General features: G+C 41.0%; 1 protein-coding gene across 4 annotated transcripts; it reads left to right on the top strand.

The window, feature by feature from the left end:
- The first annotated feature begins 49,614 nt into the window (after positions 1-49,614).
- On the top strand, positions 49,615-120,549 carry znf385d (zinc finger protein 385D). 4 transcript variants are annotated; one of them, XM_067509164.1, is made up of 8 exons: positions 49,616-49,897; positions 57,093-57,235; positions 84,661-84,768; positions 94,483-94,651; positions 110,269-110,604; positions 114,185-114,366; positions 115,804-115,905; positions 119,425-120,549. In XM_067509164.1, the coding sequence occupies exons 1-8, from the start codon at positions 49,876-49,878 to the stop codon at positions 119,665-119,667; spliced, it is 1,305 nt and encodes a 434-aa protein (XP_067365265.1). In that variant the 5' UTR covers positions 49,616-49,875; the 3' UTR covers positions 119,668-120,549. The 4 variants fall into 4 exon arrangements, with proteins under 4 accessions (XP_067365267.1, XP_067365265.1, XP_067365268.1 ...); XM_067509165.1 differs by lacking the exon at positions 49,616-49,897 and adding an exon at positions 55,204-55,221; XM_067509166.1 differs by lacking the exon at positions 94,483-94,651 and having other exon boundaries at positions 49,615-49,897.
- The last annotated feature ends 7,573 nt before the right edge of the window (positions 120,550-128,122 follow it).

Here is a 128,122-nt window from a genome sequence, read left to right on the forward strand (position 1 = left end):
CATTTTCTGCCACCTTATACTTCATCTTTCCTACGCGTCACAGAATTAAAAAGAAAAAAAAAAAATCACACTTTTATTCCACTATAGTTACTTTTTGGAATCAGGTTATTAACACAAAGTATAGTACAATCATAAGACTTTCTTGAGACGCAACATGAAATGAGTTGTTTTGTTGCTGTTCTGTTGTACTTTTATCGAAAGGGTGGGAATTGTAACCAAGTATCTGTACACTAAGGTACTGCTACTGTTACTTGAGTAAATGCTGAGGGCTTGATCGATAACCGTGTATAGGAGCGGTCATGGACGGATTTTGAGAAAATGGGCCACAGACCCCCCCCCCACCCATCCTATAAATGACCCTCAGACAGTAAATAGACTGTGACCACAAACGAGGTTGTTGCATAGTTATGTGATGTTTCCACCTTCTGTGGTAAATTTTACTCATTTGTTATGTGTCTCATGTTGGTCGACTTGTATCTTATTTTGATAACTTCCCAGCTGTATGTACTCAAGTGCATTTTTCAGCATGTTTTCCACAGATTCGGGTGGTTATTTGTCCATTTCTTGTTTTGACATGTCTCTTATTGGTCATTTTTGAAATATTTGTTTTTGCCTTTGTAATTTCTGCTTTTCAATGAGCTCTATGACTGTGTAAACAATATCTCAGTGCCAGGGGCCACTTAACTGCTCGGGCCCCTGGGCCTGTGCCTGGGAACAGTATTTACTGACCATCGGTCTATTTGCTTAAATATTTGGTTACCTGTGGCGAGCGAGCCAATGAAAATGGTCCTACATGTTAGATCAACAACGTTAAAGTCTCACACCTGTACTATTTGTACAAACCGCTCCTTGTGGACAGAAAAAGGAGCAAATTGAAATCAACTCTAAGACATCAAACACACTGAAAGTTGAAAACAGTGTTGTACAGTGGTGACAGGTTTAGTGACTGTATTGTTACTTAATTACAAATTGTAAACTTTAACGCTACAAACTCTGTACAGAAACTCTCAGCACAATTTCACTTGGAATTTGAAATTCTGACATAAAAAAAGACGAACCCCACCGAGGCACCTTGATCTCTGATGAGGGGAAAAAAAGAAAAAAGAAAATTCTGTTTAATTTTTGAACCAATTTTCTCTGCAAAGCCATCACTGAATTTAGCTTAGATTATCTCGTAATCCTTCTGTTAACAAAGACTTTCAAGGTCGTCTCCTGACATTCTGCCACTTAATTCACTGAATTGCATTTGTTTTCGTGGGTTTGTCCAATTGAGGAGATAAAGTGCATGATAATGGACAACTGCGCTCCTTCTTTTTTCCCTCCCTCCTTCTCAAATTGCAGGGAAAAGCGAGACTGGAATTGTAAAACACATTTATCTGCCTCAGACAACCTTCTCCTCTCTGAATAATTAATGCTCCGGGCTTTATGTGTCCTGCTGGTCTGTCCTTGGGGCCTGTTGATTCTGGGCATTTAGAGTGCAGGTCTCTGGCTTGGTGGCCTGGTGACGCATGCAGGCGCTCGGGCTCCAGAGCAGCTTTGTGTTGTCGACTGAATGGATAAGACATTTCTTCAGTTAGACGAATAAATAATATTAAACGCTCCTGCAGTGACTGAAAGTAACTGTTAATGGAGTTGAAGTCAAGCAAAGAGGAAAGTAATGAGTGTGTGAATGTGACAGTAAATAAGTTATCACATCACTGAGCTAACATATGGTACCTGTAGATACTAAAGTGCTTCGAGAGATAAAGACTTTGAGAAAGAACAGTGAAGCAAGCAATGAACTAGCTACTCTTGCATATCGTATATTACAGTATATGATGAAATATTAAATACAGCTTTACTTTTAAACTTTTATGAAGTTTGTCCTCTAAGCCTGATATCTAAGTGACGTCATTGCAGATAATAACTTAATCTGGAGTGTTTTCATAGTTGTATTCCATGTGTTGTGTCGTTGCGATTCTGTGTCTCGGACACGTAATCGTTGCTTGTTGTTGGTCTCTCGCTGCTGTGGCTGTGCAGGAGCAGCACAAACAGGGCAACACCATAAACTTCTGTTGGCTGGTGATCAACATGCGGTCTGTAACCACCTAATCTGACATTGTGACCACGAGGAAAGACACAGATGTTGGAATCTTGGCACAAGAATCATTTGGAACTTCTTCCTAAAATATGTTAAGTTTTAAATATCTTTTACAGTGTGGGTCACCTGCTGAGATCTGGGCTCGTTCAACTGGACAAGAAACATAAGCAGCAAGACATTGAGATTTTCTGTAAACAACTGCCAAGTTTAGCCACAATATCTAAACCAGGGGCTCATGTGGGTTGGAAACACTTATTCCAAAGTGAAAGCTGAAGAAAGCCTTGATGATATTAAAAAAAAAAATTCTTTCTGTACAGAACCCAGTCTCCTAAAATTAGTGCTTTGGATAAGCTAATGTGTCTTTGAAAGAAGTGTAATGCCAGCTGAATTTAAAAGCATGAAACAGTCTTTTGCTTAAATAAAAACTCAACTATATGGTGGGTTTATTTTTTTATTTTTTTACATTTTAAGCAAAGCCACAATGTTTCACTCTGATTTTGTTACATTCATTACGCATCTAAACTGAAATTGCAAATATGTTTTATAGGAAATGTAACTACCACATGGATTCTTTTCAGAAGAAACATTCTTTTCAAATGAATTAGGTGCTACATTTATTACAGGAAACTACCCGAGGGAAAGTCAGACCCAAGTTCAACTCGAGTCCTGTGTGTGGTTTGATTTAGGCAACAAAAGCAGTTAAGGTAAGAGAAAGGCTACTTAACACATTGGGTCTTAGGTGACATGTTTGCTCCATTAAGATGAACCGCCATATTTCCCCAAGCCCAACCCAGGATGGCAGGATGACAAAGTGAATGTTCTGTTGCAATACATTGTCTAGGAGAATTTTACTGATGTGCAAGTATTTATAACTTGCCATTTACTGTACTGTGCAAATATCACCTGTATGTTAATAAGACATAATCCAGTTGCAGTCTAGTTGTATCAAACATAATGGTTAAGAAACAGGATTGAGAACTGTTTGAGATTTGATTGGGGGCATTCTAATTTATTTTCCCCCTCAGGCCTAACACTGTAACAGTCATTAAATTATACAAAGTCATATGTATGTTTACTTGCCCTTTGAACTGTGGATTTATGAAAATAATCCAAGTGTTTACATCCTACCATGCCAGTCATCCACCCTGTGCTTATTGGACAATAATGGGTCATAAATCACCATGAATAATCTTTTTATCTGCAATGTTTGTTCACTTCTCTGGTTTGCACTCTATCTGCCATGTGCCTTGCGCTGCTTTATTTAACTTTATTTTTTATTACTTTTTTTACATGCCCTTATTGTATAGTTGTATTTTATATTGTATATTGATCTAGATTTTTAGTCTCTACTGTTAGTGTTATCTGTATGCACCATGGGTCTCCGAGTAATGCACTTTCAATTCTCTGTATGTATGTAGTTTACGTGTGGGAGAACTGACAATAAAGCAAACTTGACTTGACTTAACATCTCTTTGACACAGACTCACTGAACAACACTAGCAGCCATGTGGAGACGTTCAATTCTAGAAGATTTTGAGGTAGGCTTGTCGTTCTCATCACAACTAAAAGTTTACGGGGTCCTCTTGGAACTGCAGAACCAAGACGTCCTGAGAACTAAGTTTGGTCGGGTCCAAATTCTTCTCAGTTAACCGCCATAAGGTTGGGGTCAGGTTGGGTCTGTATGTATGCGCGAGTATTCATGGTATCAGTATCATCATGATGCATTAGGAGAGAATAAAAACTCAGAACTTCAGAATGTACTCGAGTTTTGTTGTGACAAGGCTTTAAAAGTCCAGCCGATTTTTAGAAGAGTAGTCACCTTTAAAATATAAGCTACGCTACTGGATGTAGTTTTTTTTTAAATCACCCATAGGCTACAGAATGTTATATTGTACACGAGGTGGTAATTTAACAGGCATTATAAGCATTTGTCATGTTTTGGTTAGGACATTACTAGGATTTATGTACTGATTTTCCATCACAGCTGCTTGTAAATTGAACTAATTAAATATTAGGGTTTTTTTTAAGCTGCTGCTGCTGCATCTGTCAATCTCATTGTGGCTTGGCTCTAATTGTCCTTGTTTGGGTCAGGTCCCTCTTCTTTGAAAAATCATTTATGCACAGCGGGTTTAGTAGTAGAGGTCTGGAGACTGCGACTTCTGGACCAAGCCAGAACATTTCAACAATTTTCTGCTTCATTAGTGAGCGTTCCTATTTTTTTTGTATTTGATAATGACTAATAACTGAAGGGCTGTGCAGAGTCTGCTAGAGTGAAAACGAGGCCGAGCTGTTTCATAGCAGGAAGAGGAAGGGCTACGATGAAAAGGGTGGATTGATCCCAAACCTGATGATTCTACCAGCTTAAATTACATCTTGTAGCTTTAACCATGGCAATATTTTACATGACCTACTTTAATTTAGACATAGTTTAAGTTACATTTATTAAATCTGGGATACCTTTTTCTTAAGTAAAGTGTGTTGCATGTTCTTCGTGTACCTGTGTGGGTTTCCTTTCAGGTATTCCTGTTTCTGTTCACAGTGTAACGTGGGGTGGTTGTCTGTCTTTCAGTGTCAGCCCTGTGACACACAACGGGATAAGCAGTTCAGATAATGGATAGATAGGAAAAAAAATATCCATTTTGAATATTGCAATAACTGCTGAGGAGTAGAAAAACCTTATATTTGAACTGTGCTCACTGCTCAATATCTTTGTCTCTGCATATTGTGGTATATGTAGAACTGGTTTAATTCTCTTCAGATCAGCGGTACAGCTGGAAATGACATGGATTTTGATGTGTCAAGTGTGTCATTTCCACGCAAGTTCAAGAGTCTGCAGGAACACGAGGAACACAACACGAGCAGCTGAGATAATCCTACAGACGGAGATTGCTGCCTTTCTGATTCTCATTTCTCACATTTTCCTCAGTGTGGTGAGAGGAATACAATAGGCCCTAATCCTCCCCTCATTCGCCTCCAGCTACAGTTTTCAATTTCCCTTCTTCACATTTTGCCATTTTGATAGTTGCACAAAAAAAAAAGACTCAGTAGCATTGATTAGTGGTTTGTGTGAATGTGGAGGATTTTAGCCAAATTAAAACACGCAGTTGCCCCCTCCCTTCCCAGTCAGTATCGACACCGCCACTTTTAAATCCTTGTAAGGGTTTATTTTGTTTATCCAGTTTTCACAGCTTTGCTGATCGTCTTCAGTCTTCAGCTCATCTGGACTGAACTCACATTAAGAGCTTAAGCATCATGAATTTAATCAGAAAACACCTGTTTTCTGTCTGTTAATATTGTCTAGTACTGAAACAAGTGTTAGAAGTTCAAATCAAAAGGAGAATTTCATTTTAGTCAAATAAGAGCGTTTGATGCTAAACAAAAAAAGCAGCTCAAACTAAGTGACAAATGATGCTCTGATTATTTATTTATCTCAAATCCCAACATTTGAGAAGATGAAACCAACAAATATTCAGCATTTTTGCCAAAAAAAAAAAAAAAAGTGAAATAGCTAATGATTTTGTTGTTTGGCTAATGACTGAATCGCTGCAGCTCCAGTGGTGACAAAGATGTTACATGAGAAGAGCAGGAACAGAAACTTTGATGCCATTTAAAATGTGGTAAAATGTCAAACAGGTTTAACAAGACTGTGAAATCTACACTGAAATCATAGGAGACTAATTAAAACCAATTTATTTACCTAATTCTAAGAAATAAGACCATTAAATATGAACACAAATGGCCCACTGTCAAGGAGAAGGGGGGATCTCAAAGGAGAGGTGGCTCGCAGAGTGAAGTAAAAGTAAAAACACTTGCCTATAAAAGTACTCCACTACATACTGCTTCAAATTCTTGAAGTACTACGTACATGCTCTTTCAGTGCAAAGGTTAATCATTAAGAAAAGTGTTTACACGACTTGATGCTAAACTTGTTTCACGTGTGCCACCTAAAATTTTCTGCAAAAATCTAACCTCTTCAGGCCTCACCAAGTCTAATTGATGTACAGATTCAAGGTAATATCAACTTCAGAAAATGTCCTCAAAAAATACGTGGCACAAAAACATCACAGCTGGTAAATGCGGAGCTGAATTTAACCACTGCATATGCATTGCCATAGTAACACAAAAACCACAACAATGAACCATAATTTACTGCTTCATTACATTATGTATCATGAATCTGTTTCATTGTAATTTAATTAGCCCATCTATACATTCCAGAATGGTCAAAGGAACAATTTAAAACAGGACAACCCGGGCTCCTAGAACTTTGGATGGGTTTGTTTTCTTATGTTTAGACAATGACCTAACAATCTGCGGATGTTAAAAACAGGGAAAATAATCAAAAGCAACCCAAATATTCAAAAACATATTAAACATACTAACATTTTAAAGACCTGAGACTTCGACAATGTTGCGGAGCAGTGGTTTGTAGATGTAGAGTTGTACCTCTTCTGCTAGCCCCCCGTTAGCCAACCAATACCCTCACTAGCATATGTATAAAAATGTCTTCAAGTCTTCTTTCTTTGCCCCACTCGCTCACCTTTCTTCATACCTGGCTGGCTGCACTGTCGGCCATGTTCTTTCTTCTTCTAGTGTTTTTTTATTCAGCTTTTAATTTGTCGGTTGACAAACAACGTATGCGCATTACTGCCACCTACTGAATGGATCAGACTGTCTAACTCCTCGAACGCAGTGAATTTTATTTTACGTAAAGATCCAGGGTATAGGATAATCCTGTCTTGTCTGCTTCAAACATCTTTGTAGTTTTATGTACAGTAAATCTAAAAATAGATATTTTTACCAGTTGAAATGAACGACTTAACAAATGTTTCAACTGTCTGCCAGATGTCATCACTGTAAGGTTTATGCTGAAAGGGGCTGTTTTACAAGCATCGGAGGCTCTTATAAATACACTGTTGCCCATAAAATGGAAATAAAATATTTTTTTACCTCATGTCAGGAAATTATTGTGACAATGTGATTTATTCTTGATAGATAAAGTGTACTTTATTGATCAATCTCTTCTGAAAATTAGCAGTGTATTTATATCCTAAATTGCTTTTATGTTGATTTTCTTTAGTTTTCGCTTCTTTTCTGCTGCTGTGACCCCGCTTCCCCCTTAAAACTCATGCTTCCCTGGAAGATTTAAAGATGAGTGAATGCAGGAAGGAGAATACCCCGATGTGGAAGCGTTTGAATAACGCAAGAAAAAAAACCAAAAAAACAAAAAAACGGCCATTTCTTTTTTTCCTGAGAACCTCCCTGGTCTTTTTAATAATTTAAGCCAGCTCCTGCTGCCAGCTGGGAGCATTGATTATTACTCCCAATAGTCGCCTGTGAAATAATCTGTTCTTAAGGGCTTACAGAAGATAATTGACCTGCAAGTGCCAGAGGAATATATGCTCTTTAGAAAACAGCAGGAAGGTGAGACACCAGGGACGAGATAAATGCCTCTTGCTCATGTTTTCTGCTGGACAAAATGTATCGTCTGTTTCAAAACATGCTCGCATATCATCAGGGCTCTTTGACAGTAATGTTGATGAAATGCATTTTGTCTTTTTCAACGTTTCTCCATTTCTATTCAACTTCCTTAATCCGCCTATAAATCAGCTGTTGGATTTCCAATACAGACGCCCAGGGGAGTGGGCTTCCACTTTGATTCCAAGTGTAAGTCTTCAGAAGAAGAAAAATGAAGAAGAAGATTTAAGCTGTGCTTTTTGCTCAAAACAAAACTTTCGCCTGTGCTGCATGCTGGTTTACTGAGGTTGCTGCTGGGGGGGGACAATGGCTGTCGCGGTCTAATATGATCACTGAAGGCCGGTGAAAAATTGCGACTGTATCAAAAGAAGCTCACTGGTTAGTGACTCTAAAAAAAACCCACTATGGTTGTTCTGGCTGACACCTGCTCAGTATTTCACTTCATTGCTGCGGCTGGAAATGCAACCATTACCATAAATGCCAGTTTCAAATTATGGTCATACTGTAGATGATGAGTAAGCTCTATGACCTGCGGACACTAAAACGTGCCTGTTAAAATGTCCACAACTATGAAGCAAGTATTTTTTTTCAAATACCAATATTAGATAAAGGTTTAATTTATTCCTCCACAACCAGCCATTGCTCCTATTCTAATCAACCAGTGCAGAAATACCCCACAAAAAAAAACTAGAGATAACAACAATATAACTCTAACCTATAATAAAACTGTTAAAAAACGGTTTAAACTACATTATAAAAGCAGACTAGCTTTAAAATTAAATTCCAGTTAATTGCTTCTTACAAAGTTCTAATTTCCCCTGTGGGGTAAGAAGATCAGAGAGAGAAGATCACTGTCCAAAAACCCTTGTTACACTGTGGCCCATGGAGGAAACACAACATAAAAATGAGACTCCTCTTGTCTCAGCTCCCAAGAACCACAGGCAACAATGATTCTAGCTGTATAACAGTAATATACCTAACAAATATCAAAAGATTATTTTTGGGTGGGCTTGAAATCCATTGATTTCCCAAAACATTTCCTTGGGATCAAACTTTATTCAATCTTGTTTTCTGTTTCTCTTCAAGCACTTGTCTTTGCTGCTCACATAGTGCATACATCTGCATAATTATGCTAATCACGTCTTATTTTATGTAGAGATCTGCCGTATAGAATATTCCGGTTTCGTCTACTGCAGTTTTATGTACAGTAAATCTAAAAATAGATACCCTATTTAAAAGCATTTACTATTTTAAAAATAATTTTCTAAACAACATCCTGTGCTGCATAATTGCACGTCAACATTGTGAGCTTGATGTTAAAAGGGGATGTCTCTTCTCCAAACTACCACTGGCAAACGTGATTACAGAATGCAGTGTTTATTTCTAACAATTATTGAAAGAACATTATTGGCTGGGCCAACGGTGCGAAAATAATAATAAAAAATCAATCAATCAATCAATGTGTCTATTGAAAATCAAGGTAAAAAAAAAAAAAACCCAAACTAAAGCCTACAAAAACGAAAATAGATTAAAAAAACAAAACATTTAACAGGATGCTGGTCCTCAGGAACCACTGCCCCACTTGTTTAATGAGGCTTCTTTCACAAGCCAGTACTTTAATATGCACACACTGTATTAAAACCCAACTCGGAAAAAAAAGGAGAATCTCTTGTGCATATGATAAGTCGTTTCTCGTTTTGCACATTCGCATCATCTGAATCAAAGTACATTGTCCCAGAACGAAATCCGGCTTCGTTCTTCACCCACCTCCACTACGCAACTCCAGGCTTGTCCGTCGGCAGTCTTTTCCCTTGTTTAACTGCTCCACAGCTGAGGCTTTACTGAAGCAATAGCATTTAAGTGCTTTGCTCAAGGACAGCTGCATTGTCCTCCTGAGGGAAACACATTAATGCAACAATCATCTAACTGCCAAAATAACCAGCCTGCTCATTGCTACATACCTTAGCTAATGCACTGTTTCTGCCCGCTGCACGCTGATTAAAACCTTAATGGTGTTTTTGTGGCAGGTCCAAACTTTTATCTGGCGGCACCTTCTGTCTCTGCTCCTTTACTGATGTAATATGCAAAGATTTTTATTTCTGTGACATTATATGGTCTATAAATATTTATTTATAATACCAATAGGTACCTCAAGTTCATCACTCTATTTTTGTTTAGACTTCATAGCGCTTATTGAGAGCGAATGTTTCATTTTCCAAATCATGGAAAATTCTTAACGTAATCACTGGAGGTGTTTTTTTTTTGTTGTTGTTGTTGTTAAAGTGACAGACACCTCAAGAGTAAAACACTTTGGAACACAATGGAATTGATGCAGCACGATGGTGAAGTGGTTAGCGCTGCCGTCTCACAGCTACAAAGGTCCCCGGCCCCCGCAGGCTGCGGCCTTTCTGTGTCAACTTTGCATGTTCTCCCTTTCCTCCGGGGACTCTGGTTTCCTCCCACAGTCCAAAGGTGAATGAGTGTGAATGGTTGTCTGTCTGTGTATGTCTCTGTGTGTTGGCCCTGAGGTAGACTGGAGACCTGTTCAGGATGGACCCTGCCTCTCACCCAATGACAGCTGGGATAGGCCCATGCCCCCAATGACCCTGAACAGGCACAGTGGTTGAGATAATGGATGAATGGATAAACAAATGTCAGATCAATTGTTGTCAACTCCTAATAATAAAATTAACATTAATCTATAAGTGCATGGTTATTTGGGTTAATTGTGTCGAAAAACAAAATTAGCATGACTGCAGTGCATGGAGCTTTAAATGCTTTAAAAAATCAAAGGATCTATACATATTTAATAAAAAATCCCATAGAAATACTATTTGCAATCCAACAACTAGATGTTTTTTGTTTGTTTAATGTGTCAGGACCATATCTAAGACTAAAAACATTGAAAAGTTATCCTCAGTAATACAAAGTACATTTAGAAATTTGTTGGGTTTAAAATGAAATCTGGAGAATTTACAACTACACATACTGTGTTGACAAAGCCTAAACAAATAAAATAAAACTAGAAAGGAAACTGGCGTTTTAAACAAGAACCTTTTTACATGTGAACATGTTCAGCAGCATTTTGTTTTTTCTTTGTCCAATTTCTCCCTTATTTTTTATTTCTTATTGCAAATGGTGGACAGCATCTTCTTATAAGTGGACAGCGTTATGAGGAAACGATATCCACATGAAAAATCGGGTTAACTTATAACATCACTTAAAAACATGTTAAATTAGAAAAAAAAAAATCGAAATTATAAAACACTATGAACAGTTTCTCAAAGCTGGACACGTTGAATAAATATCATTAGAATTAATTAACTTAATACAGACTGAAGACTGATTGAGGTGTGAGATACTTTATTTATAGGCAGCGGTTCTCACTCCCACAGTACTGCTGTTTTATCTGTCCTGCCAGGTGTGTAACGCAAATTAATTGCAGTCCTGTTCCATCCTGAGAGTAAAATAGCCTCTGATTAAACAGCGAAACTGAAATCCGGCAGAGCTCTGGGCAATGATGACCTGCTGGAAAACGGCTGCTTTAAAAGGCACAGCATCGCAGCTTGGTGTCTGTATTGCCAATATAAAGACTTCCAGTATGAGGTTCATCTTCCTTCCACTCAGCCAGACAGCCGGTATAATTAGATATTGATAGAAAGGCTGTAATTAATGACGAGTTCACCAGCAACATTATCTGCTCTGCAATTTCATCCACATGTCCTGTGGTGATTGGACCAGTGGGTCGTTGAGACACAGCCAATCATATGTCAAGTTCCCTGACCTGAATCTGTTGTAATGGGATGGAGTCAATTTGTGATGGAAACCAACAAAATTCCCGGCTCATTCCATAATACTCAACATTTTTAAGATAGTGGTAAGATCCAGGCTGGTACAGGATGGATTATTCCAAACATCGTCATAATCACGTTTCATTGATATTTGAAGAAATATGTGTTGCCCCTGAGAGTTACGGTTACAGTAAACAAAGCCCAAACCTCATAGTTGTACATGTTTAGTATTTGATGTCCATTGAAGTTTGCAATTGTATAATGTTGAATATCAACAGTTTCAATAATTTACTGAACATATTTCACTTTTATTTAGTAAGAAAAAAAAAAGGGTTTGCAGTTGCTGCCATATCCAATAATTAGAGCAGTATTGAACACATCATTTTCCAATATCATGTATTGGAAATGGGTCAGACAGGTGTGACTCTTTTGTATTAGCCAGTTGGTGAAGATTCAGGTAACCCACCAAAAGGACGGTTACACACATATGCTGCAATACGTCACGTTGCTGCCATATTGGACAAAGCAACTCTGGCCTGTTGACAAAGGTCCAGTACTAGGAAACTTTCGACACGATTCTGGGCATCAATGCTACCTGACAGAGGATTTGTAAAACTGTTGCTAACAGTATTCTGAAGCCCACGGAATTGTGAGTATTGACAGACCACACTACTTTGGATACAAAGTAACTCAGAATGTTATTTTGTTACTACATGTAAATCCAACCTGCCTGCACTCGCCTCTTGACCTCTTTTCCAAACTCTCCGTTGCTCTGAACCGTTGACCCTTAGTACTTAAAGTCCTGCATCTTCTTCACCTCTGCTCCCTGAAACTTCACCGTTCCACTTGGGTCTCTCTCATTCACATACATGTATTCTGTCTTACTGCGGCTAAGCTTCATTCCTCTGCTTTCTCCAGTCCTCAGCATCCTCTCACTCTCCAAGATCTTGTTAAACAAACTAGTCAGAAACTCTACTGCCACCTCTTCTAGACACTTCCATACCTCCACAGGTTTGTCATCAGGACCAACTGCCTTTCCACTCTTCATCCTCTTCAACGTCCTCTTACTAATCTTTGCTACTTCCTGTTCCACACCAGTCACCTCTTCTAGTCTTCGTTCCCTTTCATTTTCCTCATTCATCAACTCTTCAAAGTTCTCCTTCCATCTTCCCATCACACTCCTGGCACCTTTCAATACATTTCCATCCTTATTTTTAATCACACTAACCTGCTGCACATCCTTCCCATCTCTATCTCTTTAGTGTCCAACCTAACATACAAGTCCTCATATGCTGTTTGTTTGGCCTTTGCCACCTCTACCTTCACCTTACGCTGCATCTCCCTGTACTCCTGTCTACTCTCTTCAGTCCTCTCAGTGTCCCACTTCTTCTTAGCTAACCTCTTTCTCTGTGTACACTCCTGAACTTCCTCGTTCCACCACCAAGTCTCATTCACCTGCATGTCCATTGAAATCTGCCAATAACAACATTGAACATAACCCCTTCAACTTCCAACTTCATTGACCTGTCTGATACTCTTTTCACTTCTAGAACATTCATCACAAACCCCTATTTCAGGATAAATCCTACTCCATTTCTCTCTTCCTATCTGACCCGTGGTGAAACAACCTGAACCCTGCTCCTAAACTTCAATCATTGCTAACTTTCCACCTGGTCTCCTGGACACACAGTATATCCACCTTCCTTCTCTTCGTCATGTCAACCAACTCTCTAGCCTTCCCTGTCATAGTCCCAACATACAAAGTCGCTACTGTCAGTCCTAAACTCTTCACTTTCCTCTTCTCTCTCTGCCTACGAACACACCTTCCTTCTGTTCTTCTTCGACCAACAGTAGCCAAATTTCCACCGGCACCCTGTGAGTCTTCAGCACCAGTGGCGGTCGTTGTTAACCCGGGCCCTGGTATGGAAGTCATGATTTGCATGTTTAACTTGCCGTGTGTTTTACGTCTGATCTCCTTCCTGACACTTCCAGACTTGGGGCTGGCACAAGAAGACACTGGCTTGTGCCCCCGTCTGGTTGAATTTTTTAGACACATCCCAAATTTAATAATTTAGCAGACACCTCACCAATTCACCTACTATGCAAATTGTATTTTAGGAGGTTAGGAGCAAAATTGCATACAAAAAAAAATTGAGTGTTTTAAAATTCAAGCTACTTAGATTTTTGCCTAATTATTTTACTGTGTTTGAATATAACAGGTTGAAAAATAGTTTGTATAATAACCTAAATATGGCAATTTTGTATTATTTCAATTGGTGCTTTAAATTGGATTTGAATTGGCAATCGACACATTTTAGGGTGTTTTATGAGTGTAGAACAAAACCACCGGACCTGTCTCTTTGTACAACCTAGCAACTGTTATAGATATGTCTGTGGTGTTTAAAGGCCTGTGGTCTTTTCACAAGTTTTTACAAGCTACGAAAAGCAACTGAGAGGGTAATTGCACTGCAGAAGTGGTTTTTCTTTGGTGTGAACATGAGTAATTATTGTGTTGGTTGGATTGTGTTGATCAGTAGTGATGGTACTGTTGCAGAGGGAATGAGTGGAGGAGGGAGACACGGAAAGATTAAAGGGGGAGATGAGTGCAGGTGCACGAGTGTGGTTCTGTGAAAGAAAGAAAAATAGAAAAACAGAAAGCTGCATTGATGGTTGCCTGTGTGAGGTGTGTGGTAGACAGGAAGGTGGTTTGTCCTCTCTGCCTGCAAGAAAGTGTGTGTGTGTGTGTGTGTGGCGGGTTTATGTGTGAGCATGAGTGATCGCTGTGTGTCTGAGCTGGGGTTATGTGTGTGCACCGGTGCGTGTAATGAACGCTACCGTCAGCTCGGCTTCCCCCTCCTCTCCTCCCCCCACTCCTCCAAACTGTAACACTGCATCCTGTCCTCTCAGTGTTGGGACGGCTATACATTTCAGATCTAATAGGGAACAGATTACTAGTTGAAGTTACGTGATCAAAATAATGTAACATATTGCATTTGGTTTCTTAAACCTACTATTTGCTCGTTTATTCATTCTTTTTTTTTTTTTTGAAGTTTAGACCTGCGAGTCACATGCTGATGTGAAAGAGCACCTTTCGCATATCTATGAGATACAAAGCTAAGAATCTTTGGCTGGATTAAATTTCTGGCTTGAGAGCCAGAAGTTGCATTTTGCAGCTTTAAAATGCCTAAAGCTTTAAACCAGGCAGTGAAAACCTCACCAACAGTACTCAACACTGATTAATACCAAACTACCGGTAGGTGTTTCCTCAGGTTTGGGGGTTTTTGACGATGGCTGGTAGAGAACACTACTCAGTTATGTTAATTCTAAAGCCAATAAAGGTCATGGATGCCAGTAACTTTTTTGTGTGACTTTATCTTGTGATGAGAGAATAATTACAGTATTTCGTTATCTTGCAGGCAGGCGCAATCGTGTAATAACATGAATTTCTTGGGAAAACAAAACTATTATATCGGTTGTCTTGGCTTCCAGAGATCAGAGCCAACGCCTTGTCATTCAACGTTTGTGTGAAGAAAATGGGATTTTGCTATAACGGGGAATTAGTTGGGATTTGAATTTTGATAATTCATCTCGTTATCGCGAGAAAACAAACTTTTTCTTTATTTACTTTTCATTATCAAATTACATTTCTTTTGTATTTTATTTGACATGTATTTTGTTACTCCCGAACATTTACCATTCACATCAGCAGCTCTGGAAATGCAACTTCACAAATTCCCTTAGTTACCTGAGGATTCACACTCAAAAATTCCAAACCGTCTTCAGACAGCCCGAGACATTTGGACAGAGCTATCTTTCTCAGAGCGTTTGAGTCTGCGCTTTTGGTGTTGGGCTCGTTGGCCTCGTAAAAAATGAACCGCAGAGCTTCCAGCAAGCCCACTAACTTTTAAAGCTGTCAGTTAAGGACTGTTTATACTCTTTTTCATTTGGATGATTCAAGATTCAAATGACTTTATTAATCCCAGCCTAGATATGGAAAGGAAATTGCTGTCCAAAGGAAAGTTCGGTACCACCTTTGGCAGATCGTGTTGGCCCTGTGGCTTCAACCTCAACCTCCAGAGGACAAAGCAGAGGGTTATGTCATGGAAAAGCATTGGTAAGAGTTCAGTGAAGTCATATTTTACTGTGCCTGTGCACCTGCTGCATTATTGTGTCCCTGTACGAATTGTATTGCTCGTTGTCTCCCTGGTCCACAGTTGGAATCAAAATCATGGGAGGACAATCGTTGACATAATGTATAAGTCTATTAAACTAAAGGCCTAATCTCAGCCCCAAACCCAACCAAGTCTTGACTCCTAAAAAGCATTTCCCCACAGTGAATGTTTTTTCATATATTGCAATAAAAAAAACTGTACACGCACCGACACACAAATGGATGTTTTATCCTAATCATGACCATGTTTGGACACAGTCACATCCATGCGCATCAGTTCCAGTTCCTGCACTGACTTTACCATTTACTAAACGACAGGAAGAGTCTGTCCCCATTTGAATAATGGCTGGAGGCTTGAGATGTAACAATGATAAATTGGATTTTAAGGACCTACCAGATTATCCAAGGACAGTGTGCTGTCAAACAGACAAAAGGGACAGTGACAGATGTGACTTTAAGTCGTGGGATATACATTTGGCTTTGGGATCAGAGATGTTTTTAGGTGCTGAAAGGACTGAGAGGCAGCACTGGTCACTGGAATTGTTCTTCTTTTCCATGCTGGCTGAATCCTGTTCTAAAGCAATCTCCATTCACATTGGCTGTACTTCAGAAACAGCACCGTGGATATACTTCCCTATATGCGCCCAACAAACTTTGAATTTATCAAGCCCGGCAGACTCTTTCCTTTCTGCGCAAAGGTAGCCACACGCCCATGTGTTAAATGTGGAATGACCAATCACCAAAACCAGACTTTGTCCTCCAGGTGTGAGTTTCATGGTGTTTTATGCAAAGCAGCACACTGGATAGTTTCTAAACGGACCATTAGTATTTGAAGCATCAGGCCAGTGTAGACTTTTCCTATTCATGTTTAGATTATTTGAATAATTGATTGGATACATCTTATGCTACAGTCTAATGTCTGGTGGGGCGTGTTGGTGAAATGTCAACACATTTCCACCCAATTAGCCGATGCTGCTGTGCGTGAGCTCTTTTGAAGAGTTACAGCGCCGCAAGGCTTCGAGGTGGAAAGAAAACTGGGTTCTCGGCAAACAAATGGCCACAGAGGAGCATGACATCATTTCATATCTTAATTTCTATGCACGACTGCCGAACAGGCCACAGTATAAAACCTCCTAGCTGGACATTTGGGAGTTGTCTTTGTTGTTTAGTCCCTTGTTATTTAACGTGGAAATTTGGCGCTAAAGCCAAGAGCAAAACACAAACACCTCCTGGAGGCTTTGGCGTTAAACCGAGTGGAGCTCCATCACCAAAGCCTACGCGCCTCTGAAGTAGTGACCAACAATAACCCATTTAGGCTAAAGATTCCATATGAGGTGACAGAAATCCTGCAGCACCGCAAAACTCCCACTCCATGTCTCTTTGGGCCAAACCCAGGCTGAAACATGGGGCCAAAACTGCAGTAATGCACAGACCTCAGGTCAGCTCTAATTGTTTGGGTTGAGTAAATCTGGCACGGTGTTGTCAGCTTGGAATGATACAAAGTCAAATCGGTCCAAGATTGATTTTTACAGCCTCTGGGCAAAAATCTGGGAAAGTGAGTTCAGTAACTGCAGGGTCTTTTGCTCTTGTTCTTTTAAGGTAGAGAGGGTTTAGAAAATGTTAAGAGCTGATTTTGTACAGCTGTTGATGAATATCACATTTATTATATTTGTGTAGGCCTTCAGTCATTGTTTGGCGTCTTTAGGACGTCAGTAGTGAATTACTGCGGGACAGGGTGTTAGCCTGGAGCCTCACCCAACTTTCATTCTTTCAGCTACATGGGCTAAAGGTCTTCCCCATTCATCAGCAGGTGCATGCCATCCGACAAAGTGCTGCATGCGGAGCAAAATCTGCAAGCAAGGCAAATCAAGAGTGAAGGAGGAGGAGGCACTCGAGCTGCAAACATGCCCCGTTATCTACAATCAGTGGTGCTGTCAGGAATATGATGATCAAAACAGATAGGATGCTGAGTGCTTTCCAGCCAGCAGCCTTGAAAACATTCATCTGCGGTGAGGGTGAGGGATGGCGGGGCCTGGGGGCGGGTGTGGAGGCATTTTCCTCGAGGGAAGGTACATCTGCCGCGATTAGTTTTTACCCCCATCTTTCAGATTTATTCTGCACTCACTTGCTGCATGCTCACTCCTCAGATCTGAGATTTTCACCGAGATAATGTTGATGTGCCTTTTCCTGAACTTTTTGTTTTGATGTTTAACACCGATCACCAGGTTCCCCAGTGGATTTTTTTTCCCCGTGAAAGTTATTTTTTTTTAAAGATTTCTAAAAGCTTGAAAAGGCTTAAAAGTTATACACTACAGTTACCTGTTTATTTAAAAACTATATTTTTATTACATTTGCAAATAATTATCTTCAATAAACTTATCATGTGGAATCTACCTCCTCAGTTAAGATATCGCTTTGAGTTGATCATGCCTGACTTCTAACCAAAGCAAAACAGACGGAGACCTACAATATCAGCCTCTTTACTCTGGCTTCTGTTGCAGGTCAGGACTGATTTCAAAAGGCTTTTCCAAACTTTTCAAATCAATGCATACTTCAACATCAACGCAACACACTTCACACTAAGTTGCACAGTGCATATTATCAACACAGTCTGAGCACAATCAAAGCTCTGATGATTATTTAAAAATGTGCTAAATAATACTGAGTCACCCCTGATTCTGTAAAGCCCCATTTCCCCCCACAGGCAGTTTTGTTCGACTCACACGTGGAGTATTTAATGACATTACAGTAGTAATGCTCAAAACAGCAATATGTCTATTTTGCTGAAATATTCCAATACCTTGCAGCACAACATAAACCAGTCATTGAAAATGTTTTCTCTAGAACATAGTTGTGGCAATTGGCAATTTTGTTGCACAGGAATGTAATTTTTGTGAGGCAGCACTACTATTCACCATTACAGGATAATTAAAGAATAAATCATAAACCACATCAAGTTTCTAGTGGGACTGTTTCTTAGTTGAGAATATTTTGCAAATTGACCCTCTAAACATTTTTTTCTTCTTTGGGGGTTGTACATGCCAACATGTTTTGCCACAGTGTCTGAAAATGACATATGGCATCAAGTTGCCTGCTTTTTTTTTTTCGTCATTCGGTCGCCCCAGGGACCCGTTTGGCGTTAATATTGGACGCTCCAGAAGCGCCACCTTTCGACGCCATGGGAACAAATTAATATACGCACAAAACCCGTCTTAAGGTTAGAGAAAACAACTTCAGGGTAAGGTTATGTTACAAGATAAATTACATAAAAACAAAATGCTACAGATGGTGATAACGGCACACACGCACTTCCTTACTATAGTAACCACGTGCACCACATTGTGTAACGATCATCATTAAAGCGCATAGTCTCATACTTAGAGTTGAACCCTAGTCTCCTGTGGAAAAGTCTTGGGTCTTGTTGTATCATCCATTACGTTTCACCAAATATTGGTGTTTCCATTGTACTACACTGGTTCGATCCCTTGCTCCTCCGATCACATGTCGAAGTCTCCTTGAGCAAGACACTGACACGCAACTTGAGAAGCAGTATAAAGCGCCCTGATTACCAATAGGTAGAAAAGCACTTTATAAGTGCAGCCCATATTCCATTTAACAAAATGTTGTGGTTCTGTGTCAAACCTTTTTGATTTGACTGTTACTAATAAGGTAGAAATGTGCTGGTTGTTGCAGTGTGTTGGCAGGAGGTGATGATGAAGAGCGATGAGCCAATGAGCCAATCACCAAACAGGAAGCATTTGGTGCTGCAGGGGGCCCTCACTTTGGCTGTGTCATTGTCATTGTGATGCAAAGGTCACGAGCTTGGTTCTTACCCTGCATTATTCTGTTGTGGGCAGAGATGCTTCAACTGACTTCGAGAGACTTTAAAAGAGAGTTTTTTTAAGAGGGAGAAGATAGTATGAATGCAGGCAAAACAAAACCATCTGGTCCGGTCGGTGTGAGGCTTTCCACAGCTTTTCCACTTCATCCTGATCGTTACCATTATTGTCAGTTAGCTCAACATATGGCTCATGGAACATGACTAATGATGGCACATTATGTAATCCTTATAAAGAACAGATTGTTGTCAGAGATTAGTCATGAGACTTGAGATGGAATCAATGGGTCTATGCCTCCCCCTCTGTGTCTCGGGGCATTGCCAGTATCAAAGAGCAGAATCTAGTGAATCTAATGGATACTGGTTCCCGCTTCTGGGAAGAATTTGAGGCTTTCATTGTTTTTTGTCCTGATAAACGCCCATTCAAAATTAAATTATTGTGCTATGAGTCATGTTGCCCGTTTGAGCAAGTTACTGTTGCCCGATTGCTGTTTCTCTTTTATGCAAGACAGTTGAGATCTAGTTATTGTATCAGCAGTTCAATTAAATATGTAAACATTTTCATTTCATCTGTGATTTAATCCTCCCAGACTGAGAAATGAAAACAAGTTCCATGCGAGACTCCTGGGAAAGTGTGAATGCAGGCAAAAGTTTTGTAAGGGTAATATATTCAATTTTGGTACTTGATTGTGTGTGCTCATGCATACATCCCTGCAGCATAATGATTTGTTTGTGTGTGTGTCAGTGCTAGCGTTGCGCTGACAGCTTGGGAAGGTTGCACTGCGTTATGAGACACTGGCAATGCTCTTTCTTGTCAACATTCTTTTTGAACAGGGCGAAAAGGGAGAGCGAGCACTTTCTTGTCTTGTCAAACTGAAGAATGACTCTCATTTTCGGTTGATAATGCACCTTCAAAATCTTTATAAATCACTGAGTTTTCACCTTTCAGTGGTGTCAAGTAGGTCTGCTTTATGTGAAACCGAGTTCCAGGCTGTTGACCTTAGCTGATACACTCATAAAAATGACTTCCGGCCCTTCTTCAAGTAGGTTTACGTGCACCCTGGAAATAATATCCTGACTGAGCCAGTGCCTTTTTCTTGTTATCTTAAATTTGATTTAAACAGTACAGACATACATGTGATTACAGGACAGAGCATCCTCCAATTTGGAAGGAAAAAGATTCATATGTAGTTTTAGTAGACCCCATCTGACTATTTCTAACAAAGATGTTTTCTCCTAGTTACAAATTGCACATGCCTAATAATTCTACCAACATTTCAGAACTATTGCACCTTCAATACTGCATAGTCTATTTAACATATCAATATTTGTATCTTGCAACAAAACAAGCTGTTATTATGAAAAAAGGATGTTTTAATTATCATAATTTAATAATCAAACTACCCCTGAGGAGAACACAAATAACATTTATTTGGATCTTGGTTTGTTGGGAGCAGAATGTCGGTGGAGTTCTACATCTAGAAGCTTGTGGGTTTTTAACACATATTAGGTTAATTAGCGACTCTAAATTGTCCATAGGTGTGAATGATTGTCTCTCTGGCGACCTCTTCAGGGTGTACCCTTCCCTATAAAAGCTGGGATAGGCTCCAGCCCCCTGTGACCCTACACAGGTAAAGCTGTTACAGATAATGGATGGATTGATTTGTCAGACACAGTTTGGTTTCATTTCTGCACCAGCAAATAATCTTGGGCCCTTTTTAGGACAAGGGTTAAACCTGTTTAAGTAGCTTAGGGTCATGGTGGGGTCTGCTGTGGGGGTCAATGCTCATTATCATTCGGTAATGAAAAGATGTTGATTCTGTCTTCAAGTTCCTTGAACTGTTTTCCTTAGCACCCAAAAAGGGGCAGAACTGAGTTACTGCAGTTGAGGGTAGTGCACCACGGGTTTATGGGAGTTTTCTATTCCCAAACAGCTGCCTGTTGTTTCCAAGGGAACCTGCTTGCAGACAAACACAGCCAACTACCAACCTGAGCAGGAAGTAGTTGATAGTAGAAACTGTTAATCTTGGCAAAAGGTGGGTCTGAAGACACAGATGCTTAGAGTTAGGTAATAAGGTTGAGAGGTCAGGGATAGGGAAAGCTGTTGGTGAGGCAGAGAGGTCCCAGAAAAACAACGTCCACCCAAGGTTAGAAGTCAACTATTGTCCCTGCAGTCTGTAAACTTTGTCTGCAGGCAGCTGCCTTTCGTAGCTGCTGGTGTGTCACAAAATCCAGAGGTTAAAAAGCTAAATCACTGGGAAAAACGGCTTCAACATGACACATACTGGAGTCAGCCCAGCACATTGTTGTTATCTCATCTGCCCATTTACAGCTCATTACATGACAACTCTGTATGTTATCTGCATCTTATCTTCGCTCTTGAGCCTAATTGCAGCATTTTTTTTTTTTAGCTTTAACACTGAACCACGAAGACTGTAAGGCCATTTCACATTGACTGCGCCATTGCTCAACCTTGAGATAAGGACCACTGGTTGGGATCAGCTCAGATAAAAACAGAGAACAACATTGCCCAGCGGTGTGAATAATTGAAAGGTCCACAGTTAATTTCCGGAACAGAAGAAGAAGACTGTAGCTGTAACTGTTCGTAAGAGCAGGAGTGTTGGACTCCACCCTCGACACAGACAATTGCAGCGATGTCGCTAATGGTTGGTGAAAGAGGACAAATAGAGTGGTCGTCATTCAAGCAGAAAGGACAGAGGATCCTTTAAGTCAGCAGGATCCATTGTCAGAGTCGATGCCATGTACTTTATCATTCCCTCATAACAAGCCCTTCGCTTCGGTCGCAGGGTTTCAATAAGGCAGCGTCAAGTTTACTAAAGCCCAGACTATGGCTTCACTCGCAGCAGGAGGTGCGTAAGATGTACCAGGATCATTAGAGTTAACTGTAAATGAAATGAGGCTGGAGATTTGATATTGACAAGATATGAGTCGTAACAGTATCCACAGAAACTTCAGTCATATTTAAATCATTCCCTGAAGTATTTGTTGTAAAATGCGACTTGTGACTTTCAAACTTTAGAGTCGACACAATTCAGCTAATATTATGTCATAGTGATGCACCCAGAGCAGTAGTGATGTAATAGTTACGCCTTAACTCCAAATTTCATTGGCATCAAAGGTCTGAATGTGGAGATAAGCTTTGCTCCAGATATGATGTTATAATGTCACGATTAGAGAAAAATCTAACCGGGATTTCGTTATTCATTATTCATCCATTGTAACCATTTAAACCCACACAAACACGCTGAGAACATGCAAACTCCAATCGGGCCAGGATGCGAACCCATGACCTTCTTGCTGTGAACGATCTTTGGATTCCGGCGTATTTTAAGCAGTTTTCACCCAATTCGTTAATTGTGTGAACTTGTATCAAATATCCCCTCAGCCATGCTCTAGTGTGTTTGCAGTGTTTCCAGTGCTTTAAGATCATTTTGACACCTACAGATCAGCTGTAAATTAGCTTCTAAGCCGTTTGCTGAGACCTTATCTCCATCCGCTGATCCCCTTAAATGATTAACTTTGCTAAAAAAAGTTTGTTATAATTTTTCTGCATTTCTTTTTTCCCTTCTCTTGAATCAAAAGCAATAAAGATGCTTGGACACAGCATGTTCTAGTTTACACATGCGAGCACACTTCTCTGCAAAACACACGGCCTGAATCTAAATGCTCCCCTGTTTTTTTGAGCTCTTTTTCTTTTCTAATAAAAAAAAAGCCTTCTTTGTTAAAACCTTGTTTCTGATTATTACACAGAGGAGATAAGTGAACAACAACGGAGAATGTATCCCTGCAGAAATCTGTCATTTTGCATTTTCCGACAAGCAACTCCCAAATAATAATTACTTTAATATTTTTTGGATGAAGAAAATATCAAAGCCCCGCTGTGTCCTGTCATGCCCAATTATTTAAATAGGAAATGACATCATCTGAGGTCCAAGGTGGGCCAGTAAAATAACACAACAATCCTCTGCTGCGCACTGGCACGAACGTACAACACCCCCACTCTGTATTTCCTTGCTAGTGTGCACAAATTATTATTGCGCGACTTGTGCAGATGCAGCTGGATGGTTATGGGGGAAAAAAGTTAAAACAAATGGAGTAGAAATCTCCAGAAAGAAGCAGAAAGAAGCCCTGATATTAATTACAAAAGGGTGATGGGTATGGATTGAATCGTCTGAGCCTTAGAAAGCAGTGGGATCAACGAGGGAAATGAGGGATGACAAATAACCTGCGGCCCGAGCCTGCTGGAATTCAAGCAGCGAGATGATATGAACCCAGCGAGAGCAGAGAGGAAAATATATATAACATACCCCAGATAGATAAATGGACAGAAGGATTTATAGAAAGGATTTTAGACACATTTGTATTGGTTTTAATTCTTCTGGTTAGTATTTCTGTGCATATTACTGCACGCGGACGTATCTTTTAATTTAAAAAATGACAACACATGAATGGAACAGACTTAGTTACAGCATCCACAGAGGTAATTGCTCACAAGTCTCTCACCCAGCTATTTTCCTCTGAATCTTAATGGCATTGCTGACAAAGGACAACTGGGGCAGCCTATTTTTCACTTTGAGTCTCTGTTATTATTCGCGCCGGTTCAATGTGCCACTAGTGTGCTGTCAATGGAGTTGTCACTTTGACGAGCTCGGGGCTTTGGTGAACGGAGTGCTGCTTAGAAACACATGAAATAGGCTCTTGCATGAATGAGCCTCCCACCCCAACACCATCACCACCGCCGTTTACAGTCTCTTTAACACAAGCACAGTTGGTGGCATGTGCTTTGTTATTTTTTATTTTTTTTAAAAAGAGCATTTACTGCAAACGGCTGCAGTAAAACAATGTTCCAAACCCGCTCTTATTGTGTTGAGATCCTGTTACTGCCTCATCTGAAGTCAGACTCACAGAAACAGCTGCAGAGGTGCAGAGATGTTTGTTTTTGAGTGAAGCTCGCTGTTCTTCAACATATTTTAGTCTGCAGCGTTCCTATTTATTCTGATTTGATATTGACTAACACCCGAAGGGCTCTGGACAGGATTGATTTCCAGTCGCATGTTAGTGCTTTCGCCTGCACATCATTCAAAACTTTAATTGGCCTTTAATTTAAAGCACCTGGAGATGCAGTAACATTGCGGTGCACAATGCTTTGCAGCTTGCACTGTGTGCGACTGCGCAGCTGCAGACTGAGTGCCCATACTGACCCCTGTCCCCAATGACATCAAAACCACCTGGTGCTTCCAATGTTCTGGCTCATCAGTGCATGTACAGTTTGTTACATTAATATCGAAGCAATCTCGTATTTGGGATAAAGCTCTTTATGTGGCCATTTTTCGAAAATGAATATAAGAAATGAAGATCTGGGCTAAACCAAAGTGCCAGCATTGTGACCGAATGATTAGTCTTTTTATCCTGTTTCCCTGACTAGTCACAGTGTCTTCTAAAACCGAAATAAGCAAGACGTAAATCCTGTTTTATCTTTGAACTCTCATCTTAATTCTGCACACTTGGGCAGAAAGAACAGGATGATTTAATTACTGGCATTAGAATGTGTATCTGTCTTGTTGAGTGGCTTCACGTGTCTAAGCTCCAATTTTAGAGCAACGCTAAACCGGAGTCATGAAATCGCATTCATCTATGTCTTGTTTTTTTTTTTTTTTGGATGTCATGAGGTCTGTGGGCCGGCCGCTGAAGCGACTGACGCCACTAGTATGAAAACAACTACATCAGGCTCAAGCAGTGGGTCACTTGCACACAAATGTACCCATTTTAAACAATTAGTATGGAATTAATAAGAAGTCTCAACACATTGGAATAATCCAAACTCTACTCCTGCACTTTGAACCTGACTCGAGGTGATAATTTTATGAACTGGACCAGCAGTTTGCTTTGGTTTATTAGGTGTTTATTGCCTACCAGCTAATCTTAGGAAGTGAAAACAACAGTACGGAAGCCATGCAGGCTACACTGGTCAGAGAAAAGACATTTTATAAAACTTTGGACTATAACACTGAATAAAACGTGTCCATTTGATATAAAGGCAGCCGATTGCATCATTTAACTTTCGGCTCATCGTTCTCCAACTTTAAAACCAATGTTTTCTGTACAACCACAGATGTATTCCCAGCATGATATCAGAGAGGGAACCACAACCCGGAGCTTTTTCTCTTCGTCAGTACATGTAAAATTATGGACTCACTTTTAACAGGTGGCAAGAAACAAGAGTCCGGTGAGACGCTCGTGTTACTCTGTGCTTTGTGGTTTTGGAAGGAATAAATGGGTTGACAACATGTTAACCATAAAAAAAAAAAGATTTGTTTTGGACGATCTTCTAGTGGTCAGATTGGTCAGCGCAGCTTCAAATATGGAACAAGCCGAACACTAAAAAGAGAAAAGATCTGTCTCCTGCCACATAATCCTCCCCTGGTACATGGGGTATTTTTAGGCACTATGCAAATTTTTTTTACGCCCCAAGTCTGTAAATAGTTAATGCAGCTTCTTATTTGAGTATTAAACAGTCCAAGACAATTGGGATCACCTGTGGTTATGTTACTAGAACTATTAGGGAAACCAGAAACAGCAGTGACCAAATAAAAGTCACGAAACAGCACCAGTTTAACAACAGCTGGGATGAAGGATGACAGAGGTTTGCTGAGGGAATTAATGGGAGGGTTAAGAGGCTGTTCTTGGTCATTAATGAGCAGAAATCCCGTTGCATGCCACTAAAAATTATTTAATTTGGAAGTAATAGAGGAGGCAGAAAGTAAATAAAAGCCAATGGAGAGGAGAGAAATTGAGCTGCTGTTTGTATAAAACAGCACATTGTAGACAGATACAAACTCTGCTGACACAAGTCTTTTGCAGGAAGTGTTAAGTTTGTCTGTTCGTGACAAACCTTGTTTTCCAGACTGAAATATCTCAACTATTGGATGGATGGCAATGACATTTGTACAGACTTTGGGGATCCCGTGACTTTTCAACACAGCCAGCAGGTCAAAAGTTGTGATGAACGCAATAAAACATCACAACATCTACTTCAGAGATTGGTCAAAAAGTCAAAATTTAAAGACGTGAAAACGTCTCACATATTAATAATAATATTCTAATAATTCTGATGTTTGTCTTGCAAATAGTGTTTCAGAGTGAAGCATAAAAAGCATAAAAAATTCTGAATCTCCATACCTATGCACAGTTTCAGCCCATTCTTATTCCCGAGACATCCAAAAGTGTTGCTTTGTCCAGCCTCTTAAGCATTACATGCTGACGCTTGGGGGGCCCGTTTGCGTGTGAGATCGACACAATGAGGTGCACGTGGTCACTATAGTAAGGAAGTATTGTCACGATTGTCATGGTTTGTAGCATTTCGTTTTTATGTAATGTATCTTGTAAGACCTTATCCTGAAGTTTTTAACCCGTGTTGTCTCTTAACGTAACAGTACCCTGAAGATGCAGTTTGTGTTTGTACATCGAGTCGTTCCCGTGGGGTCAGATAGTGGTGCTCCTGGAGTATCGCCAAAATATACCTGTGGCATCAATGTGATATGCTGAGGCACATAGGAAGTGTCATTATCTGACACTGTGGAATGAGAACGCGTTGACAGTCCGGACAGAAATCCGGATTTTTAAATGTGTCAAAGAAGCATTTTGGAACGAGGAAACGTGTCCCCTGGTGGAGTGGTGGTTAATGGTTTTCGACAACATCAGACACTTCACCGTTTAGTGTTTAGGACTGTTGAAAGTTGAAATTAGAAAATGACCAGCGTTATCATTTAATAATTTATTTTGTGATCGAATGCCTCCAAATTAATGACATTCCCCTCAACCTCGACTGCTTCCTGTTAGTAATTAGCATATGATAAATAAGATTCAGCAACACATCAATATGCACAGTGCTTTGTCAAAGAGCCACGAGTGGCCGTAGAGTCTTATTGCTTCTTTTTTATGATGTGCTCACGTGTTCATACTGTCTAATCTTGCAACAGGAAATGAATGAGGTAACGGGCTGCACATGCACAGAACAATATACAGTCTTCCGGACTGATCCATTCTGTACAGATGGCTGCTTATCCTGAACGTGATCACGGTAATTAAACCAAAGCAGCTACTGTGGCGACCCCAAAAGTGGCCTCTTTAAAAGGGTCTTCACTTCTGAAACACTGAGGTGGAAATTCGCCCACAGGTCTCACAGCATCATCAATTTTAAATCCATATGCACATGGAACAACACAGATCTTCATTTCACGACACGGTTCTTTTTTTCTTTCACTTCTGTCCCTTGGTAATAGTTGCTAGGGCACAATTCATTTAGAAAAAATAAATAAAAAAATAAAAAAACCCAATGCAATTTATTTTCTTTTAATTTGAATCACACCCTTCAGCCATTCCCAAGGGGAGCCATCTGTTCCCAGATTCCCTTTTTTCTCTCCCCTCAGTTTTCTTTGTGTAACTGAAATGCTGAACAAAAGCCTAAAACAGCTCGTTCCTTATAGTTGCTCAGTCCGCTGACACACGTATTGCTGGACTGTGTCGGTGCGTTAAAAACACTCAAAAAGCTTGAGGTTTAAGCTGCTCATCAGCCATGCTGGAGGTTACACGCCCAGATGTTTCCGTGTCAGCGCTGTCCAATAAATTCAAGTGCAAAAATCTCTCAGTGAACGTCGACGCCCCTCCCTCTGCTTGAAAAAATGAAATATTACACCATCTTTGCTGTCAGTGAGCACACAGTCTGTGAGAATTAGCCAACCTGCGCCAAATTGTTTCCATCTCCAGGAGCACAGTGTATTGGTTCTCACATGGCTCCACTGTATCTGAAGAAAATGTAATTCTAGAGGCCTTGTAATAGATTGGCCTGTCTACTTTTTTGTACTGTCTTTTCAATATCCACCTCAACAGGCTGCACACTGTGTCTGAACTGTGTCTGCTGAAGCAGCGTGGAAAACTGAGCCTGCTTTTTTTGTCCAGAAAGGCCAAACGGTCATCTCAGAGGTGCCGTCGGTGTAAAAACAACATCCTCCATCAGCTCACCAGGTCTCATTCATAATTAAGCCACATTTAGTCACATTTAACATCAAACAGCTAACTGCGATTCTGTGCACGTATGCACAGGTCAGGGGTCGGTTTGGTGATCGGAGACTTCCCGGATCGTGTGGGGAAAACGCGGTTACGGGGAAAATAAATTAATAATGCTCCGTCCCTCGTAAGAGCTCCATCAGAGCTGCTCAGTGAGCAGACAGTTGGCTGAGCTGGGAAACAGAGCAAGCAGGTAGATGAGATGCTCAGCTGCTACTCCCCTGGTAAATAGATGCTCCAAACAAACTCGGGGAGATGTTCTCTGAGATTACGTTACACTTATCAGAATAATGTGATACAGCTCCCAGAACGGATTGACTCTGATGAGGATGACATTTCACTAAAAATACTGCTGATCTTTTTTTTGTGTTTGTGAGATTGTCTCGAATGGGAAGAGGCGAAGAATTTAAAATCTGTTAAGAGCTGAAACTTCTGCCAGTGATGTCAAAATAAACGTAGCGTGAAACCTGTGGACTGCCTTGCTAAGTTTCAATTTAGATTACCACAGATGTGCCTGTTTGGTGACTGACTTTCCCATAAGGTTTTGCAATCTGTATGCAAAGTTTTTTATTTTTTTCTCCACTTTCCCTCAGTTGATAAATGAACAAGCCCCTCTGCTGTCAGCTGCTATTTGCCAGGTGAAGGGTTACCAAGCCTCCTGTATGCAGAGAGGGAGCACATTTGTGCCGCTGCGTGACTCATATGAGGGTTTAACTCATCTATCAGTTCTCTGATGGCATATTCACCCGATGGAGCAGGAGGGATTCAACACCAACGTTGCGACGGTGTTTAAACACATTACCTTCGGCGCGTGTGATAGCGGCTGGGACGCAGTTGGGTCCCTGGTGACATGGTTTGCACGTATTGAAGTGGAGCGACACGCTGCGTCTTACCGTGTCGCTGCTGATAAGGCTTCGGGGAAATGCTGCGTTCATCACTTTACAGGAGGGGGAAATAAGATGGCGCCTTGCTGTTGCCCTGCCGGCAACTCGTACATCCCATCAAAGCAAGAAGGAGGCCGTCTTTAGTGGGCTTTAGCAGGGTGCTGCGCCATCGCTTTCTGCTCTTTTTGTTTCACCTCGATGTCGGCTGCAGCTTTGTTCAGGCTTCACGTCTCTGTAAAGTCATCTTGGTATTTTAGCCCTCTGGTATTTTTTTTTTTCTGTTCTGCTTGTTCTTTGTGTCTTTCCTCACTTGTTCTGATGATGTGATAGCATGAAGCAGCAGGGCTCCTCTTTTCAGCCCAGCATTTTGTACTAATGATACTCCACACACTTGAGGGACCAGACTCGGCAGCAGGATTACAGAGAAAGGAGGGCACTGGATTTTGAACGTCTGCTGTTCTTGTTCTTAGGCTTCATTTGATGGCATTAGGCCTCCGCCTCTCTATCTATGTTTCCCTGCTCGGCTGAACTCTTTGCCTGCAGCCGAAATCGCATGAAAACTGTTTTGATGTTTTGTGGGGGAGATGGAATTTAAGCCTCAAGGCTGAAACCAGGAAAATATTTGGTTGAAATGGCTTCGTAGATGTTTTGAGAGAAAGATTCAGAGACGTCACTCCACCTGCACATCACTGTAACAGTGTTCGGAGGCTGTTTAATGCCTCACCACATGAATGCATATGTGACAGAAGGATCCTGTAGATTCTCGGATACTGTGTGGAACAGCTGCTGGACTAAATTTGATCGCAAATAAAAATACAAAACAAAGCTGTAGCACATAACTGGTTTTTGAATCTTCCAGTTAATGATTGTGTCACTAAGTCCTCACACTATAGAAAGGCTCACTTGTACCTACACCATAACACCACCGATTGACGCACAGAGTGACTGGTACACGTTGAAGTGTCCTTGGACAAAACACTGGCACACACTTAACTGCATGGCCGATTATGAACATGATTTGGTCACGATGACTTGTCGGCCCTAGTCAGTCCTGGTCTGTGCCTGTCTGGCTCAGTCGGGGGACACATGTTAGGTGTGAAGATAATAGTCATTTTTTAAACATATAATTAATACTAATAAATAAAAACATATCATAAATATTAGATTATTAGATGAAATGGGAAAGTGGGAACTCTGCTTGGGGCGTGTCTTTACAGGGGGGACAGCCCTGGATCTCTCTCCTGGAAACAAGCTTGAAAGTGCTCTTTAACTGGTGTGGGCAAAAGGTCCTCTATCGAAATCTAACTGCTGAGTCACCTACTTTACGATGTTTACTCTTGGAACCGCAGACCACCAACGTAGTGGCTAAGGGTCGTGGTTTTACAAGGGAAAAAAGACTCGAGATGACTAAATGGTTCGTTTTACAAAAACGTCTCCATTTAAGAGCAACACGCAGCCCTATTTCAGGCAGCTGCAACTGGGGTTGTCTCCCGTGAAGTGAGCGAACAGTCCCGACACGAGCTAGGTTAGTGAAAACATCAGTGAACCAGAGCACAGAGTGATGGAGGCCTGCTCGCCATTTTGCATGAAAAACTGTGCGTCTGGTGACCTTAATTTGCCAGCAGCAGCAAATGTCCACAGGAAGTGTCGTCCGTCTGTGCACCGCTGCGTGCGGACATGCGCTGGAACCCTCCCATTAAGCTATGAAGCTTGTTCGGCGATTTCACACGTCCCTGATATTTCTATCATGTGTCATATTTGGGTCATGTCATGGCTCCTGCACAGTCTGGCTCTGTTGCAGGCTACATGACTGAAAGAAACACTGGTTTCAGTTTAAATGCACAAGTACATAATGTAAAAGCTGACATCACACTCAAAAATGTGCATTTCTACTGTTGTTGTCTACAGACAAATTGTGAATACTAAGGTGTGAATACCATAAAATACACGGAAATATACTTAACTTTAAATCAGTGCCAATACTTTGTTACATTTTATGATAATAACTCACTAGAAGTGATTGAAACACAGGACTTTTACTTGTTATGGGCCACTTAAGGACTCAAATACTTCTTCTGCCACTGCTCAGCATGATGAACATGTTATTGAGCTATTTTATTGGCTGGACCTGCATTAACTTCAAAGTTTAGACTCTTTTCAACAACAGGAAATTTTAATGAACTTGCTGCTAATTTGTTTTTGCCCTCATTACGTTGGAGGGCTATTGTTAATTTGCCCATTGGTTGAGTCCAGTGTGGTTTGTGATTTGTGCTGACTGGGCCTTGGCAGGTTGTGCTATTGATGGAGCCAGCGGCGAAAAACGTTCTTTCACTGAAACATGCGATGGGAGCTTTGTGGTGTTTCAACAGCCAGTTTTAATTATGCTGGGAAAAGTACAACACAATTACAGATCATCAAATATATGATTATTATTATTATATCATTTTGGAATGAGTTGTTATTCGAGGCTTCCAGCCATTGCTCACCCTCCTCTCCCTCACTCACCATGTTATTGAGTGCTTTAAATACACAAAGTCACTTTTGTTTGCTTAACAAAATCCATATGGCACTAGATTTTTATAATATCTCACCTTATAATTGTTTTTATGCGTGTATGTGAGGCCCTGCATTACTGTACACTTTATACATCATAGAGTTATACATCAGGAGTCTCCTTTAGCTGTTGTGTGTTTGTTGTTTCTTATATTTTATATATATTTATTATTTAAACTGAAATTCTTAGAATAAAATATCGAAGCAAGACAGCTGTGAACATACTCCACTATGAATGGGACAGTCAAGCTCACAATTAGTAACTGATACAAAAAAGTGTTTTTGCAGTCTTGCAGCAGAATCTCTCTCTCTCTCACACACACACACACACACACACACACACACACACACACACACACACACACACACACACACACACACACACACACACACACACACACACACACACACACACACACACACACACACACACAACCCCAGCAGTGTGGGTCTTGTGCTGCAGGCTACAAGAAGGTAAAACTGTTTCATGCTTATCAAATGGAAAGTCAGTGCACAGCAAACACATCTCTCTGTTTCCATTTTGAACAAATCTCTGAAAAGTTCAACATGGTGGAAATATTTTGTAGATGCTACACAGGTGAACAGCAAATTAGCACAAGCTGCGAGGCACAGTTTTCAGGTTATTGCCTGGTGTGTGTTTGCAAACTGTGTGTCAAACTATTTTAACATTCTCTTTAGCTTCCCATTTTCTCTTTCCCTTACTCACAAACACACACCGATGATGGCAGCTGTTGTACAAGATGCTCACATAATCCACCAGGAGCAACTCGAGCTTCAGTGTCTTGTCTAAGGACACTTCAGTATGGAACCAGGAAGAGTCATTTGTGGATGACTGTTTTCCCTTCTGAGCTACAGCTGCTGCTCTAAAATTATTTATATATTATTCTAAGATGAATTCATATTCACCGCCATGTGGCACAAAGCAGCATCTCACATGAAATCACACAGCCCCACAGTGGACTGTGCCATTTTAGGTCTGCTTCCTGAGCCACGATGGCTCTTTGTTATGACAGCAGTCATGTACAGTGCAGCGTTATCACTGATCTGCTGTCAGTAGTGTGACTGGATCGATGAGGATGTGCAGGGTTTATGTTATTTATCGTGAGCGATTTTAGTGCTAATTGTGGCAAATTGTGTGCACAGATCAGAGACTATCAATAGAAAGATCATCTTGTGATTGTGGGAACATTTCAAAAACAACTGTACTGTGACAAAGAAACAGATGAGGAATGGAGACAGTGCTGTTGCGCCTACAAACTTCGCTAATTGTCTGGTTTCTAATTAAAATCCGAACTCGTTTATTAGCAGTTACTTTCTTCTCAGTCAGTGCCTTACAAAGAACTGTGAATGACAAAACCCTGACAAAAATATGTTTAATTTTCTTTTTATCATGTGGTAAATTAATAACACTGAGGCTGTGGCTATGCAGAATGGTTAACGTTGACTAATCTTCTGTAAAGATCTGTAAATGTTATAATGTGCCATCAGACATGTCTTGTTCCTGTGATGTTTCATCCGCTTTGGTCCTCAAGTAAAAGTCCCATTCATTTTTTTCAGATGGACAATTATCAGATTTTCACACATAACAAACTTGGCAATAAAAGTTAACTCCATAACAGAAATGGGAACGCAGGATGGTGGAAGAAGCGCCCCGTCCTGAAGCCTGTGGGTTTTTGGTTAAAAGCCTGAAATACGGTCTGAAGTGACGAGATTTAATGTCGTGAGTAAAAACTTCACTTCACTAACAATACAGTTACATCATGATGCAAAGTATAGGATATGCATCAGCATGTGACATCATCAAATGCGTTTTGGATGCTTTCCATTGAAAATAGTGGGCAACGCTGATTAAAACCGTGCAAACTGGTTTAGTTGAGTTTAGGCACAAAAGCAAATGGGATATTTTTTAGCACTAAATAAATACACTTAGTTTTCTAAAAAAATGTCACCATTGGCTTAAAATCACAGTTCTCTTAATTTTAAGGAAAGTACGTCATATAGGTCCTTTTACTTAATGTGCATTATATACATTGACATTTAGTCACTCGGCTTAGGAAGTTGTGTTTTGTTTGACTTCAGCAGTATTTTGAATAGTGGGAGTGATGCGTAATGTTTCTCAGCCGTCTCCTGTGTGAACACGTGCATCCACATAAACGTTCTGAGTGACTGACACCTATTGCAATATAATCTGAATAGTGTGTGCATCCAGTCTTAAAACAACCACGGATATTTTTATGGTTGACAAATTTCTCATACCATCACATCTCACCAAACCTGTGTGTTTACTATTTAGATTTTTATTTAAAATGTAATCTGTGTTCCTTTTCCCATCAGCTGAAATTTTAGGTGTCTTGGGTTTCGGAAAAAAATGGTTTGTTGATTTTGCCTGTTGAGGTTTAACGAACCAATATGATTATTTCTCCTCCCAATGCAGCTGTGTTTGTATAACGAAAACTCCAATCTGTGTCTGAGATATTGTGCATGAAGAAGGGAATGAAAAACAAATGGATGGAGGGAAGAGGACTGATTTATTTTCATCCCCCTGATTTTAAATATTTAGTTCACAATAAAAAGAAACAACGGAAAGAGCAGAACTCAAATGACCAGGAAAGTTTCATGGTGTGAGCCTGGATCTGACTGCAGAGAAAGGTGGAAGCCATGAAAAATAAATTCATCCTTTTCCTAAAATGGCCTGCTTTTAACCTCTGGCGTGATATTAATTAAACCAGAACCCGAATAAATGAATGTCTTTCCTTGTTCTGCGATACGTGCGGCCAGCCGCATAGATTCGCTCGGCTGTCTCCCTGACGTCATCCGCCGAACCTCCCCTCCCTCAGACTGGACATCTTCAACTACAGCTGCACGGGGCTCAGGGCTACGATGATGGAAAATAAAGAGTGCTGATCCCTCACAAAGTGCATCGCAGTTTGTAACCTTGGCAGTGGCTGCTGGTGGGTGGGGGTGGGTGGGCCGCAGGTAGTCCGAATGGATGAGGTTTCTATTTATCTTTTGGTGCAGTGGCGGCAGCGAGATTTATTGGGCTTTGGGTGTCATCCTGTGACAAGGTGCACATTCTTTTTCTGCATTATGTACCAGATGATAGTAGTTAGAGGCCTCCTGTAAATAACCTCGAGGTTATGTCTTTTATTGAGCTATACATTGTGTTGAATTTACGACTGAAGTCCTCTGGAAGGAAGTATAAAGGACAGTGTAAGTAGAACACACGGTGAAGTATGAAGAGGGGTGAAGGAAATACATTAGACCTGCTTTACTTGTGATAATGCAGAAACAGTGATGCCAAGGCAACTTGTATAAAAAAAAATAAATCAAATAAAAAAATCTAAACTACAGGCATTGGCAGGTATTGGATGTACAGTGCTAAAGTAACAGTTCCTACACATGAAAATCGACCAATTAATGGATAAAATAGTGCAGGTCAGCAGAACAGGCCATTGGATGTAAAGTGCTTTTTATAAATACTAAGTGTAATTTAAACATATCTGTGACTATTATTATTATCACCAAACGTTGTTAAACCCTCTTCTATGCACGCGGTCCGGATTGCCCTCTGTATTTTATCCGACCGTTTGGAGGTTGTTTAAAATAAAATGTACATTATCCATGAGCCCCCCCCCCACTCTGATTGGCTGGGGATGTGGTCTTCAAAATCACTCCAAGCCCGTGGACATACAACCTAATGAATAATACATATATGGGAGCAGCGTCAACACCACTCAGTCACCAGGTGGAAGATTAAAACACTTTTCTAAGTTAAAACCACAGCAGAGATGGACTTAAGTCGTTTGACAGCACATCAGGGCTCCCATCATCACCTTGATCCACCCCGGAGCTCCTTTCTTATTCTTTCCTCAACAATGTGCTGCACAGAAGCCGTGTTTCAGTTCAGTGGCCACATCTTTCAAAGGAAGCAGTGCACACAACAAAATGAGAGGGTCCGGTGTTCAGGTGATCCTTAACAAGCCTTTAAGGCTCCATGGTATTTTAACAGTGGTATTGTTGACCTGTATTCTTTGAGCTCTGCGGTTGCCATATTCTTTTTTTAAGACTGGTGTGCAAAGAAAAAAAAAATTGATGCTTTAGTGATCCCCATGGATGAATTGGAATCGGTCGGGCGATATTCGCTTTCTATTCGGTATTCCCAGGTGTTTGCCAGGGGAAAGAAGGCTGCATTTGTCAACCCCATTTGAAGCGGATTTTAAAATGGGACAGCATTGTTGCAACGCCGTGATGCAACTGGTCGTCAAATGCAGCCTTTGAACGAAGCCCAGCTTCGAATTCAGACACAACTCGAGAGCAGCAGAAGAAACAGAGAACAAAAGAGAGACTGGAAGAATTTTCAGGCAACTCGCTAAAACTGCCCCAAACAATTCAATTAATCCTAATATGCGCTGCTCATATTATTAAGAATAAAATGTGGAAAATGAGACACTGAGCCAAATGAGTACATTGAAAAAAAAAAGTCCATTAATACTGTTTATTGTTTGCACAGTGTGGGATGTTTTTTATATGTTTATATTCAGCGACTTTACAACAATAGGTAGATTGTGTAGAAATCACAATGTGGCCCAGATTATGTTACAAGCATAAAAACATTTTCAGTGAATTCGGCCAGCTTTAAAATGTTAATGCTGCGTGTATCTTGGGAAAACAATGTCTTGCTTTTGTTTTCTTATAATATTTGCTCCTGCTGTGACTTGATGTTCGACACTTGATTGACATTGGAACAAAAGCACAGTCTTTTGTTACCTGAACTTAACAATGAACAGGATCCAGGATGTAAACCCCCAAAGTCCTGCACTCACATCGAGCCCAACCATCGTCCCATAAACATGTCTCTTAAAGAAATGCGATTTAAAAGAATGTGGCCAGGCAGTGATTATATTTTGTGACAAAATGTATTTGGCAACACGAATGAGGATAACATAAAAGAATTACAGGGGCCACGGCTGGTTTTAGGTAATAATCATCAATTATACCGTTTTATGTGGCACTGTGGACTAATTTCAGTCCACTCTATCAGGTATTATGACTCACTAGACATTTGCACAACAACAAAATGGCAAACATCCTACTAAATAGTAAGAAAATGTGGATAGAGCAGCTCTCCAGCAATTAACTACACGCTAAGAGCCTAACCTACAATACAACTACAGGAACGTGACAATGTGTGTGAAAAACGGAATTATTATTTGGCTTATTAGCACAAAACGATTATCGTCCCGGACTTGAGCAGAAACTCAAACTCAAACTTGCATGATATTTGCACAACGGACGCCAGCTAGCACACACTCACGGCGGTTGTAAATTAAATAACACACTTGACAATGAGATCTGGGGCCATTTGGTACAAAAGCACTCAGAATAAAGAGGGATCCGTTACATGTGTCCTTTTGTTGGGATATAAACTCATTAAGCAGAGGTCTCATTGATGTATTAGTGAAGCACAGTGTAGTGCTGACCTGCTGCATTAATTTTCTGCAGTTCCTCTTCTCTCTTCTCAGCTCACTAATCCGGTGATGCTGGAAAATACAGCAAACATTTTCTCAGATGGTTTACAAAGGCAGCCTTTGTTGAGCGGCCAAGAAAATTCTGGATCGGATCACAAATGCATTTTAAGCTGCGCGAGTGGATGTATGACATGCTTGTATAGGCAGTGCAATGCTTACTCGGGCCTGTGCATTCCTCGTGTCAGGGAAATTCTCTGTGCTCGAGAAACTAATGAAGACAGATTTGATAGGGAAAGTGATGTTGTAAAGCCCTGGATCTGCACCACTTGTGAGGAAAATATCCACCAGGGTTTGTTCTGCGATGAGATTTCCACAGTTTGAAAAATGGTACACTTACTCTGAGTAAACACATCTGTGTCCAACATTAATTTATATGCAACCTAAGCCCTTTGCTCACTTATTATTAATATGGGGTAATAGAGGCTGTTAATGCAGATTCTACTTAGGGCCTAATTCCTTTTCGGCTAATAACAACAGCTGTGTGTCTCCGTGCACAATATGTAAAATTAGAGTTGAAAATGATTATTTTTGTACTTAATCAACGGCAGGAGAACGCTGAAATAGATTAATGAAAGACAAACAGAAGTGAGAAGCACACTGGGAGGGAATATTTGCACAACAGCAAAGTTTAAAGGTGTGTAAAAGATAATGCCAAGTTCATTGTGTGCGTTGTTCTGCACATCTTGTTCCAAAGAAACATAAAAAGGGATAAACTGTCCATTGGCGAGAGGCCTACTGGCAACACAAACAACCAAGCAACCAAACAAACAAGCTGAATTTCAAGATTTCTGGCTGTCTCTCTCCATTTTTCTCCAACTTTTCGGGTGGAAACACGATCAAACAGCTGTCATTTCCTCTAGTCTCCATTAATGACCTCAGTATGCATGCAACGGCCACACCAAGGAGGAGACGTCCGACTGAGCTTTCTGAGACGCTGATGCAAATCAGATCCGCATTGACCCGACGCCCCGGAGGCTCGGGTGAGCCGTGCAGGCTGCAATCGATTTTGGCCGCACCGGACCGGCTTTAGTGCCACGGCCCTGTGTTGTTACTCAGCAAGCTCTCTGATTTATGCCCACAGAAACACCCTATTCCTGGCAGGTTTAATTAAGCCCTGCGATTGGCCAACAACAACAAAGGCAAAGAGTCGCAGCCGGAGATCAGGCCTGATAGAGTGCAGCCTTTTGGACCAATACTTTGAAGTTTTACTCGCCGGCCTTGACTTGATAATGTCACGTGCGTGTCACAGCGGCCTCATTCCTCTGCTAATACGTCCTCAGGACACGCAGCCAGCCACTTACTTAGCTGCAGCAGAGATCCCGTCCAATCCGATAACTCAGTAACTCCTTAAATCCTTAAAACTTTGTCTTAATGGATGTAACAATGCGGGTCAGCGCCCTTGTTTGTACTCATTATGTGTTTGCATCTCCGGTGGTAACGAACGGCAGGCCGCGCCGCAAAGGCCACAATTTACTCTTTCTGTGCCTTGTAAAAACACATGTTTACATAGTTGCCATCCCTTGCACTCAGGATTTAGGAGCAGCGAGAGCGCACGGAGGAGGTCGTCAGGAACACATCAGTATCCAATTAGTTGCTGTTAAAACTGGGAACCTCGAATGTGGTGTTTGGCAGTGGTGGAGGTTCAGCCATTGTTTTTTTTTGTTTTTTTTCTTCTTTTGCTCTCATGTCTTTCAGGGGGTGGTGAATAATCCCCACTTTAATTCTGGGTTGTGACAGGCACTGGCGGTCGAAGTGCAGAGAAATAAAATGCACTTTGGATGGCTGTTGTCTGAGATCACATCATTCCACCAGACTTCCTATGTTTTTGCAAAAACTGCACAGTCCTTGCTTTGACTTTCCTTTCCTGACACTGGGTGACTTCACGGCTCTAGGCCTCCGCTGAGCTGGTCCTACATCGTGTCCATATTATGTCTAAACACGTTGGGAATGAGTGAATGCGAGATTAGATACAAAACCCTCAGAAAGCTCTTCCTTTTAAATAATCTTTAAACTTTGACGCCTCTTTTGTCTAAGCACTTGGGTTAATTCTGTCTTTGATCGGTGGTAAACATTTATCTGAGGCGAACTCGCCTTTGAGTTGAGTGATGAGCTTTTGACACCAATTTGTGTTCGTTAGACTGCAGCGATTCTGCCTAGCACCCCCCCCCCCACCCGCCACCCCCCGAGATCGATATTTCAGCTGGTCTCTTTCTAGCTGTTCAGCTTTACAAGCTGTAACGGCAGATAAAGTAGAAAAGAAGCGGGAGAGGGAGATTGAAAAGAGAGAGGGAAGTCACAACAGCCAAGCCTCAGAGTAAATCTGGAATTGGTTTTATTACTGGAGCATGACTTCCTTGATGTTTGCTGCTTGGCCAGTGTGATTTTTTTTTCAGATCAAGGTCACCACACTCTGAGTGCTATTTTAATTCCACAAATGAGATGTTTCTCAAGGCTAATAGCCGCTTTATCTTTGAATTTAACCACGTTTATTGTACTGGCTGAGTCACGTGCGTCCACAACTCTTCTTTGATGGAATTAGATAACTAGCTTGTTAATGCAGGGAGACCAGGATGCTGCACAATATAGAATCTCAATCTCAATCTCACATTAGACCTTTAACATTCGCTATAATTGAAGTTCCCCCAGAACAGAGTAGTACATAATCAAGTCAGAGCATCTTCAACTATTTTATTCCATTTAAGCTGCTGACACGGCATCATTCTTCCTGATATAATTGAACATTTAAATGAGCAAATGAATATGATTTCATCATTGTATCAGAGGTCAGTGACAGTGCAGGCTGATAAAAGGCTGACATTATCACACTGTTAGTAACATAAGGTGGGCTGACAGAGACCAGAGAAACAATATGACTCAGAGCGATTTGTTCCGTCATGGAGGACAGCAGCTGGAGTCATCCGTGATTCACAGTGGTTACAGTGGATTCCAGCGAAAGCTCAAAAAACCTTTCAATACGTCCAAAGAAACTTCTCGAACCTGCAACACACAGTAAAACACTTTACTACTGCTGCTGCATGCACGTTTAAATGCTCAGTGAAATGTCTGTAGATGCTACAATTGGGAGAAAATAGACCCTTGGGCAAAGACATTTTTTTATTTTGGGTTTTTTTCTTTGGTCTTATGCTCACTGTCCATAACGTCATTATGTGCTTGTTCATTGCTATTTTGCATTTTTTTAACAAAGTCTTTTTTTTTTTGTATCTTTTTTTGCTTTTGGTCAGTTGATGTGTAGTTTCAAATGTTCTGTTTTGTGGCCGTTTTGTGTCTGTTTATTGTTAGTGTGCATTTGATTTTGGATGTTTTATGTCTCTTTTTGATTTTGGTCATGTGATGTCTGATTTTAGTAAATTGTTGTCCATTTTTGAATGTTCTGTGTGTGTTTGCGGGTATTTAGTGGCTGTTCTAGGTCATTTTTTGTTCTCTTTGTGATCATTTTGTGTGTTTTCACTGAGCATTGCCGACAGTATCTTCAGAGGCTTTGGCCGAGGGTGATGAACACACCAGGCAGGTGGAAAAGTTGCCAGATGTTGCCAGATTATGTTAGCAATCATTTGGATATCATGAGTACATTCAGGTGGAATTTGAAAACAGATAAATCCAAATTTAACTAACTTGAACTAGAAGTGATTGTTTGGCTGAACCTGCGGCTCAACAGTCAGTACGAATACTGATGGGTATTACTACAGTTCATCCACGTGCAGGGGGTGAGCTTCAAAACCTGGTTTCCTTCAGTAAGGCGGGGGGGGAGGGGGGGGGGGGGGGGGGGGGGGGTGATGGAAAAGTAGAGGCTTCATTGCCTAAAAGTCATCATGTCACAGTGTCACTGAAAAAGCTGATATTTTGGTGATAGAAAATCTGACAACAGTGACATTTATCCTATGTTGAAGTTAAAATCTTTAAAGAAACTAACCAGTATCTACAGCTGTCAGATAAGATGTTGTGAAGAAAAAAACAACTTTTTCTTCTAAAAAGCAGCAGAGGGAGAAAAAAAAAAATTCCCCCGCATGTTAATACTTAAGCAAAGAACCACTTGTTCTGTACTTCTTACTCTTCTCTCCTGACTGTGAAGCTCAGGATGTTTAAATCACTGACAAACTATTCATCAGTCAACTTCATTCAAACTGCTTTGCAATCATTGTCCTTTAGATTTCTTGTTCCTGCTCTGAAACCTCCCAGCTAACAATCACCGTACCCATCCAACGTAACGCCAATATCTGTTTCCAATTACTTCACTTGGTGTGTGTGTGTGTGTGTGTGTGTGTGTGTGTGAGGGGGGGTCATGGATGTTGAAAAGGACTGTGAGGACACTTTGATCTCTGCTGAGAAACTTGAAGGCAGAAAAAAAAAAAAACAGGATGGGAGACTGATCAACAGTTTGGCGAGTTGTTGAGCGTTGCAGAGGATGCAGCTGCAGCATTTTCGGGCTGATTACCTGAAACCCCATTTCTATTCCATTTTCAATCTAACAGCAAGTGGAAGTGTTACCGCGGTGTCGTTTTATTTCTTAACTGCTGCAGGCTGCTTTCTATCCCAGTCGGAAAGTCGCAGGGAAGAAAAAGGCTCACACCCCGAGTCAGTGTCTCGGATAACATTGATAATATCCTCAAAAAATAAAAGAATTCTCAACACATGGGTCTTTAGATGACTCATCACTCATGTAATCGAATTTCACAAAAAAAAGCTCTTCCAATTACCATGTTCAGCTCTTCCCTGCAGGTATGAGAGGTTATATGCTGCCTGTTCGCTATTCAGCCAGTGATCTAAAACACATGGAGGGGAAATGGTGGGAAACCAGATTCAATCCCTGAAGGTTTAGTGGGAGGGACGCAGGCCGCAATGCCTTCGGCACACGTGTAGGCGGGTTAGACACAAGCCGCATTTGGCACGGCCTTGTTTTATGTAGCAGCGCAAGTCCTAAACCCTCCATCACAGTCATTGGTCAGCAGTGTAATGCTCAGTGTACTTAGAAAAAGCTTGCGGTTGAGTTGACGCGGGCAGAGCTCTCGCATGTGGCGCGGAGTTTCCACATGTGCATTTATGATATTTTCTCTCTCTCGCTGTGCATGATTCATAATTCCTCCTTGATCCCATGCAAATAAAATCTGAAATGCTTGGGCTTATTAATTCTCCTCAGCTCTCTGTTGTCATGACATTTTGGCTCAGTGCTCCTGAGAGGTGTGGCGCCAGTAGATGTTGCAGAGTATTACAACATCTTGCATTACATCGACTTGTCAGTGTGGACAAGCTGACACAGATAATTATCTTACAACGGCTGCATGAAAATAAGAAGCGAACGTGTGCACTGCAAAGTCATCTTTACACATCTCATATCCAGCTACTTCTCCATTTCTCACTCTACCTTTTTCTTTTTTTGTTGTTGTTGAAAGAAATAAATCCAAAGTAAATAGAGCAGGTAATTGCACAAGGTTCAAGTGACCCTTAAAGTTGTAATTTGTAACATTTAAGTCCTTGATGTGGTGACACATTGGCCAAGTGCAGTTTAGAGCACAAACAACCAAACTCCTGTTGATTGTCTGATTGTATATTTCACCTTATTTCACTTTATACTCATGTATATTTTTACTTTTGTGTTACTTTTTTTGGTCTTTTTTCTCACTTTCTATATTATTGCAAGTATATGTGCCAATTCACAAACACAAATATCTGCTACTTCATGTGAACATTGTACACTACAAATAAAACCTTTGCAATAAGTCTACAGTACTGTGCCAAAGTCTGTGCCCTATTCTTTATTACCTCATCTATTACTTTCCTTTACTCACCTTTGTCATTTTCCCATGATTTTATCCAGTATTATTTGTATGTGTTTCATGCACACACACACACACACACACACACACACACATACACAGACACACACACTCACAGAGCAGTAGAGCAGTTGCCCCACATGTTGAAGTGTCCTTGAGCAAGACACTGAACCCCAACTTAGTTGCTCGTGGCGAGCGTAGGCCAGCGGCACAGCAGCTCCCCCATGGGTGTGTGAACGGGTGAACGAGAAGCAGTGCAGACTGTTCGCTCTGATTTAATGCAGCACACGACACTGGAGGTGCGCAGCTCTGCATCTAACCGCTCACTGTGGCTGCTCCTTCTGTCTTGTGTTTTGTTGGCAACAATAACTGTCCCTGTCAATGTAATAACTGCGTTATATTGTTTCCTGTGGCCACCAATGCATTTGTCACCAACTTAGTGCTTTTATGTGAAGCAGCCATAGGAAATGTTGGGTTTACATTAGCCGTAACTTAACGCAGGTCTCCTAACAGTAAACAGTGGACGGCATGGACGCGTTGCTTCCTGTGATTTTGTTGTGTGTGTAAAAGCCAGCTGAATCCAGCTCGAGTCATATAAGGTTTTAGACCGAATGTCTAAACAAACACATTATAATAAAAACCAGAGAGATGGATTATTTATGCTACTTGAGAGGATTCATCAGCCACATTTATGTATTAGAGTGTTTATGTTAAACAGTCAGCTGGTTTTTCAGTGGCGTTGCAGGGTTCAACCTCCAAGACAAGACAGTCCAAAGTCTTCTTTTTATACTTTTGGTCTCATTTCTCCCTTTTCTCTGTCTCATCTCGAAAGCTCCAGCGTCTCTTTTTTCCCTCTCTCTCCCCTCCCGGCTGTCGGGAATGGCTTTGAAAAGTCGAGAGCCTGCCTGTTGATCAGATAGCCCTATAACTAATGAAAAGCGTCATGGAAGTGACAGCCAGATTAATGAAGTATCCTGGACTGCACTCGTATGCGGCACACTGGGGCTTTTCCTGCAGGGCTGCTTAACCGCTATTTATGGTGACAAATAATGCCCCATTCTGCCACCAACACCTGCGAGTCAAGGTTAAAAAACACATTCGCCACAGACGGCCGACAGGTTGAGAGGAAGGTGGAAGGCAGGCGGTAAGACGAAGGAGCAGAGAAAGCGAGAGCTGCCATTTGAGATATAAAATAAACGTACTGGAACTGTGCTCAGTGGAACAGGTTGGACAGGGACAATGGGAATTCAGGAACAATTGGAGACATCTGTGCTAGGCTAAATTGTTCTGTATTTATTTATTTTCTCTCTAGACAGCTGGTGATGTCACTGTGTGTGTGTGTGTGTGTGCAAGGACACATCACTTTGATCAAGAAAAGTGTCCCGTTTGCAGTCAATACTGACGGCCAGGGCTCAGGAACGGTCAATCCTGTCTGACCTTCAGCAGCAGCATCGCAGTGGGCCAATCTGGCAGTGTGTGCGTGTCTCTGTGTGTGATCGAGTCCAAACCTAAAACATGACCGACTGAACACACAGCATCTGTACAGAGCAACCGCTGCAAACGTGTGCACGACTATGTGTCTCGTATACTAATTTTTCTGTCCTATGTCGGATCCACGAGAAACACACAAAGAGTGCGAGGCATCAATTAGGAGAAAGAAAAAGTAGAAGCTGGTTTTGTTCAAATAAATAACGATCCTGTTTTTCAGCATCTCATTCACACTGGTGAACACTGGAGACATGATGAGATGCTGGTCACATAAACTGAACTTTGGAATAACAACCTGGCGTCTTCCACCATCAACATCTGAAAAGTGAGAACAATTGAACTACACATGGAATATACTTTATTGACCTGCCAAAGCAGGAAAACATGTCTGAGGTGATGTGGGGCTTATTTCACAAGCATGACTTGCAAACATTGTTTACATGCATGCAGATAAATTAATGAGTTCTACAGGGCTACAGAGTTTGTTTTGATTAGAGAAATCTGTCCTAATTAACAGACGAGGACATGATCTTGAGTTATGTTCAAACAACATCTCGTGCGTCGCAAGCTTTGCTGAAACTGAGAGAACGTTAGTTAGCATTGTGTGTGATGTGTGATCTCAGCTTCGCAGTGCAAGAACAACTCATGCAGATGAACTGGGAAGCAACACACTTGCGTGAGCAGGATTGGAGTGATGTGAGTGCTTATTAATACCAGGTGTAAGTGCAAAGACCCTGGGATCAAATGTCCTTTTACATCATACATCATACATGTTATTTTTTTTATGTTTTTTGTCCTTATCCCGTGAGTTCAGGGTCGCCACAGCGGATCATTGTCCACATGTTGATTTGGCACAGTTTGTACGCTGGATGCCCTTCCTGACGCAGCCCTACCAGATGCAAATGGGACCTCGGAGTCCAAACATGCTGCGCGTTGTGATTCTAGACCAAAATATAAAGAAAGTATAGAATAGTATAAGACATTGTATGTATCCATCCATGACAATATCCATGGATGTTTGAAGTTACTGTACATATTTCCTGGGTGAAAGAGTTCAGTTAGAAGCCACAACATGACCACAGCAAGACGCAAAATGTCCAAATAAAGTTGAACCAGAGCAAAAAAGTAAAAAAAGCCTGCACAAAATGACCAACACAAAGCATCAGCAAATATTCATCAAATGACCACACACACACACACACACACAATAGACAGTAATCTTCCTAAAACAAAGAGTGGAGGGACCTTCTATTGTCTGTGCCCAGAGACCCATTTTCCCATGATGGCTCCATGACAGTCACATAAACAAATCAGGTAAAAGTCAGTCATAACATGCCACGATTTACCCAGCTTTCCTAATCACTGATCATTACATGGGAGCCACAATATTAAAACACGGCCAAATTAGAAAAAACATGTTGTTTGACGTCCCTCACTGCTGTTTGGAAGACATTTCTCATCACCTACAAGCTCCTATTGTGCTGCTGTGCAGACAAACTGTAAATTGTTTAGCCTGTTCACAAAGTGTGACGCGTTTCCTTCAAGCAGACAAAAATGGCACTGACAAATACATTTTTTTGCCAATCTTTAAATAAAATGCCAGAAAGCTTTCTCTGTCCAATTTACATTTCATTTTTTTTTAATTAGACAGTGTTTTTAATTGTTCATAGGTTTATGGAAGAGGACTGCAGGTGTCTATATGTCAAATATTTCTATGTGTGTGAGATAGCTCGCACTCACACACAGCATATTCCGGCCGTGTGTCTTCTAGCGTGCATGTGTGCTTTGTGCATGTTTTAGTGTTGAGAGTGTCGCTCTGTTTCTGCAGGTTTGCATGTGCAGCCTTCTCTTCATGTGTGTGTCTGTGAGAGTGTGTAGTAAATGTGCAGTTTGTTCATGTTTGCCGCCTGTGTTTAGTTTATAAAAATCCTGTGTGTCTCTGTGTGTGTGTGTGTGTGTGTGTGTGTGTGCGAGCACAGATTGAAAGGAACGGCGTCCCATGGCTCCAGAAGCAGAGAAGCAGCAGCAGCAGCCTGATATCAGCTCCTGTTGGGTCTGATTACAACCAGCCAGAGAGGGAAAAAATGAATCACGAAAAGACAGAGAGACAATGTGGAAGCAAAACAAGACAGAGAAGAGCGAGACGCAACAAAAAGAGCGTGTGAGTGTCAGAGAGGAGACAAAAGAGCGAGTGTCATCAATGGATGAAAAGAAAGCGTAAAAGAGGAGGGAGACTAACACAAAAAGACAGAATCAATCAGTGCACTCACATGCACTTACCGTAAGTAACTGTATTACTGTCAGCTTGCTGCCGTAATCACATTTGTTTTTACAGCCATGTAAACAAGAAACCTAGTTTCCATAACCGAGGTTGGCGATTAGAGAAACCTGATTACCCCACTATATTTTTCCTGGAGAGAAGACAGTCAGCGAAAGTATCACTGTGACAGCAGAGTGTGTCCTTGTTTAAAGTAATTTAACTCAAAGTCGGACTAGAATTTAAATAAATTAGCAGCCTCTAGAACTATAAATACATCAGTTTACGAGATGTCTATTTGTAGGCTTCACGTTGTAAAGGAAGAGAAAACTGTGCGAGCTTCTCGCATCGCTAAACACTTAAAAGAATTTAGCTCTCGTTCCAAAATAAAGTTAGAGACACATCACAGAATCTGATTAGTGACCTACAGCAAGTAGACAGAGGTTACTACATAGTCATGGCCACATTATGACCTGCTTTGGTGTTTATAAAATGACTTGGAGGTGCACACTCCAAAATTCAATGCACAGTGAAGATACAATAAAAGTTACAGTAGAACAGTAATACAGATTTGGAAGGTGACAGACAACTTCTAGAAAAATGGTTAAAAAAACTGATCTTTGACACAAAGTAATCTCTATATCTCTTTTTGCGTTGGAGAAAGAAGGAGGCTGTCCTCCTGTAAAAGTCCATTTGTGATTTGTGCCAGAAGGTCAGGAAACCTCCAGTGAGTGATTCAGTGTATAGAGTTCACAGTGGTGGGAGGTCGGGGTATTTTTAATTTTACAAACTTTGGCTTGTTATGGTAACCATGACAACGAAGATAAGAAAATACACAAAGCATAACAGCCCAACGCAATTGTTGCGTTGCTAGACAACCACCAAATCATTGCCATTAGCCTTAGCGCTAAACCAAAGGCCATCTATTAGCATTTATACAAACATTCATAATTTCACTTTTAAGTGAAAAAATTTCACTTTTGTGCTTTTTTCCTGAAGTGCGCAAAATGCTTTACTCTCATTAAAACGGTATTAAAAAAAGCCGCCTCCGTTGTAGGGTTGGTATTACAGCGTGTTCAAAGGCACAAATATGTTTTTGTGAGGAAAATAAATGCAACTCGATTATGTTAACACAATGAGGATTTGGTGATGCAAATATGTTGATACAAAATAAACAAATAAAATGACTTGAAGTTTGTTTGACTACAGTATTATAATCGAATACTATAATTAGTCTTTCTAGTAACAAATAGCGTAAAAAGTTACAAATACAATTTTTAGCAATAAAACTACTTGTTACAATGTTACTGCATAAAAGGTTGAATTAAAATGTGACATTTGATGTTCTTAGTCTTAGTCGCAACCCGTGGATAAACAAAAAAAACCCCAAAAAACTGGATTTTAATCGTTGAAGCAGCTAAACAAGAAACGAAGCGCTAACAAAGTTTTTAGCTGCATACATCATGGATGAAATGTTGCCCATTTCCACCATTGACTCTTGGTCTTTCAGAAAAGTAATCTAAAGATTAATTTAACAAGTTAATTTTAATAAAATAATAGTAACATAAATTCTGAACAGAGTAACAAGTAATACATCACATTGGTTTAATAATACTGTGTATTAAAAAAAAGTGTGTGGTTGTGTTTAGGCAGTCAAAGATTGTAGATCAATTTAAGTGCCACTTTTTCCTAAACTGAACTAAACATATGAGACTCTGGATCATCTGAAACATGACAGTCCTGTGCTTTATGAGTTGGTTTCAATGGCTGTATGTGGTGCTTCATTTAGTAAAAAAACATAAATCATCATCTGATTATGAAACGGCTGCCTGCAGACACTGAAAAGAAATAAGGTTGTTACACTGGTATTAACAACAAACACCTCCGCACATGAGCACAAGTAATTTCTCCATTATCGTGATAAAAATATTGATTACTGCAGCTTTAAAAGCGCCCATAAAGGATTTTGTACCTGCATGTGTGAGAGACTGAAATGGCCCGGTTCCTTGAGACTGCAGGACTTTAATGGTCTGCTTCCCACATGTTGCCCAATTTCCAACATAACCTGATTTCAACCAGCAACCTGCCTGCTTTTTTTTTCTATGTGTGTGTGTAAACTTGTTGAGTGGAGACGAGAGAATGATGAGACAAAAAGGACACGTGATGGAAGGCAGTGAGAGAAAATGAAAACAAAACTGCAAAGCTATTTACAGAGGTAGAAACAGGCGCAGAGATAAGGAAGACAAAACAAAGTGAGGGGGAGCAGTCAGGATAAAGGGGGGGAAAAAACGGTGGGGTGGAGATAGAAGCAGGGGAAGGGGAATAAGATCAAATAAAGGAGAGACAGCGGGGGAAAGCAAGGAGTGTGAGAGAGCGAGAGAGGCTTGGTTGACACATAAAACAAAGATGAGAGAGACACACAGAGAGAGAGAGACAGAGAGAGAATGAGAGAGACAGAGAGAGAGACAGAGAGAGAGAGAGAGAGAGAGAGAGAGAGGCTGTTGCTGGAAAACGTAGACAGACACCTCGAAGAGAGAAAAGCAAGAAGCCAAGGGATCCAGCATGTGCAGGGGCCAGCGAGGAGGAGGAAGACGGAGGACGAGGAGGAGGAGGGAGGGGAAGAGCTAAAGAGGAGGGGAGTGGAAGAGAGAGGCAGGGGAGGACCAGTACGAGTAGAGAGAGAGAGAGAGAGAGAGAGGCAGATACAGAGGTCTACAGACAGCAGCGGCGTGCAGAGTGCAGCGTGCAGGCTGGCCACTGAAAGCTGCCGTTGGACCGAACACACATGCACAGACACACACACCCCTGAGGAGTGTATGAGACATGCCCAGGCTGCTGTCCATGGACACATACACAGTGGCAGGGCACCAGAGAGGACACACAACAGACCCCCGAGCTTGAGGAGCTATGGAGAGCAGCATGTTCTTTGGTGAGTTTGAATTTGTATATTTCTCTGTAGTGTTTCCTCATGCATGTGTGTGTGTGTGTGCGCGTGTGTGTGCAGTAAGCTGAGCATAAATGTGTGTGTTCCCACTTGGTTTGGACACAAAAAGCATGAAGAGAAGAAATGCTGCTTTCCATTTAAGGAAAAGCACATGAAGTTACACACCTAGGAGAGCTGCTTTTATGTGTGTGTGTGTGCGCGTGTGTGTATACTGCATGTGCTTTATGATAGTCAAAAGCAAAGTGTGTGTGCGTGTGTGTCTACACCCCCTCTCCTACATGTAAATGTGTTTCCGCCCGCCTGTTACTTGTCGTGGAAACTAAAAATGAGGGATATAAGAAAAGAAGGAGAACAAAGCGTGAGGTTGCAAACCGAGAGATCTTCAAATGTTGAACGAACCTGCTCAGCAGGTTGCCCCCTGCCTCGCGCTCATGCTCTGGTGTTGGTGAAATAAATCCCAGGCTGTTGAGCTGCTGGGTATCCAAGTTTTGGCTTTGACCGTGGCTGTTTGATCAGCTGACTGTCCATCGGAATCCAAATAGGATCAGAGTTGCCAGCATTGAGGGCCACTTGATATTCTGTGTAGGACATTTAGAGGAATCGAACCAAAGGCCCCGGCCATTAGTTTTTATGGAGGACGGTGGAGGAGGCTTAGGAAGACTTAATGCACGAGCTGCTTCTCGTCAAGTGCTCTTCTCACGGCTGGCTTACAGTCACATCTGAGGAATAATTACGGAGGGATCTGGAGTTGTGAGGGGGTAATTTGTTAAATGAAAGACTCTTTTTTTTTTTATCCCAGGGATTAAAGCGATCTGAAGTTACAGACCGTGGCTTGTAAGAGTGAGAGGATTTTCTCTTGTTATGCCATACACAGAGAAGGGAGGGCAGAGTAAGAAGGACAAGAGAATTGGGAGCCCATAAATGAATAAGCTGTCAGTGCCGAGGCAGCTCGAGCTCGGTCGGTCAGGTGTGAAGCTGCCGGAAAGCAAAGAGAAAAATAAAGGTGGTGCGGGTTTGGTTGGATGGCTGAGTTTGGAATTTGGCCCTGTTTAACCCAAGAGCACAAGAAACGAAAGCGGAGAAGAACAGTTGCAGTTCTTATCAAATGAAGAGGACGAACCAAGCGCGTCCAAAATTCTCAGTGTAAAACAACAACAACAAGAAAAAAAAAACCCCACTAAGGAGTAAAGGTCACTGCTTGTGTACAACTTGTTTCAGCGTTTACAAATCTGTGAGTGAGAGCACGATGCCGCAGCTCAGAGAAAAATAGATGGTATCTCGTGAAAGATTAATGACACTTTTTGTTCTCAAGCTCCACGTTGCTTCCATTTAACTGGGACGCGGTTATGGCTTAAGTGATTTATATCAGGTGACTTATCATGAGAAGAGTCGCTGAGCGGTCTTGACCTCTATGAAAGAATAAAAACCTAAAACAAATGTCCACATCCATCCGAAACCGGGGCGGCAAAAGAACTCCCACCCACCCGGCAAATGCGTCTTGAGTGAGCTGCAATCACACCAGCTATAAGTGCTGTTGAGTCGGAGGCCCGGGAGGAAATCTGTTTGCTGTGTCTGTCTTTGCGGTCGACGTTTAGTAGCACGTAAATGTCTTTTTGGTTAACCTCAGATTACAGAGCGCACGGGAGATGATTGTTGGAACCGATTCAGAGACAGCTGTGTTTATTAGTGAGCTACAGGCCTGACAGCAGCCAGAGCTACAGTATGCTAATCTGAAGGGGATGGAGGCACCGTCTGTTCCGTGTGTGTGTGCCGCCCGCTTGCTGAGATTTATGGAATTCCATAGGAATACGGCGCTTATTCTGGGAGAGGTTAATTGGAAAATCTGTGCCTTGGAAATTAGAAGAACGTTTTAAAAATCCACACTTTGTACTCGCTTTGCTTCCGACTGATCTCAGACCCCAACATGTTAGGGGTCACAGAACACAATCAGTGAAGTCCATGAAAACACAAAGGCATTAATCACATCTGGAACGTCGACGGCATACAAATGACCTCCAGTGGAATTCAAATTTATCTAATGGCTGGATTTTTATTTGCAGAAGGAAATGGAGTTTTTATTGTGAGGCTCTCTGGACAGATTTTATCGGAGCAGTAGCAGCAGCAGGGTTCAGGACACTAAGAGGAGGAGGAAGGTGGACGAGAGCGGTACAAGATGATTAATTATTAATGTCAGTCTGCGTCCTCCAGACATCGCTTTTACTCTCTCCCTCTCTTGACATATTGCCGCAGGAGTAAAATGCTTGAGCCCAAATAAGTGAATCTTTCGGAAAGGGCACAGCGGAAGACGGCGGGAGTCTGATGCACGCCACGAAACAGTAGCCATAAAAAAAACATCTCGTCCAACGAGCTGCTCCGAACATCACACGCTCTTACAGTATGTGCTGCATCATTAAACGCAGCCTCAAAGGGAATCGCTAAACAAAGGCCAGTGTGTAAAAACGTTCATCAATTCTGATCTGTTTCAAATGTTTCCACGAGTCCGAGCTCATCTCAGTTCAAGATCGTTACACTTCTGGGCCACAACAGGCAGAGAAAAAAAGAATCTCCAAGCGTGTGTCAACTGGTTTGTGCTAATTTGGTTGGTTAAAGAGTAATAAAGGAAGACGTTACACGGGCTTTAGTCGGTTTTTGGCCGTGTGAAAGATGAGCTCCAATTCACAAAACCAAAACAAAAAGCGAACTTAATCGCCTACATTTCCAATGTTTTTACATCGATGTAGGTTCTGTGATGGTCGCATGTCCAGCAGAGACAATAACATAAATTTGGCCTCACGCTTCACTTCTAGTTTGTCCAACTTTAAAACAGTAAAGATGCTACAGGGATGTCAAACCAAAACAAAGAGCTAAAAGAGGCTAAAATGTCCCATATTACAAGTGTATTTAGCACAGCTGGGTCATAATTTTCAACTAACCATCACCTTTCCCACCACAGTGAACGATTTCATCTATTGGTGATATACAAAGAAATGCAGTGATTGCAGCTTTATGTTTATGTCAAAATCCTTACTTCAGGTTTTGTGTAATAATCACTGTGCAGAAAGGAGGAGGAGTCAACGTGAACATCTAGTTCGTTTCAGGGTTGTTGCAGACGGAAAGCTCGGCCTGCTCACAGCCTGAAATAAAAGTCTGTGGCCAAATTTTACATAGACAAACATTTCCCAGCAGCACATGGTGTCAGCGAGTGCACAGGATCTCAGAGTAAGAAGTTTCATTTATAGAGCGGGTAATTCGGACAATAGTTTCATTTCATTTGTTTGGTTTTTGAATTGATTTTTATTATCTCGATAATAGACCTAGCAGAAAAAAATACAGTGCAAGAGCAGGCAGAGGTTTCATTCTGCCTGACTCAGCCTGCTCACACCGTCTTCTGCTTGTTATTTTAATGACAGTCACCTGCTGACCTTTCAGTGTGGAGTGACTCCTCTGAGCGACTCGCGATGAAAAGTTGATGACGGTGTCAGCTGCTGAGATTCCGCTCACCTGGGCCCTGTACTCAAAATTTAGAGGCTGTCAGCAGAACTCAAATATTAGCACTTTTTATTTATTTATTTATTTTTTAGTCAAACTTAGCTCAAACATTGACACTTTTACCAAAGCAAACATTTACAGACGTGCACGTCTGCCGGAGTCTCCTTCAGCTGCTTTCTGCCGTAGTGCTGGAGTGGGTTGATGAGCCTGTCGAGGTTAAAGTTCAGTTTATCAGCCTTGGGCCTCCTTTTCTGTCCTTCCTGGTGGTGATAAATGATCAATCTTACGATAGCGGAAACAGTGACCTTTGCTGCAGACTGGAATGTGCTTTTGTGTGGACATGTTTTTTACAAGAGGTCACGAATGAAAACTGAAGTCAGGTAGACTCCCTGTCCAGAGAGAACGCTCCGGTTCAAGTACAAATATGTGGTGACTAATGGCTTTGAAGGTTCAGCCTAGAACGTGTCAACTTTTGGATGGATTTTATTGTTAACTATTACTTAGCACTTTACCTACAGTACTTATACTTCACAGATCACCTCTTATTATAAGAGGCATTGATAAGTACTTTATTAGCTGTACCTGTTGTAATGATGGCATATAACAGCAGCAGAGCTCCAAAGGGTGAACTGAAAAACTGTAGAAGACAAAATCTCACGTCTGCTCTGTTGGTGTAACTAATGATCTCTGTGTGAGGAGAAAACTGGCAGACCTCAGCTGCGGTGGCGCGTCAGATCCAATCTCCTGTCAATCAGAAAGCCCAACACAACCCTATCAAACCAAATTCCCATTTCAGCTTGTCACTCTTCATCTCGCTGCAGCAATGACTCCAAACATCGGCCCCGCTTTGACTGCTCGCGTCGAAGCGCCGTGCGTGTGGAATTGGCTCGGCGCGAGGTGAGGCGTGCTTGCGGGCTGACGTCAAGCCGACATGTCGGGAGGAGGCACGGTTGGATGGTCCTTACAGAAGGATGTGCTTTGTTAAAGACGTGCCTCCACATGAGAGACGGCATGTGTTCCTTTTCCAACAGATGGGAGCGCTCCGGCGACTGCGGGGAGAAGACTGAGAGAAAGGGGGACAGTTTGTGGCTTCTCTCTCTTCTCTTCTATGCTTTATGACTTTTCTTTTTTATCCACCCCTTACCGCTGCCTGGGGACCGGAACGCGGGCAAACCTTGTTTTTATTTGACTCAAGACAGTGGTTTGATACTGGATCTGCCAGCGCTTTAGAGCCGCGCTGGCTCAGAGATCCATTGTTATTAAATGTGCAGCAATAAAAAAATAAAAAATAAAAAATCGTCCCTCTGGTTCTCATTACAGCTTTGCAAAATGGCTTCTTTAATTTCAAATGTGTTGTAGCCCCGTGACAGTTTTCTCTGCCGTTTCTGGTTCGATCCCACTCTGATGAAATCAGCAATTGGTGCTTTATAAAGCGCTCTGCTGGCGTGGCGCGCATGCATGACAATAAAAATTGAAATATTTACTTTTGTTTTGCCTACAGATGTGTGTGCCAGGCCTCTCTTGCCATTGAACCATCTCATAAGACACACTCTGCCGGCTGCAGCCATTCCACATCAGCTATTTGTGGCGGGCAATTTCAGAATGAGAACATCTGTTGCTGAGAGATAAACATCATCGCAGCATCACTCAGTGGTTGTGAGGCTGGTTTTCAGTATATAATTTGGGTCTGATTGGGATTAAAACTGTGAGAGTTAATCTGGAGAACCTACAAGCCCGCAGCCAGTGAATGACAGACGAAGCCTCTGAGCCAATTGACTTCTAATGGAGAGTCTTCAAAAGTGTTGCAGTACCTTACTAAGGTACAAATACTAATCTGAGGAAGTACTCTGTGGCATTATGTAGCTTCATAACAAGAGTATAATTGATAGCAACTAGATCCTCACATTATTGTTATTTCCTAATGTAGCATCTCTTTTATTTTTATTTTGAAATTATTATTTTGGAAATTTCCGAACACACCTCACGGCCTTCATCCACTGAGCTTTGTTTGTAAACCTTGAGTACTTGTTGATGGACCTTGAGTGGACCACTGTCCCTGAACCTCCTGAACAACTTGCACTGAGCAGCTGTCTGATGAAACATGGATGACCTACACTTTGTAGTGTCCCTGAATGCACCTTGCCTGCAAAACACAGCAGACCGGCAGCTTTTGACCGAAGCAAACGCTACGTTGGTGTTTCTTTAATGGGGAAATGGTCCAGTTACAGTCCAGTGACTGCAACTATGTACCATCCTGAGTTTTAGGTACAAATAAATATTGAAGAAATATCAGTTGATTAATTAAGTTGCTGATTAGCATCTGTTGTAATGCAAAAAGGATCAAATCATGTCCACATATCGCATGATAAGATAATTACTGTGACAGGCCCTATTCTGGGTTTTGTTGCACCTTTTCTGGGCCCCCACATGTCCTCTGGTTCACACCTCCACCGTGTTCTCCATAGGGACGTCTTGTTTACAGTGTGGATGCTCTCCACCAAGGAACCGCAAGGTGATGGACCAACGATCAAACACTGTGTGCAGTCGGTGCTCACAGAAATGCAATGTCGTAGTGTCACAGATGCCTTTTAATGCTACTATTACAACAAATATATTTGAAATTCCTGCTACCAAAGTGGCTAGAAGGAGTCACTGTGCTACCTGGAGGCTTGACAGGTGTTAATGTGGAATCCTGTGCATAATGCTCTTGTGAGGATTTAATCTTCAATTTTTTATTTTTTTTTTAATTCAGCCCATGTCACAAATCGGAGTGTGGTTACTTTTTCAAGGGTAATTTACTTAATTACTTTTCTGTAGCTTTGAACCATATTTCTTGGTTTTCTTTAACTAGAATTGGGATTAAAAGTTCAAAAGAAGCTTTCAATTGAATCCTGACTAACTACTTCCATCATAAACACTGGATATTGAGTGTGAAAGCATGAGTAACCCCAACACTGGAAAATAATTAAATAGAAATTATACTATTATAATCAAATGATGCAAATCCCAATGAAATAACACAAATCCCGTGCGTATTCATTTGATCATGGTGGTTCATTGTTGATCTCTGGATCAGTAGCTTTGACAAAATAATCTTAACACAAGGTGTTTGGCTTGCAGACATGGAGCTTTTGAAAGGTCAGGAAAAGCCTTGCAACTGGGCCTTGATTTTTCTGTCAGTGACTGTGGAGGCACGGAAATCCCCAGAATTTCAGACGGGGCATCTTATGAGCCTTAAAAACCTTTTTTTTTTTTTTTTTTACCTTATAAATGATAGAAATACCCTGAAAGGTATTAGATGAAAAGGTCCATGTTTTAATAGCTAAAGCATTAAAACCACCCAAAGTGGGGATCTTGGGGATTTCCATGCTATCGAAAGAGTTACAACCTACTGTACAAACTGCCAAAAATACTTTTTACTCCTGGCATTAATTTAAATCAAATCAACTTGCACTGTAAGTGCTGCAGACTAAGTCAGGAATGTCTGCTTATGTGGCGTTGGTGCTACGTGGTGCTAAAGCACTAAAAGGGAATGTACACAGATAACACGTTACGCAATGCAAAGGGACATGGGAACACAGAGGATGGTGACTATACACACTTTGAATGCAGACTAGAATATTTTGGCTCCGTCGTGTGTCCATGTTGCGGCCTGCATTTCAACATGTTGTCTCTGCTCTCCCTCCTGCAGGTAACACATGTCAGAATGGCCTCATGCCTGCGCTGGTGCGTCCCACCCTGCCTGCCATCCAGACCTCGCTGGGCATGAAACAGTTCCTCCCGTTTCCTTTGGACACAGCCTCGGCGGTCAGCCTTTTCCCAGGTTTCAATACGGTTAGTCTCATCCTCGTCTCTCTGCGTGTCATGTGATCTGCTTTGCTGGCTCTCTGAGGCGGTTTGGCCATTCTGATTGATACCAGTGTTTTTTTTTGGGAGGGGGGGTTTAGCTGCAGGAGTTTTCCCCACATTTAAATTGTTAGGTCTCTTCGTTTGATCTTTGGATTTGTAGATGTTTTTTTTTTATGATGTGCCTCACGGCTACAACATTGAGGTTTAGGTCTGAGTCAGGAAGTTTGGACCTCACACGACCTCATTTGATCGACTTCCTGCACACGTCTTTTTATATAGTTACCCAAGAAGCATCTCATGAAGTTGATGCTTTTAAAGCTTTAATGCAAGAGTTCGAAAGTGGAGGGGCTGTGTTTAATGGTGTTGACACTTCACTTAAGATGAGTGCATCTATCTGTGGGAGAATTGTGTGTTTTTGTTGTGCAAACATTTAGTGGGTACATGACTGAAACTGCACAAGTTCATCTCTTATCGTCTCTATGTTTTTCTATTTGCGCGATACCGTATAATTTCTGTTTGATTTATGCAAATACAGAGTAGTCTTGGTGGAAAAATGTGTGGTTCTTGTGCTCACATTCTCCGGAGTGTTTACATATTGAACTTGGCGATTTATTGACAGCTTTGTCCTTAAGCTCTAAGATCAAAACTCATAAACCGAGAGCAGTTATTTCAGTGTGAGGAATTTGGCTTCTCATCTCCTCATTAACTTCCACATCTGTTCCCTTTTTTTTTTTTTTTAAACTCGAACAGAGAAACATAGTAAGCGTAGAAGATGTTTACTCATCGTCGTCCCACCTGTGCAGTTGTAGTACACCGGCAACTGGTTTTGCATTATATGTCCCATTAGAAACGGATATTTGTTACAGTCCCAGCTATGAAAACCTTTTAGTTGCTTCTTACAAGGGGAATCCTGATGAAAAAAAACAACCTCACGCTCCATGTTTCGGCCATTTGGAGCATTGTGGTTTTAGGATACAGTGTACCACGACTTCCCGAGAGTCACTGTATAGGTTGTGCACAATCTAAAAGAAGCGTCAGTAAACTCTCTATTATGTCTGAAAGTGAACAATGTCATTTGGTAATGTAAGGGATACTTTTAACGTGGAGCGTTAGCATTATATATTTTATAATTATGATTTAGCGCATTGTTACATTGTTGGAGGTCACCTCTTAACTACATAGCTTAACTATAACTTCATAGTTATTATGACTGAGATGTGCCAGAGCTGCATTTTCTGACATAATTTACAGCTGAAAAACGCTAAATGAAACGACATTGCGGTGCATAATATTGCATGATAATGACCTACTGACCCTTCCAGCATGTGGTGAGTGTAGACATGGTGCTGATAACAGATAATGGCCATTAAATGGAACAATCACACCTGGAGCAGGTGAATTATGTTCCTACATTTTCACTTATTTGTTACTATGGTCTTATTGAAAACATCTTAGAAAGTTATTAGGAAATGACAGACTCTGTGTTACATACAGTAGTAATAATTTAATCATTGTCATGGTTGGTCAGTCCTGGCCAAATCCACAGAGATGCTCCAAAATTAAAATCCATCTCAGGCATTTCATGTTTTCAGGTCTAAACGCAGCCAGAAAAGGGCTGCTACTGTGCATAAAAAGCCCTTTCTGCAGCCTAAGCACAGACATTTGGTCATACGATAAACAGGTGGTTGAATTTTGGGAGGAGATTGTGACTCTGTCTCGTTTTGAAGCTTTGAAATTGAACTGAATCTACTAGAAATACACACTATTTCCCCGGCATCAATAAGTGGTGTAAACAGCTTCCTGAAATTCCAGTGGTAGCAAGTGGTTATACAGACCTTATTGGATTTGCAACCAGCGAAGCAATGCTTTTTAAATGGAGCACTCACGCAATGTGCACCGTGCCAGGACTCAGCTGTACACCCGTATGGATCTATTGATTTTCTTTTTGAAAGTAGAAAGTAATTATGCGAAAATATGAGGCCTCACGTGGCTCAAATCAGCAAGGTCATCAAAAAATATGATGACTCATTGAAAAACCCCTTAAAGGTTTTTATTTTTTATTTTTTTAAGTGTCCTATTTTGAATTACAGTGATAGATCAATTTAAAACTTGCTGGAAAGAGATGTTGAATTATGGAGAACAGCTGTATAAGACTGAGAGAAGGCGCAGACATGGACATCACGGAGAAAAGAAAACCCATGGGAAGAAAGAAATTGTTCCTCTACAGAGAGTTTCATGAGAAAGTTCAAGAATACTGCGTCCTTTTTCTTGCCCTGTCTAATCTGTTTTTAACAGACTTCTCTGCAGATAATGAGTAATACACTGGGAAGCCTCCAAATGGTGGAAAGCTGATACTAGATTAACACAAAGTAATCACCTCTTGCTCTCTGGTGCACTGACACACACCATTCTCACTCTTTCAACCCTTCGCCTTTCTCTTCCTCAGACTCTCCCTGTGTTCCTTTTTTTGTCAGTCACTCTCTGAGCTCCTGATTTTCATAATCACCAGCAGAATGTGGTGCAGTTCTTAAACCAGGACTTGGTTCCAGGGGCTTTATAAAATATCCCATACACAAGTTTACTGTCCTACATTTTGCACTGCTGCCCTACACAGAGCCCTTTTTTTTGCAGCGCTTTCAACGCTGGTGTAAGTTCAATTTCAAGGGTGCAACAAAGGAGCCTGTTTGCCAGCCTGTAGGTCTGATCGAGTTTCTTTATGTGTCACACAGTTGTTGGCTTGCTGGATGGGAAAAAATGTTTCACAAATCACATTAACAGTGCTGCAAGAACGGAAATCTCAAACCACCGCCACCTAAAAAAAAGTCTGAGTGTTTTTGTTATAGGTGATCCATGCAGTAAAGAACACTATTTACTTCTGAAATGTGGTGGAGGATAAGTACAAAGATGCAAAAGATATGATCCTACTGTTACCTTCAACTAAACAGCAGTGTCTACCTTCACGTACGACCGGTGGCTTCACTCAGGCAATTCATTAGAAGCTGCAGATCTGACTATAATTGTGCATAAAAACCAAACAGCTGTTCGATTGAGTGCAGCAGATTTAGTGAGTTAGAGATCAAGCCGAAGCGAGTTTCCATCTGTACTCCCTCTGAAAGCGTACACGTCTATCTGCTGAGATGAGGTCATCAGAATTGCTTACGTGCCTCCAGGGCTCAATAAACATTTACTGTACTCTCCCCTTTTTAAAAAAATAGCCCATGATCCTATAGATGATGATGACAGTTCTTCCATTATTGCACTGCAACAGTGAGAACACACAGCGAACACTAGAAGCATTCACATTACTGCATGTCCATTTTTTTTGTTTTTTGTTTTTTTGCAGAAACTAGAAACCAGTCAAAGCGTGTCCACACCTGCGTGAAATGGGACTAATACCAAGTCTCTTGTTGAGCCGTTGTGCAGTCTTGTTGTGGGCTGGGTGACTGACACAGTCAGGAAGTCCGTGGCTGGAGGGAAAAGAAAGGATGTTTGTTTTCTCTCTCTCGCTCCTTCTTTTCGCCCGGTGGGGCACCTCAATACAAGAAGATATTACAGAAACATCTCCCTTCAAGACATTAAAAAACATTTCATGCGTGTAAGTACATGTGGCCTCAATAGACAGGGGTGAAAAGGTCTTTCAGGAGACTCGAGTTCAAAGGCAGTTTTCAGACAAACAGGGGAGGGGAGCGTTGGGAACGTGCTGTTTCATAACACACATGCTTTTATTTCCAGGTGTTGGATATTATGAGTCAACAACTTTCACGAGTTGTCGATTGATTCGAGTTTGGATTTATGCCTCTGTGCAGGGACAGCTGTGGCCGCAGGTATTGTGTCTTCGAGCTGTCTGTCTGTACATCAACACCTTGGAGAATTCCTTCAAATTGGCACAAATGTCCAATAAGACTCGTGGAGGAGTCTGAACAGACATGCATCGAAATTTGATGGCTTGAGTTATAACATCCCTTTAATACACTGTCTATTGTGTTGCTAATCGTTTAATGGGACTACGTTCTGGTAAAAACTTTCTCTATCCATGTGTTGACAGAATCTCTAGACAAAGACGTGACATAATTGGACATTTAAAGTAACTATAATATGCATAATTTGGGGCTTATATATTTTTATACTTTATAAAAATTTATTTTTATACTGACTAAATAGTTTTGGACAATTTGTGCTGTATTTCTTTCTTCAGCTCCTTGTGAAGTGGTTCATTTTAGGTCCTTTCTCTTTAAGTCCACTTGAGTGGTGAGGAATCCCAAAGGATCAGTGCAGAGCACTAAGGCAACATTGGTGTAGTGGCCAGTGGTGCAAATAAAATTGGCTGAAACATCTTATTTTTATAGACAATCCCTGCAAAAGGAGCCGCTATGATGGTGAATACAGTTATGTGGTGTCAAATCATAATTTTTATAAGATTCGGTTCGGTATCTGGTTTTCATTTTGCACCTATGGTTGTGTGTGTGGAGCTGCTTTGTTGACTGATGACTGTTGGCTTTGGCTTTGTTTAATGGACACCCACCTTCCCAGCAATGAACTAGAAACACAAACAACCTAACACGGCCTCTTTAAGACATCATCATCATCTTCCTCGATGTTGTTTGATTGGCTAAAATCCAAACTATAACCTCCCACGTCTCCACCCCAAGTCACAGAGCACGCTGAATCCAAGCCGCTCACTTCGATTACGTTATCTATGACCTCACAACTGTTTGCTTCACTGATAAATGTATTGTTGAAACATATCTGGTGTAATTGTTGGCTCTATCAGTATAACATTCCTGGAGTGTTTTCATTTAATCAAGGAAAAGATTCTAAATTTGGTTTGTTTTACACCAGAGCCAGAATTTGGATGTAACAGAGCTAAAATTAATGTGAGAACAATGACCAATGTCTCGTGTTTCACTGTATCCCTGATTTTTTGTTGCGCCTCTCTTCAAAGTAACTCATCCAAATCAGAGAAAAACACTAACATCCAGACACAGAGATGTGCTGAGGGCGGCTTTGCTCTGAAGATGCCGGCAAACAGAAACAGAAAGTAAGGTCTGAAGAACTTTTAAGATTGTTCTGCAAGTTTCAATTGATTAAATCGTGGAGGAGTTATTGAAATTGCCACTTTGAAAGAAATGGAGCAAACCCAAAAAGAAAAGTGTGGAAAAGGAAGGAGAGCTCAACGGGAACGGGTGAGTTTTGGAGTGTAATGAAAGAGAAAAGTGAAAATGGGGTAAAAGTAGTTTGCACTTTAACGGAGTGGAGATGAAGGTGTGTGTGTGTGTGTGTGTGTGTGTTTGGGTTGTCTATCCTTAGCCCTGAAAATAAGATCTATCTTGCCAGAAGCCTACATTTGTCTTGGAGAAACAATACAAACTCCATTTCCCCCTGCAGAGTAATCAGGAGCGTGATTTATCGATTCTGCGCACAGATCTGCACGCTGGGAAATTGCTTTGTAGTCCTGCAGCAGCAGTGACACACGGGCCTCAGCCTGCACTCGCCACAGCATCATAGTCCATTTCAATGTGTACCTACCGTCATTAAGTCAATGTTAGCATCAGTGGCTGTAGTGGAAATGTGCTCTTTGACAAAGCACATAAGCCAGTGAGTAGTGAGAGGTCCTTTTCGTGCATTCAGAGCTGTGGCAGAAAAAGCACTTTCAAGCCAGTCTGACATCTGAATCACTGAAGCAGGAAGTACAACAGAAGATAATTGGGCAAATTTTGGGTCAGAGTCCCCTCTACCAGCTATCGTGGGGGATCTTCTGAACCGATTATATATCCAAAGGATCCTGTTGTCTACATACTCTTAATGCTGCTAAGTTATTTTTTTTTTGTCTTGCCTATGACTTCAAATCCTGAACTGTGAAATGAACAATGATGGAACCTCCAGCTCGCACTGCAAAATGCCTCCATCTATGTTTTGCTCAGAAGTCACATTCGATCATGTGAGGTTCTACGAGCTACATCCCTGGAATCCCCCTCGAAAATTCGGCATAAACACCCAGTGTGTGGTCCTGGGTCTTAACTCAATCTTCCAGTGTGTGCGTTGTATTGATTAAAATATTATAAATCAGTTAAATCTGTCTTTATGTCTGTGCTTTCCCACATTTTGAAAATCTGTGCATAGGTCACAACTCAGATTTTGCGAGCGCAAATTGACCTTTGTAGCTTTGTTGTTAGCATAAAAAAATGGAGACATCAATGCTTGTTCCAATGTTTGAATATGAAAATACTAAGCAAAAAAAAAGAGAGATGGATGAGATAAATTCAGCTCTACAGAGTGGTTTAAGTCAGCTAACAGAAATAATAAGCGTAAAAAACATTACCTACTCTTTGCAAAAGCTAGTGCAGCCTCTGAGCGGCCTGAAGATGGCGTAGTCGGGTCCCAGACCAAACCAAAATAAGGCTTCTTTCTTCTTCTTTCAAACAGATGTTTGCTAACATGAGCAAAATTCCGTCTTATTATCAGGTGACTTCTAAGACTTGGATGGGCATGAAACATGAAACATATGAGCAACTGTACCTGTCAGGCTCCTGGAGAAATCAGTTTCTGGCCCACTTGTAGCACCCACCACGGTCTGAAGCTGACTTTAATAAAACGCAGTAAAATGTAAAGAGAGGAATTAACAGTGACTCTTAAAGTTTCAAGAAACATTCAATCACAACCTAAAAAATAGCGCTTCATTTATTCAGAAGCTAAAGCTGATTTTTCAGGAATCATTGTGCATCTAAAAGACCACGTAGTAGCATATGATCCCAGTAGACCACTTCGATCTTAGAGTGCAGGCCTACTTGTGGTTCCCAGAATTTCCAAAGGGAGAATGGGAGGCAGAGTTGTTGCTGCTTCTTGTTGCTGTTTTTCTTTTCTCTCTCCACCTTCCGCTCACCCCAACCGGTCAAGGCAGATGGCCGCCCACCCTGATCCTGGTTCTGCTGGAGTTTTTCCTCTCCACTGTGGCCTGGGGCTTGTTCGAGGGGGAATTGTTGGGTTCTCTCTATACATCGTTATAGTCTTGACTATATTCTGTAAAGTGCCTTGAGATGACTTTGTTGTGAATTGGCACTATATAAATAGTTGAATTGAATTTAACTGTGAAGTCAAATGAATTCAACAATCATGGCTCTGTGTTCACTGCTTATTCACTGCACATAGCTATTTACAGAAAGATTCAGATTCACCATATCAAAGTAACATAAGGAGGCAAATTCATCGTTTTTTTTATTATAACATTAATGCATTTTGGGGTTTTTGGTCATCTGTCTGTTTTTCTGATGTTCTATGTTTGTTAGGATTTTTGCACTTTACTTTGAATATCAATTTCAGGTTATTCATCATTTTTTGTTGTTTTCACATCTTTTTGTGGTTATTGTGCATCTCATTGTGGTTAGAGCTCTTTTAGGTCAGTAGGCCATGTTCGGTAATCCATCCTTGGTAATGTGAAAGGACAAGGGACAATTTTTTAACTTTACTTTGGCTCATTCTCATTGCTGTGGCACATTCCGTTGAAGTGATCTTAGTGGGTGGCCACAACATTGAATTTTAATACAATTTGCTTAACAGATTTACAGAATAAAGTCAGTAGTGGCATTGGGTTATATAACTTACATGTTGGTATATTAAAATCCAAGTCTGGGGATATGAGAGAATTTACGGTGCAAGATAAAACCTCCCGAACAAGCAGCTCCTTCCCCTCTATGCTTTCTTTTTGTGTTGTCTTTCAAATGACAGATGATTGCTCAAAGCATCCTCTCTAAGATGACAAAATGAAGAGAACAAAGGGTGAGTCAGGGCTGCTCTGCAGACTCTCATTTGATTTACACGTGTCCCGTAAACATCTAATGGACTCTATAAATTGTATTCCCGGGGGAAGCGTGCAAGCTCACAAAATGACAGGGCATGATCAAAGCTAGAGTGGGAGCAGGACCACCACGGTGCCAGCCGCCTTCCTTCCAGCGAGACACACCTGCCGGCGTGGAGCGGAGTGCATGTCTGTCTAATGTGCAGCACAGGGGCCTTTATCATTTAGCTCGTGCTCTGGGGCTTTTTAACCCCCCGAACTAAGTGGAAGCTTTATGTTGGTGAAGCATGTCTCGGAGTCTTGTTCTCCCACGATAATATTTCACTCTCTCTGGAAAGCTGCCAGCTCACCGCTCTCTCTATCTCTCTCTCTCTCCTGGGGAATGCAGAAATAATAGTGGTGAGCTCGAGACGATTATTCTATGGGGTCACTTTGTCGAGCCGATGCTGTAGTTAGATGTTGTCTGAGTAACCTGTAGTGTTCACTGCAATCAGGCTAACGAGTCTCAAAGCTCCTCTTGGTGTTTAAATTCTGTGAATCGTCACCCAAAGTGCGATCATGGAGGAACACAGGGATGTGAGCCATAGAACAGTGATACATGATATTTGTTTCCCTCAGTGCACACTCTGCACATCAGAGGCTTGGATGTAAGAGACAAATAGAAGACTGGAGCAATCTGTTTTTGCTTAGTTGATGCTGTTACCATGTGCTTGGGTTCTTTGAGGCAATAACAAAAATATGTCTGCTTTAACTGCCCATCTGGTTATCTCAAAACAGGGAACACTACTCGATTTGAGAGTTTGGGGAGGTACGTAGCCGTTAAATACAGCAGAGCGTGTTTCTCTCTCAGGTTTAGACAGTTATAAAACTGGTCACGGGAACGTACAGAATTTCCGTAAACAACAGGAACTATTGAACCTTGCCAATGTTTGAGGTTCATCAAACGTGTCATCCTATTGTCCAACTAGTTTTTTTTAAACCTGATCTGCTGGGAAACAACCACCAGAAAATTCAGTTGTTTTACGCATGACATTAACAGATTATTGTGATGCTGACAAAGATGGAGATGCTGAGTATGGGCTCATCATTGCTCATTACCGTCACATCCTTAAGGATTCCATCAGAGAAGAAAGTAGATTAAAATATACCAGAATACATTTTACTAGATATAGCTGAGATCTGTGCAGTAAACACACCCCAGCATGCTCAACAACACAACATACAACCAGATCACTACACCAAACACACCACAGGTAGGCGGGAAGAACGGTGTCACACTCTCCACAATGCAGCATGAGCATGTTTTGCATCCTAGAATCAATTAAATAGAAGCAGAAACGTTGTTCAGTTGTAAGAGCAAATTTAAATATATCCAAGTAAAAATGTTAAAGGAACATTTGGTTGTTAAACCGGGGTCCTCGTCCTGTACTAGCTACTAGACTTGGAGCATATGGCCTCTTCACATCTACCGTGCTTACGTTTCATTTATTTATTTCACAAAAGGAGCAGATGTGCTAATAGAAGCTGGATGCATGCGATCAGCTGATGCTGCTGAAAGCACCACTGTCATTAACAGTCACTGCAGTTCGAAAAAACTGTGGAGCTGTTTTTGCAAAATGAGTATTTGTAAGCCAAATTGTGTTTTCAGTCATGTATTTCCGCACTTTATTTTTACGTTTTTATTCATGCCTGTTTAACACTTTCTGCATCAACTGTCAAGATTCTCAGTCTTTCAAGTCACGCTGATCCTAAAGCTTCTCTTCAGTGGCAACTGGACTTGCTTGTGGTTCTTCCTGCAGCTTTCTGCAACACAAATTAATATGTTACCATTTTTCTTTCGCCAGATGTTTCTCTGAGATGCCTTTAAAACTAATAACTGAACTCCAGTATGGTCCTCTCTGCAAGGGAAGCCACCAAAAGTCAATAAGTTCTTCCTTCGTGCAATCAAACTGTAACTTTCACTTGTTGTTCCGCAGTTTTTCATTAGTTTAGTCAGATGTTATGAATCAGCACTAATCAGTGTTATAATTCACCTTTGGTCACACTGAAATACCTGAGATTTGTTTCACAGTGAAAAAGTTGCTCAGACACGTACTGTAAAGTGATAGCTGAGAGTCGTGAGTCATTTTAATTGTGTGAAAGTCGGCATTTTGTATCGCGTTACAAAAATACAGGATTCTGATTATTCGCATGAAACAATACGGGAAAAGAAGCATTATTCTTCTTGTAACTCCTTGCAGCTTAAAACGAGCCAATGAGCGACACAGTCTGGCAACGCCAAAAGCCAAAAAAGGTTGAAACCACTAATCTAATATAAATTACTAGCATGGCTGGCTTAAACTCAGACATCCTGTATCACTTTATTGAGCTTAAAATTAAATTTATCAGCGCATATGAAAAGCGCTGGCTTCACACTGCTATCATCTTGGTCTCTCGTGTTAACAGCCTGATTGTCTGCAGGCCGGAGCCTGATGTTACTTTGGCAGAAAACCTGTGGTTTGTCTTTGCCCACTGAGGTGTAGCTCAACCGGAGATCCTGTCAGCCTGCAACAAATGTTTACTGTGAAACAAACAAGACTTTGCACACTGCAAACATATAAAAACGGCTAAATGAAGCGCTGTTAACTTTAAAGACAGCTGTTTCAGAGTTTCAAGCCTTTTCTCCGTCATTCGTTCTTTGATAATCTCCTCCACTACGTCTGCATGCGTTAGGCTTGGCCTCGTGCTGTACCATGTTTCACTGTAAAAGCAGAACCAGCTGGAGCATGAGAGAAAGCAGTTTACACCTGCAACACCATTGCTCCCATAATGAAAAGCACACCAGCCCCAGAGGGAAAATAAACAGTGTCTATTGCACAGAGACAAGGTTGAAGATTTATGAGAGTGACAGAGTTCCAGAACTAAATCATCATTCTGATAAGGCAGCCTGGGACTCGCACAACCTGCCAGTTGCACGAGGTCTTCGGACACACCCTGTTTGTCTGCAGAAACACTTCCCTCGTGTCAAATGTACTCATATGCATTTTGGTTATGAATTTTGGGCTTAAAATAATGTGTCCCCTATGTGCCCGAAGAACTCTAATGAGGGTCGGCCCTGACTCATTCATGCTGCAAAGCCCTCATAAGATGACGGCAGTCACCTCGGATTTGAAGGAATTGGGCTCAAATTTTGAAATCCTGCTTTGCTCGGGAGAAAATGCAATAACTGTCACTGTGTTGCAGACTGGGTGTAGAGCATATAAACACGAGGGAGGTCAACGTAATGCAGCTTGGAAGTGGCAGTAGTCTATGCAGCTTTCTTGTATGGATACAGTATGAATAAAAGAAAAAAATGAAAATCAGGGAGCACTGATAAAGAGCGTGCTTGTTCAGCAAATGCTCCCTGCATTAAGTGAATCTAAAGAACATCAGTGGAAGCAGGATTAGAAAGTTGAAGTCCCGCAGGGCCTGTGAGGGAAGTTACAGGGAATACAGTGCATACGTTGCATTGTTAAGATTCAGTGTTTGCAGGTGGCTCATGCATTTTTCTATCCGACGGCATTGATTTTGGAAATCCAATAGATGGCCAAGCTCCTCCAGGCTCCTCTCTCATTACCACAGTGTCAGCCTTGTTTGATATTCATGGTGGAATATTATAAGAAGATAAATCGTTTAATCTTAGTTCTTATTGAATTTTGTCATGAGTGAGTCACTCCCTCCATCCTGTGGGTGTAGCTGAAGCTTTTTGATAGGATGATGGATTAGAAATTTGCCTATGACGGGATTTTGGTGAAAACACGATCGAACTCCATACACTCGCACCAGCGGATGGCGATTTATATGCAAAAAGACTTTAAATGACCTGACGTTGCACTTCTGCAGCATATTAAGCTACATGCTACAAGCTAAATGCATACATTTTAATCACACTCAAAAATAAAATATTCCTTGTCCATAATGACTATAATTTGTCTCCCTAAAAAGGTTTTCAGTGCTGTTTTGCTGACAACTTTAGAGGTGCGGTGCTGTTTGTGTTGATAGTGCTCTTTCCTTTATCTGCTCAGCTGTAGTAACCGGGATGCATACTGAGTGCAAAAAGCTTTTCACTTAAACTTTTCATAGGCTTCTGCTGGCTGGCTGCAGAGTCACTGCTGCTAAGTTTACACATATACAGACGATCCAGGCGTATACGTTTGCAATAGGCCCGGTGTGCAGCAGGCAGTGGTGGTAGAAAACTGATTGGGTCTGAAGACATGGGGAAAATGTATTCACAAGCACATGAAAAAGCTTTAATACACCAGATATTAGAACAACAAATGAAAATAGTTTATGTTGTAGCATTACAGCCATAAGAGATGACAGTGCTGTGCTGAAAGATGTTCCTGCACAAACGGTGGAGTTGGCAATGTTATATTTTGATCCTTCATCTCAGCTAGAAGGAGGGGAGGGGGCAGTGTGAGTATGCCTTGAGAGAGCTCTCCCAGTTCAGTATTTCATCCTGATGTGGCCCAGTGGTGTGAGAGGGGTCAGTGGTGAAGAGCAACGGGGAAAATGTGAAGGGAACATTCATACCTGGTGAAAAACGTGTCTGTGCAAGAGAAGTGCAAAGAGAGCAGGAGGAGGAAGGAACAGAGTGCAGAAAAAAGGGGTCAGGGTTAGAGATAAGTGGAGGAAGAAGCTGAAAAGAGGACACAAACAGGAATCGGTGTCTGGAGTGGGAGGAAGGTAGACTGTTGGAGGGTGGCAAACATATTCATGGTAAAATAATGACCAAAAAAGGACACGGAGAGTGAAAGCACATAGCGAAAAGGTCAAAAACTCCACTCTATCAAACACATCCATTTGGCCAATACATTGCATTTAACTTCAAGTACCAATGTTGCTTCACCTTCAGTCAAGTCAGCTTTTAAAAAAAAATAATGAAAGGTGAAGGAAGAAATGAAAGACGAAGAAATTAACAGTATATTTTATTCATGGCGGTTTAGCAAAAAGTTGAATACGGTTCAAATATTCAACACAGGAGGAAGAAAAGAAAAAAAGATCTCATGAATTTCCTTCAAAGCCAAGACAGTGTGAATCTTTCTGTTCACTGATGGACTCAGTGAAATCTCTCTTTAGCCTCCTGTCTGCTACACTCTCAGCTTCCTCCCTTATATATGTCTGTTAGAATCATTACACCCATTATATTGCACATAATTTCACAGTATAATATAATTTCCCAATAAATACAACCTTGTATAGTGAAGTAATGTAGCCAGAACTATTATTATAATATATGCATAATATTGGAATAATTTAAACCTTTAAGCCTGAAATAAGCAAATTATTCTTTGAGCTGTTCGGTTAACTCATATTTGTTTTATATATGATTTTAAGATAATAGGTGTTATTGTATGCTAATGCTTTGAAACACTTACACTGAGCATGAATTGGGTGTTGAAATATGCACAGCAATAAAACAACACTAAAACTGACATATCATTTTACAGCTACTCTCCTTTTAAAGCTTGGATTTTTTTATTTATTTATTTTTTGTCCAAAACAGCCATGTTGTTTTCTGCAATGACCTACCTCATTTAGGTTTTTTTTATTACTGACTTTCATATATATTTCCAAATAGGAAAATTAAATCGTGATAAATGTTCATCATTTATGTACTTGTATGTATTTTGTTCTGTGCTGGATGGTATGTTTGTTTGTAGACACATTTGCATGTGAGGTTCACCTGCTGTTCTCTGAATTGAAGTCTCAAGGTTCTAAACTAGCATTTAAAAATACAGAGATCAGACGTAACATTATGACCACCTGTTTAAATAGAGTGGCCAGAACATTAGAACCACCTCTTCTTGTAATAAGCCACTGATTCGGGCTGCATTACATTGAACAGATGGTCATAATGTTACGACTGATTGGTGTAACTGATGTCTATCACTCTTCACTATATGTTGTTGTGATATCCAGTTAACGTAGAGAGGAAAAGAGGGGTTGACAGCTAGACTCTGCAGACCAATAAAATAAACTATTACTGCTTTGAGTCTCAGCTTTTTCTGCTGAGATTTCGGGCTGAAGTCCAGCCTTTTTTTCTTCTTCTATCAACTCAGAGAAAGTGAACTATGCCTTTTCTTTTATCGTGGCTCGATTACTGCACTGAGCGTGATGGGAGCTCCTAAGCGTGACCACATCTCCACCGCACTAGTGTCTCTCCAGTGGCTTCAGGTTTGCTACAGAATTGATTCCTAAGTGTGTTGTTAAATCAGTTAACAGATTAGCACTGCCCTGCCTCTCTGTACTTTTTCATTTCCACACGTGCTGAGGGCGCTCAGGTCCTCGGCCCAGATGCTCTCGTATGTTCCAAGGTGTAGATTGAACCTCCAAGGAGACTGAGCTTTTTCAATATTAGCTCCCAAACTGTGGATCAGCCTGCCTCTCCACAGTTAGGCTTGCGCCAGCATTGGCGACCTTCAGGTCCTGGCTAAAAACCTATAATTTCTCCTTGGCTTTCAGAGTTGGTTGAAAGGTTTTCCTCTTACTCTTTACTATCAATGTTTCCATGATTGTCTCCTCTATTTATTTTAACGTTGAACAGCACTTTAGTCAACCTCTTTTGTTTTAAAGTCAGAAAATAGACGTAAAAATAATACAGCACTGTATATAAAAACAAAGGACTTGTTAAACGGAAATTTCAGACGGGGCTGTTAAAAACTGAAAGAGCCAGAAACTATTCAATTCAATACAATTCAGTTTAAATCCTACGGGGCCAGTTTGCGATGAAATCATCTCAGGGCACTTTACATAGCAAAGTCAAGCCCAACAAATCTCTCTTTAGCAAGCAAAAAGGCGAAGGTAGGGAGGTAAACTCCCTACAATGAAAGGAACATCAGACAGAACCAGGTACAGGGCGGGCGGCCATCTGCCATGACGGCCTTTGACCTCCACTCTGACAGTGTTCTTTAGGCAATTAAGGAGGAGCAAGGAGGAGGGTTTTGAATTCTATTCTAGATTTTACTGGGAGACAGTGGAGAGAAGCTAAATGATGGAGAAATATAATCTCTCTTGCTAATTCCAGTCACTACTCTTGCTGCAGCATTTTGGATCATTTGAAGGCTTTTTAGAAAGTTACCGTGACATCCTAATAGCAGGGACGGACACTAGTGCAGTCTAAAAATATCAAATGACTTTGAGACTGATTGCTCCTAATTCTGGTAATTTTTCACAGGAAGAAGACTGTTCTGCAGATTTGAATTGTGTGTGAGCTACAGGACCAATCGTAGTCAAAAAAAACTCCAAGATTTCTCACAGTAGAACTGGAGGCCAAAGCTAAGTAACTGCAGTTTATGGCTAGATACATGTAGCTTATTTCTAACATTTTTAATGACAAATAGAATCACTTTATTTTTGACTGAGTTCAAAAGTAGGAAATTATACAATATTCAGGCCTTTATGTCTTTTAGACATGAGTGAAGCTTGACTAATTGATTTGTCTCCTCCAGTTTCATAGATAAATATAGCTGAGTGTCGTCTGTCTAACAATACAATTTGTGTTCCTGGCAGTGTTTCCCAATAATGTTGCTTATCACAGAGATATTTTAGAGTGAAAACTATAAAGCCTGTGGAGCTCTGTCACTAACTCCGTCACTAACAGAAATTGTGGTCAGTGGTGTCAAATGCAGAGCTATCTAATAGGATCTAACACAAGCAGGTGAGCAGGTTGTTCAGAATGGGAGCACGAAACCTAGTCAGTTTTGAAAATTATCCACATTTTTCCTGCTTCCTTCCTCTAAGATTGGTTTTGAAATGAGGAGTCTGTGGACTTTTTTAGACAGTTTTACCACAGTGACGTTATTCAGCTGTAAACCTTCTCTTACCCAGTAACTAATGGCTCCTTTTCCTTGTGCCTACTCAGCTATTCTGATATTTAATTTATCAATTTTTACACTTCAGCCACATATGAAGTGGGCGGTAAAACGGGACCACTGGTTCCTATGGGTAAGGTTTGGAGTTTTGGATTGGATGTTACCAAAGTATTATTTTACACCAATTTTTACGTTTAAATGTTTAACAATATTTTTATTACTGCTTTCGGAATCTTTGAACCTTATCTTTTCACTGCTGTACATCCTGTATTCCAGTTTTCAGTATATCTGAAAATATGACACTGCAGATTTAGTGCTATAATCTTTTACGCTCCCACGTTGGGACTCACTGTCTCATTTAATACTTGATACATTTACTGGCTTAATATTTTGGTGGTCACCCACCTTCCCTCTGTGTCATAATGTTCTGTGTTTTTTATGAACACCTGGAAGCCTGTGCTCGCTCATTATAACCCAATGAAACCCCCAAACCCCCCCCACCCCTGCGGATTTCACTTTCTCATTTCAACTCCTTCCCGTGTGGCAACGATCTACGACGTTGGCTGACGATGAACTAACGGACTGGGTCAGGCGGCGGAGGTAATTGGGAGACACATAGGGGGGAGGATTACTTTTGACAGGTCATTTATCCCACTTTAGTTAATAGTAAGCGAGGCTGTGAACAGAGCATTTAGACCTCACCAGTCGAGCCCTCATTGACCAGTCATTCCCTCCGTCTGTATTCACTCTCTCTACATCTATTCTGACATATTTGGATGTATATTTTAAACACTGTCTTACCATTACAGACTATATTTCACTCTAGGAGCATATGAAGACAAACCCCAGTATAAACACCACATGCCATGAGTCGTAGGCAAAATGTAGCTTGCATGCTGTAGAACACGGGGGTCTGTTGGCCCGGGATATGCTATCCAATAGCTCTACACACTCACCTACTCAGTGTTTTAAATCTGACAACAGGAAAATGAGATTAAAAAACAGTAGTACCAAATTTGGTTGTAACCAGCTGCCTTCAAACGCCCTTAGCTGCTTTAAACATGTCTGCTCAGTGAATGTAATCTCAGAAATGTAACACTGAAAATCAGTCAAGCTTATCTGTACTTGTTGGTGCAGGTAGTCTTCGGATTTGGGCATGTGATTGGCTTCTTTCATGGTCAGGGCAGCCGAGAATCCTGGGCACTGCAGCGTATTGGTCATCACATGGGATCATAATGTTGAATTATTATTATTATCACATATGTTTGTCCTAAACAATCAGAAACACGGGCTTATTAGTGAGCAAACAGGGGTTTGGTTGGGTTTAGACATACTGTAGATGCATAGGTTAAGTTTAGGCACAAAATAAACATAGTTAGGTTTTGGTAAAAATGTAGTGGTTTGGCTGAAAATTGGGAGAAGCAGAGTCTCATGCTACCGCAAGCGTAAGTTGCACATTAGAGCTTTGCAAAACACTGGAAATATCTTTAATTTTTCCTTCAAAATGCAACACCACAATGTTTATTGCATTTCACCTTCTAGACAGGGCTTCAGTGTGCGATGGTTGGGCCACAAACTCTTAGGCTCTAAATCCAAAAGGGTGATTTATGTCCCTTCTAACATTTTTTTCAACCATGACAAAAAAGTTTCCCTGACCTTAAGCAGCAAGTTTAAAATGCTTAAAGTTTTAACTTTGATTCAGAAACACATAGTACATAAAAGTCATTTTTGGAATAATATTGGCTTTTTTCAGTCTTAGAACTTTTTTTTGTTTCTATCCAAAACGTGGGTAGGAATGAAAACCAGTTTTCTTCACAGAGAACATATTCAAATTCCAACGTTGTGTAAACCTCAATCTTTAATTAGTTTGAACACATAAATTATGTATTCAGGCCTACATTTACATGCATAATGAAAAAGCAATACTATAGATGGAAAGCCACCATTTCGTGTGCTGCTCATTAGATCATTTAGGGAAATGCACATTTGACTTAATGCCTTACTGATGTAAACAAGCTATGCAGCATCAACAAACATAAATAACTTACAGTTACTTGTTTGTTATTGATGGGTTTATGTCTTGAGATACCCGAAAAGTGGTAGGTGAGTAGCAGCGTCCACATTGTTCTATAGAATAAGCCTGAGTTTTGTAATGCAGTTAAATAAACTATATATTCTACATGATGCTTTCATGGAAAATAAGTGCCACTGTTCACGGGGATATTTCTGTTCAGAAAAGGGAAAAACTGTTCCAAAGTTGTTGCCTTTAATGCAAGAAATCTCTGGCAAAGTAATCATCAAGTTATTGCTATCGACCAGTCACCCTCCTGCAGTTATTTTATGCTGTAGGGCAGTAAAAATGTGACTTGCTGCTGCTTCAAAGCAATTGTAATCTCCTCAAAGAGAGTTCAGACAGGCGAATTAAACCCAAATGTCACATAATTGATTACTGGATGCTTTGTTGTGTATTTGAGATCCAGCTTGTTTGTTTGACGCTAACTCCGTCTGTCACACACAAACCCATATCACAGAATGTTGGCATAAGAAGCCTCGTGGAACCACAACAGATAGCACTCAGTGTGTGTTTTTGTCCCTTTTATCAGCCGTCTGCTGTAAAAGTCAGACGGTCTCGTCTCGACCATCTCGCCTCATCACTGTCTTGTCCTGTCACATTATTCGCCAGCGCTGAGACGGGGAGCGTCAGCGGTGGTGCTGTGCTGAACTTTGAGATGGACAGGCCTTCTGTGGGCTGTCAGATAGTATCCGGCAAATGACCTGCTTATTCTCCCTCGCTGTCGACTCGCCGACGGTGTCTCCCCAGACAGGGACGGTGGTAATCAAAGACAGACAAGCGAATGAAAGGAGACACCCAGAGACAGATCCCTGAGCAATTGAAAAAACTCTATTACTTCTACTGTTAGCACCAATCATGACACATTTTCTTAAAAAATGTTAATATCACACTTTAAATATACTTATATACTAATTTATAAATCTTCTCAAATGTACTAAGAAAAATATTGCATTCAAATTAGGAAGAGGAGACATAACATAGATTTAGGAAAAAAATGCCATGACAACCAACATTACAAACAGGAACCCTGTGTAAAGCAGCTTTATGGAAGATTTTGATCTAAAAATACTATTTAAGCTAAACTACACTGTTTTACTCAATGGTTAAGATCATGAAGTAGCTTATAGTTCTTTCACTGACGTGCACAATGACGTTATCGTGCAAGACATTTTCCAAAAGCACTGCAAACATTCCTTTCTTTAACTGTGGAATAGCTGCCATCTGATTGTCCGTGGCGGCTTTAAGGTTTCCTCAGCCTCAGGCGAGAGGCTGCTTCCAAGCAGGCGGCTCATCGGGATGATTGTCAGGTGTTAGTCCCGGAACTCAACCAACTGAAGACAAATTACATATTAGGGCTTTAGGGAGTGATTTGAAAGATGATGCTGAATTTGCTGCTGACTGAGACGGCGCACTGCACACTGCCGCCTGCTTCAGAACTGTTTGCACTGTGTGTTTGCACGTATATCTGTGTTGTGGTACATTTTCTCAGGCCAACCTTTCTGTTCCTGGGAGGCGTGGCCCAGGAGCAGTGTGTGGCTCAGGGGGTGGCTGATGGGAGCAGAGCTCGGGGGAATAACATGTCCCTGGCACTGCAGCTGCTCTCTGCAGACAAAGCCCAAACATGTTTCAGTGCACCGGGGTGAAGGGGGGGGGGGGGTTACATGAAAAAAATACATGGAAAGATGCACAGGAGGTGGAGGGATATATCTCTGCACTGAATTGTGGGTAAATTAGCCACACTGCCAAGAGTAGCACGAAGGAATGAATTCAGACAGAGAATTTTCAATCGCCCTTACACCCAGTGATTAATGATTTTTCCACGAATAAGTACAAACATCTTTACCTTATTTTGCACGGCTGTGCCATTTCTTGTGGTCTCATATCTACAGATTTATTTCTCAGCATCTGCACCCAAGTGACAGAGAAATAACATGTTTCTAGCCCACTGCGTATTTCTTGTAAGAGGTCATCCGTTTTTCCCGTGGCCCAGATGTTTTTAACTGCCATTAGCTTTACGGCGCTTAGACTCCACTTTCCCAGCAGGCCGACGTGCATCTGGTTCTCTGCTGTTGTGTTACACCTGCCAACGAGCCTCGCCAACTCCATGTGTCATCCACTCGTCTCTTCCCAAAAAACTTGGGTGAGATTTACAGTACAAAGGTAGACGGTTGCATAACACTTTCTTTCTCTCAGGTTCAGCAACAGAGTGTGTGTGTGTGTGTGTGTGTCAGGGCAAAGGCAGAGGAGGGTCCTCGCTCTGTTAAAGTAATGCAGAGTTTTTTAGGGTGAAAGGCTGATCTCTCTGCCGGGCTGTGCATTACACTCAAAAAGCAACAAGTGTTTTTTAATTGAAGCGGTGGGCATGATTTGCTTTTAGCTCTTTGACATTGCCTACACACTTAGTGCAAAGAGTTTCATAATGCTGATTGTGCTCAGCAGAACAAGGAACCCGTGTAGTTGACAGGGAAGTGATATGAACTCGGGTATAGAAACCATTCAGCCCCTTTCACCTCTGGTATATTCTCGAGGTTCATTCCTGATATCATCTGCTGCTGACTTTTTAAAATAAATCTTTATTGTGAAGTGTTCTGTAAATGCATTCTCGGTTCTCCATAGTCTGAGCAGGCAGGTCGTTCCACCTTTGAATTCTCCCGAAGCTGTAAAAGCTTTTAGCATTCTTCACTTTTCGTCTTGTACATTCATATATCATAAAAGTCAACACGACAGGACGTAACTTTGCACCATTTTGCACAGTAAATCTTCCCAGTCGCCTTCTATCCCGTTCACTTGCAATGCATTCAATGCCCCTGAATCTCGTTTTCCGTTACTGCCTGAGCTGAAAGCACTTTTAAAGGCAAAGACAAAGCTGCCCAAAACTTAAAGCAGCGCTGATGGATGTGAAACACACTGTGAACAGGACACTAAAGTACTGCGTTATCACCTCGGTTGATGCGGTGAGTTGGTTCGCGAACAATAACCAACAGTAATCACGCATCCGGGCAAATACGGCGCAGCATTGGCTTTCACCTCCTTCATCTTGTCCAACTAATTTCTTGCTCTTTAGCTGATAATGCTTCATCTCAGTGTAGTGACCCAAACATCCACGTGTCCTACTCACGGCCGGATGCTAAACCAATATTATAAACACAATTATCTAATGACTCAACCTTTTATGCTTTGACTGAATCAGCTTGCACCGAATGTAGCTAATGAGCTACCTGGAATTAATCAATTAAACCCAAAATGTTATTCATATAATACCTTTTGTACAGATAATGCAAGTCAAAGTGCTTTACAGACGAATAAAAGTTGAAAAAGATTGAAAAAGAGTCAAAACAGTGAGTATATAAAAAAATTGAGACGTTAAGAATTATAATCAATGAAAAATGTTAAGAACATGATAAAACCAATTTCATTTAGATTAAGTATTAGAACCGATCGACTTAAAATAGATTAAAGTCAATAAGACTTAACATTTAGTTACAAATTCTTTGCTTGCTATAACTGCATCAACCTCATGACCCATTGACATCACCCAACATTTGCATTCATTATTTGTGATGCTTTGCAGGCTTTCACTGCAGCCTCTTGCAGTTGTTGTTCGTTTTAGGGGGGGGGGTTGCTCGCTACAGTCTTCTCTTTAGCAGGTAAAATGCTCTATAGTGTTGAAGTCTGGAGACCGACTTAGCCAGTCCAAAACCTCCCACTTCTTGCCCCTGATGAACTCCTTTGTTGTTTGTTGGCAGTGTGTTTTCCGTCATTATCTTGCTGCATGATGAAGGAACAGTTTGATTGCGTCGTTCCTTAAATTGGCAGACAAAATATTTCTGTAGACTTCTGAGTTCATTTTGCTGCTGCCATCATGTATTACGTCATCAATCAAGATTAATGCCCCTGTCCCAGAAGAGGCCATGCAAGCCCAAGGCACGACATGACCTCCACTGTCTACAGCAAAAATAAAGGAATTGGCCTCACTGTTCCAATACTTTTGGAGACCCAGGCATTAACTTATGACCAACTGTACAATCTAATGCAACCCAATACAGCAGCTCTGCCATGAATATTACTTTTACAAGGTTACAATTTCTCCGTTTTTGGTTAAAACTGCCAGAAACGTGATAATTCTACTATGTGTTTATTATTGAGGTCATAGTGGCTGGTGGAGTGAATTATAAGAAGAGGTGGTTCACAAAGTTACAACCACCTCTAATATGTTGCCCCGATTGGTGTATACTCCACATAGTTTTGGTTCAGCACCAAGTTTTACTGCTTGTACTTTGCAGCTGCAAGAAGAGAGTCTCCAGAATCTGACTCAGTGAAGGAAACATGCGAGTGGACCGGAAAACAGACGTCTTTGGAGATTCAATCCGTCCAAAATAAAAAATTCCCTTTAGTTAAATGTAAAAATCCAAACTTTGGTAATGTGTTACCCAAACACTGTCCAGAGTTAACGTTCGGTCTTCTCCACCTGAAATCCGTGCTACAGTGTGAGAGCAGAGTCAGGCAATCAATAGAGTAAAGTTGTGTGACACCAACACAATCAACTGAAAGATGCTAAAATGTTCTGTAAACTACAGACAGGTGATAATGGGTTTGTCACCACACACCACACGTGGACGTTTGATCCATTGTCATAGGCAAATACGCATCAGTGCAGCTTTGATGCCACATTTAAGAATGAATCAGCTCCAAACATGAGCTGCCTTCATTTTGTCAGGTTGTTCCCCAGCTGGGCTGTACACTGCTTCAGAAAAGCACACATAATGCCCCTGCAGACCAGTGCTTTGTGTGGATGTACACAGACGTTGTGCAGAGACAGCTCCCATCAGAGGTATTCCACTGAATTTGCTGCAGCGCTGAAACAGAATGCCATTCCCCGAAACCTTTTATAGCCTTATATTAAATGCTACAGTGGATCGTACTTGTTTGGAAACTGCCACCTAGGACTACTTTGTGTTACTGAGCTTTGTCTGTTAAGCACTGTGAATGATCCATGAGAGACTCCCTCACTTCACTGGCATCGGTGGTCTTTGCTGCATTCATTTTGGCTGACATTGTGGACTGGAGCTAGGAAAATTTGACCTTTCAAAACGTGCCACTTGACATAAGATCCTACAAAAACGTATTTCAGGGAGCCGCTGATGACGTGGAGCACATACCTCCAGCGTCCTGTTACAATAGCTCCACATTAATTCAGCAGGATGTCTGAACTTGTTACCTCTTCCTAAGCCCTGACGTGTCTCTCTCTGAGCCTGTCTAATAGCTGAGTTATGCTCAATCAAACTTAGCTTGCATGTGGTGTGTTCTTTGACCACGGTGCACGTTTTCAGACAGACTCTACAGGAAGATACATACTTTGACAGAAATAGTTGTTGCTGTTTTTGCAGGAAGTGGGTGTGATTGTCAGATTATCATTCTTGGACAGGGCCCCTCCCGGTCCATCACTGGGAAGGTGTGGGCGATGGGGTGATCTGAAGCAATCTGACAGTCTGACAAGCAGTTTGTGAGCCTTGTTCTGAGTCTGAACCAATCTCTCTCTGCCTAGCCGTGCCTCCTGTGTCCGGGTCTCTAGCTGAAATCTCTGTCTCTTCCTGTAAATCTCAGCCTATGTGTCACAGCATGTCCCTTTTTATTTTATAAGCTGCACCAGTTTTCCCTTCAGACCTGTGTCAGGGTTTCTTACAACAAACTGCCCTCTAGTTCTCTATTTGTGTTCCCTGGCCTTTCACAGATTCATTTCCTGTTTGTTTCCATCGGGCCTGCGACCAAGTCTGTCTCTCCCAGTCTCGGCCTCAGTCACTCAACTGTTTCTCTCCTGGGCCCAGTCGTCCACCATCTGGTCCCTCTAAATCAGGTCTTCTTGTGTTCTTTGTAGCACTGACATGGTGGCGGGATGAGGATAGCCGCCCTGTCTTCACTGCATTCCTCTTGCTTTTCTTTAGCCTTTTTTTTTTCCTTCTTCCTTCCTGAATTTCTTCTTTGTTTTGCGTCAGCTCGCCCCCTAGTTGCCCTCAGTGCATTGACCTCCTCTGGCGATTACCTGACCCTGTCACCTGCACACCCAGCTGCTCCTCATTCAGTGAGTCAGTCACCATGTACATACACAGAACACTTTTCTCTGCCAGATTGTCTTTGCTGCCAAGCGGCTGGAACAGTCCAGCCTCTGCTGTCACCTGCCTTCCTGCTTCAGTCCTTTTGGAATTTTTTGCCAGATTTATATCACTAGACTATGGCCAGTTAGGGTGACACCATGACAATTTACAACACCACCTACAACTTAAAAAATTACTAAGAAGTTGGATCTGATAGTGGCAACAGAATGTTAACATTGTAAGCTAAGTACAAATAGGAATTTTATGTTGTGCTACAAACTGAATAATCACAAAAATACAAAATATAGTGCTGTTCCATCTCACAAGACAAATGAAAATAGGGAAACAATTAGAGTATGTAGTAATAGCATATAGACAGATAATTTTCTAAACCCCACACAAATTCGAATTTCACTTGAACATCTGAAGAAACTAGTTTTAGCTCTGCACACTTCCAACTCATGAAAATATTATCAGTTCAGCCGCAGAGATCAACAGTGTAACATCATTGTGACGACTATCTTGCAGCACAGTTGCCAAGGTGGATTAATCTTCCCACACGGTGCCAGCACCTTTCCACCTTCCCCAGCCAAGTGGTGCCTGTTGACTCCTTTTCTCAGGGAGGCAGGTGTGTTTGTTCATTCCCCGAAGCGGTGTCACCTCACAGTGGGAGGACCGCAGCGAACAGACAGGCAGTGTGCAGCCGAGCGGTAGCACGAAAACCCCACGACGGTCCCGTAGATAAAAACATATGTGGTCACTGTGTGGCCGTTTGTTGAGGCTTGTATATTCTGGGTTCGGGGGTTTTGTCCTTAAATACTGTAGATATCATTTGCTCTGCCATAGTTTAATATCTCATCTGTTCTGTACATGACATCGACCTCCACATACGAGCAAAAACACATATAAGAACCTCACTGGAGTCTTAACGGCCTGTTTAATTCCACATTTTCTATCTAAGGAATGCAGATGAAGATGTCAAGCTTTTACTTAGCTCTGTTTTTACACTAGCTGAGTTAGCTGCAAGTGATAAACTGGTGTCGCGATGATCATGATTGCTCTTGTGTTTGTTTTAATACTGCATGGACCAGTGTCAGCGTGCTGCTGAATTGTGTTTATCACTAATTTAAACAGTGGCACTCCCAGGAAATGTTCCTGGGGGGTAGCCAGATGGGGCCGGTGGAAATCTAAGGGTCCTTCCAGTTCTGCCCGTGGCTGTGCATTGCATGCCCCTTGACTCTTTTCTTATTAAAAAGACAATATGCATGCAACACATTTGCCTCAATTTTAGAAAACACACATTTCGGAAAAACAAATTATTTTCAGTACAGCTTGATTTATTGTAGCGGTCTTAAAACCTTGGCTAAACAAGCAAATTGAAAGAACATTCATTATTAATCCATTCATAAAATTAAATAACAGGGTGAAACAGTGGCACTAACTTTGTTAATGTAAGTGGAACAAATTGAGGACTCACCAACATCTTCTCAGCTTCCTAAGGCGTCAAATCGAGCCCCTTTGCACGTCCTTATGTGTATTGGATGCTCCGGGATCGCTACTATTTGATGCCCTGAGAACAGCTGCATCTGGTATTGATGCTCCAGGAGCGTCACCTTTTGATGTGACAGGAATTACTTTATTTGCAGAAAAAAACTACATCATTGTTAGAGAACAGCATCGGGGTAATGTACGGTAATAAACAACTACGGTTACCTGCTTCCTTAATTTAGTAACTGCGTGTGCCACATTTTGAAAAAATCACCAATAAAGCAAACGACATCTCGCACAAGAGTCGAAGAGTTTTCCCTTGGAAAAGTCCTGTGTCTTGTACCATCCACCACCTCCATCCTCCTCCCTATGAGACTGTTTCTCTTCTTATTTTACGTCATCGATTTTGGCATCAAATATTGTAAAACCAGGGTTTCTGTTTAACTACGCTGAAAGCTGCGAGCATCAATCATCGACGCAAATGGGCGCATGTAACACATAAGATCTAGACAAAGCAGTGCATTTCAACGCCTCAGGAAAGAGAGCTGGCTGATAGGGATGGTCTATAATCAAAGCATTCATAATATTTTCATATCACTAACACATGTAGCCTCAATTTAAAGACGAATTTCATTTCGTCTTTCGACAATTTGTCATGGCCTGCTTAGTCACATTAACCAACAGATGTTTACCAGCAAACATGTCACAGGTGCAATTGATGAAATTACAAATGTCCATAATTACAGTAGGTGAGATTTTTCCTCAGTCCTGAGATTGTGCATGCTCTTTCCCATGGAGCTGAGTCACTGTTTAATGTGCTGTTCCTGTTGTGACCAATTAAAAATATGTGCAGTAAAACATGTCTATTAATTTTATTAAGAAAGATTCTAGTTGCAGCAGCTTGGTCAGCACAAAATCAACACATGTTGCTGCAGTCTCATCTCTGCTCTTAGAGTAAAGTGCCTGGATGTGAGTTCCGAGGTTGATTGAAAAATAAGTTCAAGTAGTTTTTGGGAGAAATTAATGCTTAAGAAAGGTTTAAAATTGGTGTAGGGCCTAAACCCAGGAAAACAAATTCTATACAAGGTACTGATATGATGGGACAACTGTATCCTGGTTTTACAGTGACAGCTAAAGCCCCTCAGGGTTCTGTTTGGGGTCCGAGCTTGTTTTCTTTTGTGCCCGCTTCCTATTGGGCAGATAAGAACTAAGAATAAAGGTAAATATTCTATATATTTGTTTAAGCCCCAATATTTTTGCACAATCATTTGTTTTACAAAAACAAATTCCTTAGTTTGTTTTATCACCTAAGGAACATTGCAGATCTAAGGTGCATTGTGTGCCATACTGAATTGGACATGTTGTCCTGATTATTGTAAGGGTCAGAAGAGGCCTCAAGGCAAATTCCCAATCCAGTTCAGAATTCTTGTAGTTACATTTAGAACAATGGTCAAGCTCCTTCCTACATTACACAGCTACTGCAGCTGTATGTCACTAGTACAAATCTCACTTCCTTTGATCAGGTCTTGTTAGTTGGACCCTGTGCTTTGGAAGTTGCCCCTCAACTCTGGAAATCTCTATCGTTGGCCTTGAGCTCAGTGGACACTGTGGATGCCTTTCAGAAGCAGATGACGCCATTTGTTGAGTTGTTAATTTGTTTAGCTTTGTATTTTTGAAACGTTTTTGTGCTATTTGTTTAATCTTCCTTTTCTTCCGTGACGTCTTCTGTGAATTTACTTACTAACTAATTAACAGATTTAATCCATTGTTAGTTTTAATTTCTTCTGGGGAATTGTTATTGACGATAAACAGATAAAACACTGGCACCACTGTCCTCTAAGTGATGAGGGATTCCATCTAGCACCATTACAGTATTATCCCTACACTAAAAGACTGATGCCTTGAGTAAGCAAATGGGGAATTAGTTCTTGATATGTCTGTGTTAATGTCTGAGCTGGAATCACTTGTTGAAGCAAAAGATGGATGTCTGCTTCGTACAAAGCCCCAGGCAACCTGTTTTCTCTTTACAGCCCACTGAGTGATGAGGGAGTGAGGCTGATTTACAGGTCAGCTTTAGCACCGTTTTAATTAGCCTCTCCCCGCGTCTCTCTCTCTCTCTCTCCATCCTCCAGATGGACCCGGTGCAGAAAGCTGTCCTCCATCACACCCTCGGCCTCCCTCCCATTGCCAAAAGGAAGCACGTCTCCTGCAGTGTTTGCCAGCTGAGGTTCAACTCACAGGTGAGCAAAGTTTGCCTCCAAAGAGGAGTGTGTCAAAAAGTCAGAAGTCACAGTATTTCTGACAAAGATATACACGGAAATAAATAGGTAATGGCTCCCAGGCACATTATGGCCTCCAAAGATTTTATTTTTAACTTAACCTGCTTCGGTGTCAGCCATGCTGTCTCTCACATAATTATAGTTCTTATCATTATTATGTGCAGCAATGTCGTTCGCTCTCGGCACAAACAATGGATGATTTAAGGTTTAAGCACAAAAACGAGAGCATTAGATTGTAGGTTGGGTTAAAACAGAAATATATATCAGTGTACAATATCAAAATAGGACAGAAACTGGTGTCTCTCAAGTTTTTGGTTTTGTCACACACACATCCACCCATGTCTTCTCACTACATGGACTTGTAACTCACATCATCGACTGTCAATCCTGGAATACGTCCCAAATATTTTCAAACTCCTCATTCATGAAAACACACAAATTGGCTGATGGAATGTTGTACGAATATTCATGAACCCCAGAGGATGAATCCTAATGATTTTTTTCATACGGTGCTGTCATCGGGTCAGTATTGGAATTTGCCTAATACTCTGTTTTATGGCCAAATGTTTTCAAAGCTATTGACTTTTTTTTTCCCAGCCACTGATGCTGTTTGTGTTTAGTGCTAATAGGAAATACAGGGGAAACGATTCAATACGGCATCACACACCCAGAAAACTGCGGCTTTGCCTGTTTGACATGTAGACGTATAGAAAACAAAATGGCTTTCTTAAGAGTTTTGTTTGTTTGGTTTTTAGAAGCTCTTCCTGAGTCTGTTCCAACACCTTAAACAATTCAATCATTTCATTGTAATTCCAAGTAGCCCCTCCATTTCCTTGGTTTATTGCAGATATCGTAGAATAGTGCACTTCAACAGCTTTAGTGGGAACTGCTGTCGTTTTTTAATTTAGCTTTTGAATAGCATTAAACAGCCTTTGAATAACCTTTTAGTCTGACATATAAATTACATTTATAGACACATTTTATAGAGAGAGAAGAATCCGTAATAAGGAGAATGCAAATGAACATACAGTGACTAAAAGTTAAATATAGGTGGATGCAGGTACATATCGAAGTATTGAATTTAATATCCTTTGTAGCCGAGAGAGGACAAAAATGGGTGAGTCACAGGAAGATTCAGATCCAGTCAAAATCCTAAAATACAGCCCATGTATTCTGTCCCCTGTGGGCGTTGGTGTCCACTGAGAATCAGACAAAAGGTTAATAGAAATCACACACTGTTAGCTGCTGTTCTGCTATTACTGCAAGGTTTTGATTTGCCAGATAGATGTGACAAGGAAAATCATAAATCTACAGTCTGAGCGTTGGCACTGAAGGTGATGGAAAAGCAGCAGTTATTGTGTGGGTTTTATAAGCTGTGTGAAGATGGATCCATCATAACCATGGGGGTCCAGAGGAAATAATCTCCAGCACTGCACCATCTTTTAACACTTCCATAATTCTGTACGGATTTATAGGACTGTACATAGGCCCCCAGGTCTAAATAAATGTCTCATGGGTTCACGGTATCAGGAGCAATGGAAATCAGGTAAAATAGAGATGGTTTAGTTTGAGTCCGAGGTTTTGCTGAGCTGGAGCATACTTTTCTTCTTTGTCATCTACTGTTCCACATCTGTGATGTTTGGATGGAAAAATGAGACTTGTTTAGTTTAGTTTATTTCTCTGCTTAACGGGTCAATTTAACATGTTGGATATCTTATGTGCTTTGTCTACTTTTCTATTTGTAAGTTAACTGTTGTGTCAATAACAATATGGGGAAATTCCCAGTATGACTTCGAACATTGTACATTTTTGTGAATGTAATGTTTGACGTCGCCTACTATTTGTGCTTGTGGCTTTTTGTTTTAGTGGTTCTTTTTCTTACTTCAGTGCCCAATAAAACAAGGAGGACGTCAGACCAATACTTATGTAACAAAGTTTCCACTCCCCGACCTTTTATCTACAGTATATAGTACTTTCTTCTTAGTTATTTATGTGGTTCATGCTGATTTCATTTTGGATTTTGTGTGAGACATTATGTGTTACAAGGCGTATCGGACAGTGTTGGCCAGCTGTGCTGTGATTGATTCGAGCTGAGAGTAGATTGGCTTTCAATCACACCGACACCTGAGTGGCACGGCATTTGTGCTGGTGTCTGTATACTGTTTGTTCTTTTTTCTTTTACATCTCTTTGGCAACACCTGAGGAGAATTACTGTTAGAGTGGCTGCACAATGATCCAACTAAATAAAAACTGAAATCTCTCCAGTGTCAGCTTATATAAGAAAACGATTCATCTGCATCTAGAGGGCAGCCTGAGTGCTATGCTAAGGTGTGGAATACACGTCAAGTTTCAGAAGCTAAACTGTTATGTTGAAACACCATAAAACGAGAATGAGCGCACACATATTTGCATCCAGAATGGTTGGAAATAGTGAGGGACATAACCAGAGGCTAGAAATGCAATGATGATGGCCAGCAACCTGACAGTAACCAGAGCCTGTTTAGGACAGTTGGCAGAAATGTAATCAGAAGGACTTAAAATGTAACTCTGTCTCTATTAAAGTGTTCAGAGACACAGGTGTGAGGCGGCATATTATGACAGAATCACTGCCGGGTGAAGATGTATCTGTGAAGGGGATTGTTCTCGTAGCCCTGATGTTATATAACTTATCAGCTGAAGCTGGGCAGGTGCTGTACTCATTCAGCAGTGTGCATGACCAACTGATTTCTGTCACGGCTGAAATTTTGGTCGACTTTGAAGATCTCAGGCGCGAGCTTAGTTACGATGGTGTGGTTTTGATGCCGGGGCCGATGCTGTGGCCTTTTCTTAACGCTAAAGATACAGCCGTCCTGTTTGAATAAACTTTTTAGGAACTGTTGCTGAGGCTCCGACGCTCAATTCGGTTCGAGCTCCTCGATGCAGCGCACTGACTGACCCACACGCTATCAGCACTAAGGTTCTGGCAGAGCGGGAAGTTTAAAATAGTTGAGAGTCCAATGTCCCCCTTCTGTCAACACAATTGTGGTCCTCTTGAGCAAAGCTTTAATCCCAATTGCTCCAGCGAAGCTCCTCGGTGACCAGAAGTCACATTGTGTTTGTACTGAGCAGCTTCAGCTTGTCAGTAAAGCTACACTAGATGAATAAAGGTTTAAAGATTTAGTGTCTGGTGTTAACACTGGGAGGACAGCGTCGAAAAGTAAGGCACCTATCATCCTTGATGGAGAAGTGGAGAGGATGGAGAAATGACTCGGGTCAGTTAAGAGTACCACTGTGTAGAAATAATCTGTTGGAAGTAAAAGTCATGCATTCAAAATGTTACTCAAGTAAAAGTACGCAGATATACTTAAAAAATACTTGCCTAAGGTATAAATGTCACGTGTTCTAAATCTGCTTCGTGTACTTCTTGGAGGGCAGTAACTTTTACACCACGATCAATGACCTCTTATGTTTATACTGTGTTTGTTTTACATGTCTGCTTCTTAAAAGTAACTATAGTTATCAAATTTTTGAATAATCGTATATTTGCTCCTGAAATGTGAAGTCGGTGATAAGTAGTAAGTATTTAAATGAAGTAGAGATACTTTCCAGCACTTATTAGAGACAAAAATATGCGGTAGTTTACACAATTTAAATTAAAACCACAATTACAATTGTTTGTTGTTTGACAGAATCTGGTGAATCCATAAAGCATAAATTCATCCTAATCTGCAGTATAATATAAGCATGGTGTCTCACAGATGATAAAGACCTGGCATATACACTACTCCTAGATTACAGGGCTGAGTCCAGCATGTTGCATTTCTGCATTCAGCTAATGTAATGAAATGCACTGTATTAGTACCTTTTACCTAAATCCAACCGCTGGGTGAGCAGATGCGTTTCCTTTCCCCTCGCATCTGATTTCCATATCATTTTAAAAGTAATTAAAAAACTTCAACAAAAAAAAAATCAATCAAAAAAAAAATAAAACAGCAATCAATGCTGAATAGGTCGGTTATTACTCGGGATGAGTTTATCATGTGTAACATGATGGAGTCATTTTATTATTTCATTAGAGCCTTTACCTGTCAATCAGAAGATAGTACAGTGTTGATTGGGGATCTAAAATACCTAGAATGTTTTTTTCATTTAGGCCACAGCTGCAGCTGAAGAGAGTCTTAATTTGCTTCAGGGACAGTTTATCATAACGGGAAATTGCAGCTCGGTCTGAGAGACGATGCAGAGCAGGAAGCAGGACCTGCCTGTGGTGCTCTGCTAAAAACTGATCCATGCTGCACTGTTGGAGAACACAAAGGCTGTTTGTAAACCAGAGATCACGAGGACAAAAGACATGCTCCGTTTTAAAAGATGTTTCTGCTTTACTAGATGCCGTCATGTTTATGAGTCAAGCCCATAAACGGGGCTCGAGCCTGTAACTCGAGTGTGAGTGAATCACCGGATCCACAGAGCACTCGACATTACCTGTTTACATTTGAGGCATTTACAACACTTCCTGTTTTTCCTTTTTTACCTTGACTCATGCTCTTGTTAAATTTAACCTGTTTACTGTTGGGGTTTATACAAACTGATTATCTAAAGCAGATTTCTTTCAGTAACTTCGACTTGAAACAGACGCAAAGAATGTCTTTGTTTTGGACTGAATATCAATAAAAAGTGGAACTATTGGTCTGGCAACAAGTCCTCCAGCCCCAACACTCATAAAGCTCCGTTGTCACAAAGTAGTCCCAACGTTTGAAGGCGGGTTTTGAAATTGCACCCGTTCTGGTGCCAAAAACCAAAGATGGTGAATCTCGAGTCGTACATTGATGCCAATATGGATTTGTACCGTTTTTCACCCTAAACACTAAACAATGCCAGATTATAACTATGCAGACTTAGACAAAAAGACATCTAGGTCAGGTCAGAGTTTAACAGACATGGGCTATGTCCAAAATCACCCCCTACTCACTCACCCCCGACTCTTTATAAAATGTACACCAAGTAGTTCACCCAATAGCGAACAGTCAGTTGACTTTTACGATGAGACGATGCTGCGGAGACGTGAAACAAGACGTGCATGTGGTTGGATGATGGCAAGAGCGGTTTTTGGTCATCGGATGTGCGTCACGCTAAACGTCACACTGGGTGCTGGTGTTGGTGTTAATTAAACAGTGTAGCACCTTTTTTTTTTTTACAGTTCGTTGTAAATTGACACAGTCACCTCAGAGTAGGGCCAACTGAAGACCAACACTGTGAGGTTTGGTTCCTAAAGTTGACTGGTTTATCACAGCGGCTCTCTGATGTGAGATGGAGATCTTTCCTAGGGTCTTAGCTTACAGTATGTGGATACAGGTACGTTTTCTGCATGTGTGCAGCTCACATAAACCATCAGAATTTGCATTATCGTTTGTTTAATATAGATTCTTCGTTGCCCTTGGAGGCACTGTACTTCCACAATGTGCATCCTCCATCACTTGTTGTATCCTCGGCAAATATAGGTTTTAGAGATTTATGGCTACAGGCTAAAAACAGTGCATATACTCAGCAATACAAAGAAAGTGGGAAACAACTCCAGCTCCATGAATTAAAAAAAACTATTCCCCAAATTAAAATGATTTAACCTTGTTTGCCCTCCATTACATCAATGTTTCAGACATAACTTTATTTGAATATTAAATTAACAGTTGTTGCGATGCCTTGTAAGAGCAGGATTCAGCGAGTCTGAGGATGTGAAAACATCACCAGCTGTACCACTGTAAACATCGCTGAGCTTTTGGTCTGGTCTGAATAACCCTAAAACTGTTGTTTATGGAAGAAAATGCTCATAGACTTACTTAAATGACTTTAATTTAATTAGAAGCCAGAACAGTGTGTCCCAAAGGAACCCCCCCCCCCATGTTTCCCCATTCTCCCCCTCCTTTTTTTTTTTTTTTTTACCAAAAACAATAGCCAGTGTGATGTAGTAATTCAATTTAAAAACATAATTTTCAGGGGTTTTCAGGGAATTTCCAGATTTCCGAAAAAAAAAAAAAAAACTTTTATTCATCCGAACTACACATTTCAGGGTTTGTTTTTCTTTTAACTATTCCTCCTCTGCCCTCTCAGATATTTGAAGGAATGTAGCAAACAACTCGGTTAAATGTAGTATTTACGTTTCCACGCTGTGGTGGCTTTGAACATTAGGTAGGAAATTAAAATTCTTTCACATAAAAAAAAACAACACCAACAACAAAAAAACAACAGCGGTTTTGCACATATTAATTATTCTTAAATTACTAAAATTGTAATAATTGGATACACAGTGACTGACTGTAATTTAACAGTGAACAATAGCAAATGCCAAAAACCTGCATATCCATTAGAATTTGAAATAAATACCCAAAAACACTGTTTTCTTTTGGCCAGGCAGAAATTTCTCATGTCTTCATTTCTTCAAATGTCGATGGAATTTTACTGGATAATCAATTAGTTTCTAACTGAAAGCAAAACATCTTCAATGAGAACAAATTTCCACAGTCCTTTCTAACCCCTTAACATCAGAAAAACACCAATATTAAAGGCTTAATGCATCAATACAGAGCTGTCATAAAACTGCATTAATTAAAGTAGTTTTATTGAGTTTGCTCCGGAGCAAAGTCATTAAAGCTGGAGTTTCTGTCTTCAGGAAGTTTTTAATTGATCCAAATGATGTAAAGGTTAAACTAAGGTGGTTTAAAGCTGATGTAATGAGGACAACAGAGGCAGAGAGAAGTATGTGTCCAGCTCATTACTCCAAAAAGTTATTTTATACTAGTCTTTTTGAAATTAATAGTATCACTTCAGTTATTACTATCGGTCAAAAGTAACGTGTTACGTCATGAATTATATACATTTTCCAAAAGCCGTGAGTCTGAAAGAGGCAACCAGCAGTGGAAATGGGCAACACGATATCCACCACGTGCAGCAACACGCTTTGCTACGTCTTTATCGCTGGTTTTAGCTGTTTTGGTTGTTTAGCTAATATTTTCTCCACATTATCTCAAGCGTTTCAAGAGGTTTGCGGTTGGGTTTTACACAGTGCGACCGGCCCAAGATAAAAGTTATTTTTCTGGGATCTGAGAAGGTTTTACAGTTACAAAGCCCCCATGGATTAAAACAATAACATTAAAGTAAAAATCCCCTTTGTTCGTAGTTGGAGGTGTGTTGGCCCCAGTTTAAATCACTGAAGAAAATACGTTTCGGCCTTAGAGGGATTTTCCGTTGCAGTACCACAATTGTGCTATTGTGACTAATTGTTGAGAGTCAGCCAGCAAGTTAGCAGTTATAGCCCCACCTACAGTAAACAGCCTCCATGAAAAAAAGCTTCTAATAGTTTGCAAAGACACAGTGATTCATTTTGCAGCAAAACTTAGTAATAAAAATAAATACTCATAGTAATAAATAGATACAGGGTAAGAGGTCAAAATCTACCCTTTGCAGGAATAATCTGCCCGGTTGCAACTGCTACAAAGTTCTATTCACAATACATGAAAGCATCTTAAATGCGCATATAATAAAACCTTATTTAGAATGATTTATTTTGCAGTAAGACTTTAATGTCATCAAGCTTTTAAGCCACGTTCCGTTAAATGGGTGAGTTCACAGGCTAGTGTCAAGCTGAGTAAATCCCTCCATGGAGCTGAAAGTAGTGGCAGAGTTTGTGATCACTTTCTGTATGTTAGTGACCGAAAGCAATCCAGTTCATAATACACTTCATACACATAATACAGGTACATTTGCTGTATATGGATTATACAGCACATCACAAGGAGGAATAAGACGCACATTCTGTATCGCTCGGTGTTTTAACCTCTTTCTGCTTGTTCTGTTGTCGGCTTTGCTTTAACACGCCTGTGTTAAAGTGGTGGGGACAGATTTTTGGGTTTCTGGGTAATTCATGTCATGCCTGTTGTGAAAAAGGGGCTTTGGGGCTTTTCCAAGCATGAAATCTACCTCATACCTACAGAGCAATATCCACCGAAAGTCACATTTGGGTTTATTTAAGGTGCACAAAATAGATGATCTTGTTCTTGGGCTATGCCGGATTTCAAACTGTGACCTTTTGGTTTTCAGACAGGCTTTTTAAATCCTAGAACAACCCTGAAGCTCATTTTTTTCGATGTCTTTTGCCTCCTCACGGAGCACCTGGAAGAAAAACAAATGGTTTGCTTCCTAGTCTTAATCATGCATGTGTCAGACTTGGATTACAGGCAATTTTTCCACTTCATTGCCCTAATGAAAGATGAATTATTGCCGTAGTCACGTTAAACACCCATTCATATTACCCGAGTTTTGTGTCAAAAGATAAGTTATGTCTTTCGTACCTGGAGAATGATGAATGTGGTTTAAAATGAATAGTTTCTTGTCTGAACAAGATGTGCGTTCTGTTTGAAAAACGGATGCCTCATGTGAAACTGTTTTCTAGGATGAAAGAAACACACTTCAGCCGATAATTTAGCAACAAAGTTATTGAACTACAGTACCAATTTCTGGCAACTTTTGCAGCTGATAAAATGAAACCTCTTTATGTCTTTCATTCTATTAACTTTTCACACAAACACATCTGCTCAGATAGTTATCCAACGTTGACAATCAATATTGTGACTACATTACACCCAGTTAGGCAATATTTTAATTGGCGGCCAATTAAAATACATTAAAACACACACACACACACACACACACACACACACATTTTCCACCTCGTCCTCTTTTAACAGCCAGTGTGATGCTGTAATTCAATTTTCAAAGCGTAATTTTTAAAGGGGTTTCAGGGAATCGTGTCATTCTTCTCATAATTACAATACTCTGTCAACTGCTTAAGCAACGGAGACTAACAATTAGGAGCAGGAACACTGTTTGCTTATTTGATAATGTCGGCATATTACCTAGAACGCTCTCTTTGTCCCAGCAGTCTTTAGTGAATATCCCCACGGTGGCCCATAAATATAGATGCTTACAAATGTCTTCCGGGTTTGTGCGGTTGGTGCACTTATTTATTCCGAGAGGCAAATGCGTCCCTCCTGATTCCTTCCATCCTGCCACAGGCAAGGTAGGCAAGGAGGTGTGCAGAGGTAAACAAGGACAGCTCAAAGTCTTTGCATATGTCCCACTTCCCTGAGCCCAGACGAATCTGTTGTGAAGGTGAATCTCGGTGGCACTACGTGTTCAGACTTTAAACCACGTGCCGACTGTATAAATTAAACTTCCCAGGACACAGAAATTTCCCAATCAATCAAATCCAGGTATAATTATTATTAATGAAATGAAATGAGCCTCCGATTTAGTCTCTGCGGTCATTTCATTATCTCTATTTATAGTTTCAATCTATCAATATATAAATACGTAGGTTGATTTAGTTTTTATCTCTTCTGACAAAAATAAGACTTCAAATTAAAAAATGCTGTATTAAAACTAGAGCACACGCATTATTCCTACATGTTACCTGGGGGTATGAATCATTTTTTTATGTTTTCTGAAAAGGTGGCAGAAACAATCACATACTAACATTCTTTTGCTGAACTACAAGACATGTCAACTCTCCACTGCTAATTATGTTTAGTCTGCTTCATTGACTCTGACTGTGTCTGTCTAATTTTCACCTTTCATTTCATCCTGGCCCTGCGTTTAGCTGCATTTCCAGCGTTAAATCGAGCCTGTTATTTGTTCTCCTCACAGAGCCAGGCCTTGGCCCACTACAAGGGTACCAAACATGCCAAGAAGCTAAAAGCCCTGGACGCTCCGAAGAGTAAGCTCAAAAGCTCGGTGGTCACTAAGGAAACCACCAACCAGGAGATTGCCAAAGGCATCAACACCTTGCAGAGCCCCAATAACACAGACATGAAAGGTTTGTATGTTGATGCCTGCTACACGTTCCCTAACACATGTCCTTTGTTGTTTCCCTCATTCAGCTGCTCTTCTGCAGAGAACGAACCCGAAGCACCTAACGTGCAATCACTTTAAGAGTTGGATGGACTCACTGTTGATTATATTAGCCCTGTGTTGGCTGGTTTGCCAAAGGTTGGTGCTCATATATTGAATTTGTATTCAGGAGATCTTTGCGGGACACACAGGGCTGTCTGACAAAGGAAGGATGGGGTAGGACCTCAGTAGGCTTGAAATAAAGTGCCGCTTTGATCAACAGGGGCAGCATTCGGAGAGATAGCAGCACTGTGGCTCCCTCATTCACGTCTATATGGGAGCAATTCCATTGGTGAAGCAGGCGATAAAATGCACAGTTGTCCTGCAAAAATAATTGAACCTGGTTGAGCATGTGCCGCAACACAATGTGACATCTTATCAAATCCATACAATCCTGCGGAGCTTTTTTGTTCACTAATGATACTAGTAGGTTTTTGCCAAACCACTGTGTTTGCACAGTTTAAATCCTGTGTTTCTGAGCGTTTAGAGCAGAAAAACAAGTGTGAAACTGGCAGCTATTTTTGGCTCCTTTGTAATCCACTTTTTTTGTGGTGTCACGCAATTTCAACAGGCGCCTGCCTCCGTACATGGCGACGCTGCTTCAAACGGTTCATGCAGGGGTGAAGCATTTGCAAAAGGTTTTCATTTTAAAATTGAAAACTTTTTGGAAATTATAAAATGTGTATTAGTAGTAGGCTAACAGTGTGTTTAAAGTAAAGTGTTTGTTCAATGTCAGTAATGTCAAATATATCTTTCCACAATTTTTTAACTGCATATAGTCAGTAACAATAATTATATTATACTATATTATAATAATAATAAATAATAGATAGATAGAGATAAAAAATCTACCCTTTGCAAGAATAATCTGCCTGGTTGCAACTGCTGCAAAATTCTATTCAAAATATATGAAACCATGAAACTTTATTTATGATGTTCTCCATGCACTGAGAGTTCTACAGCAGGTACCCACCACCTAGTTAGACAAATGACCTCAAGCTATGTTAAGGTTGGAGAAATTAATAAGGCCATATAGGGCCTCTCATTGCCAGGGGGCCCTTTTGTGGCATCATCAAGTATATGGATATGAATGATCATGAAAACGCTGTCTCCTTTCTATTTAAACTTTTTCTGCAACGCATAGCTAATGCATGGATGGCAGCAGAGCATCATATTTGTGGGGAAAAGCATTTCGAGATTAAAATGTGAACTGCGACTGTTGGAAAAGAGCTCATGACACACAGCATCTCCTGCACAACAGACAGCATACCAAGTTTTTTTTATAGAGGCCTGGACTCAGTGGACACAGTCATAATGACATTGCACTCTGTCCTATCACTGCCTGTTGTAGATACCGTATGTGCTGTGCTGTCTGCAGATGCTGCAGGACTTCAATGAACACAACAATTAAGACCAAGAACGACCACAGTGGCTTCTCTAAACAATTTAATGGCAAATTTTTATTCTGAGTGGTGTTGCTTCAGAAAGAAGTGGTTCTGTGACATCTGTTCAATATCAACAACTTGCCTTGTGTTGCTTCATCTGAATAAACCCTCCCCCCTGTTTGTTCCTCTTCTCCCACCTGTGCACTGGCACCAAATCACAAAGAGAAGCAAACTGAAAATCAAGGTTATTCAAACGGGCTGTTTGAGCACGTTGTTATACTCCGAAAGAGAGGCTTCAGTCGCTCAGCTGTCTGTCTCTCTCTCTCTCCTGCCAAAATAACTTATGTTAGATACAGTCATTTATTCTTTTACGATCAGCAAGTCAACTACAGTAATTCATAAGGAAGAGGTTTCAACATGATCTGGAAGTGGGGTCAATAGCAATTAGACTGCCTAATGATGGTGTGGTGGCTAATGAAGCCGTCCTGAAGAGTAAATGTCCACGAGTTGTAATGTCTTGAGGCCAGACACAGGGTCAGCATCCTGCACTCGTTCGGCAGCCACTGTTATTCGTATGAGGACGTGTAAGAATATGTGAATGTCAGGAAACATTGCAAAGTGCTTTAGGTACAGTAGCAATGAGGTAAAGAATTTACAACTAAATGATAAATTATTGACACCAATAACTTCTAGGCCCCTTTCAGCATCCGACAAGACTTGAAAGGCACAAGGCTGTTATGCGAGTGTTACATTTCAGTGCCTTGAGAGAAACTGAAGAAACGTGTCTCCACCAACACGGCCCCTTGCTGTTTTCAGCGCGAGTGCCACTAAAATGCCAGAATCAACAGGGGTTGTGTCCAACAATTGAACAGAGCCGATAATCCAACAGTCGAGCCCATTTACGCATTGATTGGCCACGCGTGTGGAACAATACCTCATCAAGCCCTTTTCCTTTCATGCTGTCATTTTTCTCGGCATACATGCAAGCAGAGCACCACGAATGCTCTCAGGCTGCTCGAACGCTTTTGCCATTATTGTGATTTTCACAAGTCACAGTTCGGAGTTTGTGAGTTGCTACTCCGAGCAGCTCGACATTTCTACCTCTAGATGTAGCTGGAAGACTTGTTGCATGGACTCTGTTAATTACAAACATACTGAAGCCTTCACCAGGATGGCGCTTTGCCAAAGCATTGCTTCTTCTGCACTCCAAACCTCATCCCTCCAATACTGAAATTGAATTTGTACTTTGAATTTGCCCGTGATCCCATTTTAATTACACTTTGCTGGTGCACGCTGTTGTGTGCTAACACGTTGCAGCCAGGTGGCTTTTTTATATATCCAGTTATCTCGGCCAGGTGTCTGACGAAAAAAAAAAAGATTCTTCTTTAACTCCTTAAAATCCCGTTGATAAAGTGAACGGAAACTAACTTTAACTTCCAGCACTAACAGAAAGCAAATGCAGAGTATTTTAAATGGCTTTTGCTGAGGAGCTCTGCCCTCTCTGCCTCCTCCACTGTAATATTCCTTAAGCTGCCTGTTATTATGACATGAAATTGGCCCAATGAAATTCTTCCCCTTTTAACTGTAACAATAGGAGTTCTTAAAAGAATTGGAAACACATTGAACCGGCACGCTCTGGGATTAATTCTGCCTCTGCCGTTGTGTTCGTCCAATATTCCACAAATGTTTAAATTAAGAGCACATTGTCAGGACGTATTTGCCAAGTGGGACCTTTTCACACTTGAAGCTTAAAGGTCGGGTGAGGTGAGAGCACAGCCACGTAACGATTGTGATGTCTGGTTAGGTACTGTAGCTCTAGCACATGCCCGGGTTTTGCGATGCTTTAATAATGCTTTTCTTCATTAAAGAATTATCAAGCCCTTAACTTTATTAGCTTTACCTAACACAGGCCATATGTTAGTCTTTATGTTGTATTGGGAGCTTTACACCTGGCAGCGTGCTGCCTCACATCCCACAAATTCACTAAGCTGATGTACAAAAATCAAACCATTAAGTGGAGCAATTTGCACAGAAGCTTTGGTCGACATTTACCGTAAGGCAGCTTTCACTCTGGTGATGTAATGCAAACTTTGGCAGCCATCTTGGAGGTCTCCACGTCTTAAGCAGCAGCGGTTGTGAAAACGTTTATGCATTTTTAAAGTTACAACTCCAGAAAGTTTATAACTTGGCCCTTTTAAAAGTATCACATCTTGTGCAGTTTTTGAGCGGGATAGGATTTGACAGGAGCTGAATATCAAAGTATTTGGTCCAGATTTATGTTTTGATCTTTTACTATTAAATAATACCAATAAACCTTCCAAATTACAGTATTTAGGAAGAAATGAAATGCTGCTGAGTGTGTTTTTTATCACTCTGTAATGTTCATTCCATGTTCAGAAGCCCGCAAAATAGTGAAATAAATGCTTGTACCTCAGCTTATGATTATGAGCTTCTTTTCAAAATGACAGACTTTATTGGACAGCATTTACATTTGATTCCAACACAGTTTTACTTTCCAACTGTTTTCCAAAGTCTGTTTTCATTTCACATCATCATTTTCCCCAATTACCATTTATATTATTGTTCCACTTGTCATCACCAGGTGTCTTTAAGTCAGTCAAGACAAACAAGGCAGACCCAGTGATGTGATCAGCTGCGTCCTTATTCAGACCAAAGCAACAGTTATTTGTCACAGAAATGGCTCTGTTACGAAACGTGTCCGTATGAAATGAAACAGTCGCTAGGAAAAAATGATATTATGGAATATAAACAGACTTTAAAAATGTGAAATTATAAACTACAGGAGTAAAAAAAAAAAAAACAACTCAGGATAGATTTCTTGAAAGTGTCTAAAAACATTACGGTCACATTATAGTGTGTATTTTTATACAAGATTTTCTAATGTCTTGATAATGTCTAAATATATCAAAGACTTGATTAGCTGAACACAAGTTTAACATTTTAACAAGCTTCTGTCATATTATTCATTTTTTTACATTTGAACTTCTGCTAAAGATCCTGTGCCCCTGAATAGTTTCTTTGCTCGCTTGATTAAAGATAAGTTCAGGGTTTAATCTAGTTTGTCTTAAAACAATTTGATCATTGAGCTGTTTTGCTTGTTGTAATCATTTCTTCTCTTCTCACTGGTCATTAATATTTGTTCCTGTCTCCATAATAAGTGATGCGGAACAAAATCCACAGTCCTTGATGAGTCCAAAGTTTATTTAAAGTTAACAAGAGGCTCCAAAGTTCCAAAGTTAGAGTCGTTTAAGTTGAAACTTGCATCAGGTTTTCCCCGCTGAGCAATGAAAAACATACAAACATGCGGTCCAGATGAAGAATTAAAGGAAAAGGCCATTGCAGTAAATAGCTGTCACAGTTCGATCCCTCCTCATGGATGGAGGTGCACTCACTGGCCACTTCATTAGGTACACCTGTCTAATGAAATCCAATACAGCAGTTTGGTCGTGAATTCTGCTTTTGTAATTTCAATATGATTTCTCGGTTTTTACGTAGAAACTGTCAGAAAGATGATAATTCTACCGTGTGTTTATTATTGAGGTCAAAGTGGGGGTTCTAATGTTTTGGCCACCCTATTGAAAATGACTGAGAGGGACAATATTTGAACCACCTATTAACATAATGTACTCCAGTACAACTCCACCAACCAGCATGACCTTGATCAAATACTAACACTTCATTTACTCAGCCGCACATCAAGCAAACACAACTACACAAATTAGCCAATTAGCCAACCGCAAAAAAACACCAGCTCCACACAATATGTCTTACTCTGTTCTACAGAGTTGCAGTGCGTACACCATTCATTTCGGAGACGAATTAACTTTTGAGTGTTTAGTGGTGCGAAAACTAAAGCCTCTATAGAGATGTGGAAAAAAAGTGATGGTCAGATGAGACATTTCATTATATTCTCAACAAGCGGACACGTGCATGATTGACCCCTACAATGAGGGCGTCCTGTGCTGACACCATTCGGGTTCCCTCGTCCCCTGCAAATCAGTAAACGAGAGGCCTAACTGAATGGTTTGATGAGCGTGAAAATAATGTGAGTCATATGTTATGGCCTTGGCAGCCACCACTAAACACCTGGACTGATGCGTTAAATACAGCTTCCCACCCCTGACATCGAAATGAGGGAGTTGGTTTTGGAGGAATAGGGTTCCGTCCCTCCAGTGGCGTTAAAGTCAGCATGCAGACGAGGAAAAGTGCTGCACACGTGGTCAATGTGAGTGTTGTTTTATGGCATTTTCCAGTGGACATGTAGCATTAATTTAAGAGAGGAAAAGGTATGTCATGGCAAATGTATGAGGGGGTTTACGAGCATGATTTTCCATCACAATAGTCTTACTCAATCTATGCTCAGCTGTTTAGCCAAGTGAGGATAAATCAAACTTCCAGACGTTTAAATTCTAATAGATTCTAAAGATATATGTCAGATGAGACGATTTTTTTCTTAAAAGCTGCATAAAGGGGAAATTACAGTAAGTCTAATCTCTCCAAATGACTACTAGGCTAAAAAGTAAAGGTTTTTGAAAGGGTCAGACAGTGACCTCCTCCCACTGTAGCAGCACTGAAACACCCATCAGTAATGAACTCCATACAACCCTGACTCTGAACATACACTCAGGCCTTGTAAAAGCTGTAAACACATTATACGCAAGCACAGACCTCAGAGATCTTAAACAACAAGCCGTCATAACGCAACAGACAAATGGCTATTAATCATTTCAGTGCCCTTAGAAAAAGCACCAGCACACACGATCTGACTATCGTATCTACAGCGTGCGGGGGCGGCAGTTTGTCACAAGTGGCACTGGGTAATGAATATTAATGTGCTCAGATGTCAGAAGAATTAATTGTCGAGGAGGGTAAATGCTGCATTATCTGCAAGGCTGAAGTATTTGACGGTTTATCAGTGGCACCAAACTCATGCTAATGAAAAGCTGAGCTCAGGGAAGAGTAATGGCCACAGTGAGAGGAGGCAGAAAACAACAGGGAGGCAGAGCTGTGTTTGCTTTTGCAGAGTGGGTTTTCAGTGGCTTTGTTTTGATCTAGAATCAAGCATTGAGGCATATTTGCTTTGTAATAAGTATATGATGCCCATGCTGGGAGCGATAAAACATGGTTTCTGATTTTTGTTTTAGAAATACGCCTGAATGCATCATTTACAGTTAAAGGGGTTTCATAACGAGAGCTCCACAGTTAATTAAAGATAGTTGTTTCATTAACAGTGCCAGCTGTTATTTTGTAGTGATACACTGAACAAAATTAAAAACAGGTTCACCTCCATACTGGTGCTTTAAAAATTGTGAAATTGTGTTACTTTTGTGGAATATTTTTTTGTGGTAAAGTGCTCCGAAACTTAGCTCAAAAACACTAAACGAGCTTTTAAACAGCTTTTCACACGGTGTAATGTCATAAATTCACTTTGGACTGAAGCAATTCATTCAGGTTTCATACATTAAGTCCATTTGCTCGGATTGGTTTCACACAAGTGCATCGTCGAGACATAATGAGCCTCGTGGAGGCGAGTAATCACGGAGTGGGTATCATAAAATGCACCGCGCATCAGTGTTCTTTGCCTCATCGTGGAACTTGTGTGTTTTCCGAAATGTGCGGACGGCTGGACACGGCGAGATGCTATAGATTAGTCAGATGACTCAGCGGCCGCCTGTGTGTGCGCGCTTGTGTGTCTTCACACCGCCAGGGAGAGTCGAGGTAGAGCGAGAAAGGCAAAGAGAGAGAGAAATGCCCACAGCACAGCCTGCCATCTCTCAGTTCCAGTTCAGTGCCTGAGGAAATGTACCCTGATATTAGCTATTAAAGAGCAGATTGTCAGGGGAGCCATGCCAGCACTGACAGCAGCTGTACAATAGAGCAGGCTGCAGGGAGGCAGGAGGCTAGCTCAGGCTTTTTCCATCCACAGTCTCCTTCCTCATGTCCCCATCGGCAGCTGACGCCTTCCCTGCTTCACCCAAACCACTGCTTTTGTGCCTATAGTAAGTCTCCCCCGCATATGCACCGAATCGGAAAAAGCCCTCCCAGAGAGCGAGAGGCGTCACAGACAGGCAGCCAACGTGACGGCTGTAAGATCAGAACGGCATCGTACCTGCACAGTGCTGCAAGTGTTCTCATCTGTAGGGCTTTTAGATGCCGACGTGGAGCTGCAAAAACAGAATTAAGGTTCAGATTATTTGCGGGAAAGAGATAAATCCAAGAGAATTCAAATCAGTGAACGCCTGCTTCTTTGAAACATAGGCAATAATATCACTTTTCCCCCCTTCAACACAATCATGTAATCGCTAGCATTGGTGCACACTTAGGCGTGAATGTAAATTAATCACCTGATCAATCTTTTAATCTAGGAATATTCAACCGTGACTCTTTTCTCATTTACTCACTTCGACTACTGACAGGAGAGGAGGTAAAAAGAAAAAAGAAAAAGAAAAAAAAGAAAAAAAAAAAACACAGGCATTGAATGAAATTTGACAGAACTCAAGAGCCATGAGGGATTTCTGTCCTTTAAGTTGTGACAGCATTTAATAAGGCCCAATCATTTTAATTAAAGAGCCTAATCCAGCTTCATTGAGAAAGGTAATCAGATCTCCGGGGAGCTTGTGATTGTCTGAAAGCCTAAGTAGAGTGGAAGGATTTCAGAGTGGCGTTTCTCTACTATCGCCAAAGCTAATCTCAGGGGAGAGTCGGGAGAGGCTGATGAACAAACGGAGGAAAGAAAAGAGGCGGTGTCCTGTCTGGAAGGGTCACGCCACCTGTCCCGATCTCCTTTTCTCTGCATTCTCTCTGCCTTTGTTACCTTTACCACTCCCACCCTCTCAATTTCTCTCTTTAATTGTGTCCAATAGTCGATTACCCTTTTTTTAATGTTGTGCCTTTCCTCTCACCTTCCCAACATCCCTTCCCCTCCCCTCTCCCCTTTCTCTCTCCTTCTTTCACACATTTGATGTTTCACTGTTGTTCAACTTTGCTTCCCCCCCCCCCCCCCCCCCCCCCCCCGCCTTCACTTTCATTTAACTTTCTCTGTCTTCCAAGTCTATCTTCTTTTGTTCTTGTGTCTTCTCCTTTCTTTTACCTGGCCTCGATCGCCTCCATTTTTTCCCCCCTTTCCATCCCTCCTTCTACTTTGCTGTCAGGCCCGACTTGCCCATACCAACTTTAGATTGATCACACTCATTACCTCCATTAATGAGAGGGGATTGAGTTCTTAACTGGGCCTTGCAGAGCCAGTTAGGTCACAGTGACTGGGGATATGGATTACTGGAGGCTTCCCAGAGTGCAGGGCGTCCTAGGCCAGCTGAAGTACACTTTAATCACCTGCCCTTCCAACGGTAAATGGCTCTTTAATGACACCGTGGTAGATGGTTTCACCCTGACACAAGGGCAAATACTTGCATGACTTCACATGGGGCTCACCAACAAGGCTCGGTCATACAGATATAGACAGAACCTTTCTAGTTATTTATCATTCGTATCAATTCGTTTATTGCCTTATCAATGTGTGCAGGACACTGGCTCTGTCAACAGGGTGTGAATAGACATGTTCCAGGAGAGAACAGATAAGCTTAAAAAAATGCCTTAAAAGTTGCTCTTTAAAAAAGCTGTAGTGATGTGGGAGAGAGTGGAGGGGGATCAGGGGAGCGTTGTTTAAGTGTGCTGATAATTTAACCACTCTAGTAAAACATTAACACAGTCAGTCAGATTGTATTTGCTGTTAAAACATAGCAAAATCACAATTTATTACACAAACGTTGAAGAATAAGGTGTTAGGTGGAATCTACAGAAGTCAACAAACCAACACCGGAAGCCTCGGAGTCCGAAGTGGCTTCTCCGTTATTATTACAAATAGCTTTGGTTGCACAATCGGGGTGGATGGATGGAGCCGCCATTTTGATACTATATGGTGTTTAATCTCTACGCAAAAACGTTTTACAATAAGTTGCATAAGGCAAAGCCGATGTTCTCCTGACTCCGGCTTCATGCTTCATAACTACCTCACAGATGTGAGAATGGGATCAATGCAACTTTGGCAAAAAAAAAAAAAGAGAACTTAAGCAGAAATAGAAAATGAGACATTGTTTTCTTACAGAGTTATTGTTAGAGCTCATAGCTGATCATCAGTGAGGCAAAGTGAGTGTGTGCACCATGCTGGCTCAATGTGAAGTCAAACGACTGTTTCCAAGGTGAAGAATAATATTAGAAGCGTTGGAAAGCTTGTGTTTCCTCTTTTGGAGTCTAGCTATTTCACTCTGCTTCCAGTCTTTTAAGTTGTGCCAAACAAATCATAGACCCATCTCTCTGGATTCACAAAGATGAAAATGATATTGATCTTCACACTCTTGATATCAGAGCAAACCAGTCTGTTGCTAAAATGTTTTCTGAGACGTGTTCCTTAATAATATCACCATGCAGCCTTTCCCAATAGGAGCACGTCACTTTGTCACAGTCATTTACTTTTTTTCTACTGGTGTTACAGACAACTTAAGATATAGGAGTCTGTGTGATGTGTTGTGTTTGCTTTTTAAACCACTGTGATAAAGCTGAGTTATGCTGTGCCAGAGAGAGATTGTGTGGAGCACAACTGATGCAGATTATGTTCCCCAGCTGGTGATAAATGAAGGACAAAAATGAAGCACAGCTAAAACAACTGGACACCAAAGTGACTCCCCAAGCAACACCAGAGAACCTCTGATTAGCCCTTAAAGATGAATTTATTTAACATCTCTCACAGTATGAGCACCAGCCAAAAAGCAGAAACAAATGACGGCTCACAGACGCAGAATTCCTGGCTCACACAAACGCCAAATCTTTCCCTGCACTTTTTTCGGGAATCACAGTCCGTACGGTGACCCCGGCGTTGAAAAGCTGCCCAGAGAAGCAGGTGTGATGGCAGCTTTCTGGTCACTGGTGAGCGCGATGAGTTTGAGCGAGTTAATCGCCGTGATTTCGGGTTGTTTTGATGCCAGGCGCACCACAGCAGAATGGGAGTAGGTGGTGGTTAATTGCGGGGAGCAAAGAGGTCGCTGCCACTCTGTTTGTGGCAAAAACATTATTCATCAGAAGTGACAAGGTCAGCCACATCATAAGTGGTTCAAAGATTAATTGTTGTTCTTACGGTAATGGGCCTGAGCTTGGTGGGAACTGGTAAAGCCACACTTTGGTTGGCTGATGGCTGATAATTCAGGCTTTGATAACAACTAATGATCGTGATATGGAAAGGAACACAAACAAAAAGAAACAGTACGTTTTCATTTTCTAAGGCTGATGTTTAATGATTAAAATGTAAAAATCAAATCCATGTCTTCTTTCTTGTACCAAAACCACTGTGATCTTGTTAAATCCGAGAGCAGCAGTCTTTAGTGTATATAGATTGGACAAATTGGGCAGATTTTCTGGCTTTTGCCCGTAGCTTATTCAGCCTCAGCTCAAATTAAACAGAACATAAATTAGGTACAACTAATAATGGGAGTCAGTGTTCCTCATTTCAAGTCGAGTCCACAGACTTTAAATAAATGTTCCAGTCTGACTATTGAGTGTAACAGCCTGGAATAATGGCCTTTTCATGCCCAATGTTCTTCTTTTGATTAGTCCACGGGCGTCTGCCGATACACAGACACAGGCAGAGCTGAATAAGGCGCAGGTTCACCACACTGCACCAGAAACTTTTAATCCTCTGCTGGTAACAGTAATCAATAGGCGCCCTTGCTTAAGGTCACCTTATAATGCAATGGACAGGTCCTGTCAGGAGTGGTGGTCAGCAAAATAAGAACTGCAGCATCAACACCGACAGAGTGAAATGAGAATAATCACAGGTGCTCAATGCAGTTTCACCAACACACCGAACAAATTAGTCTAAAATATAAAAGCGTGATTTTCTTAGTTGTGCATATCTGCATGAATAGGTCATCAGTGGGAGAATCATGTATCATGGTGGCAGAGATGGAGAACAGTATAGTCTGACATCAATGGGATGCATTAGGCCGTGGGTTCAAATCCCACCCCAACAGGTGCGGCCTCGTCCAGCCACCAAGGGCCACCTTGGTGCCGGTCCCGAGCCCGGGAGGAACCGGCAGGAAGGTTAGGATGCAGAAGGCCGCCAGTTGCAATCCCACCCCCCCAAAAAACTAATGTGATCTTTATTTTTCAATTACTGAATGGGAACAAAGGGATAGGGGCCCTTTTATTTGTCTGTGCCCTGGGGCCCCGTTTTAATACTCTGCTCATGACTAAGACATGTATGATTTGAAGATTTTAACAAAGGAGATTGTTTTTAACTGATTTAGTTTTTTAACATGCTTTAGTTTAGTGCTTTAGGCTGTAAATGTTCATCAATGCTTTTAAACGTCCCTCTGACTTCTCTATATTAAAATATTTCTCTGCTTCTGGCCGAAAATGTCCTCTGGTGGAGTTTGGGAGAAGCAGGTTGACCGTGGTATAAGCAACGAGATGACATGCTCTGAACTGAAGTTTCCTCCAAGTGATGCCATCTGGAGGCGTTTTTCAGCTCCAAGTACAGAGATTTTTTAATATAGGGAAATCAGTTGGACGTTTTATGGCATTCGGTTACATGTACTACTCAAACTAGTACCAAGAGAAGCGAGTTCATTATGAGTGAAGTCACCCTTTAAATGAATTCCTTGGCTCAGGTTGGTGTTTGAAAATGGGTTTTGAGCCTTGGATTGGAAGCAGATGGTTCAGTGCTGTACATGAGTCTGTACCAGAGTTGAGAAGCTCTAAATTTAAGAAGAAGAAGAAGAAGAGAAAAAATTTAAGTTACTGTTACCTCAGTTACTGTTTTTGAGCTTGGGATAAAAGCCGATAGCGTAAAATAGTGTAAAGTGTAGAATTAGGTTACTTATTTCCGGTTCAACTCGGCCTCCCATCAATGCCAAAGTCTCACTGGGAGGTGTTGTAGGATTGAAGTTATATGTTCCACAGCTGCTAAAGACAGCACAGCATCTTTGGACCAATAGCCTGTGTAATGCTGAACTTGCACTTTTGGTGTGAAAGCCCACTTTAAAGTAGTCGGTTAAGGTGGTTCACACGTCTGATTAGGATGTCTCCTTGATGGAGGCACTGCAAGTAGAGGGAGACCCCAGAGACAAGCGCTGAAGGGATTAGACATCCCATCTGGCCTTCGAAAGACTCTGGATCCCCAAAGAAGAGCTGCAGGATGTGGCTGAACAGAGAAGCACCAATAGAACTGAGCAAATCACTTTAAGTAAATAAAATGGATTTTTATATTTTTATATTTTATATTAACAATAGTTTATATATACGATCAGGCATAATATGATTTCTCTGTTTTTAGGTTAAAACTGTCAGAAAGATGATAATTCTACTCCGTGTTTATTGTTGAGGTGAAAGTGGGTAGTGGGGTCGTTAAGGTCGTAGTTTTGGTCACCACATACAAATAAATGAGGGGAATGTTTTTTTCGCGGTAGAATTATTTTTGATTTGAGTTTTATAACCTTTTTAAATCATTTCCATGTCTGTCCTTCTCACGAAAAAAATTCAAGATATGACCCAGGACATGAGAAGTCTGAGTCAGAGAATATTTAAATTTTGTGTCTCATCTTTCGTTTTCATGGCAAACTTGATGGTTCACGTATGTAACATTATGCCAAAAGTTAATTTGTTGCTGCCCTTTCAATCAACCCGGCTGAAAATAAGGAAAATAGGGTTTTTTGGGTTCTGATACATATTGTCAAAGCAAAACCTTATAGATTTATCTGACTCCATTTCAGTGCAGACGTCCTCCTTTTTTTTCCTCGTACATTTATCTACCACCTGTTCCTGTTCATTACTTTACATCTGCATTCACAACAGGCAGCGAGTTGCATAAAAGTGTAAATTATACAGTTGGAGTCAGTCAACTGTAAGAGGAGAGTATTACAACAAGTATAAATGTGCCCCAAGCCCATTTTAAAGGTTAATGGATTGGATGCTCGCAGACTCTGAAATACTAAAAGAAAGCCCACATTGCATACATTTACATACATTTGAAGCATTTAGTTGAAGCTTTCATCCACAGTGTCAGACGAGCAGTAAAACAACCACACTCCCTGGATGCCGTTTAACACCTCAGCTTGAGTAAATCGCTTTCACCAGCAGCTCCTCTCATGGAAAAGATGTGTGTGTGTGTGTGTGTGTGCGCTTCTTTTACCGCAGGTCATAACAGAAACATACCTCCCACCTCTGATGTTTTTTTTTTGTTTGTTTTTTTTACATGTATGACGAACCTGTGACAACGTAACTTCGAGCGGTTTTAAGAGGGCGCCAACCTCTGACACCTCCGCTCGGATAAATAAGGACCATATATAATGGCTCACAAAAATAGCATGACATAATTCACTATTGATTTGCTCTCCTGCCTGGCTGATCTTCATTCTGTGACACTGGAGTGCAGCGAACTCAGAGGCACTGGCATCGATTAGGTGGTGCTGCCAAGGCACAATTTCATTTTTGTAAATGTAGCAGCAGTCCTGCGCGACTCAAACACACTGACGCGCCGCGCTGTTGTTTTTTGAGTCAAATATATTGATCCACTGCTGTCTTTTGTTTCCCTGAAAATATCAGACACTTCTCACAGCATGCGTGCAACATGTTAATGGGATCTCATGTGCAAGGCAGTGGATTAGAGGCCCTGTTATTTAGCAGCGCTGTCCACTCTCACTCCACTCACTGACATGAAATTGCATTGGCTTCATATGTGCCTGCGTCGCACAGAATTCAATAACGAAAAAATAACCCACCTTTAGGACTTGGAGCAGTTTTTATCGTCACATATACATATATATATGTGTGTACCTATAATTAAGTGCTACTTGTCTAGACAAAGACAAGAAGGTCTAGAAGGTCAAGTGTGACCCACTGAGTCTGATTGAGTATTAATTGCTGTGCTACCTCACAGGCTTGTGTTGATCTTGGAAGGAAAACTCTCTTGTTCTGCTTCGAAATGTAATGAGGTCATTTTGTGAAACGCTTCAGTGTTTTAGCCTGTGTACTCATTGTCCTTATTGAACTTATTATTTACCAGAGGTTGGAAGTAATTATGCACATTTACTCGAGACATTTTTCTCATTACTCCACATTTATTTTGTAGTTAGATTTATATCATATTTTTTTAGCTACTTAATTTGTTTGTTTTGTTAAGTGTTTTATGAAGTGTATTAATTCTGTTCGCTAATTATGTTTGCTTGGCTGTAGTTACTGTGTGTTGATGTGACTTTTGTTCGGAAAGCTACCGATTGTTGCAGCAGAAACATTGTAAAATGTTACGATATGGTTTTAGATCTTTTTCTTTAGTCTTTGTCTGGAGAGGAGTTTGATAAGATCTGGCAAGTCTTAATTATAACAATTTAAATTTAAATAAACATAAAGAGCAACTTCTTTAGGGTTTTAAACTTTTTAGAAATAGGGACATTTTTGCCATTTGTGCACATGTTCTCTTAAACCGTAATCAGAGAAATCAAATTGGAAACTGGTGAAGTCGCCCTTTTTTAAGTAGATCGATCCCCCTACACCTGGAAGTTTCCGACCAAATAAAGATTCGGAGAATTATGAAGAATTCTCTTAGTGTGCAGTGTTCAGGGTGTTTCTCTGGGAAGCTGCACTCTGCATATGTTAGTGCTGAAGCATCGGGGTATAAAATAGTTTGTGGTATTTCCTGTCCTAATTGAAACAGGATTTTGGGACCATTATCGGTCTTCATTGCCTGTCTGTTTTGTGAAAGATGTTTCATTCGCTTTGTTGGCTAATGGAGATTTAACATTTAATAGTTAAAGCACCATCCTGTCTCTCAGACTTTTGTAGCAGAACAATGTGGTGTGATTTGTTTCTAAACCATACAGGCTCTGCCTAATTTAGAAAATGAGCTGCCCGATCCTGTAGAGCGGCCATTAATTTGCTTAGTAATGGCTTTGATGCATTGTAGCAAAATGTTTGTAGGCTTATAATGTTGTCTTCACTTCAGTTCTTAATGGTTTTTCATCAGGGTCTGGAGGTGGTTTGAAGTAAAATGTTCATCCAGGGATACACTTACACAATATAAAATGTTTTTTTCTCATTTGCGGAATCTTAACTTTATGTGCACTGAAAAGTACTTCATTTGTCTCCACAGATGGTGTCCCTGGAGCAGGGTCTCTGCCGTCCCCCGTGCTCAGACTGGCACAACCTTTGGCCTCCTTGGCGACAACACCAACGCCGGCACCTGTGGCCTCACAAATATTCCCACACGCAACGCCAACCACAGCCCAAGAGACTACCTCAGCTGCTGGAGGGGACGAGAGGCCGGCCAAACTCAGCTCACCCTTAGAACCAGACCTGGAGCCCGAGGCCGAACCCGAGGCAGAGGCAGATACGGAAACAGAGGAGGAGAAAGCGCGACGTCTTCTGTACTGCTCGCTCTGCAAGGTGGCGGTTAACTCGGCGTCACAGCTGGAGGCTCACAACAGCGGTAAGTGGCATCTGGTTAAAGTTGTGTTTGGAATAATTCAGAATTACAAAGGTGTTTGCACAGAGGACGTAGGTTTATTTCAACACTTCAAACCTTTTTTCTAAAAATAACATACCGGCTTCATTTTGTATGATGGATTATGAAACCATAATTCAAAAACTGAATGCGAATGGAAAGAAGGGCAGTAAACAGAGTCCAGTGTGTGGTTTAGTTTAGGAAACCAAAGAACTTTGGTTAAGGTTAGAGACCACAACCTTTCTCTAACCTTGGTGGTGGTGTTTAGGTGGAAGAAGTAGTTCAACAAACTCTATAAGTCACTTAAAGTACAAAAAGTACAAGTACTCCACTGAGTATTCAATGTAAAGTAATTAAATGTGATGCTCTGGATAACGGAAAGGTTTCAGTCTAGTCCATATTTATTTGACAGGAACATTTGGTGGAGAAAATGTTCTCACTGGTAAAAGCAATAAGAGCCAAAGCTCATAACTGAGTGGTGTAGGAATGAGTCCTAAAACCTGCTAAAGCCTAAAATAAGCTCTGTAGTTAACACAAAGTAAAAAAGCTTTTCACGTTTTATTCTCCAAAATAAAATTCATGAAAAAAATCACTTGTGTCATGTTTGAGCTTCTGCACATGTGAAGAAAAAGGTGCCTCCTAACAAGTGGCTAAATGAGACTGCAGAGCTACAATAAACAGCATCGTGTGGAGTGGGGGGAGTGACATACCCACTCATCCATCTTTACATCCGGGTCACTATAAGAAGAAAGGCTTTTGCAGTGGGGGGTTTAAATCAATTCAGGTAACAAATTGGAAGTTTGGTTGTGGTGACGTGGAAGTTATGTGACCGTGGTGGAGTTCGTTTGTAGCCTAACAATAGCTTTTTGCTTCTGGTGATTTTTTTTTTTTTTTTTAAGCTTCAAAAATCTTACAAAACATGAAAGTGTCATAAACGTCACACAGCTTATTGTCTGCAACTATCAATTTCCACGACAAACACACATCTGTATCAGTGTTGAAGTGAGTCATGCTTTGTTGTGTCGAAATGTGTCGGGTTTCTACAGTCAGAGAGCAGCAGTGTTTAAATGTTGTTTCTCAGCTTTGTTTAGGTAGATTGACTGTCTACCAAAATCACTGTCAGGCCTGAAAATCACAATGAGGGAGGGGGCGAGATGGGTTATCGGCGGTTTCCATAGGAACACTTTATCCAGGTTTGATCAACTGTTATGAGACATCCTCGCTTTCAAAAGCTGAAATTGAATTCTGAATCACTGTCATATCCTCTCTCTCACACACACACACACACACACACACACACACACCCACCCACAAACTACTCTGAGTCATTTTCTTCAATCCGAGCTTCATGGAGAACTGTCCCACTGTTTTACCTTATACCATCGTTTCTTTTTTATATGGCAATTTTATTAAATGTTTGATCGACAGAACTGAGTCACATACAGGGAACCATGTGTGACAAACATGCATCAGAGGAAAAAACATGCGCACAACAGATTCTCGTTATATTGGAATTATGCAACTGACCTCAGATTCGCAGAGGCCGCAGTGAAAGGGGTCTCGTGTGAACTCGTATTGATCAGGCTTGTTCAGTCGAGAGTGTGAGGCCATTGTTGTAGCTCATTCGTGACATGTGGGTGGATGTTTTTTCCTCCAGCGTCTCGGCAGTATCCTGTCATCTAAGCAAAATATTCCATCTCCTTTCACCAGAGGAGAAGTGCAGGGGCTGAAACCCCAGATATGCAAGAAGACAAGACAGTGTTTTAAGTGATACAAGTTCTGTTCAAAAACCGGTTCTCACGCTAAATTAAAATGCATGAAATTTTCTCAACGGTGCTTTGATTCTGTTTTAACATTTGCCACCTCTTACTCCAACTTCGGCTGTAGCTCAGTTGGTAAGGCAGTCGTCCACAGACCACAGGGTCAGTGGTTCGATTCCCGGTCCCGGTCCGACAGAAGTGTCTCTGGGCAAGACACTGAACCCCCAACAGCCCTTTCCCCTCCCCAGTTGTGCAGTGCCGGTCCAAACCCAGTAGAAACAATCAGGGCATCCGGCGTAAAAAAAAACAAAAAAAAAAAACAGTCCCAACATGCGAACAATGACCCGCTGTAGCGACCCTGAACTCACGGGATAAGCCGAAAGGGAAAAAAAAACAAAAAAACTGCCAAAAAGGCACCTGTTGGTGGCGCTCTGTTGGTCACCCTCTGCACATATTCACCTGGGCATGAAAAATAACTGTTCTCCTCATTATCAGTTTAGGGCTGTGCCTGTAAATATACAGCAATACATACAATATATATCGCAATACACAATTTATGTCTCAATAGTTTGGAATTTTTATTTAACTCCTTGAGGTATGCAGTCCCTATAACATACAGTGTATCTGTGTGTGTGTGTGTGTGTGTCTGTGTGCATTAAAATGTTTCTTTCATATTCATTAATAGTTCCTTTTGGCACAATTTTAAACTTTCATGCAGAAAGGAGGAGTCGTGACCAAATTTAACAAACAGCTGTGGAATTGCAATAAAAAGTGGCAATAAATAATGTCTTTGGGATAAGTAAACACACACACACACACATTTTTAATTTATTTCAGAGCATGTTCCAATCTTGATTTTAAACAACAACAATAGTAATTTTGACCCGATGCTGCTTTTTGTTACTGAATGTGTTTTTATATTTTTCTGCTGTATAACTTAATAACCCAAATCAACTCGTAGTGATGCATTTAAATTAATCATGTAAAATACTGACACCAAGTGTAAAAGTTAAACCCACTTTTGGTAAAAAACTACATTTCACAGTTTACCTACAAACCCACACACACACTCACACACACAACCAAAATAACTCAACTGTTTCGAATTTCGCATGATTAATGATTGACAGCACTAACCGGGCAAAGGCGAATGTTCATGTGCTATATTAATGGCATCAAGCCTGATGATCTGCGTCCGACTGTGTGGTTTCTTCTCTTTTCAGGACAGTAGTGGTAAAGTTGTGATTAAGTTATTAAGTTATTTTGGTCTTCTGTAGAGAAGCCTCACACTTTTTTGACAAAAGACAAAATCACAGGCAACAAATGACAACAGGCTCAGGGATTGAGCTGCTGATACCCACTGTGGAGCCTCCGACACATTCGGTGCCAGGTACTGTGCTATAACTGGATCATTGATACATCAGTATGGTTCACTGGTTCCATCCTTGAGTCTGTGTTGGAGCAGTTATTTTTCCCCTCACATACTGGAATTGCATCATGAATTATTTGCTGTCTCACAGGCCAATTCTGTGAGCACTTTTCTATTCTTTAGCTCTGTCCTGTAACAATATGCTGTTTGTCTCCACGGGTGTTTCATCAGTGTGTGAGGAGGGTTGGGGATTAGTTCTGATGTTCTGTTTTCAATCCCAGCCTGTTGCTTCACTCCAGATGTGACAAAACGCACATCAAATGTATAATTTTTGCATCAGTGCAACATGTCGCCGGATAATTTAACCCCTCAGCTTTTCTTCAGGTGGCGTCAGTAGATTAAGTTCAAATACTGACCGGACTTTTCGAACCTGCAGGTACAAAACACAAGACGATGCTTGAGGCCAGGAGCGGCGTGGGCTCCATCAAGTCCTTCCCTCGGCCGGGAGTCAAAAGCAAACTGGCTACATCGACTAAATCATCAACGGGCCTGCAGAACAAAACGTTTTACTGTGAGACGTGCGATGTGCATGTCAACTCAGAGACTCAGCTAAAACAGGTGAGACGATTGGACTGCAACACACTTTGACTCGCACTGAGCACAAGGATCCTCTAGTTGGCCTAGTTGGTCGGAGTATTTAGACTGATGACAGGTTGGCTCTGCAGCAGGAAATTCAGATTCTCTGCTGCTCATTTTTGACAGCCTACCTAGTTAAACTGATTTATCTGCCGTGAACACAAACGAGAATTCTTACACGAAATTAGGTTCGCATCAGGCTGGGATGTAGAGGAAAGATGAAAATAATCTGATTTGTTTTTGATCTTTCCTCAGTGTGGCTTCGGCTGAAAACTAGAAAAGTGCATCGAGGTTGGTGCTTTGGGGTGCTCCAAATATCTTGTAGCTGCTGATCATTTTGTCGTGAAGGGGAATTTCTTGTACAATACTTGAAAAACCACTCGGTTGTGTTCGAGCTAACCTTGAGATTGCTGACTGAAAATAGACGGGGCTTTGTATGAATTTTTCATGCTGGGACTTTTGCTGAGCACTTCTGAACAGCAGCGATTCTCTTTGAAAAGAATCCAGCATGGCAAATTTCAGCTACGCCTTGAAACCAGACGAAAAGTGTGATTGTTAAATCCACTGCAAGGACTTGTGAAATTTAGACACAGCCAGAAATCTGTCTTTGGTTCTAAACATGTACTCACACTGAATTATTTATTGGTTTCAGAGTTTTGCCGTATACGTACCATTTGAGATTCTTGTTTGTTCAGATCCACTGGTTTCCTTTTGTCTTTATTATATTTTCTCATTTTACATTCTCGACATTACATACTTATTTAATATGGAAACATAATGTATACTGTAAGTAAATGTCCTCTACTGCACTGTAACTTGCAGAGCTATAACAGCAGTCATTTTCACCATGGGTGGCTCCGGTCACACCGAAACCTTTAAAGCTGTAATATTTTTCATCTTGAGATTGGTGGTATATTTTTAGTCCTGCCCCCCTCCTTCGCTGTTGGTCAGGTTTCCACCTCAGCAAATGATAAGCTATCTACTCTGAAATGGCATCGAGTCTGAGGCCCGAGGTACAGCAACGGAAATCTATAGGGCATCACTGTCTATCTGCAACTTTTTATTTACATTGTTTTCTGGAGGAAAACACAGGATCTCAGGCAGATCACCATGAAACTTGGGTTAGATATTTAAAAACAGCTTTTATGTTTGTGATAATAAACCCAATAAACACGTACCTGGTGCCATTATTTGCAGATGATGCACCCTTTTGTGTGAACTCATAACTAATCTTATCCACTGCTAAAAGAGAATGTTCGAAAATAATCATATTTTCAACAACCCGCATACACTTAAACCAGCAATGAACTTCCCACAGTTTCTGTCAGTCTGCAGCTAAGTGACATGATGAAATCTACAGTTTAGTGTGACTAAAACCTCGCAGCTTCATTTGAAATTTGTTTTCTGCCTCTTTTTCAGCACATCAGCAGTCGGCGTCATAAAGACCGAGCAGCAGGTAAACCAGCCAAACCTAAATACAGCCCCTACAGCAAACCACAGAAAGGCCAGACCAAGCAGACGGTGAGTCACCGCACACCCAAGTTATCTTATCAGCAACAAAAGAAATGGTGTCCTCACAACAGTGTCTCAGCTATGACAGCTTCTTAGAAGCCACACATACAGTATAAATCCAAGGGAGACACCGCATTCATTGTCCTTCATCTTTTCCAGCCACTTCCACGTCAAGCAAAAAATGCAAAGTTTTTTTACTTATCAGCAAAAAAGTCCGTTCCTTGATCCAATAAAAATACCTGTAAGATGTTCATAAGAGGATCACCTTTTACACCGGCCTTTGTTACATCTGTGTGGTTCAATTTAAAAACTTGATATTGTATTGATGGAAACGTCGCGCATTAAGACTCACCTGAGCGAACTCAGTTGAGGCAGAATGCAGACTTGGGTCAAATACTATTTAGAGCTGATTGTAAATGTCAGTTTTAACTTTGTTGGAGTTCCACAGTGTGCGGTCGTCTCTGTCAGAGCAGTTCAGATTAGTGTCAGACCCGCTGACAAACCCGAGAATAAGAGAAGCATACTGAATTAACTTTCTAATACTGTCCTGTGGTGCTTTCTAACTTTCTGGTACTTGTTGTCTTTGCACTCCAGGCAAGTTAAAACAAATGTTAAAAGCAGCGTCTTTTCTACTGCCACATGACACAGGAGTGATAGGATTCATGAAAGAGCCGTATGGATTCAACGTGGGAAAGATAAAGGAGAGTGTGACTTTCCGTTTTATGGAACCCCCCCCCCCCCCCCCCCCCCCCCCCCCCTCAGAAAACAGCATTCATCACACCCACTGTTTGCAGCAACGAAGCGCGTGGGTTAGCAGTGTGGGGGAAATGACTTTTTCTGAAACCCATCATTGACTGAGTTAACGGTGAATAGCTTCTTTGATGAGCGGAGAGTAAAGGATGCTTCCCATAGGGTTACGATGCCTGAGTCAGTGATTGATAACCCATGACGACAGCTGCCATCCTGGTGCTGGGAGAGGGTAGCGTTACCATTACTGATACAGAAGATTAGGCCAGATATCGTCGATGACCTTTTCACCCTATTAGGCTGTTGCTGGATGTTTATTCTGAGTCATCTTCCTTGTCCCTTTGTTTGAATTTGCTAAAACATTTATAATATGTTTTAACATAGGAAACCAGCATCATTGTTGTAAGTGCATCGATCAAATAACAGAAAATGTACGTGATATTTGAAGAGGTCCATTGTTGTTTCCCATTTAATCGCCGGTGTGCTGCAGGTCATCTTGAACGTTTGCAGCAAATATCACAGCTTCAGAGGTTTGCAGCACATTTCTGCCGTTGCAATGGCCCCTTTAAGCTGTCAGCTTTCTCAATCAGCTCTGTCCTCAGCCACTATGCTTACTGTTAGTGTGTCGCGTAACCACACTTTACTAGTTAAGCACATACTAAACATGCTGCCTCTGTTAATCCAGGGCGGCACACAAGAAAACAGAAACCTTGCTAGCAAAGAGCACACTCACGTTAAACTAACGAACAAGGATTCGATCAATTTTGCAATCAAATAAAACAGAGAGAAGCCATTTTGATTAACTCATTAAACTTTTTGTTAAAAGTCCATGAATTATTAAATCGCTAAATTGGGACTCGGTATCAGACTTTGGATGCCAGTAATTCCTCAGCTAGAAATGTGACAGTTCAGGGATGGTTAAGGCTAAAATGATACCATTAGCAGGCTCACATTATCTACAGATATAACTATATAAAACATACCATGTTACAGCAGAGCATGAAGGATACAGCAGCATTTAGAAACATTTGGTTTGCACTGCAGCTTCTTGGAGCTTAACGCAGCAGCCTCATTCTGTCAGGATAAGCTACGGTGAGTCGCTGCATGCTGCCGTTTGAGTAGCAACACCACAGGTGCAAAATTCTCTTTGCACGTACCAGAAGTGAGGTCTTTACAGTTCTTGCACACATAGAAGATTTTGCATTTTACATCGAATTTGATGTCAAATACCACAATGGAAACAAATCATTGATAACTGTTTTGAAGCCCAGCACTACAGAGAGAAAATTACATCTGCATGTGCTGGGTAATGAAAGATTTACCAACCATCCATCAAACTTCATGGGCAGATAATCTATAGAGATGTTAAAAATCAAAGGGCAAAATTGCCAAACATCATTACTTACCAGGGAAGGACCAGCACGTTCTCATTCAAAAAGCACAGCTTCGTCCAGTCCCGTCTTAAGGTACCCGTTTCCGTCGGCGACTAACGCTCAGAGCTTAGTTAAATAATAACCCAGGCGCTTCAATATTTGACGCCTAAATCAATGATGTAAAATATGAAGAGAAAAAGTGTAGATGAAGAAGGTGGAGGATGATACAACAAGACACAGCACTGCGAGATGTTGTGTTGAGATGTTTATTGTTGTGGAACCTTTTGCTTGTGTCTCCTTAACTCAAGTGCTTCTCTGGTAAGAATTGACCAGTTATGACTTTCATCCCATTGTGTGTCACCTCTCTGTTATATATGAACTGCATAAACATTAAAATCACTTGTAAAATTCCTTTTTGTTGTCTACCAACAAGTGGATAGAGGGAGGAAACACCTATTCAGTCTTGGGTTCTCGGCATCCTTACCCTTTGTGCCCCCTCATGGGGTTTTTAATCTTGACCTCTTCTTCTAACTGAGGTTGTAAAATTTCAAAAGGTTACTACCTGAGAAGAGATGAGCCCAAGGCAGTGGAGTCTTTCAAAAGTTTATTGAAGAATGTCAGCAATCAAAAAAACTCAGCAGTTACAGTCAACAGTGCAGTCGTCTTCTCTAACTTTCAGTCCTGAAGAAAAAACTAAGAAAGCAAAAAAAAAAAAAAGAAACCTCAACTCTCAACTCGTACGACTGGCGTCTTATACAGCTTTTTACCATACTGTCCTTCCTGTTTCTTAATCTTTCCCCCACTCATGTGGTTTTTGTACAGTACATATGTCATTGATATGCTTTTACATTTGTGCGTCTAAGTTTGCACTCACATGGTTTTCTGTCTCTCACTTTGCAGCTGTCCACAGTCAGTGGCTTACGCTTTGCTACCCCTTCTGCAGATGCTTTGTTTACTAAAGCGTATCTTCCACTTTCCATTGTGGTCTTTAATGTTCATTTGAGCGAGCTACACACATCATGTGTGATTTTTTTTTTTTGTCGGTGTATTTCGGTTCACATTAGGTCAACTTGAGTGCATGCAATGTTTCAATCATTGTTCATACAACGAGAGCGTAAACATTTTTTCCCATCCCTTCAACATTGTTGATGATGATATTTTTATTAATGATGTTTCACAATGTGGTGAACTGTCACTATAATAAGCAAGTACGTTTGACTGAAAATTTTGGCTTTCTTTATTAGATGGCATTAATGAATACGATTTTATGTTTCTCACAGCACAGTGTATCACAGAAAACATTTGTAAATCGCACTCAAATGATATGAATCTAGCAAACAGCAGAGATTGATCTGGTGATTGTGCACACAGGCAGTAATAAGCGTGTTTTTCGTCTCTTTATGAACAGATAAAGTTGACCTTGGGTAAGGAGCGCCAGTGTCAACGTCTGACCACACAGATCATACCTGCCCACCTGGCAGCAGTGGCTGCCGCCATTGGCAACTCTTTCGCTCACCGCACAAACCACACGACTAACCACGCCCCGACCCCCGCCCTCTTCCAGACACAGACCCTCCCTGCTGCTCTGCTCCGCCCGGCCCCCGGGCCTGTCAGGACGTCCCACCCACAAGTCCTGTTTGCCCCTTACTGACACATTGGACCCAGGATGAGCAGCTCCACCTCCAGTCACAGACCAAACCACGTGTTTCATCCAGACCAGACCACGGGGTCATGACAGCATCTGCGCTCCTTCTATGCATCTGGAATACTGAACATTTTTACACCTCAGTCAGACCTCTCACCTGTCCTCATGTGGATTATCCTGCATTTAAAGCATTTTGGCGCTGTCTTGTGATGGATTAATTTCTCTAATCCCGCTGAAAAGGGGGACTAGACATGCTTTCTGTGCCATCCTGCAGCCCACGGCTCATTCCCGGATCCCATACTCGGACTTACATTGTACCGCAATAATGTATAAGACTAACCCTGTGAACTATGCAGTGTCATTATTTCACGATGCAAGCCACAGTTTGAGCTACAATACAGTAGGGGTATGGTTTTTTGTAAAGATATGGTGTGACACTAAGATCATTGCTTTAGTGGAGGACTACTGTTGCTCATAATTTAAAATGCTTTGACTGATCATAAGAGTGAGCAAGGCCCTCCTCTGTTTCTGTATGCACTTTAAGCCCCTCCTCTGTTGATGTCTACATTAGATGGCTAGACTGTGTTAGATGGTAAAATGTCGTACTGTGTGTCTTCGTATTTGTCTTTGCATTGCATTATTGCATTATCTGTGTGAGTGTGTACTTCTGCATGTGGGCTCATCCATGTGTCTGTGTGTAAATGTGTGTGTGTGTGTGTGTGTGTGCGTGCAAGCTTTCCATCCAAACTAAGCCATCGTAGTTGATATCCAGCACATAATGTCACTGACCGTGTCTTGGGCCAGAGGGACCACAAAGGCTTGTGTATATTATATTGTCAGTGTGTAAAAGGTGAACAATTTCAAATAAAAAGACTCTTAATTTGGTAACGCTGTTGTCCCTGTGTATGTGAGTGGGCGCTGTTGCGTGTAGTCATGGTATCGTTCGGTGCCTAAAGCAACAACTGCAGTGGATTAGTTCAAAGGCAGCGTATAAAACACGCTGGTGAGCCACAATATGAGAAGATGTTCCTGATTACTGGTGTTGAAAGCTTTGCAGGTGCAGATGGCCAAGATTTATGAGAATTTGGTTTAAAGCACAGAACACAAAACTAAAAAATATCTTATATAAACACTTCCAAACTAATCGGTGTATAAAAATGTTAATAGCATAGATGAAAATCACAACACTTGCCTCATCATTCCAACTTTTGAGGGTTTGGATACAGTCTACAGAACTGGGTTTCACAAACGCACATTAAAAGTGCATAATTAAAATTCCCACAATTATTATTCTTGTTTGGATGACAGCGTGTGTGAATAATAAGGCCATGAAATTACAGTAATATACTATATATATAGAATTATATATACATATATATGTATATATCTCCATATGTGTGTGAGAGATAATTAAATTGTTCGTACTGTCAACAAAGGCAATAAATAAACAAAATGGTGATTGTCTATGGAAACAAAACCAAACTGAAAGCAGCTGGGTTTAGTAAGCATCACCTGATGTTTTCAGTGCTGGATGAATCCGTCCTCTTCGATGTTGAGATTGCAATAAATCATTTGATCGATCCCTTGTGAATACTTGCAACCTTGCAAATTAAAACATCATAAAAACATTTGAACATGCATCACGAAAAGGCTGTTAAGGGAATCAGGCACTTTTGGCCTCAACAATCACACACACACACACACACACACATCTGTGAAAACCTGGAGTGACTGATTAATACACGTTTGGTGTTTACGCGTTTACACGTTTATTTCTCCTAAATACTACCTTTCTGTACAACTGCAGTCACAAATACCTTCTTATAGACAAAGTGATTACAACCAGGTTACGTTTTATATAAACATAAGTAAATAACAAGTAGCAAATATGTTGATAATGTTCCAGACAACGATTTTTTCACAGAAATATCCCACGTCCCCGGTTCGTTTGACTTTGGTGCCAGTAAATGTCTTTAACGGTTGTGTTCAGATAGGATTAGAGAAAGATTGTGGTCTGGTTTGATAAAGAAAGAATCCACTCCCAAACCACTCCAGGGACTCGGAAGTCAACCTCGGGTGACACTCCTGCACTTCATACACCCACGTTTCCAGTTTGGTTGCACAGGTCACGTGGTTGCTTATTGTTAGGTTTTTACACCGGATGCCCTTCCTGACACGATCCCTAATTGTCGGGCTTGGACCAGCACTGCACATTTGTGTCTTGTGAGTTTCTTGGCCTGAGACACTTGCGACATATAGTTGGGAACGGTTATCGAACCACTGACCCTGTGGTTACCAACTGAGCTACAGCCCCCCCCCCCCCCCCCCCCCATGTTTTGGGTTAAAATACTGTACAGAAGCAACAGTGACTACATTAATAGCACTAACTAATTGTTTGAAATGGGAAACAAACCATTGTCTCATATTTCAAACTAGTGTTGTTCTGTCCCCCACACGTCCACCCTGACTTTACCAACCATTTCTAACCACATAACCACACATCTTGCTGGCAGGTAGTATATGGGCTACTGTACCATTAGAATGAGTTCAGTAGGCCATAAAAGCGACTGACAAGTCTATGGAGGTCTATGGCACAGAGGACGAAATTGGATCAAGCTTTGAAAATACTGTACATGTCATTTTTTGTGTTGTCATGGGATTTGTTGACAGTGAGAAGAATATGAGTACTGCAAGCCTCATGCTTTAATGATCAGGGCCTGTGGAAAAATCTGTGGTTTTTGGCCCAGCTACACGATAATAAGGCTGCATTCCCAGTGACAGTAATGTTTATTTGTTCATTATCGTTCTGCACTACAAGTAGAAGATAAGCAAGTTGTCTACCATTTCTTGGACTTCATCTTTGTTCTGTAATTCAGTCTTTTACCACTATGCACAACATCGATCCACCTGAGACAAACAGGATACTTTACAGAGTGAGCGACTCATCTACAACCAGACCTTTACCTGTTTCCCTCCTAATACATTTTTAAAAGGTGGTAATATCCTGTGGTAAATACTTGCAGATGCCGTAATAAAAACACGTGGCAGTGCATTCGCACACATCATAAATACATCCAAGATGTCTGACATCATAAAGCCAAGATGGCTGTCCTCCATCCAGGAAAAAACATCATTAACTAAAGCAGCTGAGCGCCTTAGCTCCTGATATTTTGGAGAGAGCCCAACTCACCACAGCACCGCAATTCATAAGGTACATATTATTCTCACTCGTTCAGTCTGTGAACGTTTATGTGAACCCTTTGCTTCTTCATCCATCCCTAGATGTATTGTAGCATATCTAGCTCCAAACCCCCTGACGTATGAGAGCTGGCTGTCCAGATGAGGGAGCTTCTTTCCACTGAAGCCCTGCTCGCTCCCCAAAACCAAAGCAGCAAACCGCCTGAGGACCAGGCCGCTGCTCAGTGAGTTGAAACTCTGGCCACGAGCTCACTTCCATTTAATCTCGCTGGAGCAATGATCACAAACATCTGTAAGTGGGATGCAGAGCCTCTTTATCTGTCTGTTCAGGCCAGCTATCGGCAGAAAAACATTAGCTGACTCCTTCTCTGTCAGCAGGCGAAAATGCTGTGAACAGCTGGACGTCCAACCAAGCGAGCAGTGGGATGTAGATTACGACTGACTGTGAATCCGAAAAGAGAAAGCCTCGGATTTTGGGTACTTTGTTTTAGAAAAATGACTTATTTAGGAATCAAGTGAGCCTCAGCTGAAGTGTCTTTCAAGGCAATAATTGCAGTAACAATGTGTTTGTGTGTGTGACAGACATTTACGATAGGACCAACTTCTAACTTCTAATCAGGCTTTGATACAAACAGACAAATTGCTAGTGAGCCAATAAGTTGCCATGTAATTATTTATATATCGAGCATCCAGCATCCAATTTAATAGTAAATACAGTGTAATGAGTGATACACAGTTTCTTATTTTGAAATGTCATACATACACAAACAAAGAGTAGAACAAGGATTTTTTTGAACATACGGGACATTAATTAAAGTTAATTTTAATTATTTATGGAGGTGTAAACTTGTAACTTTCTTAATACGCATTCGTGTTGCTTCTGATGATGAGATTTGCACTGGCTGAATGTGCAGCATTATTATGTTATGTTAGTCTGTATGTAAGTGGAAACATAATCCAACACATAAAAACAATGGACATCCAACTAGTTTAACCCATGTTTCCTCATCATCAGGAGAAACAAGTGTATGAAAAAGTTATAATTAAATAATAAAAACTATATCGGTGCAAAATGTTGCTTACCCCTTGATAAATGTATTACATTTATTCATTTGAGGTGACAGTATGTTTGTATTAGATACATGTGGATTAAATATTGTGTTTATTAAACAATCATTGTTTCACTCTTTTTGAGCTTTCAAAATAAAAGGATGCAAACGTTTGCACCCAAGTGTATAATTATAAATAAAGCAATAAAGAAAAAGACATATTATAGGATCATAGCTTGGCCTTTACATTTTTCATGTTACATTTATTTACATGTCCTGATGTTGTGATACTTTAAATTAACAGTGCGCAACATGTTTCACAGTTTGTTGTTGCTTTTCTTATTGTGGAGACGCTTTGTGACACAGTCACTGAGCAGTTCTAGCAGCAGTGCAGATATATTAACTTATAAAAGTCTTTTGATTGAAGCCTTTTGATCAATGAGAGAAAAACAATGATTTCTGATGGATCAGTAAGTTATGTTGCATTCTTTTTTATTATAATTCATAAATACAACTTTCTGAAGTGCATGGTGGAGCATAAATGATAAAGGATCCATAATTTGACATACTCAAGGAAAATGCTGCAAACAATCACACCACTACCTCAAACACAGTGTCATAAAAGCTCCACATTCCAGAATGGGAGGAAAATGTTGAGGCCTTTACTGTTTTAGTTGATCTGTTAACTGTTTATATCATCAGTTAATAAAATAACCAACATATGTGAGAATGTGAAGCTCCCCCGTGTTACTTAAAGCCACAAATGCACAATAAATAAATAGAACATGACCTCAGTGTCCTTGTTTGTAGCTCCAGCCCTGCTTGCAGCACACAGTTCCAATATTTATTCAAACTGGCCTGGTGTTGGTGGCTGTTTTCCTGGCTGGAAAAACAAGCGCCTCTATCTGTGCTGTGTTTATGGGATTAAGAGTGAGGACGTCAGCTTTCTGTAGAGCCAGAAAAACGGTTTGGGGAAAAGAGAGAACCGAAATGGTGACGTTTAAATTGTTGTATTTCTTCTATCTAAAAAAAAATGGGAGGCTGTAGTTTTCATTAATGAACGGACAGAAAATGGCAAAGTACTCTGATTACAAAAGTATGATTGCAGACATTTAATAAATGTAAACATGATACATATGATTGTCACTTTTTAAATGTCATTTGGGATGAAGAACACAGTGTGGGAGCCAGTCAAGAAGCACAAAATCAAAGGTTTAATTATTAAAGCCTATTTATAACTAAAGAAGCGAGGAAAACCGAACTGCTGCATAAACATCTCCCCCCCCCCCCTCATTTTATTAGTTTTTAATGGGCAAAACCTGCGTGTCATTATCATTAAGCCTGATGAAGCTGTAAGCAAAGACACAGTTCATTATGATCCTAAAAATCAAAAAAGATTATTTCCTAGCGTGGCTCTTGACTCATAATTACGTGACATTTTCAGCTCATCTGATCTTTTCTTAGCTCCATTTGACATTTCCTTACACACGGTGATGTATGCAACCGAATAAAAGCATCACAATGTCAGTTTATTATCTGCAGCTATGAGCAGATTATAGCCAGCACTGACTGTTCAGCGCTGTTCAACACACACTGTCTGACGTAGGTATTTATGACTGTTAACAAAGTTAGAAGGGGTTAGGAGCCCCCCTCCCCCACCCCGCCCCCGTAACATTTAACACGTGGAAACATGTGGAAACATGGGGAAACACAACATTTGCAAATTAAACTCAGTATAAAAGGGATTAAATTGGTAAACGGAGGCATGGACTTAATAGCATTGAGCCTCAGAATAAAAGAACTCCCCGTGTAGCTGGAACGAGTGAAGAGAGGATTTCATGAGCAGCTCCTATAGATTCAGCTCCATACGTTCTTCGGCCTGATGCATGTGTAGCCTACGAGCTTGGCACAGCTCAACTGTGTGTATTGGCCAAATTCCTCTTTCATATCCATCGTTTTGTTGCTTCTGTGTCTTTGAAACAGTCGTTGCTTTTCATTAGTTGTTTTTCATTTTTTATTTACATTTTTTATTTCTCCACCCCCCCAGAGGCCACAGCACTCAGGCAGGATGTTGTAACATATACTCAGCGTGAACTGCTCTGATAATGGCCCCCAGGACTCCGGGCAGGATCGGACGGTCCGGGGCCTCCGTGTCCGTGTAAAAGCTTTTATTCAACATCGTGATAAATGTCTCAATTAACATTCCAGTCCATTAAGGCTTTTACATTTTTACTTCATCCCGACGTTTGCAGTTTTAAAAAGCCTTGCTGCCGGGCAGCAATCTTTCTGAAACATGGTCCAGCTTGTGAATGTGACAGAACACCTACATTAAAAGCGTCCTGGTTTTAGTGTGCTGTGTATTTTACAGTGTGCTTTTTAGACTTCGGTATGGAAAGAGAAGACTTTAACGAGAGGGGAGGTTTGCAGAGGAGTCACTGAAAGGTTTGTACACTGGTTGCTCTCAAGACACCTTGAGTTCAGTTTTTTTGGTGACTCACTGAAGCCTAAAATAGGTTCGGAGCGCGAAAAGCTGGAAACCTAAAGTGCACACATTCACATACAGTGTACACACATTATCCACAACCACCCACCCACCCACCCACACACACACACACACACACACACACACACTCTGGTAGAATTTGTTAGATATAGGGAGCAGTGTGTGCAGTGCCATGATAGATTTGTGGTGAAGATATAGTTGGCAGGTCATTATGCTAAATTTAACAGTCTCTGCCACAGGTTCCACCTTCATGATGATCAAAATGTTCACTTCTGTTTAAGAGACAGATGAATTTATTTACCCACCAACCCGTTTCATGCATTCAAGGGCTGTTACCTGCTGTTATCAGATTTATAGCTATAAGCCAGTAGGTACCTTGTTAAAAATGCTAATAGGCTCAGTCGTTCATTATCACCCCATATTATGCACTGCAGTGTTGTACAGTGCATCCACAGTATTATTCAATACTTCAACACAATGTACGTGTGAGTTTTTCGTTTTTTACTTTTAATAAATTTGCAAAGATTTAAAACCAACTTATTGTCATTATGGGGTATTGTTTGTTGAATTTTGAGGAAAATTATGAATCAAATCCATTTTGGAATAAGGCTGTAAAAGGACAAAATGTTGAAGAAGTTAAGTGCTGTGAATACTTTCTGGATGCACTGTACATACTGTACATGCTTCTGGTTTCGTTTCGGCAAATGAACGAGTAAAGATCATCATCATTGACAACGTTTAAAGTACCCAATTGGCAGAGCAGTCATCCACGAACCACAGGTTCAACAGTTCGACCCCTTGTGCCTCCTGACTACACGTCAAAGTGTCTTTGGGCCAAACCGATGGGTCAGGTGGACACCTTGTATGGCAGCTGCCATCATCAAAGTGTGAATGTGAAGCGACATTGCAAGGCGCTCAAGGGGACGGCTCCACACAGATGTTACTAGTATGGGGGTTTTTAGTGTCTTGTGGCCAGGAGCAAAAGGGAACTGACTCAACAACCCTTGGATTCATGTGTAATCTTAAATAAAAACAGAATGCAATAATTAGCAAATCTCATCAACCCATGTTTTATTAACAATAGAACATAAACAACATTACGGATGTTGAAACTGAGACATTTTACCATTTGATGGAAAATATTAGCTCATTTTGAATCAGATGGCAGCAACACGTCTCAAAAAAGTCGGAAGAGGGGCAACAAAAGGCTGGAAAAGTAATTGCCGCAAATCAAAGACACGTGGAGGAGCATTTCACAACTAATTAGGTTAATGCGCAACTGGCCAGTAACATGGAGCATTTCAGAAAGGCAGAGCCTATTGAATGTAAAGATGGGCAGAGGTTAATCGACCTTTGACAAACTGCGTCTAAAAATAATGGACACATTTCAGAAAGATTTTCCTCAACATAAAAGTGTGAAGACTTTGATGATCCCAACATCTACTGTATATAATATCATCAAAAAAAAAGTCAGAGAATCAGAGAGAGAAACTGTTCTGTGGTCAGATGAATCAGCATTTGAAGTTCTTTTTGGAAACCATGGACGCTGTGTCCTGCTGACTAGAGAGTAGAGGGACAGCGGACAGTTGTTTTCAGCGGACAGTTCAAAAGCCTGCATCTCTGATGGTCTGGGGTTGCATTAGTGCCTGTGGCGTGAGCAGCTAACACATCTGCAAAGGCACCATCAATGCCGAAAAGCACACCGAGGTTT

Source organism: Channa argus, chromosome 7, assembly GCF_033026475.1.
Source record: "Channa argus isolate prfri chromosome 7, Channa argus male v1.0, whole genome shotgun sequence".
Classification (NCBI taxonomy): domain Eukaryota; kingdom Metazoa; phylum Chordata; class Actinopteri; order Anabantiformes; family Channidae; genus Channa; species Channa argus.

Bases quoted from the DNA above. Each gene is read 5' to 3' on its own strand.
- znf385d (XM_067509164.1), top strand. From the start codon at position 49,876: ATGGAGAGCAGCATGTTCTTTG. The intron at 49,898-57,092 runs GTGAGTTTGAAT...TCCCTCCTGCAG, and splicing joins GGAGAGCAGCATGTTCTTTG to GTAACACATGTCAGAATGGC. The intron at 94,652-110,268 runs GTTTGTATGTTG...TTGTCTCCACAG, and splicing joins CAATAACACAGACATGAAAG to ATGGTGTCCCTGGAGCAGGG.